Genomic DNA, 132721 nt, shown 5'->3' on the forward strand with positions numbered 1-132721 from the left:
CATCTAAAACAACAAAGGCTGGACAATAGTGGTCCACGGCACGTTATTCTACCGTTGAAGGACTATACGTTATATGCAAATGTGTCATTCTATAAAATGATAAAAAAACATGGAGTATTATGTCAATTTATATATCCTATGATGATACAGAAGCATTCACTTAACTGGATTCGAATTGCCTTTCTAACACAAATGTATTACTGTATATGTAAATGTCCATCGAAATGAGAATGCGAGCAACGAGACTTGTATTTACGTCTAGAATAATGTCCACTCTTGTCATCGCGTCCAATATTCCCATGATAGATACAACCCTCACTTTACTTGTGAAATCCCGATATGTAAATGAGTGTCACCCAAGATTTCTTCTTTCGTTTCAGATGACCCTGCCGAACAAAACAACCTCGCGAACAAATTTCCGGAACGCATAAACGTTCTCATTATAGGATCGAAAATCAATATGCAACGAAATAAAAGGGTAGACAGTCTGAGGTTGAATGAGACTGCATGGAACAAAGATATGACCGCCTATAACAAAATGCTTTCCAAGGGTGTCTGGAAGTCGGGATGGTGCTCTCCCATCAGTCTGACATCTACTTAATAAGACCTTTGCTCGGCCTTTATAATTTAATATTCAGTGGCGTTCGGTAATCTGGGGTGTCGGCCTGCAGTGCCTCCTTAGAAATGCTCATATCTATCAATGACATTCCATCCTGTAATTTTCAAATGTGCATTTACAGGAATGCACAAATACCCTGAACAGTAAACCACTAGAGCAAGATTTTTATCAATACCGTTCTTGGACTTCATTTGTTTATAATCTCTGTAATGTTAGTTGTGAGATAACACGACCATTTCCATTATTGCACTGCTATACTATACTATTCCATTCATTCATTCATTTATTTATTCATTCTTTCAATCACTCACTCTTACATTTATGTGATGCAATGTGAATTGTAGTTTTGTGTTCACTGTTACTTGTTTTTCTTGACCTTGTGTCTGATAATAAAATATTATTTTATAAATCGCATATTTTCATTGTGTCTGTATTGTAAACTTTGCTTGTAAATATGTGATAACAGAATGCAATGAAACTTGAGCTCAAACTTAAATGTGTGTTTGTCCACGGCGGATTTCACACAATTCGAGGGTCTACACAGGCTCAACCAAACTTTCTATGTTTCGCTGTAAAATAAGAAGTCTGCCTTTGTTTTGTTTGAGTAATCCTAGTTAATTAACACTAAATATCAATGTATTGTAACTAATAACTGGAGAAACAATGTTATTTATTAAAGTTGTATTAGCCTATGACGTATAAAGTAGTATGCGCCATATAACAAATGAAACATTTAGTGTATCTGATTCAGTCTTTAGCAAATACCAGAACATTGCATGTGCTTTGCTGTTTCTGCTTTGATTGAGTTTTCAGCATCGTTTTTGAATTAATAAACTTATTCTTCAACGACTTGACGGTCGATAGATCTATTTGTTTTTCTGAAACCCATAAGAATGGAAGATAGACCTCAGTTTAATTGCATCGATGGGACTAGGTAAGGCATGGCACGCAAGTCGTTGGCACTGTCACAGAACACAATAAATATTACAATTATGGAAATTAGTTATTGGTCATGAAGATGAGTCATGAGATTTATTCAAACTGGATAGACCTAAATATATTATGCAAATTTGTGGTCCCAAAATAGCCGCTATTCAGCCATATTCAACTAAATTGTAATGAATACCAACGTGCATATGTCACGTCTGTCCATTCGTTCGACCGTCCGTCTGTCTGGAGACACTCATTGACCGATTCCATTCAAACTTCACAAAATACAATACATCACGTCTATTATATGTACGGCAAGTTAAATGATGATTTAAACATGACTGTTTTGGACAGTTTCTAATCCGGTACTGTTTCTCAGAGATGTTTTCTATCAAAGTTGGAATGATAATCACACATACTGGGTTACAGCTCAAGTCGTTTTTTTCTTGTCATTCAAACAAAAATGGCCAACTGGTGACCATTTTATTGTTTATGGTGTCCATGCCAGTTTCTCTTCAATTATATTAACTTTTGTGTTTAATATTAGTATAAGGCTATATCTTTTCAATTCATTGTTTATTTGTTTGTTTCATGAGTTATTCAATACAAATTTCTGGAGAGTCAGTAACACATGCATGCTGATAGTTTTTCTTAATTCTAATTATTTCACATTATACAGTTATTGTGTGAATTGTTAATTATTTCCTATTCGTCGTCTACATGTTTTATTGCAGTCATCCCTTGCTTTATATCAGTGACAGTTTATATAGGGTTAGTAGCTAATATATTTCACGACGTGTGGGCTAATTTGCATATAGAGAGAGCATGCATTTTATTCAATCAGTAATTTAGAAAAAAAAACAAGTGGGGCAATTCTATTGTTTTTATGTGAAAGTGAATTTGAACGGTTTGTGAGATCTGTACAGTCCATTACCACGATGTTCAATGGAATGATGCAGTAAAAGTTTTTAGATAAACATGTTCAGGCGTAGGTATGAAATTTACAATATTATTTGTCATTTTCTGAATTAAGTGATATATTGCGGCTGTGTCTGTGCTAATGATAATTTGTTTCTTAAAATAAACAAGTGGTAGTTCATTGTAAGGTAAATATCAGGGGCGTCGATCCATTCTGAAAGTGAGGGAGACACTTTTGTGTTCCGACACCCCTATGTTCCGACAAACAGTATACTTGTGTCAAACTTAATCTGACTAGCCGTGCGTGACCTTTTACTACCTTGATATAACCAGGATGTCCTGTGGGTTAATACTGGAAATCCAACTGTAGTGTAGTCCGGCCATGATGCTCGAAAGTCCGTGAAGGCGGGATCTTGCATAATGTTATCGGATAATTATCAGAGAATTATCAAACAATGTTGCCCATTGTATCATTCTAATACTTCGACAATTATTTGACAATATCCGTGTCTGTTGGATGTGGTTCCAACCTTAAATCCTCCGATTGCCTAACTATCGAAGTTTTAGATCGATAATTATCGGAGAATTATTTTACCCTTTTTATGAAAGTTGTACTTCGATATTCATCAGTCGCGGAATTGCAAGGTTGCCGTTTACATCCGGTAGCACCTTTCCAAGTTATTATCTACATATTAATTAAAATCATTTATTTATTTATTTATTTATTTATTTATTTATTTATTTATTTATTTATTATGCGAGAGATGAATAGGCACTGCATTTAGCATTCCGTAGTGTTTGCATAAGTTTTTGAGATTGCCAAAAAATACAAAGGTTTCAAACTATCTCTTTCCATTCCTATATTGTGTGTTTTCGGCCAACATTCCTTGTTTACCTCCACACGCTATACGTTTTCCTATCAATCTAAGACATTGGTAGGTCTCAGAGAATTCCATGTTTAAAGAAATTAAACCACCACCCAGCTGTAGACCCTGTCTAATATCAATCTAAAACATCGAGAATTATCAGATATTTATCCGATAATTCAAATGTACAATAGGCCGGCTTTCTCTAATGTGAGGATATTGCACAAGTTTATACTACGTGCAAATTTGATGCATAATTCATCGTTCAAGATTAAGGTCCATATTAGACAGATTTCCTTAAGGAAGTCAGAAAGCACTATACTATTCTATTCTTCGTTATTCCATTGCATTATTCTGATATTCCTCGTTATTCTGAAAATATTCCCATATGTTACACTCATAAATTACAGTTGGTATAATACACAATTTAAATACTTATCCTTATATCTGCCAAAACATGTATTTATACTATACATTATTTCTTTGTCAATATCCTTCGTGTTCTGCAGATGTATTTGAAACTGCCTATTCGCTCCATTGTGCAGTCGTCGATTTTGTATTTTAAATTTGTGTAAATTACCCAAACTTCTTTGCTACATATGTTTAATTTACTTATGTAAATCTTAGGTCAAGCAACATCTCGCCATCTATTTGAATTCCATTTTTATCTATATGTAATTTCTTGGCAGTGTAATAGCGTTCTCTTAAATAAATAAATAAATAAATAAATAAATAAATAAATAAACAAACAAACAAATAAATAAATAAATAAATAAATAAATAAATAAATAAATAAATAAATAAATAAATAAATAAATAAATAAATAAACAAACAAACAAACAAACAAACAAACAAATAAATAAATAAATAAATAAATAAATAAAATATTGATAAAGCATAAAAAGACTTATTTTCAAATACATGAATATGTCATGACTAATTCATTTTATCATAGACAGGATTTGTCCAGAAAATGCCATTTGATGATTTTGAATAACGTATAATAAAGTTAATGAATTCATAATGTCAATAAGTAATGGATTATACGATGTAATATCCAACGTAATACTTGTACGCTACACCAATATAGCTTTAATTTGATATATAACATGATGGTGTTTGTCTGAGGAATTCCTATTTAATATGTGACAGGCTATTACGTAAATATATCTTTGTATAAGGTTGATCCCATAAAATTCCCTTTTTATTTGACGCTGTGTATAATATTTTAAAGCTAACATATTTACCCTGATTTTCGGAGACAAAACGGCTCAGATTCTACAGCCAAAATTGACCAAATTAATTCCCATGTTTCTGTCTATTTTATGGCAAGTAAATTTGACAGCCTTGTCTTAATTGTAATTGTACAGTCAGTATTCTGTAACTAGACTGATCGCGATGAACAGAAAAAAAAACATGTTGCTTTATTCTACCATGGGGAGGGGTATTTATCCAATTTTGGCTTTCGACCACTAGTGTACATATTTTCATTGAAAACATGGCATATTCTGGCCGGCTCAGAATTTATTGGATGATCGTCGAACATAAAAGTACTAAACAATGTAATTTAGGTCTCCCCGAGTACAAGTTGTCAGGGGTCCACATGAAGACTGTCAGGTACATAGTTTATTGTTGATCTGAACGTTTGGCAATAATTAAAAAAAAAAATATTTTGCGTCTGAAGCTTGATAGGATACATCGCGTCTGAGAATATTGCCGACGATGATCACAAAAATACCTCCATGAAAGCCCATGGCCAGAAGAGTGGCAAGTATTATAATCCGGCATAGTTATTTTTCAATGTAAAGAAATATAACATTGTGTTACAAAAGGTGAGCGTAGGATAATATTTGAAGAAAAATAATGATATGTTTTTTTTATAGTAAAGAGATAAAAACGCAGTGAAATGTCAAAAACGTTTCTAAAATTTTGTAGGTGTCAGAACCTATTAGCATCTCAACATAGGGTTGTCGGAATATAGGGTTGTCAGAATATAGGAATGTCGGAACATAGGGGTGTCGGAATATAGGGATGTCGGAGCATAGGGGTGTCGGAATATAGGTGTGTAACCCCGAGGAGGGATGTGCCCCCCTCAGAAGGTAGAAATTTTGAAAAATGCAACCAAAATGAAGTCATTTGTTGCATACTTAGGGATTTTCATTCTTGATCATTAAGAATACAGTACATGTACACAGAACCAAAGGCCTTACACACACGCTGGCTTTGATATAAGCCTATTATTGATATTTGGGTAAGTCTGGCAAGTGGAGGGGACAGTTGATATTGTGCCCCCCTGTCCCCCCCCATGATCGACGCCCCTGGTAAATATTCAGATACCATATTAGCTGAATGGATGTAACCTACTGTCACAAGGTAAATCATACGGTGAGGTACTGTGGCGTGGTAGAATCGTCACACATAATACAGAAATACAACGGCCAAAATAAAGTAGCGTCAAAGGATGGATTCTTTACCCCAAAATAGACAATAACTTATAGATATATTAGTACTGATATATGGTTATACACAGTAATGTCAGAGTCGAATTTTGGGAGAGAACACGCACACCTGTAACAAACTTTCACGCACTTAAAGAAACACAAGTTCATGTGGTCAACCTAATATTTAACACAGGATAATCTAAAATAATATTTGTAATGCACATTGTAATATTTGACTATACATGATCAAAGCAATAATTACATTAATATTTAAATGCAAATAACCATGGTTAATGTCCTAAATAAGTACATAATATCTAAATACAAGTAAATAATGTTTTACACTGTCATTGTAGACTATTAACATCAATCACTGTACCGTAACGACGAACGGAGTAACGTAGAAATAACAAGGTCAAAGACTATTTTACTTAGCTTATTTAGTTGACCAATTTCCATTTAATGTCTCGATGATGGTTTGACAAATAAGGTACAGCACGGCTATGGAGACCCAGCGACCATGTAGGATACTATACCCAAAATATCAGGAACGGGCAGCAAACTTCTCAAGATGTTAACTATGGCAGGCAGCAGAGAGAAGTGATTCTTTTGTTTCACGCCATGTGGCAAGTTAATTTATTCAGGAAGGTTTCATTTTCAGATTGGTTAGCCACACTCATTAAATACAGACCCATACAGTCAAATCTCTGGTCAAAATAATTAAACTTAATTAACAAACTGGCAAAATATACACGCCAACAATTCAAGTTAGATTACCTTTCACGATGCTGCTGAATCTCAGAACATTATGGACAAGAATGGACATAGTGTGTAAGTAACATCAATAACTTCAGGATTTTTTTTATTACTCAGATATATAAATGGGAATTACGTTGACAACAGCAACCAAACAGATGTCTGATTTAGGAATACCTATTACTCACGCCTAATGACTTATTAGTGTGCCACCTTCTGTATACAGAGATATAAGATTTTTAAATCCGATATAGTCATTACGAATATTTTATTCGAATACTGAATATTATGCTTTTCAATTTACAACTTATTTTCTAAAACAATTGGGGGGCAACAGTAATAAAAGCAAATTGTGAAAGTGCATAAACTATTATATTTTGTTGAATATAATTGAATTATATTGAATTTTATTAATCCACATTGTGGTAGATCCCCATGCAACCATACATGAGCTGGCACGTTTCTTGCATTACAGCTTCTAGTTACACTCACTCGATTTGCTCACCAATTTGCGCAGTGAAATATTCCCATTTGTTCTATGAAAACAATACATTTATTGCCGGTTTACAATTGAACAACGGATCCTGTGATCAAAAATTGTATAACATCGAAAATTAACTGAACATTGATAGTATGAAAAATTAAATTTATAAATATAATAGTTTAACGTGAAGGGCTAGGCAGACTAATGGACACAAAATACTACACTAGAACACAGGCTAATTATTATCTGTTTTCTTTCCTTTTTTAAAGACACGTGGACTTATACCAACCAGTTGAGCAGGGTTTGCCAATTACTGAGCTGTTTTTATGATACTTGCTTTAAACAGAAATTATCAAATTGTCTGCCAGTCTACCAGTATTGTATACTATTCTCTTTAACTATGTCGTTAAAAAACAACTTCCGTCAGTTCAATTTGCAATGTTTGTCGTCATACACTGGTCTTACCAAATAAGCATCGGACATGCTGTTATAACAATAGCGATAACGATAGATGTAAAAGGACGTTCAGTTCTATCAAACATCCCTGTGAAAGCTTGTTTTGTTTCTTTGACATAATAATTTCAATTGCCATAAATTCCATCTATTTATATGTCTGATACAATGCAATCATAATACTGTGTCGAATGCGATTTCCGTCTAGCTGAATCGCGAAACATACATATACTATTCAAAAGATGTCCTCGAAATACGTCACAAAACGACTGGATACCACTTTTGCGTAGTGTTTAACAACGGGGTGTGCAAATATTGATTTTTCGACACAAATTACATCAGCAATCCATATTTTGGGTTTCATGAGTAGACAAAAAGTGATATACAAATGTGTTTGTAGCTAACATCATACTTCAATAAATCTATAGAACCATCGAGATGTTGGTATTTCTCCATGTGTGTAAAGATGCGTTAGTTAACTGCAACAACTCGCGCAACTGTACTGTACTGTAGATTGTTATTTAGTTACATTGGCCCTAGATTCTACATCTTATCACGTGTTATCGACATTTAGTACACTGTGACTTGTAATGTGATATGCAAGGTCACGCAAACAATAATCTCATTTTTCAATCACGGAAATGGCATTGCAGTCATAACACAAATCAATTCTTACAAAAAAAATAAATTACTTCTTTGTTAATTTTCACATAATTGTTACGGTGAATCATTTGTGGGTTACTCTGACACATTTATATTTTGTTCGATTGAGGAAGTAAATGTGGTCGGTCTACATCGTGTATGGTGTCCGATTCGTACATACATATTTTTACAATATTTGTTACTCCAAAACAAACCTACCGCACGAATCGTTGCGTGGAATATTTGGATATGCCTGTTTTCCTGGTCCTTAACTTAGATGAAAAAATTTACGAATTTATGACATTCTCCGAACAAAATATCATTTTACACTGAGGCCCGAAATTGTGCAATAAATAGAGTGAATTGCGATTGGCAATTGGTTATGTTGTGGTGTTCGCTTTAAAGTCATGTTCCGCTGTTCCAAATTAATACATGCGAGCAGCGCTGTGCGGTGCTTTTGTAGTGATGTCTAACAGTCTAAATAGTCTAATACGTCTTAACGTATCCAATAAACATTGACATGTTTCACATCGTTTTCACAGGTTGTTTTTATTAACCTTACTTAACGACAAGTGTACTTAGACAATACGATGGAATAATAGTGTTAAGGTAGAAGCCTACTCATAATTTTTGACAAAATTGGTCATAAATCGCATGACAATGTTCATTAGTTTATTATGTACAATCATGAAGCTAATGTCCCATGGTACAATGAAATAGCATTATTTTGTGTGCTACAGTTTAGCTTTTTGAGAAAAGTGTCCTAATATTTCTTGAAAATTGCTATAGAACACAATTGCAAGAAACATTGCATTTTTAACACTTTTTAAAACCTAGATTTTTCAAATAATTACTCCAAAAAGTACTCCATTATTAACAATATGTGATTTTTCAGCGTATGTCACCAGACTAGATTTTGAGATATTGCATTATTTCTCTGCCGTAGAAACCTGTGGTAAAAGTGTCATTTATAATAGTGTCAAAATGGCGACTTTCCACTAAAATACAACCATCAATTTCTCGAAAAAAAGGCTGGTGCCCCTCAACATTGTTTAGGCCAATATCCTTATATTGCCTTGGAGTACAGTTTATTGCAAAATGAACAAATTCGGAGTATTTTATTTTATTAGTAAGCTTCTAATTCAACAAACAATGACAACTGTGAACCTAGGAAACTGCGTCGTAATTTCTGTTGGATGAAGAGACCACGGCTTAACAAATGTGCGTTTAAGGGAACATATGCATGTTTAGTTGAGATCTGTCAATCAATGTCATCGTTGATGTAGGGGACTACAATCGTTGCGTAACTGCCGTTTAAGTTTATCTGTACTTTATAGAAATTAGGGTTCAAGTATATATAGTAGGTTACAGCGGCGTAATAATAATCGGTAGGGATTCTCTCCCGTTAGAACACTGTCTATGCAACTTTCTGGTAAAAAACTGTTTTTGTTTAACACCTGTTAACTTTTAAATAAGTGCACTCGGTTGAACATGCCATCAAAATACCAATCACATACATTTCCAGGTCGCATTTTTGTTTGCATTTTTGCAGGAATTAATGTCTGGCAGCTATTATACACTGACTGTTAGCTTGACATGTGCCTGATGTCTCAATATAAATCAATGACGTGTCAAACTGAAAACGGTTTTTGAAAAATATTTCAAAACTATGATGTGCGTGTTTCAAATTGTGATCTTGAGTGTATGTATTGTGAGTTCTTTTGTCTGTCTGTCTCTGACAAACTTCACTTTTGTAATTGTTTTTGTTTCCTTTCAAATTACGTTCCATTTTATTAACAAGCAATAATGTTGGAATTCGTCGGGAACCGAGACATGAAACGAGAATAGTAGGACATTAAACCATATCCAATAATCTCGTTAAACAGCCAGACAAAGAATTAAATAATTTGTTGGTGATATTAGTTTTATGTCATTCAAGTAGGTTTAACAATAGTCAGTACGTGACGTGGGTTTTCCATAAAAAGCTGACGGGTTCCAAACATTCCACCACTTGTGCGCAGGAGAGCAGAACTGTGACTCGTCCACTACGGTAGGTTAATATTACCACGTATTTATTTGAATGTGTCTATTCTGTCCACACAAAAAAAAAGTGCTTCACTTTGAGATCATTCCTAAACCACTATAGTAATCATTTGACTATAATGTGAATTGTTTGAGATTTTGCGCGAATAGAGGGGAATATGGACTAAAGATTAATTTTCCAAAGATTTAAGCGCGTCTGATTGCTGGCGGCCTTTTCGCGGTTTTCGGTTTGATTGCGTTTCCAATTTCATTCGTTACTGTTATTGTTCAAACGCGCCTAAGTTCAGAAACAAACGTCAGTCAGTAAGTAATAGTCGACTGTATTTATAATCGGTGATATACTCTTGAATGCGTTAGCTAATTCCAGGGCAATGCGTTAATAATCTTATATATGTTGTCATTATCCCAGGTACCTAATTGCAAAGAAATATTTACCGAAATGAAAGTCTTAGGTCTGTTCATTGCAATATACTGCAGTGCATTCAGTGTGGCTGCTGTAAGTATCATTTAAATCGTGCTTTAAAAGAAAACACAAATCGATTTTTAAAAAAAAAACTGCTTGCTTAGGAAAAGACCGTCTCCCTAATATGAGTATTTTTCATGTTACAAAAAGTTAAATATCTATTTGACACGCTTATTTCTTAGCTTCAAATTGTTGAACATCAGAGTGAATATTTTTAGTACTAACGAGAGAGTGTTGGCGTTCGCTGAAGTTTACCAAAAGCAAAATTGTATTACAGGATTTCAATTGACAACCACGCTAGATAATAATTTTGCTATTCACTATATTTGATGGAAATTGTTTGTATGAAATAGTAGTTAGGCCAGGGAAATCTACCACCTCTCGCTCGAGGAAAAATTATCATAATTATAATAGTTCTTTCATTAGTTATTTCATTGATTTATTATTATGGCATGGCCAGATGCAAAATCATTTTGGATGAATATTCTTAAATTTATTTTTGAATGGAAAACTTTTTGTTTAACATCTCTGTAATTATGTGATCAGTGTATTTTGGAAAGTCACAGTAATTGTGTAGACATTATCATAAAATTGGTGTGAATTTATTTATCATGTTTCATAATTTGGATGACATTCATTCACAAAACTCATATCATAAACGATAAACTCAACTGTAATTTTTCTGATTGTATTGTATATAGTTTATTTTCATTTTCAAAATCCAATACTTTTATGTTCTGACGCACGTGAATGTGACGCTGAAGATAGCTCTTTTACATGTCATTAATTGCAAATAAACAATTAACCTTATTAATTGGATTCAAAATAATTGTGTAAATGAAAGTTGTATTCCCATTTTCTATGATCCGCACAGTTCATGGGAAGTCTCATTCAAAACATTCTTGTAATCGAATTTAGACTTTCCCCTTAAAAGTCAGGCAAGTATGTCTTTGAGTTGTTGCAACATTACAAATGATGCTTGATTTGGTGATTAAAAATCACCAGACATGTCAAGGTTCCAGTATTCCAGGAAATGATTTTATTATTTGTTATGGTTATCACAATAATCATTTAGAGTGTCCTGCATATAATGTAAAATATTTTGAAAAGTTGCATTTCTTTGTGTTTGATAAATGCTATGTTTTTTTTTATTTCCTTGTTCGTAACAATCTAGGAGTAGACGTCAAGCGTTAGGAATCCGCAGTGATTTAACTTTACCGAGGAAAATAAAAATGATTTCCATAAAAATTGCAATCATGATAGACGGCTCAATATGTTTTGTTAACTGGATATGTTTACAGACGAAAATTCACAAGTTACATTTTGCTTCCCTCTAGACTATAATTATCATTCTAGTTATCTTTTGAGGGTACATGGAGAATAAAAAAAACACTCATGGTCGAAATAATATTTTTAGATTTAGAATTATAGTGCTCAATGATGTATAATCAATTTTATTTTTGTTCGTCGCATTTAATAAATGTTTACTATCCACTTCACGATACGATACTTTCAGTGCACATTACGTAATGGCCGCAATTTATTTGATGTTTAATTAGCTCAGGGGAGTGCAAAGTTGTCAGAATATCAAAATTCACTGTAAGTAAATAAATACACGTTTGAGTAAACAATTTGTGAATCAAATTATATCAGATGATGATCGTCTATGAAGTTGTTGGAAATTATATTTGCATATATCGTAATACAGTTAAAATGTTTTGTTCGAAGTATTTCAAAATGTATCATTCCGACGTAACTGCACTTATACGGGGATGAATATGTCACTTTCCAAATGTTTAAATGCATAAACTAAGTATATAACGTATACAATGTACATTCAACTATTCTCAGTTGAGTTATTCGGAATAATTTTGTTTTGTGTGACACGTGTTATAACGCGCATGCATAGTCTATCCGGGAAAGCTTAGATAGAATTGTAATACTATTTCTGTCTCTGATTGTCACGTATTTCTGTGTAGATTTGTATACATTTGCGTTAGTATGATTCTGAGTTAATCTTCATTGAACTAATTAATAGAGGATGTTGTTATAGTATGTACAAAGTAAATGTATTACTTTTAATTAATACGTGGTTAGTACAAATGAACAGTAGATATCCAAATATAATTGCTGCATTTAGTAAAGCATGTTATTGGAGATACGGACAGGATGCATGGTTTTCTAGGAATTGACACGTCTATAATGTGCATGAAAGAGCTCTACACAAGTATTTTGCCTCTCATAATAATGTATGATAACAACTATAGCTCAATAAATGTTTTCCTACTCACCCAGTAGTTGTATGTGAAGGATATGCCGAAAGTTCTGTGGACTCTTTTATAGTTCAACAACGCACTTTTCCCGAAATGACATTCTCCAAATTAGTACAGGACTTATATTTTTTATGAAATCCGCAGCATTTTCTAGACGCGAGAAAATCAGGTTTACCTGTGTTAATTGGTGAATGATTTCGGATTTAGTAACCCAGCTTATACTAAAAAGCGGTTCTAAATGCGCGGACCTCGTAAAATATATTCGCATGGAGTGGTTGTTGACTGATCTCACGAATTCTTCATTTCCAAAAGGAAATGCATGGCAAACCAACGGACAACTACACTCAATCGAGTTATGTTGATTAAGAGACAACCAATCACATCTATAAGCCGGTAGTGCTGAGTCAACCTGTTATATAGACTGTTAAATGAAATATAGTTCACATAAATATAACGAGCATACGAGCATTCGAATCCACGACCAAGTTAGAGCAATTGGCGATCAATATGCGATGTTTGACATGTTATGCCACGTAATACGTAATACAGTGTATATTTCTGCATTAACTAAATTGTATTTTTCAACTATAAAGGTGTAATGATATTGGCAAATTGGGTTTAGAAGGTAGAATCTATCCGACTTGTTCCCTGTTTTTCTTCCGTTTCTTCTTTGCTCTCTCGGAGAAAATGAAACATTGCGACATATGCCACTATATTAATGTCTCCGATCTTCACTTTTTTTATTCGAAGAGTTATGAATGTTTAATATTGGTGATGCATTAATCACGTAAAAGGGTGCTTGGCGCCGCGGCGGCGGTTTGTTTCTATTACAAAAATGTTACAAATAGATTGACACATTGTTCTCTTTGTGTCATCTATTGGTGCAATACAATAATAAATACCCGTAGAATTCCAACGTAACATTTAATTACTCTCTTTATTATGTATATGCCATTGTGCATAAAAGCTACTGTTATATTTCGGCGTTTAATGTTAAGCTGATGTATTGACGGGAAAACGGGCGCCAGATTATTGGAACCGTGTCTACACTTGCGAAGTCGACCTTTGCAAATAAGTTTAGTTTTTGCGACAACTGTTGGAGCCGTCTCACACGTGGCACTTTCTGCAACTGGGGACTATGAGCGTCAGTCCGGTGAGAGGGTCGAGAAGAAAGTGCTTATGTTCACCTTAAACGTTTATGTGCCGGTCAGACAAGAACATCGAAATGACTTGTCTGCCAACTCATCTGTCCAATCGACAGGCGAATCTATTATCTTCAATTTTTGTGACATATTAGAAGAACGTGGAAATTAAAATATTAATAATAAATTAACAGACCGCAAACTTGAGCAATTATTATCTTGAGTAATTTAGGACATGTGTGTCTGTTTGTCTTCTGTATTGCCTTTTATTCTAATACCCATATTTCTATAGACATCGCTCTTCTTCTACCAAAGTCGATAATTCAACGATTGCTACTGTTTTGATTTTAATATTTTATATGTTCCGCAAATAGTTTCCAACAAATAATGCTCCATTCATGTCATCGTGCACGTTTTCCATTGTGATTAATTATTTATTGTCTGTTGTTTGTTTGTTTGTGTCAACGCGTTCATTGATTGGAATACATTCTCCACGTTTATCAAAATATAATAAACATTAAGCATAATGTAGTTGAGAAGAAAATAAAAGGTTCATGTCATTTTAGAGAGCAAAATTTGTAGATATTGAAAAAGAAAATAAACTAAAAATATATATTGCTTTCGTTGCCCAGTATACACAATATGTTCGTCTATTGTAATTATGTAGAATAATGGCAAAGGACATACTCATAGTAATGGCCAAGGACACGAATCACATGGACAGGGAAATGGCAATGGACACGACCCGAATTTCACTGGAGCACAGTGTACGTATGAAGGTAAGTTGGTTTATTTATACATCTGCAAACAGTTTATAGTCACTGTAAACTATTTCACGATCATCATTACGTGCACTGTTACAACTACACTGTCGATATTTCCAACATAAACGACTTGTATTATTATTATTATAATGTATTATTATACACACCACATGCGTGTATGTATATATATCAGATGGCCAGGAAATATGCGCATACTGAATTATGATTACGTTTTAATATTTTATAATAACTTAGTTTGATATTCAATTTCGATAAAAACAATATTATCTTCAAGATAAGCACGTTTTCAATAATTGCAATATTTTGTTTTTCAAGCAAATTGAAAAACATTGGATTTATATTCGGTATTTCGTACAGATAATTTGTTTAAGTGCACGAAACTTTTTCATCATGGATGGATGTTGCTTACATTGTTTGTTTTGGTCTCTCGTTGTTTTGTGTGTGTTTTAACCTAGAACATCGGGAGTGGTCATGCACACTCATATAGGTACTGCAATATAATAATATCACCCGCAACTGTGTAATAACTGGTAATAAATCTAAATAGTCTAATCTAATTGACCGAGATCTTCTTTGGTTTTCGATACAGATGGCAGACCTAACATAGTCATGTTTGTGGCCGATGATTTTGGTGAGTCCACTTTTCAACATACTTTTAACGATACATATCACATGATCTAAAGTTATTTTGTTCTGTACTGAGAGGAGATTTCTTTACTTATCGTCTGTGTTGTCTATTTACTTCGCAGGTCGCTGGGGTGAAGATATCATGGATGACGTCATTCCTAACATTATACGCATGGGCTCAGAGGGCGTCATTTTGGATAATTCGTACGTTCTCCCCACAAGTTCGCCGTAAGTGTTGGATAATTCCATCTTTTCGTGGTCAAAGACCGCCATGAGACCATTTATTATTTCTCTGTATTTTTTAGTCTAAAATGTGACGCGACTTAAGTTATATAAATGGTTAATTAGTCTGATTTTCACTCTAAAACGTTTACTACGTTTACAGTACGAGATCAGCCTTATTGACTGGATACATGCCACACAGAACTGGAATGCAGGTAAGCATATATTTTTATCACTACATAATTTAAGAGCTATTGCAATTCAACTGAAATCGACAATATTTAAAGTTGTCGGCCACAATAGAGATTCGTATATTAAAAATTTAAAAACAAACTAGTATAACACATTTTTATTTTCAGTTTCATACTATATACCCGAGTGAAGGTTACGGCTTACCGATAAATTTTGAAATTCTGCCCCAGAAATTGAAAGAGCTGTGTTATACCACCTATGCCATTGGCAAGTAAGTATATAGTGCAAGAATGTGGATGCCTTATGCTACGTCACAGAATTACTTGTTTTACTGAAAATTAAGACTATATTGCATACACCACCATATGCCATCACGATCGCAATATAGTTGTGTGCGTTTTCTACTACAACCTCCGTTCGTATTTCGACTTTATCAAATGAATGTTAAGAGTATGTTGAACTATATTCACAATTAACCGTACGGTGCAATGTTGATTTACCACTCGTCATCATAAAGATCTTAGACGTACTTGGCCGTCGAGATCTCGATGAAAAAGACAGAGTCACGATATTTGTTTTTGCTCCTCAAATAGTAAGTCTCACCACCATTGCTTGTACTGTTCCCCTGACCTATGCAACAGTGGGATTTGTAATAGAGAGCGCAATGAATGGCAAGAATATAATGCTCTTCGTGTGGCAAACACAAGTCTCGAGGATTTCTCGCTTTTAACGAGACCTCGGCGTTCTTTTGCGTTAAAGATCTATTCAAGAAGGTTTCACACTTGACAATAAGTTTATCCTGTCACGTCTAAAAAGCACACGACACACAATCATAGTTTTCCGTCTCGTGAATACAGGTGGCATTTAGGTTTCTGTGCTGATGAATACCTGCCGCAAAACAGAGGATTTGACAAGTTTTACGGCACGTACACCAGTGGTGTGGATTATTTTGATAAAACCTCAAGTGATGCCTTGACTGGTACGTATACGATCCTACAAATGTTTTCTCTTGATTTTCTTTACTTTTATGTATTAACATATACTTTTTCCTCCGTCGTTAATGACATTTTTTTTATTTGAAACGTAATTGTTCATACTATACTTTACCTTGGTATTGATGATATTCCTGGTAAATGGAAAGCAGCCATAAATACAAGATTAAAAGACAACTCAGGAAATCAACCTTTATCTAGTCATCTCAGTTTCCAACAACATTTCTCAGACGAGCTGAATTTGCCACTATACAGACTTGAAAAACGGCCCTACATACAAATACCTCATAGCGGTTATGAACAAAATTCGGTCATCCGGACAGACTTGACACTGTGTGGCATGATCCCTCAATACCGGTGTTGAGGGACTGTGGCGTGATCTACTGGCCTTGCCTTCAGATATTAAACCCAATTTCAAAGGGTGTTATACTGCCCCCATCACAAAACCTGGGGGAGATTTGCAATGGCGTGTAATACACTACTGCTGTTTTTTTTTGCCAGGGTAAATTTTGCCGATTCTGAAAACTGTCCACTTTGTGGTGACCTGGATTCTCTCATTCATATTTTTATTGAATGTCCGGCGATTAACGCCCTCATTTCTAGCATTTCTACTGACTGTATTTTTACAAATTGGTTTGACGGTTCCTCTTTGGTGGTTCGTTATTTTGCCACCTACTCACTACTCACGTTGTTTTCTCTCTCGTCAGTGTGGGAGTATTTTTCTTTTTATCCATTATCACTGCAAAAGTTGCTATCCATAACTCCCGGCGGAATAAACGGGAGGGGAGTTCTTTTGTGGATTCGTTGGAAATTCTCAAAACTATCACCAGCAGAATTAAATCTGAAGATCAGTACTTCAAACTTGTGAAACAGAAGGTCAGGTTCGAATACATTTGGACAACAAATGACACTCTCTGTTCCTTGGAAAATGGAAAATTACAAATCCATTTCTGAACTTGACTTCAAACTGTTAATGGTTCAGAGGTCGTTTTACACTTCTGTTATTCAACTTGTCATTTGGTTCAATCTTGTTGTTTCATGTCTGTGCCTATTTCAATACATCTCACCCAACGCCGTTGCTTGTTTGTTTGTTATTACACTACACGTTATGTGTTTGTATATGTTTTTTTATTTGCCTTAGAATTTGGCAGGGAGGGGTCGTAACCTCTTGCAGTGAGAACCAATGTGACTGGCCTGCCAACGGGGTTCTAAGGGTTGTTTTTCTGAGTTAAATGTGAATCCCGTGAATCATAAATCACTAATACTTAATCTTATTTATGTTCAACAGGTCAATCAGCGTACGATCTTCATCAAAATGACAAGACAGTAAAAGCTAATAATAACAAGTATTTGTCGGTAAGTGTTAACTCTTTAAACAAATAACAATCATATAGGATAGTTTCTCCATACAATTATTGATATTAATGCTATGTGCTCGCCTCCGCCTCGGATAGCGTATGTAAGCTTGCCTGCTTTGCACATGATACAGTAAAGAGAAGATTGCTGTGTCTCTGTATTAGATACCATTATCTCAATACCCATGCAAGCTGTCCATTTGATGCAACAGCCAATACATAGATACATCGTACAAACAAGCAAACAACTAATCAATTATTTACTCGTTTTATTCTAATATTATTGTCTCTAGGAGCAATGTTTGAACAAAGCCACTGATCTTATTAGCGAACACGATACGGCGAACCCATTATTTATGTACTATGCGTTTCAGTTAACGGGTTCTCCTTTACAGGTAAGACGTATGATATTCATACCAATAACCTACGCAGAACGAGCAAATTATCACGTAATACCTGCGCATTGTAGGTGAGGTCATACAACGATACGATATATTTTCAGCCGCACCACTACGCACACATTACCTACGCGGGAAGTGCCGATAATGTGATAATGGGCCCTCTTTTTCGTTCAAGATAGGTAAACAATCAGTAATAGTTATGAATATGGAATTTATCCTCTGCCGACTTTCAACGGGTAAATCATGTATTATACATGTTACAGGTCCTAGTCTAGCACCTACATTGATAGATCACAATATTAAATTCTATCGTTTTATACAGTCTTGTATACTCAAATGTATCTATGTATATATTGACAATTCACAGTAATATGCCATAACCACTTTATGCATGGTGTTTCAAATACGGGACACCAAATTGTATTGGATATAAATCCTAGAATAAACGTGAGTTATAGAAGTCATGCTTTTATATCAATATTGGTATAAACTTTGTGGTTTAAATACCTGGGTATAAATACTGCCCCTTTTGTGTTAGGGCTTAGTAGAGTTAAATTCCCTGGCTCAGTGTATATTATATACGTACTATGAACAAAATTACTGACTTGTTCAAATAGTATGCTACGTTCACTTCTATAGGCACCTCAAGAGAAATTGGACAAATACAATGACGAGAATCCAGAGAGACGCGCATTCAAGGGTAAGGAATATGTACGCACGTGCGTAATTGTTGTCACGTGATAGCTACCATATTGTATTATAACATACACAGATATTTTCAGTTACGGGAGGTTACGTCATGATGATATATAAGTGAAAGATCATTTCAGCAAAATCGTGATTATTAAACTTCAAATCGCGTGAACTTGAAGGTCGATGCATAATATTCGATATATCATGTACCACTTAACGTGTAATAAACAGCAACCAAGTTTAAAGGGCCGCAGTCGTCGTGCCGCGTCCATTTCGATATGGACTCATAGCGACGTATACAACGCGTGTAAAATACATTGTTTCCATGAAATTCGAACACGCGCTGTGCGACGACCACCGCGCTTTAAGTACAAATCATAGCGTTTAGTTGTGTAACTGACGTTATAGACACGTGTCAAGCGATAAGTTTCTCTTGATTTACAGCAATGGCTTCCGTGATGGACGATGCTATACAAAGCGTAGTCGATGCTCTTCAGGAAAAGGGAATGTTGGATAATACGTATATCGTTTTTCTCAGTGATGTGAGTATCGACCATCATGACTCTTGGCAATTTTACGAATAACTTGGTTCAAATGAGCGCAACGGCACTGGGTTGTAGCGATAGTAGCAGTATCTCGTCATGGGAAACATTGATGAATTTGTGATCGATCGACATCTGTTCAGTTGTCTAGGTGTCGTGAACAATGTACCCCACCCTTTTTTTGATATCACAAACGTCATATTGATTTTGAGCTAGTATCAACAAATTATGAAAACATCGAGTGGATACATTGACAACGATTTATCGTTAACCAAAAACGTTTCTTTTTTCTTGCAATACACGCAATTTAGTATTCGTCCTATGAAATAATGAAAACACGTTAAAACGCATGCGCACTGATTGTTCGGCTACGTCAAATAAGAATATGAGTACACATGTCTATTATTGGTTTTCATTCATCATCGAACGAATATTATTGTGTGTGATAAAAAAAAAAACGACTCTTTCAATTTAAGATGAACCGTGTTCCAAATGTCAATATTTGTTTTGGTGTTACTATATTATTTATTTATTTTATAAAATGTTATATTTCACAGAATGGTGGCGAAGTAACTCAGGGGGGAAACAACTGGCAACTGCGAGGTAACAAAGGAACACTCTACGAAGGAGCCATGCGTACACCAGCTTTCGTCTGGGCTAAGCCTGGAACTGACTTGATGGCCACTGGCGGAGAGGTGGCTGATGGGTGAGATTATTAGGAACAACCATAACGAAGAAACTAAAGTACATTCAGTCATAATACAAAAATACAACAATGAACTTTATAGCATTTATATGTTGGCACGCATCGAGTGTTAATAACAACAGCACAGGCGTTCATAATTATGACGCGTGCTTCCTCGTTGTAAATAACAGCATATTGAAACATAACGCTCATGAGTGCACCACAAATGTAGGAGAATGCAATTTACATGTGTTTATATCACTTTTCATTCTCTAGATATTAAACTTTGCATTAGTATATGTAGTTAACCAACTTGATTCTCCCGCAAAGGATCATTGATAAAGTATGACATCATCGGTAGCATCTGTTGTGAACAATTGAGGAAATGAGTTTCAACTATAACTTCCATAAAATTGGTTGAAAGCATAGAACATGGTATCATTATAGTATAATTCTATAGACGAGTAATACGCACACTGAAAATTCTAACTAATTCGCATCAATATTTCTCAAGTTATGGGTTATTTCTCAACTGTTTGCAGCCTTCTAGTGTGTTGTGATGTCATATTTTACCCATGATTCCTTGCTGGAAAATCAAAAATGGTGGAATTGAAACGATTTAGTTGCTATAGATATATAATATAAATTGTTTTGGGCCATTGCCGTAATGGATATAGAAAAATGCGAGTAAGTTACACCAACACTAGCCAGTGAAGTTAGACTAAGCTTGTTCAAATGTCGCAAACCATGTTTTAATTGTGTCTTCCATTTCAGCTTCATGCACGCCGTTGATTGGTTCCCCACAATCCTTAGTATCGCAGGAGGTATTAATGACGGTAAATTGATATTTCCTAGTATACATTCATTAAATGTATTTGTATCTTTACAACGCGGATGCTGGCGTCTAGTTCTTTGTATAACGGTATAGTAAAACTTGAGTACCATGTTTTGGAGCCATATCTTTTCCACAAACTTTATTAATTTATCACTAACTGTTCTCATTTCAGATGTAAACATGGATGGTAAGGACCAGTCGGTAATGCTGTTAAACGATGTGTCTGTACATCTCCGTACTGAGTTCCTGTATGCGTTGGACGAAAGCATGGACGCGGCAAACAAGAGAGCTTATAGGTAAACTATGGAATTGTTACATATACTATTTAGAGTCTATTGTTACAACACACTGCGTCCCGATTAAGTGATATAAATGTAAGTTGTCAACCTGTGGCCACACGAAATTACGTAACACCGACGTTTTAAATCACCACAGTAGTATCTTTGCGACGTTTACGCAAAAAGCAACCATAGCCTACCCTGTGCATGTTCCCCTAATTTGTTGTTTATTCTAGGTTTGGAGATTTCAAACTTATCGAGGGTGAGCCATCATATATGTATCCAGTGAGAATCAATGACGACACCGGTATGTACACTACACTGCACTACACTACACTGCACTGCACTGCACTACACTGCACTACACTGCACTGCACTGCACTGCACTACACTACACTACACTACACTACACTGCACTGCACTACACTACGGCAGAGGTCAGTGGTCGTTGAGAGATCAAAGTTCAATCTCAACCTTTTGACTTTTTAGTCTATTTCGGTATAGAAACGATCAGATCGTGTATGGGGCCTTATTACTGCTTTTCAAGGATTGAACAGCAAACTCAGACAAAATATTGATAAAATAGAAAGTATGTATTTAAAAAGATGAATATATTTATTATGGAAATTCCTGAATTATTAATAAAACATTTGCCCTGGAATGCTCTTGAGTTTCATTCAAATTCAAAGAAAACGCTTTCATTGTCTATAAAAACTGTTTGGTCACCCGTGAGTCTTTGCGAGTTTTCTTCAATCTTCCGCTGGATCGGTCAAATAGAAATTGGCTACGAAAAAAAAAACAAAAAAACTGTTTTTTCATTGTTCTTTGACATGCGTTGGCAATTTATTTATTTTTATTTCATTCAATTGTGTTATTTTAAATTTTCATGCAAAAACAGAAATTCACTTGACAAAAAAATAAAAATATATTTTTTTTTTTGAAAGTGCGTTAAACAATCTACTCATAATTACCAAGTCAACATTTGTTCTTATTACCAAAGACTTTTTTCTCTTCTTTATTTCAGATGACGTTTTTGTTCTGCCTTACGGTGCTGTCAGTCCAGTCATCACCAACTATAGTCCAATCATTCCCGTGCCTGGAGAACCAGTACCACAGCCAGCCCCAGCTCCATCAGTGCCCCAGACACTATTGTATAATGTGAAAAGTAAGCCTTAGTTCTTTCCTTTTAGTACTGTCTTTATATATTTGTTTTCGTAAAGGGCAAATAGCTATTAATTAACCTTTCAATATAGTTCAAATTATGTATTTTGGTTCAGTGTTTTATGTAGAATATAAAAAATTCCAAAAAATTCAGAACACATGTTGCCTGCCTTTAATAGTTTTATGATGCAACTGAATTGCGTCTATTCCGTAACGACAACTTTGCACTCATCCATTCGTTGCCCTTGCGCTTGCATGAGAGTAACAGGTGATATTATTCTAATATCTGTATTTTGTTATATTTAAATTCCACAAATAGAAATGAATTAGATTTACATTCATGGTAGAAGTACGGTTTAAGTTTGTTTAAAACTGAAAGCATATCATATACGCTATATACTGACGTTGCAGGTGAAAACAAATGATGACCGCGGGGTTCAAAGTTACGCTCAGGTCTCTAGAGGGCGCCATCTATTGAAAGCCATTTTGCCATGTGAATCTCAGAGATTACGTACAAGATGAGCTGTTTGCGTCGTCATCATGAGCCAAGCCTCTCCCAGATGGCCTTTCACTGATGGTTTTATTTGTCATTTGCTATAATAGTGTGCGCCGTGTGTCATAATTGTGTACGGTCTCTATCACGTGATCAATTACAAAGAAATTGCGACAACTCGTGCTTTAGTTTTCACACTGCATTTTATGTAACATTAACCTTTTCTAGGGTCGCTTTGCTCATGTAATTGTGTTTGAAACAATATTTTGGTAAGATTTGGTCACCTTTATGTGGTTATATTCACGCAAAAGTCACAGCTACTCTAGCAGTCTGTATAACAATTCGCTCGAACCAACTTGAACTTGTTCCGTGCTTATTCTGATATTTGAGTCACCCCACCCCTAGACAATTTGAAAACGAAGTCAAGGACGCTTGACAGTTGAATACAACTTTCCCGTAAAGTGACGAGCCAATTCCCGTAAAGTGACGAGCCGATTCTGTGACGTCAAAATGAAGTGTTTGGATGGGAACAATGTCGTTAAAATCGACAATTGTGCTTGGTTGAGTAGTTGTTCTCATATAGGATATAGTCAAATCTCACAAATACATAATCGAATAATTATCGACGAGTCCGCGAACTGCTTACTTAAACTTGCCAACCCCAAAACTTAGAAGGAACAATGCTTATATTTCTGCGAATGAATTGAACTCAAAATATTTTTCTCGTTTCAGATGACCCTACCGAACAAAACAACCTCGCTGGGAATTTCAGAGTGTACGTTCTCATTCTATCATCTAAAATCAATATGGAGCGTATTAAAGGGGTAGAAAGTCTGAAGTTGAATGAAACCGCATGGAACAAAGACGTGGCCCTCTATAACGAAATGATTGCTGGCGGTGTCTGGATGCCTGGTTGGTGCAGCGCAATCAGTCTGTAATAATTACCCAATTGAATTCATTTATATTTATTTAATGTACAATGACTTAGTAATTTGGGTCTCGGTAAAAACTTTAGTTAAAATTGTGAATAAATTATGTGGGTTTAACTTTTGTGAATAGTTGACAAAAGTTTACTTTGGCGCTGGAAGGGTTAATGTTTATATTGCCGCTGCAAACACATATAGATGATGTTCTAATCGTTTGATTCATCCTCAACATGACCGCCAGTCTGTTATTTGCTATAATACATCTTTCCTTGTTAGTCACGCCCTCTAGTGGCCATACGAAGCGCTTCTATGAAGTACTAGTAAATGGTTTGCACGAGACCGTTTAACGTGTCTATATTGTTTTGGTGTTTCTTGGATAACAACTAAAACGAGTTGTACATTTGACTGATACTGTTGTAACTTTGACGTCACAGGGCGCTTCGTTACACCATTCCTGGGTATTTGGCACGTTCGGATATCTTGATTGGAGTATTTTACACTGCTGCAAGGAATACCAAAATCTCCATTAGACCCTAGCCATATACACATGCATTAAGTATAAATGATATTTGGTGTGTGTATATGTTTGTATAGATATGTAACTGATTAAGCTTCAATGAAAACAAAAGTAGTATTTCCGTTATATTGTGGTTGTGGGTGGCGTCGCGTTATCAGGTTACCTGCGGACTAACACACCCTACGTCACGAGTGTACTGCACTAATTTCCTTCGCTCACACATTTGCACATTTTGGGATTTTATCATTAAAGGATGTTGTAAGCACTATTATTTTGGGTTATATTTCAACTATGATATTTAGATGTGTTTTTGAACTTGTATCGAATAATAAAATAATGATACAGAAACTGCATAATGTTTTTGAAGCTGTTATACTAGTTCTAAATGTATGAATTAGGGGTTAGTATGGGTGGTCATTATGGATGTTTTGTTACGACATCGGATACATGTGACATGAAGTACAATACCTGTCTTCTAGAAGTCGCCCACTGTCGCTTTGCTAGACGAGTGGGTAACAAACCAAACTGTTGTCGGTACCGGTATGCTTGCTCCTACATTGAAATTACTTGTCAAATAATTGGCGCCCTCCGGCGACGAAACCTTGCAACAAATAAAGTTGATGTCAAAAGCATGTTTTCTAGTGAGGTGAATCTGTTGTTTTGAGTTAAAGACCATCATCTTTATTCATTGTCGTTTGTTTACTGAGTGTTGTATTGAGCTGACTAAGAATGTATAAAACCACATTTGAACAATCTTGTAAACTAATCTCAATGGGCATTGATAATACTATATGTTATATGTTCAGCTTATTTCTTTTGTTCCAGTTCGACTATATTATCTAGTTTACCAAATTTGCAACGGTGTTTACTACCTCCGGTAAACTAGTTTGAATTACACTTCGTACACATATATAAATGCATTTAGTAGTCACTTTCAATTCAGTCTAAACTCTGGCAAATCTCTGCTAGAAAAGATTAAAAGTAGTTTTGTATACTTTTACAGAAATGCTGGGTCTAACGCAGATCGATTCACCATTTGTGATCACAGGCGTGTCTGGGTTTGCTCGGCAGTACGATGAGTATCAGTCTGAGGGGCCACGTACGCGGTGTCATGAGTTACCATATAACGGGAAATTACTTTAAAAAAACACATTTTCTATCACAGTTAAAATCCTCAGTTCAAAGTCAGACAGTGGTGGTGGTCATCGTGACGCATCATTTTCATGAGTTCCATACAACTTATACAGCGCTTCTTAAATGAAGTGTTCGTTTATGCAAAATTCAAAGGATACAAACTGAAAATGATAAGAGTACCAGTTCGATAGCATTATTTAAAGGGGCACCTTCCAGTTAAGCCTAATCTCACAACAAATTTACTTTCTGGATTAAAATAACAATGGGTAACAAAAGATAGATTAACATTGTAAACAACATAAACAATAGTGTCCCATGATTCTTTGGTGCAATCCATGGGATTGAGCGGTTCCCCTTTAAAGGTATCTCCTGAAATTCGGAAACTATGAATTACAGGGTGATGTAGTCGATGGGCAAGAGAATGTGTAAATCATGTCTGATATAATTGGCCCGAAACTCATCTGTCTTTGAACAGCTCGGTGTACAATAAGTTTGACGTGACCGCAGTGCATGCAGGTCGCTATAATAAGTGGCACAACAATAAAACAACTGTAAAATGTTAGTATTCATGTTGGGGAAAAAACATTATGCATACACAAAGTAAAATAGACATCCAAATTAAAGCTCGCAATATATTTACTTCAATCAACAGGTTGACAGTTACCGCACAAATAGTAAGGGACTGGACAAAAAGTAGATGATAGGTCGGTGTTTTTTTGTTTGTTTTTTAGGAGGGTCACTGATTTTCGTGGCAGTGTTGAAGAGAGGGTTACAGTAATCTGCAATGGAAGGTCGCAATTGTTTGTGCAATGCAAGCCTCATGACACCACAGTAAAAGAAGTAGGCGAGATTCTATGCAGTCTGGTTGACTGTGTTGCCTCAACAAACACCTATTCTTATTACTCATTTAGCAGTCGAATTTACATTGAATGACATGTAAACAAACACAAGTTATATTCAGAGCTGTGATGATGACCCACTGTCTGATGATTCTAATAATAAATCATCAGCAGAAATGAAAGTGTCCAGCCGGTACTATACACCAGATCTGGGAGAAAAAAAAACAAGTTACTGGAACAGAAAGTTTTTTGGCGATTAGCAATTCACAACTGGGAAAAATAATATTTAATGTACGAGTACTGCTGGATTTATACACACAGATTTATTGTAGTGTAATATTACAATATGCCTTTACAATAGCAATAGCCACTGTTTGTTTGCATGTATTTCAGCAGATTGTAATATACAAATGCAACTTTTACACCACATTACTTAATATCATGATTATTCAAATGTGATCTTGAAAATTTAATCATCTTAAGCCATGATTATGAATATATAATTGATCTAGCATTGGTGTGGCTAGAACCTTTCTACTATAAAGGTACAACCTGTTACCTATGGTTCTCCTTTTTCATTCCACTGCAATGTTTGGCTACAAGGCAGACCTTTCTGTCCCACCCACCCTTCATTTCACAGTATATTTGGCTTGCTCTGTTTTTTTTTTATCATTTTAGTGCAGGTTTTATAGTATTATTGAAGAATTTTCTTCACAGAGATGTATTTACCCCAAGCTAGAGGAAACTTTTGTTCGTATGGTGGATGTGCTGGCATGCAGCCACAAGCCTACTTATTTAACAAGTCATTGTTAATGACATAGTCCCCGTTGGAATTAGGGGAAATGTTATTCATGCAAAAAATAAAGTTGCGGACCAAAAGTGTAGTAGTCATAAATTCATAAATAAATGTCTGGTCTAGTATCAACAGAAATAAAGTAGTATGGTCAAAAAGTAAGATCACATGCAGTCAACCATCTTTGATCCGATTGTGAAACTAATTGTCATGGACATGTATCATAACATGTATAATTTGATGAGAAATAAACATGTCAACAATACATTTTGAAACAACAAGATGGCTGCCAGTTGATCATTTTAGATTTGAACACGAAACAAATCATCAAGGACATGTATCTCAACATAAACAATGTTTGTATCAAATTTCAACAAAAAACGACAAATCCTGTCGAAGAAACCACAATTTTCAAAAAACAAGATGTATGCCCGTCGGCTATCCTTTGTCTGATATATTCCTATATTTATGATGTATGTGCCAAACATGAATGAAAATGTGTATGGTAAAAAAGTCAAATTTTCGTTGACAACCAAATGGCAGCCAGTCAGACATATTGGATTGAATCAGTAAACCACTGCATGTGCATATGTCTCAGTAAAAGTACTAGGCGGCACATGCAAAGAATAAACAGATTTGGTCAACAGGGTGCTGAAATATTTGTTCGAACGGGGACTAATAAACTGGCAGTCCCTGATTGCCCAAACTTATATCTTGGTATCGTGTGCATTTTTATAGGTTTATTAAGTTTTGAATCATATATCACACTGATTCAAGAGAGAAATACACTGAAGATGATTTGGTGAATAAGATTCCTTTTCTCATTTAATAACATATTTATACTGGGGATGGGCAAGTCTTCCAACAAGCTTTGGATAAAAAGCTTCTCGATACTTTTGCATTCATTACTACAATTCGTTAGACCTTGGCTGAATCTCGGTGCTGTTATAAACAAGTCATTGTCAATGACACGTCCCCGTTCCGTTCATATTTGAGTGACATATACATTCAAAGCAGATCATGACCGAAATGCACCTGCATATGTACAACACATTGTGCTAAATCTGAACAAAATCCATCCATGCATGACTGAGATCCGGTTCTGGAATTGTGAAAATACGTGATTTTGATGCATTTTCGGCCTTAAAATGGCCATCATTCCGCTATTGTTAAGCAGATCATGAAACAAATGCACATATCTATTTGTGACATGATGTACCATGTGTGTGTGAAGTTTGAACTTGATCAATCCAGACGAGTCTTGGATACGGATCCAGAACTGAATTCTTTAACAAAATGGCCGCCAGTCGGCCATTTCGAACTTGATCCGAAAAAAAAAGACGTGCATCAAGGTCCTATTATGTTTAATGAATGTACCAAATTTGAACAAAATCCATCCATGCATAACTGAGATACGGGTCCGGAATGGTGAAAATGTGCGATTTCAATGCATTTTCGGCCTTAAAGCGGCCCCCATTTGGCTATCGTTAATGAGATCATGAAACAAATGCACATACATATTTGTGACATGATGTACCTTGTGTGTGTGAAGTTTGAACTTGATCAATCCAGACATGTCTCGGATACGGATCCAGAACTGAATTCTTTAAAACAAAATGGCCGCCAGTCCGCTATTTCGAACTTGATCCGAAAAAAAAAATGACGTGCATCAAGGTCCTATTATGTTTAATGTATGTACCAAATTTGAATGAAATCCGTCCATGCATAACTGAGATCTGGGTCCGGAATGGTGAAAATGTGCGATTTCAATGCATTTTCGGCCTTAGAGCAGCCCCTATTTGGCTATCGTTAATGAGATCATGAAACAAATGCACATACATATTTGTGACATGATTTACCTTGTGTGTGTGAAGTTTGAACTTGATCAATCCAGACATGTCTCAGATACGGATCCAGAACTGAATTCTTTAAAACAAAATGGCCGCCAGTCAGCTATTTCGAACTTGATCCGAAAAAAAAAATGACGTGCATCAAGGTCCTATTATGTTTAATGTATGTACCAAATTTGAATGAAATCCGTCAATGCATAACTGAGATCCGGGTCCGGAATGGTGAAAATGTGCGATTTCAATGCATTTTTGGCCTTAAAGTGGCCGCCATTTGGCTATCATTAATGAGATCATGAAACAAATGCACATACATATTTGTGACATGATGTACCTTGTGTGTGTGAAGTTTGAACTCGATCAATCCAAGCATGTCTCAGATACGGATCCAGAACTGAATTCTTTAAAACAAAATGGCCGCCAGTCGGCCATTTCGAACCCGATCCAAAAAAAAAAATGACGTGCATCAAGGTCCTATTATGTTTAATGTATGTACCAAATTTGAACAAAATCCGTCCATGCATAACTGAGATTCGGGTCCGGAATGGTGAAAATGTGCGATTTTGATGCATTTTCGGCCTTAAAATGGCCGCTATTCGGCTATCGTTAATCGGATCATGAAAAAAATGCATGTGCATATGTCCCATATAATGTGTGATGTATGACCGAAGTTTGAACTTAATCGGTCCATGCATGTTCGAGATACAGGTGATCACGGACGCACGGACGGACGGACGGACGGACGGACGGACGGACGGACGGACGCACACAGGGCAAAACATAAGTCCCCGTTTTCGGACTGCGTCCGAACGGGGACTAAAAAGTGTGTCTCTAGAGTAATTAATAAGAATACAAGCCGGTAGGCTGGTTGGCGATCCGCTCCGCTCAAAAACAAGCAACATGTTTTTTGGCTGTTTCCATGGTGACATAAACGTGAAGCTGACGTCGGTTTATAACTAATACGAAGTTCGCAAACACAATTCAGTCTTTAGAAGTCACTTAGTTTAGTACTAGGACCACAGTTACTCTCTCCTAGTAGAGTTACTGTGCTAGGACGTATTCTGCTGTTACATTTATTATTTCCAACCGTTTTGCGATAGCATTTTTTAGAATGAAGCGTTTCCCGTAAATGCTGGAAAGCGAAATAATGAAATAACGAAATGGTAAATATTTACCTAAATTGTGTAGACCTTCATAAAAATATACTTCATAATGCAAAACACTAGTCACAGTGAGTAATTTAAATATATGACTCCTAATCGAAAAATATGACCACAGTCCAGAATTTCAGACGGATATTAAGCAACCTAAGAGCATATCAGAAGCATTTACTCTAAAATATAAAAAAAGAACTGCAGTCAAAAGTCAAGAATGCCAGCAAATAAATAACTCTGTCCCACAATCCTTTGTGCGCGTTATTACGGACACGCGCAAAAAACTGTACCACGCTTGTCAAATCTGGGTCAAATATACAGTACGCTACTATCTTGCCACAGATTGTTTAGTAGTGGAGTGTTCGGTGACCATTGAATTAGCCCGTGATTCATATTTTATGTGTATTAATTTATTCATCAATTTTCGTGACTGACAGTACTGCCCAAATTTTAGTCAAAAAACGCAACTGGTGAAACGGAAGAGCATCGCCAGGCGATGGACGCGCAGGGCTCTTTGGCAACGACCGCATATAGAGGTCAAAATACGCGTTCTATTTTTACGCGTTAAATTTGGCTCTTCCCTTTCGCCCCCTCCGGAATGTTCTACTTTTGCAGCCTAATAGCAGGTTTTTCGAAAAACGTCTAAAAAACACAAGAATTAGTAGAAATGTTCCTGTTTTGGGCGGATTATTGATAGAGAATAATGTCTTTATTACAAAAATGCTGAAAAACCGTGAGTTGTTGCCTTAGTTATTTTTTTATTGGCGAAAAACTGCGAACTCGGCAAATTTGGTTGCACAACTTCCCTTTATCATATACACCCAGCGACACCGATGCCAGCTGACTGTGTACAAAACTGGTAGGAGGTAATACATTTGGGGCGAAAGTATTCAAAAATCAGTTTTTGGATGTTGCAATGGCAGTGGTGGGCCAGGACTTTTTTCCAATTAGTGACGGCACGACCTACCTGTGAAGTATGAACAAAACCAGCCGAGCCGTTGCTGGTGAAAAGTTACCCCAACTTTAGGGTCAAATTTCTCGGTAATGAAAACAGATATCAAAAATTCAAATGGTAACTTTGTGCCCACACTCAAGCTGAGTAGAATGAGCTATGTTTGAAGTGTTTTATCCCAAATTTGTAGGAGGAGATACATTTGGCGCGAAGCTATACAAAAATCAGTTTTTTGGCTGTTGCTATGGCAACGGTGGTCCAAAAATTTTTTTCAGATTTTTCCTTATAACTAGGGTTAAGGTGTGACCTACCTGCCAAGTTTGAACGAAATCGGCCAAGCCAAAAAAGTCACAGAAGAAATAATACGTGAACACTGGAACACTGGAAATGTACACACACAGACACACACACACACAAAACGACAAAAGTGATTATAAGGGCAATCCTAGCGGAGCGGATCGCCAATAGAATGGTGGTATTGTACATATGTATCTCATATTCATAGGAATGCACACGATTCAATACACAACACTCACAAAAGTGCCAGTAAAATTGTGCATGTATCAGGGTTTTTTCTAGAAAAAAACTGCAAGAGGGAGCACTGCAATTCAGCGGCACCACCAAGTGGGGAGATAGGATTCTCCCAACCAGGGTGTTGAGTTTTTGATAATTCTAAGTTAAAATGGAGCATTCTGTGCCAGAATTACTGTCAGACATGTGATCACTAGTCAATCAGAATTTTATAATTGCCAAGGAATCTGCTCCCCGGGGTAAGGGCCGAATGGCCATAGCATGAGGGCGCTGCGCCTCTGTTTCTTTGTTTAAAAAATCTCTGCATGTACTATGGTACATACAGTATCATACATTGTTCTCTTCTCAATGAGAGCTGGGTTGAAGTTGGGTTAAACTGCTAATTAAATTGAAGTTACTAAATGTGGACATTCAACAAAAACTAAAATATAGGTTGCCCGTAACCGAAGTTCTGTTAATTGAACACCGAGTTACAATTTGGGCGTGGTTTCGCAGAAGTGGGCGTGGTTAATGAAATATTGGCGTGATTTGCGTAACTCAACAATTCAGCATCTCCTAATTAACATTACGATTAAGAGGTGTTAATTGTTATTTTCAGGATGCACGGTATTTGAATGACCGTTGAATGAATGTTGATCAAGATGGCATGATCATTCCCTTGTTTTTGTGAACTTTGTGTTGTATGTATACAAGGCCAACTGCCTACATAGCTTGACAGGGGTCGCGTGAGTTGCGCCCTCCGCAATGCTCCAAACCCAACACAGTCAGTGAGGTCTGATGCCGTTCGGCCGGCGAGAGCCTACTCACTGTAATGAAATATGAATGAATGTAAAGTTACGAGAATACCTCAAAGTATGCACGAAGACAGTACAGCTGGAGTATCGACCGACGCGCAGCATCTTTTCCTTCCAAGGATACACTATGGGAATGTCCGGTCAAACTCTGGTGGCAGCCATGTCTGTTTTTATTATTAGAGGACGCTTACGCGCGTAATCGTTCCATATTTGGAATTCGCATTTCCTAATATGGTAGGATGAAAATACCCCGTAAAATACTGCCAAATTACGGCACGCTGTAACGTATGGCGTTACGGTGACAGATGTATAATAATATGTGATATTTATTTGTAGTGTTATAGAAATGAATGGTGGGTTTTAAGTCAGTGATACTGATAGACTAGGAACCAATTACAAATGCTCATTGTATTTTGTAACTAGTTTATTGAAATGGTGTACACTGTATATCTCATATTTGCCATCCAGGCGCAATTCTTGTGAGAGAAATATTGTCATGCTTTTTTTTTCAGTCCGCATTGAATATGGGTGGCAAAGTTAATGATGGAGAGGAGCTTACTTTTCAGTGAATGATTAGTTTTAGTGGATTGGGTCACCGTAATAAAGAAAAGAGAAGATAGTTGCTGAAATAATATCTTTGCAAACTTTCTCTGGGAAAGAGCGACGGCACCTTGCCAGACGCGACAAGTGGAAACAACAAGCCCGTCGAAAATAAGACACATGGTTAGACCATGAGCAATATGATACGATCAATCATAATTATTCGAAATCATAACACACTTGAACGACATCCCAATATGTTGTCATTGGATTTACAAGTAGAAGAACACAAAACAAATGACTAAAAATCGACAAGGACAAAGCGAAACAACAAGTAAACAAGAGAAAGACGTATCGATCATATAGTGCACAGTCAACTGGCATCGGCGTGCCTGGGTGTATATGATATACACCCAGCGACACCGATGCCAGCTGATAGCACATATCATGGTGGTACATGATAATATGAAAATGCCAGGAGTTTCGAAAGAGCATACCCATTCTGCTCCATTTGTACACCAGTCGTTAATCATTCTCAGTCATATTCTTTATTCATTAGTTATTCGATGACGTCTACATATATTTACTTCGGACTTTGAGAAGAGAAAAAAATCACACAAAAATACAAATAAGCAAACTAAGCACTAATACATACTAAAACACGACGGTAGTTCTCTTTCTGAAGGATGTGGTGGCCCTGAAAAGGGCCGTTTGGTTTGTGTGTGCCGTGCACACTGGTTTACTTTTTCTTGGGCAGAAGTACCGCCTGAATATTTGGCAGTACACCACCCTGTGCGATGGTGACACCAGCCATCAGCCTGTTCAGTTCTTCGTCATTTCGTACTGCAAGTTGAACATGGCGAGGATTGATTCTCGTCTTCTTGTTGTCACGGGCGGCATTTCCAGCTAACTCGAGGATTTCAGCAGCTAAATATTCGAGCACAGCTGCCATGTAGACAGGGGCACCAGCGCCAATACGATTGGCGTAGTTACCTTTACGCAAGTAGCGATGACAACGGCCGACAGGGAACTGCAAACCAGCACGGGCGGAACGAGTCTTAGACTTGCCGCCCTTCTTCCCTTTACCACCTTTACCACGACCAGACATTGTAGATTAAATCTGTATGAATCTGAAGAATCAACAACCAGTATTGATGATGGCGCGAAACGCGGCGCTTTTTATAGTTGCCGTGCGGATTCCACGCGCTGGCAGCTTGTTTCATCAGCACCAATCAGAACAGTAACATTGTGTTGCTTCAACATGCGATGTGTTCTCTCACGTTCGCAATCTTCGAAAATTAAAACAGAATCCTTAATTTACATAATATTTGTAACAAAGTGGCGAATCACATTATTGCGTCTACATTTCATTCGTAAAAAGCCCGTCGTCGGTTGTACTTCTGCACATACGAGCTGACTCAAATTCGTGAAAACGAAAGACAAATTGGTTTTCCTATAATGCCGAAGCGGGCAGTTGCGGTGGACGGCTGCCTCCCACGGTTATGCTGACCGCAGCTTCACTGCTAGCCCTGCGTACACAGTTATGTGTGTACGAGGACGCATTTGGTTGATATATGTCGCCCACCACAGCCCTGCGTACCCCATTAGACATGATTAGACAATGTCAGGGAGCGCACCGGAGTTGGTGTGCAAGTTAAAAATACTAGTAAGTAGTTTCCCAGCCGAAATCGGTTGAAATGACGATAGTTATCCGTAACAACCATTACAAAATTTTCTGAAACTGAAATGTCTCAAAAACACCACTAGTAAAGACCAAACGCCACCATCACCAGTCCCAGACTTTATCTATCTAGGTACTCAGAACTGTGGTGGGCGACATCTAACATCCGAACGCGTCCCCTACCACACAGCACTGTACGCAGGGCAACTTCATTGCATGCCTATGACGACTTTCATTACCCACCGTGTCTGTTACATATATTACCCAGATATTCTTCCTACGTATAAAAGCCCTACGTTAGTTATATTATTATGGGTTACATTTATCATTAAAAATAAAAATCAGTAATTAATGTGCTTTATTATTTAACACCTAGTTTTATGCGAGTTGCTGAATTGTTCGAGTTACAGATATAGAGATACAAACATAGTTGAACTCTGGTGACCTTGCCCTTTGTTATATAATATTATTCCCTTTATCTTAGTTTGTTTCACTATGAATATGCAGTGTCATAATTAATTTTGAATACAAACAAGTTTTGGGATTGAAACAAAATTTTGTTTAACTATTTATTAAAGTTCAAGTTACTAAATATGTATGTTCGACAAAAACAAATGTATATTGCCTGTGACTGGTGTATATTAATAGAAAAAAAATGCACTATATTAAAAGACAATGTTAAATACTAGAAAACAATAATCAGTATTTTATTTTTTTCAAACTATACATTCATTCCATTATGCAATATTTTGACAGTATAACAAATAATAATAACCTCTCATTTGTTGTACAAGTGTTGTATATACAACTCGATACTATCGGCTAAGACCCACAAAAAACATTTTCCAAGTATGTTTATTTCATATCGTTCTTTATTAATTTTGAACCAAATACACACAGTTATCCATCTCATATCTTGATTATTTTAGAGGTTTTTCCCCAAAATACATGGACAAAATTATTCAGGTTTATTTAATTTTTTGGTGTTACGTGACAAATATTGAATTTGACATTCAAAGGATGAGGTTACTTTGCAATCTTGGGGACAAGTGAAGTGGACATTTGGACAATATCACAAAAGCTTAGATTGAAATACACCAGCAGCAAAAACAATATTGGTAGGATAACAACTATATATATATATTTGAGCAAAGACTCATGCAGGAAGTTTGTCCTGTTGAAACGCAGAACCATCCTCTGATTCAATGTGACAGTTGAATTCTGTCTCAAACGCTTTTAGAAAAAGTGGGGTGACCTCATCAATAGTTACATCTCTGCGTAGCTCTCTGGATAGCGAAGTAACACCTTTACCTACGATGCCGCATGGTACGATATGATCATACCAACTCAGATCGGTGTTACAATTCAAAGCTAAACCGTGTGAAGTAATGTAACGACTTGAATGGATACCTGTAAAAAAATATGAGAAAGTTGTCAGAGTGACTCACGGCAAGATGAGTTCAGTTGGGATGGAAATTGCATATTTGTTGGCAAAAAACATAAGTGTTAACCCTTCGGCCACCGAAGTCAACTTTTTTACCACTCACAAAATAAACTAGAACAGTGTTTCCCACATTTTGCCAAAGATTTTGGTAAAGGCCTGTAGCTAATAAGAAAGTATAACAATATAAATATGGGTAGAAGAAGTTTGAGATTTAATTGTCTTTTTTTTGCCATAATATTTGACAATCACAAATTTTGCAGGTTTAATCAATACATCAACAGAGGGCGCTGTGCAGTTGTAAAATAATTGGGGGGGGGGGGAGATTGGCTCTCACATTTTTTTGGTGCGCACACAGTGACCATAAAGATTCTAATATTTTGTTAGACCTAATCATATTTTAATCTTTCTAAAGAGGGTGTTAAAAACAGCAGTCACGGCATCAAGTGAAATGCACTGCTGATACAACAGTAGTATTTATGGTATTTATAACTTGAAATCCACAAATCAATTTTCAATATTTTCTCCATTTTTCCTTTCTAGAGCAAGATCACATATAGGCCATCGCACTTGTTTACGTTCTACGCATGTGCGCAGTGACTGGTTGACAACCATCGATCATTAGTACTTGAAGATAAAATAACGACTTTGCTCCCAGCTGTCGTTATTAAATATACATGTATGTTTTCTGTTAATGATACAACATGTGGGCAGATGGTGAGACTGTGTTGATCAGTGAATGAAGTTTGTTATCACTGTTGAACATCCTGGTTGGCAAAAATGTAAACAATGATGTCACAGACAGCCTATACATGTGAGCTAATATCACTGCAGAGTTGAAATTAAATTTGAAAACAAACTTTTTTTTTATTTTATATAATGTAAACCACTTTTATATCACTAATTCAGGTAGCCAGGGAAAAAGCTAAAGAGTGACAATTTCACTGAGTTTAAATTTCAGGCATATTCAGTGGGTTTTAAATTCATGGTTTTATCATTTAGATAATGTGTTCTATGCTAAATTTTACATATTCACTGGGTTTTTATTTTAATAGCTCATTTTCCAGTCAGCAAAATATGCAAAATTAAAACCCAGTTAATAGTTATCCCTTTTACAGTATTGGAATAATGTAGACAAATATGTAATTGCATCATAAGAATGGACACAGAATCACATCAATTAACGGTGTGTATAATATGCTTTTAGAACTTCTTATGTCATCAGAAGTTGCAGAATATGCGTCATCCTTTGCGGTACACTATACTTGAATATGGCAGCTGTGCATTCATTAAAATAAATGTAGCTATTGTAGGATCTTGCGTTTGAAATGAGATGGTTTCACCTTTCCATAATTGAACATTGAATCAAATTGACAATATATGCAAGCTATTTTTTTTTAAATACATTTAAGTACAATTATACATTTTGATATTTCAAATAACAGAAACATGTGACCATATGAAGTGACATGATCTATTGTAAATACAGGTAAGTAATTAATTCAGTTGTTTGATAAGCGACTGTGATCGGATGTCATTCAAAGAAAGAAAAAAACATGAATTGTAAACAGATGGGCTACCATATACGAGGTAAGCTGAAGTATAGTGCATTGTCAATCATGTGTTATGGAACTTGAAGGGGTATGGAAGCACTTACAAACATGAAATGTACATGCACCCAAATTAGTAGCATTTTTTCATAACAATTTACATGCAGCTCATAGCCGTGGTTTCGCAGCGTCTTTGGTCCGGAAAGGTATTTTGTTTTGTCTGTCAATATACACATCATTGGTAGGGTCCAGCTGTATACAATGATGTGTATATAATTGACAGACGAAGCAAAATACATTTCCGGACCAAAAAACGTCACAAAACCACGACTAGTCATACATGAGAGCAAATACAAACAACTTAGCTCTGTTTTTGTTAGCCACCCTGAACGTTTGCCATTGCAAGTAAAATTAATAGGAATGTGAGCTTATACAGTGTAGAATACTGTAAATGCATTTATTATTTATGGGGTTCAAACTTCGTTATTTTCACTGATAAGTAAAACCCGCTAAATTGAAAACCATGTGAACATGTAAAATAATAATAGAACTCCCCAATTCCCTACACAATTGGCAAACAAAAAAAGTGAATATGTTCAAAATGTCAAAATAGTGAAATTGAAAGTCAGTGAAAAATAAATGCTTTTATAGTATACAACTTACCTATTGCTGCAACCTTATTATCTTTTATCCAGACACCAGTGTGTGGAGACGTGTTTGAAACCAATCCAAAACTAGTGCTCATTCTAATAACACATTTTTCTAACTGGCAAACGTACCACCGTATACTCTTCGTGTAACGAGCTAAATTCAGTATAGGATATGCCACCATCTGACCGGGTCCGTGAAATGTAATCAAACCACCACGATCAGTGCGGAAAAAATCGGCACCCAATTTTTTCAACCGTTCCTCTTCTGAGACAGGGTAATCTTTTGTCCGTATTCCAACTGTATAAACGGGATTGTGTTCACAAAGAAGTATAACGTCCTTTGGTTCTTGGGTGATGTCGTCGCCATTCAATACTGTTGTTTTGGTAGTACGGGAACGCATGTCCCGGAGAAATTTCAACCGTTTAAAAACCTCTTTTCGCTGTACACCCCAGGCTTCTGCATATCCTATTCTACCCAAATTTCGTACTAAGACCTTAGAATTTGATGCGGCGGACATGTTTGTTTGCAGGAAAATAAAAAAAGCTTCACAGTTTCAAAAAAAGTACACAACCGTGGATGGAGCCATTTTGAATGAAGCATGACGGGCAAAAAACAAAGTTAGAAACACAAATATTTTGGAGGGGGCGCTCTGTCAAGAACACATGGTACTGATAATGAAGTCTGCGTCACAGCAGTTTGGTAAAAAGATTTGGCAACATTTTTACCAACAAGGGAAGAAGCGTTACAGTAAGTCGACCAAATGTGGCAATTACCTGTAACGATACTATCAGGAATACAAGAGAAAAGACATGATTCAGAGATAATTATTTTGCTTTGGGGCCAATCTGATTAAATGACTGTATGTATGTACTACCGGTATTGTACTCGGTGTATTTCTTTATATTACATAGTACATTTATTTCTTTTTTATTATATTTTTTTTTGTTATTTTGTACTTATTACGTACACATTTCTTTCTATTATCATAGCTCCTGCCTTCTGGACTTTCGCGGTTTCCAACACCTTAAAAAAGTACTACCAGAAAATAAATTAAAATAATATAAAATCTATAATATATATATATATATATATATATTTTAAAAATTGGAAAAGTGATAAAATAAGCTTAAACAAGTACCTTATTTTAATCAGATTGCTTTGAATCCTAAGAAAACAATATCACAACGTTCAAAACGAGTAATTAGGGATGAAATTAGGATTACTTATGGATGGTAATAATTCAAACCGAAATTGTACTTCGTAGTATATATAATTTATTCACTGGGATATCAAACATAGATTAATATTGTCGTATGATTACATAATGCTACCACCTGGTCCCAGTTTTGTGTAGTTTTTTTTGAAATGGAGATCGTGCTATGGGTAAATAAAAGCCGAAATGAAAGTGGTGTTCAAATATTTAACATTTTGTTAAAACTCATGTCAATGTGGCTACTTCAAAAATGTGATTAGTGTCAAGCTTTTTTTTTTAGCAAGGAACTTTCTTTCTTTTATGTGTTATTTTTTCAGATCTGCACCACACTCAGCGGCACCGTTTGTCCAGTAGCTTACCCTTTTTCACGTCGATGGGTGGTCTGTAATGTTGACTTTAAAATATTGTAAACTACAAGTTCCCATACATTACATTTAAAGGTCATCTGAATACAGCTGTCCGATGACTGAGTCTTGTGTTTCCAAACAAAAATCTTGATAAATGCGGCAGGTTATCATTTTCCATAAAATAAAACCCTCGTCTGAAAGCAAAACATGACAGTATGTGTTCGATCATAGTTCCTACGCTAATATACCTATTCATCAAAAGAATACTGCATTTGAGGTTGCAACCAAAACAATATTTTACGATTATAAATCACCATACCATATGTTTTTTAAATGCATTCTCAGACAAAAAAAAGACATCGACATTTAATTAAGGATATATATATATATACTTTGAATAAACCCCCCTATACAGATTAATTATAATAATGAATTTTTGAATTTCCCTCCAGTGAAAATTCTTGATCCGCCACTGCTCGATATAAAGAGGGTTGCACACTTAAAAGTCCTTTTATACTTTTCGAAATATATATATATATCAATGTTATTATTTTGTACCATTTTGAACATATTAATTTTCAAAAGTTTATGTAGCTCGACTTGTTTGCGGCTCCAAAACAAGTACCTGCATACGCGATAAATGTCGCTACGCAGTTTTCTGTACACTATTTTTGACTTAAAAAAATGAATTCAGGATGGAAAAAAGGGTGGTTATACTTATTAGCATATAATATCTTATCGTCTGAAAAACAATATCAATAACACTAATTAGCACAAAATCGGATAAAAACTGTTCAGATTCAGACTATTTAATCTTTAATGGTTTTACATGAAATAATGTTAATAAACGCATATTAATTCAGCTTTCTGAATATATAACCATCTTCGCTAGCCAAGGCCTGGGTCCACCGTTGAGTTCGTGACACCGTGCGGTTCGGACGGGTGCGTTATCATGATGTGTCCTGTTAATTCGGAGATAGAGATACTGGTCCTATCAGATACGGGGGGGGGGGGTTCTTGGCCGCCGATACAGTATAGGTGTGTAGCCCGCAGTGCTAAACCCAGAGCCCATTTTAGACCAACTTGAACCAAAAATGTATACCCCATCAACAGTTGTCCGGCATACCCCATAACGCAATGTATGATGGGAGACACTGAATGCCATGAAAGGTCGAAGGGCACACACACAGCATAATATATTTATGAAAATTGTTGGGAAAATCCGGAAAATGACACGAAATGCAAAAACAAGTTAAAATAGTGTTTGAAAAAATAAAAACCCATTTTCAGCCCCATGCCGATTTTACAATCGGTCATTCTTGTACAGGGGGTACAGACGAAAATCCCTGAAATTTGTGGATTCCATTTTAGACCAGATGGCTGAAAAAACTTGAACACCGCCTGGCAAAGGGCGGCACATCTACGTAAGATAAATTGCAGGAAGCCCCCCCCCCCCGGTCAGATATCAGCATTGAAATAACATTACAACAAAATATATTATACATGTGTTGATAGGAGGGTGTCATATATTCTCCGAAAACATGACTACCTTCCACTTTTAAGTTGTTTTGGTTCAAAATATTTTAGCAAATTCATACTGAATATAATCATGTGAAGCTAAAAGCTCCTAATAAACCCATTACCGTATCCATTTTGTTCTACATTTAGTACGGCAGTTATTTCATTGATTTAGTCTAAGTTAATAAACTTTTATTTCCAGGGTGTGATTTCTTTAAAGAGGTCATTTAATGATACATAACTTGATTTCCACAATGGTGAGTTTGATAACGTAATACCCCTTTTCCTCCCAGGATATCCTATCCAGTGTGACCTTTGCATGGGGGCATCAACAAATTGCTCTAAAGGTCAAACACCCCCCAGATTCAGAAAATCGAAATTGTTGAACATATACACATATTTATTGTAAGAGCTAGTCAATCAGCTTTTACGTGTATATCGCATCGAGTTGCATTTGAAAAGCTTGGAGTACATCACGCAACTGTTACGAGGTGGAAAAAGAGTGGACATATACGTAGATCCCACTAGTCATGGTGTTATCTCCCTAGCTCACCATTCGTGGTGAGATCTCCCCTAGCTCACCATTCGCCATTATCCGTGAGATATCGCTGCCCACCATTCATGGTGTGATCTCCCTAGCTCACCATTTGTGGTGTGATCTCCCTGGCCCACCATTCGTGGTGTGATCTCCCTAGCTCACCATTAGTGGTGAGACCTCCCTGGCCCACCATTCGTGGTGTGATCTCCCTAGCTCACCATTCGTGGTGATATCTCCTGGCCCACAATTCACTGTGTGATCTCCCTAGCTCACCATTAGTGGCGAGATCTCCCTGGCCCACCATTAGTGGTGTGATCTCCCTAGCTCATCATTCGTGGTGTGATCTCCCTGCCCTCCATTCATGGTATTATCTCCCAAGCTCACCATTCGTGGTGCGATCTCCCTAGCTCACCATTCCTAGTGTTATCTCCCTACCACGCCATTCTCGGTGTGATATCCCTCCCACCATACATGGTGTGATCTCCCTAGCTCACAGTTCGTGGTGCGATCTCCATGGCCCACCATCCATGGCGTTATCTCCCTAGCTCACCATTCATTTTGTTATATCCCAAGCTCACCATTCGTGGTGAGATCTCCCAGGCCCACCATCCATGGTGTTATCTCCCTAGCTCACCATTAGTGGTGAGATCTCCCTGGACCACCACTTGTGGTGAGATTCCCCTAGCTCGCCATTAGTGGTGAAATCTCCCTGGCCCACCATTCGTGGCGTGATCTCCCTACCTCATCATTCGTGGTGTGATGTCCCTGCCCACCATTCATGGTATTATCTTCCTAGCTCACCATTCGTTGTGCGATCTCCCTGGCCCACCATCCATGGTGTTATCTCCCTAGCTCACCATTAGTGGTGAGATCTCCCTGGCCCACCACACGTGGTGTGATCTCCCTAGCTCACCATTAGTGGTGAGATCTCCCTGGCTCATCATTAACGTGGTTTGATCTCCTTGCCTACCAGTCATGGTATGATCTTCCTAGCTCACCATTCGTGGTGCGATCTCCCTGGCCCACCATCAATGGTGTTATCTCCCTAGCTCACCATTAGTGGTGAGATCTCCCTAGCTCATCATTCGTGGTGTGATCTCCTTGCCCACCATTCATGGTATTGTCTTTCTAGCTCACCATTAGTGGTGAGATCTCCCAGGCCCATCATTCGTGGTGTGATCTCCCTGGCCCACCATTCGTGGTGTGATCTCCCTAGCTCACCATTAGTGGTTAGACCTCCCTGGCCCACCATTCGTGGTGTGATCTCCCTAGCTCACCATTCGTGGTGATATCTCCTGGCCCACAATTCACTGTGTGATCTCCCTAGCTCACCATTAGTGGCGAGATCTCCCTGGCCCACCATTCGTGGTGTGATCTCCCTAGCTCATCATTCGTGGTGTGATCTCCCTGCCCACCATCCATGGTGTTATCTCCCTAGCTCACCATTAGTGGTGAGATCTCCCTGGCCCACCACTCGTGGTGTGATCTCCCTAGCTCACCATTAGTGGTGAGATCTCCCTGGCCCACCATTCGTGGTGTGATCTCCCTAGCTCATCATTCGTGGCGTGATCTCCTTGCCCACCATTCATGGTATTATCTTCCTAGCTCACCATTAGTGGTGAGATCTCCCTGGCTCACCATTCATGGTGAGATCTCATGGCCCACCATTCATGGTGTTATCTCCCTAGCTCACCATTCGAGGTGAGATCTCATGGCCCACCATTCATGGTGTTATCTCCCTAGCTCACCAATAGTGGTGAGATCTCATGGCCCACCATTCACAGTTTTATCTCCCTGGCCCATCATTCATGGTGTTATCTCCCTAGCTCACCATTACTGGTGCGAGCTCCCTGGCCCACCATTCATGGTGTTTTCTGCCTAGCTCACCATTTGTGGTGAGATTTCCCTGGCCCACCATTCTTGGTGTTATCTCCCTAACTCACCATTCGTGGTGAGATTTGCCTGGCCAACCATTCGTGGTGATATTTCCCTAGTTCTTTATTCATGGTGCAATCTCTTTAGCCAGTCATTCATTGTGTGATCTCCCTAGTAGCTCACCATTCGTGGTGAGATCTCCCTGGCCAACCATTCATGGTGTTATCTCCCTAGCTCTCCATTCATAGTGTGATCTTCCTAGCTCTCCATTCGTGGCGAGATCTCCCTGACCCACCATCCATTCATGGTGTGGCCTCCATAGCTTCTCATTTGTGGTGTGATCTCCAAGCTTCCCATTTTTAATGTGATCTCCCCAGCTTCCCATTATTAGTGTGATCTCCCTAGCTTCAAATTCATAGTGTGATCTACCTAGCTTCCCATTATTAGTGTGATCTCCCTGGATTCCTGCTCTTTGTGTGATCTCCCTAGCTTCAAATTCATAGTGTGATCTACCTAGCTTCCCATTATTAGTGTGATCTCCCTGGATTCCTGTTCTTTGTGTGATCTCCCTAGCTTCAAATTCTTAGTGTGATCTACCTAGCTTCCCATTCTTAGTGTGGTCTCCCTAGCTTCCCATTCTTAGTGTGATCTACCTAGCTTCCCATTCTTAGTGTGGTCTCCCTAGCTTCCCATTCTTAGTGTGATCTACCTAGCTTCCCATTCTTAGTGTGGTCTCCCTAGCTTCCTATTCTTAGAGTAATCTTCCTCGTTCAGCTTTTGTGGCATGATCTCCCAACAATGAAGGACGCTCTCCACTCTCAAACTTGGAGGTATCCAAACATGGTTGGTGAACATATTTATAAAAGCAAACAAAGGTTGAGGAATAACTCTTATTTGCTGACGGAATTGAAGACAGGGAATAGCAAATATTGAATGGTGTTGATATGTAAATTAGCTTATTAAAGAAGCACCTTGTATGGCTGATAAAACTCTGAGGTGCGAATCATGTTCTGATTCACAAATTGAAGTTTATAACACTAACAAAACATTCTGGAAATATCAAAACATAGAGAGAGAAAAATTAATTATAAATCTGCGACCTGTCCCAAAGCATGTTTGTACCAAGATTCGTTTAAATGTGTATAGCAGTTCATGACATACCAGTGGAGAGGTTTAAAAATGACAAATTAAACATGCATGAATGTCAACCAAGGACTACTCAGGTCTGTGCATTATCTCAAAGCAGATACATGTATGTACAAAGTTCCATTTAAATCCTATGAATGGTTCTTGAGATGTCGGTGAAACCAGACAGACAGACAGACAGACAGACAGACACACACACACAAGGTTGACTGCAGAAACTCCCATTGAGTGCTTCACAAGTGGGAGTCAATTTAGAAAAGGGTAGTCCTTAAAGGGTGGTGGTCGTCCCGCCACGTCATATTTGATATGGGTTTCATAGCTACGTATATAACACATGTAAAATACATTGTTTGTTTACATGAAATTTGAACACGCTCTGTGCGACAATCATCACCCAAGCTTGTTTTAGTTTTGATAGTCAATGACACAGATCTCAATTAGGTTGTCGTTTTGACTGAAATCAAAACCTTAATTTTGTTTGCAAGATACTAGAATGATTTTTTTCTCACATAAATATTAGTGTTATCACATTCAGAAAAGAATACAAGAGCATTTGTGGCGAGTGAAAGTAAATCATATGGTTTTGTTTTTTTCAATTCCAGAAGAAAAAAAACATTTCAAATGTTGGACAAGAATTTGTTTATCATTCATCCGTCACTACGAAAGAAGCACAAACTCGTCTTTACAACGGGTCTCAAAAGACTGGGGTGCACGAAAAACAAAACAAAAACATGACATTAATTAACTCTCAACACATCAACTGAGCTGAGCAGGAACCGAACGCATCAAAGACAACAAATCACTACATTTTATGGTGTTTTTATTTACAAAATCTGTTTTATTGTGTTTAACCCATAGTGGTGTAACTGCTATATTGTTAAGACAATAATCGTTACATAAAAGTTCACTGTATAAAATCTGTTCTGTGTGTGTGTATGTGTGAGGTATAAAGACTAAAGTTGGTGGATACAATTCGTAACACTGTCTTTGGCAACTGTCTTCTTATACTACACGGTTATGGAAGAGAAAATACATCTCAATGTCAAACCCTATGAATTAAATATAATGTACCATGTGACAAGCAAAAACAGGAATGCATGCATAAGTACTTTCACCTTCGCAAAGTATTAGATTAAAAGAAAAAAAAAATCGGTATTTCTCTTAGTCTCGCTGCGAAACGTCTGGGACAAGTGAGTGGGTTTTGCTCTACCCTGCACCCCTGGGCAGTAATAAAACAGCCTACCAATATATATTAATTTCTCAAAGTAGTGTTGCTACGGCAACCTCCAAAGTAGCAGAAGTAATAACAATAGATTGTACATTCACCCATAACTTGAACCCTGTATAAGTAAAGTAATTTAAAATTGATATTAAAAAAAAAAAAAATTTTTTGTACACCTGATAATCCACTGAAAAAGAGACCGCAATATATTCACCAGATAGCCAGGCATAAAGAGGCAAAGAAAAGAAAGAAAAAAAACAAGACTGAAAAAAAATACAAAAAAAACCCATAAATATATGTAGTTTGCTAATAAAATCGTTTTCAGAAATGTACATTATTAGTTGAAGGCACGGCTTTAAAATTAGAAAAGCATAAAAAAAAAATATGACTCAAGTTTATGGTGATACTACATAGAGTATAATACAAGGAGCCGTATTGTTATTATTAATTAATGACCTCTGACCCGTCACTATAACAACATGACCAATTTCAACTTTCACCTTAATGTATAAATTTAAAAGTGATCACACTGTGATATTAGTAAAATTCAACCCCATCGCTATGGCAACCACCCTCTCCCCCATTTCATACATATATAAGATTACACTTCATAGTATTCCAATACAGTGATCATTAATTACTCAACTTTGACCCCATCACTAGGGCAACATATAGCCCAACACAAACCACAGTGCATAATTCCAGTACTGTAACACAGAATTACCACGATGTACATTAATTACATAATTAATCAGTCATTTTATAATATAAAGGTATGATTGAGTTTACAGATGCAATATTTGTTCTATTGAAAGCATTTATAAACCAGAATCATTAACATAAACAATGCATTTATGTAAACACATGTGCTACTAAAAGGGCAAATATGATAAATGGTACATGGACTGATAAATCAAAACCGTTTTTTATTTCACTTAGTGCCACCCACATTGCTGACCAACCTTATTCCACAGAACAACAAAACAATAACTTTTTGATGACACTCCCTGTTACTTGCGACTAAAACCTGGGATGTTTCTATTTTACTGAACATACAGAATCAGAGTAACAGCCATTTATTTAATTCTAAAAGGCCCTGCTGTTTCGCCATTTTTTATAAAGGTACTATGAAAGAGCATTTTTTTTGTGTGTGAATAGTTTTTGAGAAACACGTCCTTATATTTTTTTTTAAATTTTTAGGCCCTGATTTGTCACCAGCCTACAATTTGAGATATGGCATATTTCTACCATAGGAATCTATGGTAAAAGCCTAATACTGACAATAAAATACAACCATCATTTTCACCCCAAACTTCAAGTCAAGATCCATTACATTGCTTGGGAGTAACATTTATTGCATAATGAATAAATTCTGGGTACTGTAGAATACTTTATTTTCGCTTGGAATTTATTTTCGCTGAATGGATGATTCAGTGAAAATAAAATCCAGCGAATATACTTTTTTTCCTATATTTCACATTAAATTCATCAAAAATCAGTGAAAATAAGTTCCATACAAAACGCCAAAAAAGCCTTTTCAGCAAAAATTAATTCCAGCGAAAATAAAGTATTCCACAGTAGACCTTTTCACTACCAATTCCCTCTTTACACAGTAAATTCACAAAAACGTCTTATTTATAGCCTGCACTTTCCTTCAGAAGACGAACAAAAATAGCCAAATTTTTTGAATAAAAACTGAAAATTGACTCAAATTTTATCTGTTGGCTCCAAAATTAGGGTTCATTTCCAGAAATATTGAAGAATATAAGAAAAAAGGTGCCAACAAAATTGGGTGAGAAAGTCTGGTGGTGTAAAGGTTAATTGGAGTTTGAAGTTATTTTTATGAAATTATCATAAAAATCTAAAAAAGTGATACAATATTGGGTACGAAACAATTGATTTGATCGATATAAATTTATTGTGCTTAACCAAACAAGTACGCTATGAATACCAAAATATATTGAATCATAATTACATAATTTGGTTTTATATACTTAGTCCTGCACATTGTAAATCACCAATGATTCTTTTTTTTTTTTAAAGTGAACCTGTTCCATCAATCTGTGTTCATCCTACATCCCCCAGAGAAAATGACCATATGCAACAATTTTCTCGTCAGCCATTCAAATTTTCAATATTATAATTCACCATAATTTTTGACCAAGGTTTAGAAAATCAATTAAGTCCCTGAAAGACGTGTTACGTAAATTTAAGTAACCCTTGTGAACTTTTGAACTGTCCCACTTCTCAACTAGTTTAATCTGGTCAGCCATGATGACAGGAATTAATTACATGGAAACCTAGGGGGTGGAGATAACTTTGAAATGAAGCTGTGATTAAGTGTCAGTTGGCAGAAAAGAAAAAAACATTAATTAAAAATTACTTTTTTGCATTTTAAAAACAAATTGCCATCAGTTGTGATTTGATAGACTTATCAACAATCTGCCAGCTTATTTCATAGACTGGGATCACTTATTCGAACGAGGTAATAATTTGAGAGGACCCCTTAAACTGTTTCAGCAACCAGATCCCAACTTCTGAAATTACAAGGTGGCTGACAGCTGAGAGTCTATGAGGTGACCTTCTACAGTGGGGACCAACTGAGAGTATAGTTAGTTAGTCCCTTCACATCCAGTATGGCCAAGAGACATTATTTTTCCAATTTATGAAAAGAATAGGTCGAGGGTGAATTCCACTTTTAAAGACAAATTAAACATCCCAAAAATAAGTTGGGATATCTACCGGTAATTGTTGCGTCGCTTGAAAAAGAACACAAATCCACCTCCAATTATTATGGAACTAGTAGGTTAGTTGTAAGTTTTACCCTGATTGGTCAAAAGCTTTTTAGGGTGAACACAGATTTAATCAGAAATGTCAAAGTCTGTTTATTATGAATTGATTACTTAGCCCGACTGTTCACGTACACAATAGTGTATCACTAGTGACAATAGATTTTCACCCCAATTTTCAAACACAACTTCATTGCATATCTGCAATCAGTTTAGCAGTAAATAGCATACAGTGTTAGTGATGGGCATATTTAAAAAAAAAAAAAAAAAAAAAAACAATAAAAAAAATGGTGAATGTTTTTTTTTTATTATTTGAATAGAACTGTGGCATTAATCTGGTGGCTATTTACGGAGACATGCAAGATTGAATTCTTTATGTAGAGTTGAAATGACGAGAAGGAAAATTGACAAGTATTGACAATTTCAAATCTGTGGAAGCAGGAGACGCGTAACAAATCGTTGATTTGTTTTCTACATGCTTCAACGTATTTTGATACAAACCATCTTTAAAATCATCAATATATTCTCGTACATAAAAATATGATAAATTAAGAATTCAATTTAACACTCTCCTTATCAGTGCAATTCTGTCCATATTTCATAAATTAACATTTGACGTTGATCAAATTGATATGGGAAGTTTCATTTTGTTTTTGAAAAAAAGTTGTGATTGGTTGTGAATAGGTTAAAGAATCCCCCCCAAATTAAATAGGATGACCCATCAATGGAAGCATAGGATAGGGCTAAACCATTACATGGTGATAAAAACATTTGTTTATTTATAAAATAGCTATCTTAAAAAATATTAAATAAGATTGGCTTCACTCAATGCAGAAGAAGAGCACATCAAAAGAGATTAAACAAATCTGTGGGAGGGAAACTTAACATAAACTAATATTAAAATACAACATAGGCCTCTCCCATGATTGACAATCCCCCCTACAGGCACAATGGTACAGTCAAACTATCAAAATTAAAAGATTGAACCATTTTTTTCATAGGTGAGACAGCTAGCTTGAGTCAGCACTTTTTAATTGGCTGGCAGTGTCTTGAAGGCACATCGTGAATAAGGCAACATATTTGCATATGACTCACAAGGAATGTATTCACCATCCATTATTTTTTTTATTTTTCTCATTTCCGTAAAATCTAGAGTTTGGAAGCCAAATTATTGCTTGAGAATACAATGCAGTCTTATACTGCCTATTAATTTAATTTTCATCTAAAAACGTTTTTTTTTCTTAAAAAAACAAATTCATTTGGAAATTTAGTAACTTTTGTTTTAAAACATAATACAAACTAATTTATGTTGAAAGAAAAATGTTTTATGTATACGGTAAAAACTGAAAAAATTCTAAAAAAAAAAAACGACAAAAACTTGTATATATATACACGGCATAGTGTCTAAATAATGGTTTGGAAGACCCTAGATGAAAGAGCTGAACTTGATCACCTCTAAGAACAGTTGACAACGACATCGACAATGCTGATGCCATCGGACGTAAATTTTCCATTCAATTTTTTTTGGGGGGAAAGGTATATAATACGGAAGAAAAAAAATGGGGTTATCCCTAAATTTGACAGAAATATATAAGCCATGGAACTACAGGACTGTACAATTCATATTTACAAAAGTGAGTACTTTGAAAAACGAAAAAAAAAAAAAAATGTGAAAAAAAAAAAATCACATTTGTTGTTTTTTTAAATTTCACAAGTTCATTCATACTGTTATATAAGTACACGGAATAAGAATGATAAGATCATTCTATAATATTCAAATCACAGCCAGGTTAAAAAGTTTTCAATTTTGTGAGGTGAAAGGACTGCTTCAACGTCAGTCAAGATATCAGAACTAAGTGCTTCTTGTAAGCTTGGCACAAGATCATCCCCTTCCTCATCTTCCAGACTGCCTATATCAACATTGGTCCCCTGCATACTTTCCAGGTAATCATTCATGGGTGTTTGAATGGGTGTGGCAGCATTCATATCCGGTTTTCTCTCTGTTAATGATAAAAGTGGGATTATTAATATCATATTACTATTACTTATTATTTTTTTTTTGTGCCAGATGACAGTTCCGGACATTGAATGTCAATGTTGTCTCTCCTGACTTTTTTTGTATATGCAAATGCTAGTACTGACACATAGTGCATATTCCTGTTTGGGACAACATGACAGGGCTGTGTAGCCATCTCCCTATCAAATGGCAATTTTAATGCGCTATCCTGGTGTTAACCAGGCTTGGTCGAACACAAGAACCTGTGGACCTTAACCAAGGTTCCCCCAAAGTTGCTTTTGTTAGTGAATGAATCTCGGCCAGTGGAATAGGCCTTCCCATTGAGTCTGTGGCACACTCACCCGGGGTAGGGGTCTACCCTTTTAGGTGTTCAGCCTAAGGTAGGACTTGAACTTGGGTCTACCGGTCATGAGTCTGATGCAACAACCACTATAATACTACCAGTCACCGGTTGATTACGTGATATTGATCCACTGGGTACAAGCCACGATTTACTATGTTTATTAGTCCTGATGGAAAATATTCCAGTGCCATAATATTATTTAAGTCTATTGCATTTTTAGGGGTCCAAGCCTGTAGGGCGTGGCCCCTATTCTTATTGTCCGTTTTTTTCTTCTTTCTTCCGTAACTTTTTTCGTCGAGCCGTTTGAGAAAACTGCTGAACCAAATAGTCTGAAAATGCTCTATACTGATAGTCTCTAATGTGAACTGGTGCAACATGCTTTCAGAATTTTGATTGGTCAATTAGTTTGGCAGCATATTGGATTGAAATAAAAGTGGCTGTTTGACCACTTTCTGAGGGTCTAGGCATCTAGATTTTTTTATGGTATATTACAACTCATGTGTGATAGATATCAGCAATAAAAACTTTAGCGGTCATGTGACTTTTCTCACCATTTTGTTTTTCTTAAAAACGGTAAAAAACACTTAAAAATCTTCTTCTTCAGAACCACCGAGCAGAATGCTCTCATATGTAGTATTTAGCTTCTATATATGAAACCCATTTATGTTTGAAAAAATTATTACGATTGGTCACGTGGTTTGGCCACCATTTTGGATTTCTTCTAAACAGAAAGTAGTTTTTTACTCTGGCAACACTTGAAGAATTATTTTCAATTTGGCTTCATGGCATCTGTATATCAAACCTTTTCAGAAACCTAAAAAAGATTTCAGATCAGTCACATGGTTTGGCTGCTATCTTGGATTTTAAGCAAAATTGACCAAAAGTTTGGGCATTTGTTTCTCAGAGGTGATTCAACCAATCTAGATGTATTTATATTTACCATGCCTGGCCTTAGCTCCATATGAGAAAAATAATATTATTTTGATCAGTCACGTGGTTTGGCCGCCATCTTGGATTTTGTGAAAATAGAAATTATGCAACTACATGTTTTGTATTAGTCTGATTTCTTTCAAATTTTGTATGTGCATTTGTGTCATCAGATGCATCATTTTGCCCCAATAGCACACTGCTAGGCCATGTGGCTGGGCACCCATGGGGTGGGGGCTTCTAACCTCATTAATATGCATAACTGTTATAACTCAAGCACTGTTGTAGTTAGGATGATGAATCCTGTGTTATTATGACAACGTTGAACAAGAGATTTGATTAAAATAACAAATGACCATTTATGGTCATGTGAGCTCATTAATATGCATAACCATTATATCTTAAACACTGTTGCAGTTAGGAAGATGAATCCTGTGTTATTATGACAACAGTGAACAAGAGATTTGATTAAAATAACAGATGACCATATATGGTCATGTGAACTCATTAATATGCATTGAGTCATATCTTAAACACTGTCGCAGAGCAGGACATGTAACTAGTGTCATTATGAAGACATTGAATGAAAGATGTAACTGACATTAGAAATGGCTATATATGATTCTGTAATCTCATTATTGTGCATAAGAACATGGCTCATTATATATCCTGAAAACCATATTTCGATAACCAAACCAGGTAAATACATGGTACCAACTTCATTTCGACCTCATGTTACTGATAATACAAGCTACCTGATTGTCTAACATGTGACCTCATCAATTATGAAACAGAATCTTGTCAGCTTGGGCCCCCGTGACGTCACTGGCGGCTTTAATTATTTTTTGCAATTTGTGTTACTAATTTTAATTTCAGTTCGTAAGGTAGCGATAAATACAGGAGATAACAATTATGCAAATCGACTGCAAATTTAGCAGCAATTCTCTATGTTCAATATAAATCTTACCCCCATCACTTGTGTCCATTTCATCCACGTTACTAAGCATGTCATCGGGTGTCCGAGGAAGACTATAGTTAGAACTCATCCCGAGGCCACTGTCTCCACTCTCATCACGGCTGTGGTACGTCCCGCCACTTAGAAAGGGATCCACACCGGTTGTTGACACCGACGTCATTTCCCTGTCTTGCGATTGTTGATTCGATTTACTGACTGGCTGACCGTCTTCACCGACAATTTCTTTTCGAATCAGCATTTCCTGGAATAAAATGGTTGATGAATGAATAAATAAATTTTGGTTTATGTGCACATCTATGAGAAATGTTCTTCTCAACAGAACAAACACAGTACGTCTATTAGTTTCCTAATTAGCATGCTTGCAGATTCAGATTTTGAAGAACAAGTCATAAAAAATAAATTAACCTCGGCAAATAAGTGATGTTACTGTACAAGTACAAGTGAAAATAAAATAACCAAATTCAGCTTTTTGTTCAGCTATACACTACATGATTTAACAGTAGTCATGCTCGATGTGGGTCCCATACAACATATACAACGCTTGTAAAATACATTGCTTACATGAAATTCAAACACTGGTTTATGTGTGAAGACGTACAACATACTTTTTATAATTCAAGAGAAAAGAATTGCAGAGAATTTTATAACTTTGATATTAAGATACTGCTTTTCCAGTTAACCGGTATGGAGTTTCATAACAAACGAAATAGATATGCTTCAGAGCGATTTTAGAGCACAGGTGTCCTATTGGACTATTTTAGAACAACTGCACTGATCAAATTTGTCCATTTTCTATAAAAATAGGATGTACGAGTTAAATATGGAAAGAGCTTTTCATACACTGGCCGAATTCATCTATATTTTTTTTTTTAAAAAACAACAACCAGTCACTATAGGTCCTGTGAAATGCTAGTTTTGGAACGTGAATCCAAAGGATGGGTAAAGAACAAATCCACGTCTATCCAGTCTGGCACAGATAAATACACACAGTGTACAGTTACAGTATAACTGACTAAACACATGCCTGTGTCCTATCCTTCAATGCTTGACAGATGTATACAGTACAAGGCAAACACAAACTATACATGCACACAGTGACAGAAAAAATCTAAAATTGCAAGGTCATTGAACGGTATATAGATTGGAACCCATATTGAACAAGACTTGGTGCAATGACTAAAATGCAGTTATTTAAATGCAAAAAATTATTAAAAACCCCCAAATTATTAACCCATCTTCAATATACTAACGATAATTCCCTCCTTTTTATGTGGTTTTCTTTGAACAAGTAGAAACGAACATTTTTAATTGCAAGTCAGAGACTTATTATTTTTACATAACTCAATTTCAGGGGTGACTAGGGGTTAGTTGTATATACAAGTATAGCTCGGCCAGTAGAAGTGAAACTTTAGAATGTCAGTCAAAGTCCATATATATTTATATACTTCGGCCCACATTACGCTTCATATCAGGGGTTTAAGTATTATATATATACAAGTAAATCTAGGCCCCTCTAAGTAACCTATATTTTGACAACTGCAGCAACGGAAGCTTGCTTGTGGAAACCATCAAACGAGAAATACATTTAGAATGGCTCTACCATCTGTTGTATCAACTAATTTTCTTTTTTATGAACCACCCATCGTCAAAATGACCTTATATAACAATGATAATGATAACTAGCTCCTATTAGTCGGTAACTTTGTGACTTATTTAAACGTTAATTTCACTTTGATCAAGGTCTGCACCACCCTCTTCATCCTGATGATTAAAAATTAATTTTCCCGTAAGGACACTATGACCTAAAGTCTGTAGGCAGTCTCTTATGAATAATGTTAGTAACACAAGTAGAAGGACGAAATGACATTAGCAGAGTCTGGGTGGTAATAGATCATTGATTGCCCTAGACAAGGGTCAATGACAAGACTTCCTGGCAAGATAATCCAGCAAGGTCCAGTGAATAATACAAAATGAAGCTGAACCCGATACTACTGGATATTTTTACAAGGCTATCAGTTGTCTGAGTGGTAAGATGGATTGTTGACACATTACACCTTGATGCAGTACAAGGTGATTAGCCCGTGGCTGTTTTTTCAGAACTGTTGGGAAGAGATGGAGAGTAGGTACAAAGAGGGAGGAAAGAAGCACGGAGAAAAGTTCTTTATAGCCGTATTCAGAGAACTGTACTTGGTTGGGGATGGGTGGGAAGAGATGGAGAGTAGGTGCAAAGAGGAACAGTACAAGGTGATTAAACGTTAGCTCCTTTTAAGAACTGTACATAAGAGGGGAAAGTGGAGGGTGCAAAAAAGAAGAGCAAGGGAACAAAAATTCTACAAAAAGTTATGATGTTAATTATGATAATTATCTTTGTGGAATTTGTTATCACCTCACAAGAACATATTTATGTTTTTATTGTCATATTTATTGTCATGTATCTATAACTCGTCCAAATAATTACTAGTATTCACTTATTGCTCACATTTCTGTACAATTCACACAATATTCAATACAGTATTTTCAGTTTACTACTTGATTCAACTCGTTGTATGCCTTATTTTTTCCCTCCAAACCAAAATATTGCTCATTTTAATGTATTTTCCTATAATTTTTGTTGTCCTTTATTTTAACCAAATAAACATAATTTCTCTTTTTACTACAAGTCATAATTGAAATCATTGAAAAAATATGGGAAAAAAAATTGTATGATATTGTGAAAGTTGACAAAATTTCACTTTGGTGTTCAAAGCATCAAAGCTTAATACCAACATGCAAGTTTCAAACAAGCAGCCTCTCTGCTGAGATAGCTCCGCTGTTAGAAATGCACGTTTCAATTAAAGAAAAGAAGATATCATTAGAAAATGAACAATATGCATAGTATCAATGCAATGGGACTATATTCACCAAAATTAGAAAATTAAAGATATCATTATGAAATGAACAAATTTGAGAGTGGTCCACATGTAGTACCTATATATGTAATATCAAAGCAATTGGACTTGTGGTTTTTAACAAGAAGTCGAAAATATCACTTTTTACCAAAAATTAAAAAAATATTCACCAAAATTAGATAATTAAAGATATCATTACAAAATGAACATATCTGAGAGAGATTCACACGTAGAACTTATATATGTAATATCAAAGCAATTGGACTTGTGGTTTTTAACAAGAAGTTAAAAATATCACTTTTTACCAAAAATGACAAAAATATTCACCAAAATTAGAGAATTAAAGATATAATTACAAAATGAACATATCTGAGAGAGATTCACACGTAGAACTTATATATGTAATATTAAAGCAATTGGACTTGCGGTTTTTAACAAGAAGTCGAAAATATCACTTTTTACCAAAAATGACAAAAATATTCACCAAAATCAGAGAATTGAAGATATGATCATGAAATGAACAAATCTGAGAGAGGTCTACCCAAATTACATATACACCAAGTATCAAAGCATTCAGGCTTGTAGTTTTCCAGAAGAAGTCGAAAAAGTAAAACATTGACACGGACGACGGACACCGGACAATCACTCAAATGATAAGCTCTGCTCGACAAAGTCGACAGCGGAGCTAAAAAAAAAAAAAAAATCTTAAACTTGGGGAAGAAAATTCATTTAACTGAATCACTGACTCACTAAAGAGGTTTAACAGTTCCTCGTCCTGTGGTTCAAAAGTTTGCCCAAGTCTTCCTCAACAGCTGACACAGTAAACGGTATACTATTTATTACGTATACAAATGGTACTATTATATCCTCTTTATTAATTAATAACAAACGTAGTCACCTGCAGCAATATATTACGGGTCACATCATCATAAAGATACTTAAAGGTAATCTTGTAATCAGGATCGGGTCCATTCGGCAAACAGCGAATAAATATGAAATAAATTAATACTCCCAACCCATCCTAATTCCCAGTCTGACATAAAAGAAGCGATCACTTTTAATTCACTGTCAATTTGTAATGGCTTATTAGTAATGTGTGGTGTTTTTTAAGCCTAATTTTAAAAGCCTAGTCTCACAGAAAATGAAAAAAAAAAAACAATAATGTTCCGCAATTCACTAGGGGCAATCCCTAAGATGGAGAGGTGCCCCTTTAAGTTTTACACGAACAGGCAGAAAAGAGCGGGAAGGTAAGGGCTACCGCTACAGGTGTTATCCAATTAAAGCGCTGTCATACACTATGAAGATATCAATCACCAAAAGATGCAAACAACAATATCTATTATATATTAACTAGCTTTTATTTTTTTTTGGAAAATTGAATCACTCTAATTATCACCATCTAATAACTCAATATATACGTGCATTAAAAAAGACAATTGGAACTGATGATAATAAGTTAAAATTTAGTGATAAGGAAGAGGAAGTCGTTTACATCAATATATGAGGAAGGAATACTCAGACACAGTTTAGTGAACATCATTGTCAGATAGGGTCATGTGCAGACAGGTGTCAAGTGGAGTGCAAGCGATAATTAACATTAATCAATATGCAAATTAGCCGCGTTGTCAATGTTTCCATAGATATGGGCACAAACAATATTCCTGATAAATGAACATAACCTACAGTCTTAATTTACTAACTAGATAGCAATTAATTGCCAGTGTTTTTTTTTTTAAAGATTTTGACAAGCAGAAGATGAAATTGACTGACAAGACAGGTACATCAATGTGCCTAATTTACATGCCGGGTGTCTCTCACCTGCTGTTGGATTTCAAGCTGCCTTCGCCTGAGTTTTTCACGTTCTAGCTGTAACTGTTGAAGCCGCTCTTTTTGCGGATGCTGCTGCTGTCGCGATAAAGGTCCCTGTTGCTGCGCTTGCAGTTGTTGCTGCTGTAATGCTTGCTGTATTTGTTGATTTCGGTTAAGTTGCGTTCCAGATAGTCCCACCGTTTGGCCGGCTGTCGCCCTCAGTCCTGAAAACAAAACGAACCAACTTTTTTAAGTTTACTGCAAGAAAGAGTTAATATAAATGAATGAATACAAATATAAGAAAGAGAAAGAATTGTCTTCTTGATCATTCATTGTCAGCAGCAGCTGTTTTAAATGCTTAGGAAAAAAATGTTAAAAAAGTTAATGTAATGTGCTATAAAGAAGATCATATGTAAGGCTGCAAATTTTATTTTAGTCATCTTAGAACCATGCAAACATAAAATTTTCTGTTAGGTGAACCACTTGGGCAGGGAATTTTATTTATGAAATAGTTTTTTTTTTTTTTTTTTTCGTAATAGAGGAACAATATGGCTGATAAATAGAGCAATGATGGATGATATAATTATATGCGATGAAGAATGCGAGAACAAAAAATAAAAATTGCGGTTAATGGAAAAAATGGTATGTGGCAGAAGAAACAATATTCATGTAATTAAGGATGGGATTATTTTTGTTGGGGAAACAAAATTTAAATCCAAAATAGTATATAGCAAAATGTGAAAGTGATAATTTTTTTGTTTTCCAGAAAGAAAAAAAAAAGTCAAAAAAAAAGTTTTTGCTAATGACTAGAGAACATAATGGAGAATAAGGGAGAGGGGAAATATGTATAACATGCTCTGCAACATAGAAAGAAAGCATTTTAATTTCTTTTAATTTAACGAAAACAATGATTCTGTCGATAAGTTAGTTCAAATATGCAAATAAATGATTATGTCATAGCTAGGGCTGACAGCACACACTTGTTTTTACATTTTTCCACAAAAAAAAAACATGGTATTACACAACACTTTGTAATTGTATGTAGAAAACTGCTACATCTACAAACATGACTACACACATTATTATAATTACTACTGTCACTACAGTTATAAAGTACATATTGCAGACAGATGGTTAGTTTAACGCAATCACCTTGACAAGTCAGCTACGAGTTATTTCTTTGCGAATCGCAGAAACTATACAACTTCGCTTTCTCCTAGATTTGGTTTGTACCTGCGGTTAATCATTTCGTTTGGATTTTGGGTGGGTGTGCTGAGAGTGTGCACATAAAGCGACTAATAAATTATGTAAACAAAGAGATGAAGAAGAAAAAAAAAAAAAAGATAGGGATTTTTTTCTTAGCGAACGAACCTGGTAGAAATAAGCTCGGAAGAAGAATAGTTCATGCAGAAGGATGAATAGAGAGAATGAACTAAGAGAAATTTTAAGAACTGGCGGTGGGATTATAGAAAATTACCCAATTCGCAAAAAGACCGATAAATCATATATTTACTGAGTAAAAAAATGCAACAATTTTCCCGCAACATACGTACGTAAGTCTGCTACTTGCCAAGATTGATCTACAATGAGCAACGCTTTTTTTTCATCCCAAATTGCATCTACTGTGTCAAAATGTCAGAAAAAATAACATCCATATCATTAAAAGCTGGATTAACTCACAATAGGTCCATGCTTGCTTGTTCTTTTGTGATGAAACTGGTACTTAAGTTAAAAAAAATGCCAGCGTAGGTCAATCTTGGTTTGTTCAAGTAGTAAAACTCACACAAGTATGCAACAGAAAGGCAAGACGCATTTTTTTTTTACAAAGTAAACTAGGATAGGTTTGACTGCCCCTCCCCCTCTTGTCCCCCCATTTATAAATATATAGAAGGTACTAGTTTGGTTTGGATTTCCTTTCCTTACCAAGTCTAGGATCAAGCCAGCTTGTAGTTCTGTCTATGTGGTTAATGAAGTAAAGTTCACCTTCCGGAGTTGATGCTTGTTCCCAGGTTGCGGGTAGTGGTCCCAAATCTGGCTGTTGTTGCTGTTGTGGCTGCTGCTGCTGCTGTAATAATGCACGTGCTTGCTGCGCTTGCTGCAATTGAGCTAGCTGCGCCTGTGTCAGATTTTTCCTTGGGTCATTCCATGTTGTCGTCTGATCCATGTGACTGCAAGATTATCAGATAAAATTGATATTTTTAATTCAATTCTCAAAAATGTGGAATTTGATGTTTTCATCTAACTATAAGCCATACTTGCACTTTTGGAAATACAGCTCTAGATGAACTCTTAGAGTGCAGAAAATTTGTGTAAATTTGTACACATTTTACGGAATTTTCACTGAATTTATTTTATTTTAAACCAAACAGAATAAATATGACATTGCTTTTAGTTTGTGATGAAAAAAATGAAAATTTTCATCAACAATTAATGTTGAAAAAAGCAGACTATAAACAATTTTGTGGATGGTGACTGAAGTTGATTTTGGCGCTCAAATGGTTAAAAAGCTAAAAATATTTGTTTCAGTGCATACTAAAATTCATAATTTTAAATTAATACATAATATTGAGGTTTATTGGAGTTTGATCATTGTAAACTTTAGGAATGAGAGACTGCTAACTGCAGACTAATTTTTTTTTTTACTTAACTTGATACTGCAGTAAATACATTGATTACATTTCTTTATCAAGAAGTGAAGTGTTTGGCTGTGACTTTAACTTTAACCCAACAAACAAGACTGGCACTCAAAACAAGGCCTTGGGGACTAGGGTACAATTTAATGAGGATGTTTTTTTTAAGCATAAAAATACAAAATTTGACCTTGATGGTTTAATTGACAAGCTAAATGGAGAAGACACCAGCGACATCACACAGTTGTCTGGGTTGTCCCAAACAAAATCACTAAGGATTTATCATAGACCTTCAATATACATGACCCCGCAAAGGTCACACATCCTGGTACTTCTGAGCATTTCTCAATTATTTTCCCAAGCTAGAGAAGCTAGAGAAGCTAGAAAGTGCTCCCATGTGAAGTGAAATGAATATATGGTGATATTTACTGAACAGGTCGGATGCAACTATTCCTGCTTCAGAATGTATGAGTTAAACAAGCTGAAAATTGCTAACTAATAATCAGATAGTTAACATACTTAAAGCAGTGTTCTCCACAATCCAAATTAGCTGGTGGGCGGCCTAATTAGCATAAATTTGCATATTAATTTGCATATCATTTACATACAGCATTCTCACATTTATGACATGAACTGCAATACACACTAAGTTATTTACTATTCTCTTTTTAATTTAATTTAATTGGAACATGTTACAATTTTTTGAAATACAAACAGATTGGTCACTATCAATATTTACGAAATGCAAAAAGTTTGAAATCGGTGATTTATGCGTTCGCAAATTATTCTGCGTTCATGAAATGCAATTCGAGTAACCAAGAGCAAATACAAAACATAATTGAGTTATAATGTAGAAAATATACGAGATGATTTGCCCACGAAGCCAAAACTGACAATTTGTCAAAACAAAATCCATAACATTTGTATTTGTGGCATCAGTACTCACCCGTGCCGACGGACGGTAAGATGCATTTACGCATGTACGGCCACGATACGTTGCGTTTTCACACATTGTTTTGGAATTCAAGAAAAAAATGCTAGCAATCGGCAAAATAAAAGAATCCGAAAGATTAGACATAAAAAATAGATAAATTGAAAAAAGTACGTGGAAAAGATAACTAAAATATTATTCAATTAAATATACTCGCGGTAAACTAATCCAGCAGCCATGTTTGATGTTTATTACCGCTTTCCGAATTCAGTACACGAACACCCAGAATGCGCTGTTCCCCTATGCAACTTAGATACTAAATCGTTACAGCGCCAACAGCGGTGGGTAGCAGACGGTCGTTGAATGGGGTAGGCCAAAAGGTCATCAGTTTGCCTTCTCCATGCTGTTTTCACAATGAAAATCGAGCGAACGCTGTAAATACGGCTAGAATTTAAATTTTTGTTCGATTTTACATGCAATCTGCTAATATATTTGTTTATTTTCTGTGCATATACATTTCGTTCGTATTTACTTCTTTCTTTCGTGATCGGAAGACGATTATTAAAAATACAGCTGTAAATTGAAACCACTGTAGTTGCTTATCGTGAGCAATAAGTGGCAACAATGTCGGGCGACAATGAATTCAAGCGATTGACACATTGCCATGAATACACTTGATAACTGCTTGCAGACTTCCAATGGACATTGTTTATGTTTGGACTGTTGAAACAATAGCAAAATAAAGGGTTGGGCAACTACTCTTTTGTTTAGGCTTGGGAAGAACAATGCAAGCTTTTTACAAATAATTTCAGCTGGATGTACGTTGGTGGGCGGGTGTTGAGAGTTACTGGGCGGCCGTAAAACTTGATGGGCGGGCCGCCCGCCTAAAACCCCTTGTGGAGAACACTGTTAAAGTTTAAAACCATTTCAAAAAACTATGATTATCCTATAGAATGAATTTGCTGAAAAGGTATACAAATGTACATCTATCAAGTTTTAACCCATTTGACCAAACTCGTATTGGGATGTCAACAAAACAAGTTGAAAGTAGTTAATTAGTATGCACATTATCTATTTTAATATATAGATTATTCCAAAGTATGTCAGACATGCCACAAAACATAATAATAGTAGTTAAATCATTATGAAAATTACCTAAATAATATACAGATTTGTACTTAATTCTAATTAGGTCTGAAGTTTATGACAATGCACATTGTATTTGTTTACTAAATCACCTTACAATCCACTCTGTGGTTTTTGAAACATTGGTGGAACTAGATTTAACAACGCAGACAGACAGACAGACAGACAGACATCGGTATGACACTGGAGTTGTCACTGAAATTCAAAAACAGTTTAACTTGGGCAAACATTGGAATTACTGTAAAACCTGCATTAAAAGCCGCGGCTTCTATTAAAATGGTAGAATGCAACAGAGGGGAGGCGGCTTCTATTGGAACATCTACACATACGAGAAACAATGAATTTTTGGTTCTCAAATGTTTAAAAAGAATAGGTGTGACTTCTATTAGGGATGCGGCTTCTAATACAGATTTTACGGTACTGTTTATAGGACAATATCCTCAGAAAGACCTGGATGAACCACCTTTAGGGGATGTGCATAAGGGGAAAGCTTTGATATTGTCCCAATAAGTAAAGTAACAAAATAATCAAGTAAAATTCACAAAGTGGCAACTCTTAAATTAGGCTAGAAACAAGAAGACAACTGACTATACACAGATCCAGTGAAGAGATCAACGATCAAGGAAAGATTTGCGACACAGAAACCTTGAAGAATTCTCATTGAATCATAGATTGGCAATAAGCAAACATACAATCACTTGCCTATATTTAATTTCTATCCCCCACCAGGATCGTAGAAGGACCTTCGTTTAAATTATTTTCTAGCATTCATAACATGTTTACTGGCTTATAGCAAACTAATTATTGCAGAATACAACACATTTGTTCAGCAGTTTTCAATTACGAATGTGACTGGAACTGCATGTAGAAGTAATGGACCCTGTAATTAGACATTTATACAATTTTAAATACTTGTAAAAATTCAAATGGCCTTGCCCTCTGGCGGGATACTGTTAGTTACTCCTCCTAAGGGAGGACTCCAAATTAAGTACTAAACCTAGGATTGAGTGAACTGTGATGGCTCAGACACAATCCTTACAAAGACCATTGAAAGCTTAGAAATAACTTCTAAATGTATAAGTATTGGAGGCATAAAGTAAATATAGGAAATGTTTAATAATTAGCCTATAACGCTAGAAGCCTATTGAAAGATACAGCGCAGTTTCTTGAGATGCACAATGTAAATTAAAACTTATTGGCAGTATTAAAGTTCATAATACAAACAAACAAACTTATTAAAAGGTCAGTGTAATAACTAACAATAGGTGATTTTCCGTACAATTGCAAGATCTCGCGAGATGCATGAAAGACGCGCGTTGAACGTCTGCCGCAAAAATCGAACGATTTGATTTTGAACTTGAATTTCCTTATTTCGTAGCTCACACCAACCGGCCAATCTTCGACAGAAGAATATTGCTTCCGAATACCCTTACTTAATCGAAATTGCCTATCATCAAATGTGGACAGCACATTATTAAGCATGGAAATGTCCCCAAAATACTTTCGCATTTGTCGAATCCCACGCGATGTTTGATGCCACTACGACGCTATGACCTTTGTTTGTCCTGTTTTTACGTTCGATTTCATGCATAACGCGTGATTCTCGCAATGTATGGAAAATGGTCTATTGTATAATTATTATGCAGATTAGATATTTAAATTGCTCCGATTTCACTCAAAAAGAAATCAGGAATACAGTTAATCACAGAGTGCCTAAAGTTCCATTAAAATCTGATGAGCTGTTGGTTGTTGAGATTTTGCGATAAATTTGTTAATTTATGTAAATCGTGTAATTATTATGCACCAAAATCAACCAAAATCGAATTAGGTCTGCACATTAGAGAGCATTTACGAATCGAGAGTTACTGAAATCTGATGAGTGGTTGTGTACAAAGTCAAAAGGGGATTGACCAAAAAAGTGCACCAACCTCTTAATAAGAAGTCGCATGCAAGTTAAAAATTTGTCACTTGACACGCTGAAATTCATCATTAACTAATTTGTAAGTGCCAGTTACAAAGTCAAATTTTTGTTGCAAGTGACTGCAAGAAATATGACATATGACCTCTAGCTTCGTAAACCCCTTCTCCCCTATAACAACTAACCCCCTTTTAACATAGAGCACAACATCATCATCATTAAAAAGTAATCTCGACATCAGTTGGAAAATCTATTTTTTTCAACAACTTGCCAAGATTTCTATTTATAACCCTGCATGTATTGAGTTACCCGCGTCCCGCAGAGCACTCTCACAGACTCAGTCCAACAAATGAGTTGAGCCTAAAAAAAAAAAAAAAGATCACGACCATTTTGTTTTTGCTCCTCGAGCAAACAAATCAGGGAGGGACAGAGAAAGGAGGAAATGATCTCTAAAGAGGTTTGGAGGTCATTGATAAGATGCATCCAACATACTGGCATACTTTGATGGTTTTATTCATAAAATCGTACAGCATATGTCCAAGAACACGATATGGGGGGATCTTACAGCAACAGCTGCACCCATTAGTTAGAATAAAAGACAATGAGTGCTACCAGACTGAGCTTCCAAACTCACTCCATTCTACTCAAAGATTTTCATCAACATTTTTTTTTTTATGCATAAAATTCAATTTAACATTTAACCTCTAATTAAAAGTGAAAGAAATTGGTTGTTGTCCAGAATGACAAGTTTTAACATATGGTCACATGAAGAGGGAATGAGAGAGGTTTAGGTCGTCCCCAAACCAGTTACTATAGCATAGCAATGGCTTATTTTTCTATTATTATGCATTGAAAGAAGAGTGAAGTCGTTTTTTTTTGTTTTTTTTTAGGAAATACAGCACTATTTTGTGCTACATGGCTACATGTACAAAATTTATTTATAGTAAAACGAAAGTTGTTAATCTTAAGTGTGATGCATAGTGGGATACGTGTTGGCAAACTAGATACCCGCATACATATGAATCGGCCATACGGAAGTACTTGTGACAAGTATTATTGTCGACGCATACACTTGTAGAACAATAACGCATACCGCTCACTTGTACATGTATGTCAACTCTTTTCAGAGTTCTCAGTATGCATTAACTGAAGCAGGAGTTCCTGCAGATCTTGAGCTAGCAGTACGGTACATCTGCTTACAAAAAATGAACACTTTCTGCCCATTCGAAGCAAAACTTGCAGATAAAGAAATGAAAATGAAAAAAAAAAAAGTTGCCCTTAATATTAAAGGCAAGAGGAAATACTGATTTCAATGTATGTTACAATCTCCTAAAGATGCTGAACTGATCTTAGCTGACAAATGATCTATATAAAACCGCAGGGCTTGCTACGAACATCAGTCTGCTATGTATGATTTAAGAACGACCTACGTGCTCAACTCCGTGGAGAATGACAGGAAATCATTCATCATAAACCTATCTTTGATGGTTCACAACAGTTCACAAGACGCTGAATGACTTTCCCATTGTCGACTATATCTCAACTTCTGTGACAGGAAACTTAAAAAGTTACCACAATTTAAATATAAGTATATAAACCAATAAATCTCAAGCACAGTTCATTCAAGGTTGCTGTACTTTTTCATATTGCTATTTTCTAAACCCACAGCACTGCTAAATCACTGACACGGTAAATTTAGAATTGCAATAAAACTATGTTGCAAACTTTCTAATTAATTGTCAGTATACACCCCACTGATCAGCAATATGCGCTCCTGCTCAGTTAAAAAGTTTGTTTTTTTATTTCCGCAAACAAATTTGGTAAATATATTTTTGAATATACGCCATTGTTCTCAACTCTTGAATGTTTTAATTTTCAGCCAGACATATAAATCAAACATATCCACATTATTGCTCACTGATTCAAGACACGTAATGTAACCTGAGATAGATAGAGGGGCAAAAGAACCCCTAACCTGCTTGTAAAAACTTATGGTGATCAGGTTGCCCAGTAAAACACCAAGCATTGTCTTAACCCTAATTCTGCTTACAGACCCCGAGGTCAGTGACTTCGCTAAATGCTCTCAAATCATGGATATGTTTACTTGTGAATGTTTTATATCATAAACAAACAAGAAATGTCTACATACAATTTTTTTTTAAAGCCAACAAAATTTGAAAACCGTAAAATATCACTCATTCTTCTTCATATTAATGTATTTCAAGCACACAAACATCAGGTCAGCAACAGTCTTATCAGAGGTAACTTGTCTCATCAGAAGTTGCTCGGTAGTTGGTGATTGACTCAGGAAAGACAAACAATTCTGATGATTAACCACTTGTAACATATCATAAAATACGTTGAAATTTGTAGCAAAGATGAGTGTTTTTAATCCAATTTCTCATGAAGTTTTCAATAATTACTATAAATTATTTTAATAATTAATAACTCAAAATAAATTAAAGCAAAAATATAGCAGCCCTGCAACTTTCCAGAATACATGTATTCTTAAGATAAAATAATTTAATATGATGAGCTTGACTTCAATTTTCTTGTGCGTATCCCAGTTTTGTTAACAGTTGTTCAAGTTTTTTTACAGTATGCATTTTCAGGGCACACGTTTTTCAACTTGATCACAAAATTAGAAAAATATAGCCCAAATGTATGGAATTTAATTTCAATTTTATTTCATTTGCAGAAATTTTTTTAATTTTAGATCAAAAGGACATAATTTTCCCTAGCAGATCTTGACAGCAAATTTTGGTTTGAAAAAATTATTATTTTTTATTTATACATGTAATATTTATTTTTTGGAAAGCGACAATAGTTGACTGCTTCTTTGAATCAATAGACAAGTTTTGGGTTACAGTCCCATTAGTCAATTACTGTACGAAAATTACAGGACACTAGAGAACACAAGTTTCTATGGTAACAACGGAATGCAAAACTTGTCTATCACAAAAGAACAAGACTGGAAAAAGAAAAAATACAGTAACTTCACTGACCTTGAGGTCACACATCCTGGTAATTTCTGCAAGAATCACTGTTCTATAACAGTAAAAATATCTAATAAAATACACCATATGTTAAACTGTGTTTTTGAATTTCAGTGACAACTGTTTGCATCACTGGCGGTGGAAGACAATTGAACAATTTGTACCCACAAGAAGTACCAGGATGTGTGACCTTTTAAGGGTCATGCTCAGCACCAGAATGTGTGAAGTACCAGGATGTGTGACCTTTTAAGGGTCATGCTAAGCACCAGAATATGTGATTCTTTCAAAGACCATGCAAAATACCAGGATGTGCAATGTTTTATGGGTCATACATAAGTCCTGTTAGAACAACATGGTGAGGGTGTCATCGTTAGGATCTGCCAATCCAGGCAGAAATACAGCTGTCTCAGTCATGAATCATTCAAACACAAGGGCTTTATTAAAATAAGGTGATTGTCAAATTGAAATTAAAGGGAGGGGAGGGGAGGGGAAGGGGGAGGGGGAGGGCTAGCTTACATACAAGTTAACTCTTTGAATATGCTAACTTTCCTTCCGAGATTTGAACATTTTTTAAATCTTTTTTTTTTTAAATTTGTCTATAATTATTTTTGCTAAATATTAAATGAACCTACTAATACACAATTTGGTAACAAATGGGCTACAGGTGTTGGTCAACATTCTTGAAAAAATGTAAAAAAAACTGACAAAAGACGACTCAAGGGTTTATTTCAAATCCTGTCCCAAAGATTCATTTTTTTAAACAATATTTGCAAGCTACTTATCAAACTTTCTGAGTAACAATGTCGGCACTACACAAAATGCTGTTAAAAGTAAAATTTTCGACATAAGGAATGAAATTTCCTGAAAGTCGCTGTAAATTGTTACTACTACAAAAACTTCTTAATTTTCCCCTAAACTTTGCAGCTTTTCTACTTCATGTGTAGCAGAACAGTACTGTAAAATCATTAATAATTCTCTGAGTTTTAATTGTGCTATTTCCAAGTAGTCAAATTGGCTGAATTAAATCCATGTGAATGTGTAATATTACAATAGAATTCATTGTTCCACTGCCACCTTCGAAAGTTTAAAATCCCCAAAAAATATGCTCAAAATAGTGAAATTAAATACTAGTGAATATTAATATTTTTACAGCAATATTGTTGATATACATCTTGTAAAAGTTAAGGTTATGTACACATTTTTCACACGTACGACAATTTATATTTTTACTTTTATGTATACATTGTACAAGCCTATAGTAAGGTAGACTCATGAGGTCTAATAGACTTCTTGAAGGAGAAAGTAGATTTCATAACAATAGCCCCCTTTGTTTACTGAATGCCTTTGTTAAAATCACTTGAAGACAATCAGTTTCACTGTTCACAGTGTCGGCTTGCTAAAATGTCCATGCAAGGACTGAATGACTGACCGACTGTTCTGAGTAGCACTCCAAGGGCAAAACCCAATTGAATACATTTTGAATTTTTGGAAGATGTTTTTTTTTGTTATAAAGTTATAATCATGCCAGTAATCAAATATGTCAAGACCGAGTAATTATTAATACAAAACTGATGTGTTGTAAATAATAATAATTTTATAACTATTTATATATCAATATATATCAAACCAATATCAGCTGAACTGAGGAGTGGCTGATCAATTGACGCCCTATTTGAGGTGGAGCAAAACTGTTTCTTAATACATACAAGTGCTAGCTGTAAATGGTATGTTTTCAGAACATAGCAGAAAAAAACAAACTGATTTGAGTAGAAACTCCTCCCAGTGGTAATATTTTAGTGGTTGACAATGTACATTTGTTAAATCTTATTTGCCTCAAATCCACGGAATTGTCAAGTATAAAGTAAATATATGTATATGAATACAATGACCCTAGTATTTCGGACTAGAACAAAAAAAAAAACTATTCATGGTAAAATATTAGACACAGTGACAAGAAATCGAAACCAAACAAAAACATATTTCAAGAGTTGGAAAAAAATTATATATTTAACCAAGAGTTAAGGCCAAGGTCACAACATGCAGTTAACAGTAACGGCACTACTTGTAGTGTTATAATTTGCTTTATACTTCAATTTTAAAGAGAGCGGTTATTGCATGTGGCATGTTTGATATGGGTCCAATACCACTGTTTTAAAGACACAAGTGACAACCATTGATCAATTTTCAGGGGAATAATATCCTCAATTTTAAATAACTGGTTAATGACTTTCTATCAACATTAAGAATATTCCTGTACTTGTTGGAAGTGATTACTTTTGTTGTTGTTGCTCTTTCACAAGTTCTTAGATTATATATATATATATATATATATATATATATATATATATTATATACACACACACATACACACAGTCCAACACATTTACAAAAAATTCACCAAAACTGGGGGTCATCAAACAGTGTATTTCAAGCCACAGCTTCCAATGTGTTGTATTTCTTAGTAATCTTAATTCAAGATGGCCGCCTTTAGCCTTACTGCTATGGGGGTAATATAATAATGTGAACTACTTCGGTGACCCATTATTGTTTCGCTTATTTTGAAATCTACTAAGCTAGGTGATAGATAACACTCTCGAGAAAAGTTACTGTCACGATTTTATGAAAATTGGCGAGAAGGATTATTCAGATCCTAATAAAAAAAAGCAGCTAGAAGAGATGAAGCATAAATCATATGGTCTGACCAAAATCTTGACTGATTGTGATTTATTGCATGTCCATTTAAGATACGCACCTGTCTAGTGGCATTAAACTCAACTGTGCGAAACCAGTGGATGTAAAATCTACTAACTTCTTACACATGAATTGATAGACAGAAATCCCATAAAGATGTAAACATATGAAAAGCCTGATTGATTTCAACAACTGGGATAGATTGACAGATAACAGTGCTGCTCATTGTCTGTCAGTCGGACTGCATGTCTGTCTGTCAGCCTGTCATGGAGGATCGAATTTTATAATCACGTTATCTCATCTACCAAAAAAAAAAAATCCCCTACATTAATTTCTTGGAATCAATTTGCATAATTCTTTGAAAAGTTGCCTACAGAGGAGTACCTTTAGATGATGAACTTTCTAGGTACAAGTAAATAAAGTTCCTCAACTATTTTAATAATTACTCAAGTGGGGGCAATCTGCTTTTATTCTACGAGACTAATGTTTAATCATTTTGAGAGTCTGGGAAAACATTTCTCTAAAGAATTACAGTAACCATAAAGTCCTAAAATGCCCCCAAGTTTTTAAAACATGTTGATTCATCAGTTTACACTGTATCACAACATCAGCCATTTTGGTATTAATGAGGCGATAGTTCACAGATACAGTGCATTTACAACACCATTAAATTAAATAAATTAGATTTTTCATGACAAACAGAAAACTGCACAGTTGATCATGTGACAACATAGTTTCTATTGACATTCACACCTTCATACCATTGTATGTAGCTCAACCAGAACATGCAATTTTAAATAGAACTGGCATTAAACGATTGGAAAATGATCGTTTCTCTTGATGAAGGCAGCCATAAGGTCACCTGACCCGGGGAGATGTTGTGAACTTGCATTACAAGACTCTGCCAAGAAAATGTTTGAGAAATACACCAAACTAGAGTGATATTAAGCATTTAGAATCAAACTAATCAATTGCGGAAAATAACTAACAAAGTTAGGAACTGAATAAAAATCTTTGTCATTGTGAATGTGCGAGTTTGTTCTATGAATAAGAACAAACGCAAAAAAAGAGGGCTCTCTCAGGACGAGTTCTGTTATGGAGCATATGCTAATGTTTTTCTGAGTTCATTCCGAGAACACTGGTTGTTCATTATAATTTGAACTTTATTACAAGTTAAAGCAGGCATATTTTAATGCTTGTCAAACAAACCAGTGGAACCAAGAAAACATTCTGACCAGTTTTGTCAAAAGTTTTCACAAACTTTGTGATTAAGACATTTGATGCAAGAGAGAACCAGTGTTAGTGTTAGACAATAAATCTATGTATTTTATACAATCTGGCAAACATTTACACACCCACTTTTCAGGTTTCAGGGGTACTGTATTTTCTCTATTAATAGCGCATGTGATTACGTAAAAGTAAATTACAGAAGAGTTCCGAGAGGTCATAACTACACTGCACTTACAGCAAACCATAAACAAGCTGACTATATTTATGGTTAAATACGTAAATATTACCATATGTTGATCATAGAGACGGGAACACAACAATGGTAACATGCGATTAAGATCTCCCTGATCATGTGAAATCACGAGAGACACAAATTCATTGACAATCTCAGCACTGGATATCAATCTAATTAATTCGGTCATGTGAGATCATGTGATTCCAAAGCGGAACAACCTCACCACTCACCTGAACTTATATACCGCACTGTTATTAATTAAAGCCACCATCCACAATAATTAAACACATCAAGTTTTCAAAAGGATACCATAGTCATACAGGTATACAGTTATAACATATATGTATTATGATGGTCTGGTTTTGCTCACAAAAAAAGAAAACGTGTCAATCCAATCAATGGTGAATTTTTTTTTATCCATTTACAATCAACTCTCATGAAACTAAAAATGTTTTATATCTAAAAATTTAGTTTGGTAACTAGTGTTTAAAAAAAAAACAAGCAGCCTATCGGCTGAGATAGCTCCGCTGTTAGCAATGCACATTTCAATTAAAGAACTGAAGACATCATTAGAAAATGAACAATATGAATAGTATCAAAGCAATCGGACTTACAGTTTTTAACAAGAAGTCGAAAATATCACTTTTTACCAAAAATTACAAAAATATTCACCAAAATAAATTAATAAGAGAATTGAAGATATCATCACAAAATGAACAAACCTGAGAGAGGTCCACATGTAGTATCTATATATGTAATATCAAAGCAATTGAACTATTGATTTTTAACAAGAAGTCGAAAATATCACTTTTTACCAAAAATGAGAAAAATATTCACCAAAATTAGAGAATTGAAGATATCATCACGAAATGAACAAATCTGAGAGAGGTCCACATGTAGTACCTATATATGTAGTATCAAAGCAATTGGACTTGCGGTTTTTAACAAGAAGTCGAAAATATCACTTTTTACCAAAAATGACAAAAATATTCACCAAAATTAGAGAATTAAAGATATCATTACAAAATGAACAAATCTGAGAGGTCCACATGTAGTACCTATATATGTAATATCAAAGCAATTGCACTTGCGGTTTTTAACAAGAAGTCGAAAATATCACTTTTTACCAAAAATGACAAAAATATTCACCAAAATTAGAGAATTGAAGATATCAACATGAAATGAACAAACCTAAGAGAGGTCTACCCAAGGTACATATACACCAAGTATCAAAGCATTCAGGCTTGTAGTTTTCAAGAAGAAGTCGAAAAAGTAAAACATTGACACGGACGGCGACGACGGACAATCACTTATATGATAAGCTCCGCTCGACAAAGTCGACAGCGGAGCTAAAAAACTATTTTACAACATGGATGCTTATCATTGTCACAAAATTCTAATGAATACCATTTATTTTTTACGAAATAATACTTTAACTTGGATTGCTATGGAATAGTTCAGAAGATGTCAATTTTTTCTCAACAAAATGATTTTCATACCGGAGAGGGAAAAAAAAGTTGAATACTTGTGTCCAAATCATTAATTATGAAAGCCGCTATAATGCGTGAGGCTTAATGCCAATGTAGTCGTTAATTTTATTATATATGTGTATTCCATTGAGCATTTAGGTCAGGCAAGTGAATGAGTCTTTCTACAGTTATACACAACCTTGACCAACTTTTTTTCACAGTCCCTTTGCTGACCAGATTTGTTTTTGTTGGAGGGTATACGTGCGGTATAAATCATAGCTTTGTGATTGTGTCATGAAACGCTAGACCGACAACGATACAGTCAACTTAGACAATCAGACCAATCAATCGTTATCCCACTCGGTGGCCAGTGAGATTTGGATCGTAATTTCTACTTCAATAACTTTGTCTTTCACTATCTTGCGTTGAAAGTTTTTATAACAGAGTATGTTGACGTTTCACTTAGGGTGTTTGCATGAAACAATGTATTTCCCCCCCCAAGCCCCATTACACTATCCACATTGAGAGTGCCTTGGTTATTTTTATTATGACAACGGGATGCAAAGTTGTGATATACGGTGAAGGTCTCGGGTGAATTTAAGAAGTTATGTGAATTGGAAGATGATCATAAAATCGCAAGAGAAACCTACTACCTTTTTGAAAATCTTAAATGCAAGTTAGTGAGTCTGTGAAAGAATTACCTAATTTGTGTTTTATCTCACACCATTTTTGGTAGTGTCTTTGCTCATTTACAAAGCGTGTAATACAAGCATTTTGTGTTTTTTGATGCAACGAATATCTTGTTCATTTCTGTTAGTGCAGTTTCCAAGCACCAACTGCGTTCTGTGACACGTTTACTACGTTTGATTGACACATAAATAAGATTGCTTTATCTACTGTAAGTCGCTTAATTTTCACTGCTCAAAATGTTCACGACTTGATGATTTAAGTCACTTGTAGGACACCACTGACGCATGAATTTCCCGAACATTTGTCTCTCACAATCTTGAAAGAGTTTACAGTATACAAATCTGTAACGTTTTGATATCTTGTTATGCTATGGTTTGTTTTCAATACTGTGATGCCTGATTTCTTTATATCTTTTAATTGTCATTCTGAAAGTAGTAAATATTTTTTTATTTGCACCGACAGTGACTCCAACTTACATACTTCCCTTACAGCAACTGAAAATGAAGTGGCACCACTTCACAAGAGGAGGACAAAACAAAGAAAAAAAATTCCAAACACTGGAAATTTTCCAGAAGTGGAAAATAGAATTCTTAGACCGCTTGGCCACATTTATATTAGCGATAACCTACTTAAAAGTGTGTCTGTATTTTGATGGGCATACACTTTAGGAGCAAACTTAATCGTAAATTGATCACCTGCTCATAGTAGGGTTGGATGCTGATCAGAAGTGTTTAACAGGTTGTAACCACGGCTGAACTAATCTGCCCCCCTTCAAAGTTGTAGCCTTAGAGGCTGGCTGGTGTCTGGGTTCTCATTCTGTTGTCTAGAAGCGAGTTTGTTAGTTCTCCTGAGAATTCAGAACAGAAATCCAAATCGGGCGAAAACAAACCACATAGAGAATGCAGCCACCCAACACCCAGTGTCAGCAGTTGCACCTGTTAATAGTGGTAATAATGCTAAAGACTTGAGAGTTATTGACCAGGTCGATAAGTGGGTAACTAAAACCAACACAAAATGCATTTAGGGATGAGCAAGAGTAATTCCTAATAATTCATTTATTTTGTCTTAAAAACTGAATACAAAGTGACTTGCTTTGCATTTGGTTTTTAGACAACCTAGGTTTGGCTGAATTTGTAGAGTGAAGACAAACCAAATCGTTACAGAGCTGGAGCCAAAGATCAATCACAAACTGATTAAATTTGTTGGAATCCGAAGTGCCATATCTGCTCTATTAGCAGCACATACATAAACTCATTCGACATTTCCATTGGAGATACTTTGCTAAGTAAATAAAGTAATAGTAATTTATTGTAGACAAATAATTGTTTGAATTCTGGTATTATTATTTTTTTTTAAGCACGAGCCTTTTTCGAATGTGAATTGCCTTAACACAATAATGTGGGCATTGCCCCTTATGACAAGCAAGACCTTACTGGACATTACAAAAAAAATAATATTCAGATCATAGTGGACATTACAAAAAAAAATAATATTCAGATCATAGTGGACATTACAAACAAATCTCATGTTTAGATTTTGGTGCACATTACAAAAAATGAAAGTTCAAGTATCAGTGTAACATGGGGGTGGGCCTACAACAGTACGGAACAAATGCAAATGCATTAACAATTTGAAGTGTATAGATCCCACGGTGAATGACAAGATTTATTAAGGCTGACCTTGTTCATGCTGAACTAGTTACAGAGGTTGGGACTGAATCAACACCATAGCTGCTCTAAGATTGTATATGGTATATAATGAGTTTACCAGCCTGTGTTTATTAGTGTTGGTACAAACTTGACAACTAGTTCATTGTTTATAAATATAAGCAGTTTATATAAGAATAGGGACCATTTTTGAGATTACTGTCTTTCACTTTTAAGCAGTTCAGTTGATCAGTTTTGACTTGAGATAGCTGTCAATGGCCCTCTAATCTTCGCAAGTTGCAAGTTTTGGGAAATTAGTTTTATTTTTTTGTCATAATTTATTAAGTATACACAGGTCAAAGCGTGGAAGTATCATGTGACACAGCCAAGATTTCAAACTTTACAGTGGTGGCGCAGGTATTGGTAAGTATTTTTCTTCAAATATTTTAAGCGACCATCGCCTCTATGTTAAGAGTATTTACAAGTTCATTCTTAAAATGTTTAGCGCTTAAACATCTAAATACATTTTGACCTCAATAATGACCTCAAACTATCTGGTCACTCTAGCAAACATTTACATAGACTGTAACATATAATTATAGTGTCTTATCGTAACAGGTCAATTGTAGTTCAAAAAAAAAATTATACCAAGTGACTATGGTGAAAATTATCTAAACAAATGAACAAAATACGAGACAGATAAACTTTTACTATCAAGTAAAATGCACCCAAATTATACTTGCCTTATAGATACCTCTTGCATGACAGCATTATATAAAGGTCTGACATATGCACATTTGCCATCTGGGAGATCATTATAATCATGAAAACCCTCCACGCCCCTCCTCTCCCAGCTACCTACCATTTTGAGATTCATCTATCCTCACTACTGTTCTCAAGTCAGGTGCGACTTGTACCGCTTCCCCGATTTTTGTTTTGTCAAATACCAATACAAAATAGGTCATGCTCAAAGATGGCTAATGTGAATACGAGCACATACAAGTTTGAATAGTCGTCGCGGTACCACCATTTTCATATGTACAATTCATAGAGTATAGTGATGTCTAACATACAGATGTCGACATCACAATGGCCAGTTACTCACACTGAAGTAAGTGCTTTGTGGAGTCTAAACTTTCCCACACAGTTCTCTATTTGTATAGAACTTAATTTTGCTCCAATAGTGCTACTACTTAAAATATCACAAAAGGAAGGTACTTTCTTGTCGCAGTGGCATTACTGTGGAGGGGAGTGAGGGGAGGGAGGGAGGATAGGGGAGGGGAGTGGAGGCAGAAGCAAGTGGGACAACTTGAACTAGTGCCAGCTCATTCTCCAGTTATTGCAGTTGTTTTGGATTAGTTTCCAATTTGATGTGAATCTGACAGCCTTGTATTTATAGAACAGGTGGGGGGGGGAAGATATCATTAACATACTTTAATATGTGCATGTCCACTAACCCACACAGAAGAAATTTAATTATTGCAATTTAGAATCAGTTTTGTTTTTTTGCAAATTAATGCATATAATAGTACAAAAATTTACTAGAATCATTCATTACGAGCCAGATGCATTCGCATGGATAAAAATAATGTAATGATAAAATATAATTTTACGGCTTCATGAGCAAATAAAAAGTAACATAGCCAAAGGGTACACTACTATCAAATGCTGTTTGTTTAAACTTCTCTACTTAAAAAAAGTTTTTAAGAGAAATGCACACAGATGTGAACAAACACACAAGACATAAAAATAAAGTAACCTCCATACATGTACATGTATCTCCATCTTCTATAGTATAACTAAACTGGACACTACACTACACAAGAAAAGTTTCTAAGAAAACAGGGAGAAGCCTTATGAAAGGGATCTCTCCTTCTCCTCCTTCTCCCAATGCCAGCAACAACTTTCTATAATATCCCTCAATTTTTTTGAACTTCAATGACAACTTGCAGTTTGCGCTTTTTGTCCAGGAGAAAGTACAAGAGTGCGTGTGACCTTGCGGGAGGCGTGCATACTCAAACAGTCTCGTAACTCTGTAGAATTCTTGTAAAAGAAAAGTTTGCTCACACAAGAGGTTTAATACAAAGAGAAGAATAATCGAAAGTGCAAGTGCACACATCAAAATTTGACATCGATTGAACTTTCAGCATCACTTAGGTTTTCAAGAACTTTTTGAAAAAAAGACATAGTAATGATGCTAATTAGTTTATACAATATTTTTTTTTAATCCATATTTATGACAAATTTGTATTTCTTACTTGACAGACATTGCCCTTTAATATCACAAATTACTGGGGATCGTGTCTGAACAATAACAATAAACCAGCCATAATCAAATCAGTACAATGTTATTTAGTAGATATATCCCCAGTACTTTCTATTGGTATTTGGTCTGTAATACACCATACTTAATTAATTAATACTTTTTTAACATATTTTATTTAAATTCATTAAATACACCAACAAAAATAAATAGCTCCACAACGCATCAGCATTTTCCCCATGCACCATTGAATCACATATTAGAATGTTGATGAGAACTGTAGCAGATAAGCTTACACAGACTAATCAGAGGAATCGGTGATTAGGCATGACGGAGTAAAGTTCAATAATATGGGAAAACAAGATGAAAAAAAAATAAATAAAATAACCTCATAAATTCACGCTAAAATTTATGGGTATATAACCAAAATCTCTAAGACACACAGTAATTTAGAGAAAGCGCTTCGACAAAGTTACTACAGTCGGCAGTTTCGAGAACCATACGTACTTGTACATATACGGAATAAAGTAGATTATAGGAAATTTGGTATTCAAATCCACCATGAAAATGTGGTGCACATAGATACCACTCAGTGACCTTGCAATGTAATTATCAGTCACTGTCACTATTTTTTTTTTTTTTCACGCTTGATGAGGTCATCATGGATTTTGATCACGTTCAAGCACATGCTTGTTTTTTTTGTAGCTTTATTACTATAATTTTTAGTGTAACCCTCAATTAGTGTTTTGGTACATAGACGCATGTAGCGGATCCGCTCTGCAATGAATTTAATTAACTGCCAGTGTATCTTTCACTTACCAATTGTAAGAATCTATCTATCCCCAGGAAGTCATAGTACTGTCTCCTATTTGAATTCAAATTGAATGCGGGTTAAATTAACTGTTTTACTACTTATGTGTAACACACCTATGCATGCCATATAGGAATTCACCTGTTGAATTGAACCGTCTACGGGAGAGGGGTTCAATTCATCTTTCCACAGCTGATGTGTTATATTTGTATCTGTACAGAAGAGAACCGGTCTCGAGTTGACCTGTTTTTTAGCACATGACATTGGAGCAGATGGTTTAAAAATCATCCAAACCCCTCTGAATCAAATCACACTCTCAAACAGACTACGGTTCCAATTCAGTTCGATTTGACATGTATTATAATAGGACGACCAAAATGACGATCTTGCTCTCAATAACGCGAGACAAAACAAATTCTAAATACAGAATCGAATTTATTTTTCCAAAAATTAGTCATATGTCAAATTGTATATTAATGAGAAAATTAAAGAATATCAGTCATGTTCATTTGTCAATATGCCCAATAAAAGTGCATATGAATGCTAAAGCCCTTTTTTTTGATTGACATGCATTTTTTATAGAGCTTCTCATCACAGTCAGCTGGCGTACACGTGATAATAAAATAAATGCGATCAATTTACCGATATTTACTATATAGGGGCAGCCATCTTGAATATGGCCTGTAACTAAATGAAGACAAGTTGAGAAACAGGTTTTTCAGATTCCCACAAATAAGGGAAAAAATACATAACTTTCACAGGTAAACCATCCGTTTGGGCAACACTGAGCCAACTGCTAAAAAAATTTGAAAAAATCTCTTACATATAAACACCTAATTACATGAACATAATAGAACAATTTTCTGGGGGGTTTTGAAACCGAAATCATTATTCAAGTCAGGAGCCAATCATCGATGGCCTAATAGTTAGATGACGCATTCAGTTTTAAAAACCCCATATAGTAAATACATGTATTGGTAAATTGGTATTTATTTTCTTATCATGTGTACGCCAGCTGACTGTGCTTCTCATAGAGACACAAGCCTATTCAATATGTGTGTTAAGTATGTGATTGTCATAGTACATTCACTGCACAGCATCTTTCACGATATTAACATTGAAATCTTATTTGGTTGTAAGGAAACATTTGTATATTTTCAACGAAAAAAAAAAAAAATGTCCTCCATTAATAGAAAGCAGCAGAAAATGAATCAGAGTATCGTTACTGTATTTCTTCTATTAGAAGCTTGTGTGCATTACAGGCAAGTTTCAGATACAGTGTTTGGTTTGCATACACTCATATTGAAGATGTGCTTCTAATAGTACAAATATAGTATCTAATATTACTAACTTAAATTCTGTAAAATTTGCCTATTCTTATCTTGAACACTTGGCTCTACTGATTTTCACATAAAAAAATTCACTGATTAACAATAATTTTAAACACAATAAGTGATTGATATATGGTCATAGATTCCATGAGCCTAGAATCTATTAAGAATGATGCTGATGACATCATAGTGTTATAAATACCATATTTGTTCTATTAGAATAACATTTCCAATGGAAACACATGCAAACAAAAAATCGCATTTGTTGTATACTGAATTACTTAAATATGATTTTATTTTTACCATAGTAACACCTCAGTGATTTAAGTAAGCACATATGCTGCTTATAGAACAAATAAATAGGCAATGGAAGAGTTGGTATAAATGGCAGTAAATGGCCAACCCTAAAGCCAATTCTTAATGGCTTGGAGAAATCCCATCAAGGACATCATGAAATTTCAAGATATAATGTCCCTGTAAAGGGCCTCCATGTGGAGAGAGTGATTTCTGGACGTATAAAAGATGTGTGAGCTCCTTCTAAACAAATTCTTCCTATTCATCTCACTGTCACAGTGCATAGCCGGTCATAGCCCAATAGTTCAACAGTGTGACTTGGCTCATCCCAGGACTCAACATTGTGGCCTTGTCTTGTCAATATACAAAGTTTCGACTGGGGCAGGGGTCAGTACTATATCTCTTCTTATCAATGCCAAGGCCATTATTACTACATTTGGGTTGCAGTTTTTTACTAATACTTGCTCATTTTTGTGTGTGTGGAGGTTACAAAAGATGCTGCTCTTCAAAACTTCTGGTCTTCACAAGAAAAGCAGACTAGACATGTGGTGTATATTTCTGAATATTTATTTTGTATTGACAACAACAAAATTGGGAATATAAGTATATAAGAAGCAAGAAAATGAAGTCCTATTCTATTTATGGTGGTAGTACAATGGCAGCTTCAAAGTTCAAATCATCATCTGTAGAAGAGATTTGAGCAAGATGGATCTTTCCAGTGATGGTTTGTAGTGGGATGGGTTTTTAGAGCAGAGGTGTTAGTGGATTTTAGCAGGATGGGTTTGGTGGGATGGGTGTGTTGTGGGATGGATTTCAGTGAATTCATTTGTAGTAGGATGGGTTTTATGTAGAATCAGTTTGTTTGTTTTTGTGGATTTTCGCAGGATGGGTTTGTAGTCAGATGAGTTTTCAGCATGACAGTTTTAAAGATAGGTTTGTAATGAAATGGCTTTCTAGTGAAATGGGTCTGTGATGGGATGTTTTTTAACAGCCCAACCCAACCCAACAAAGTGATTCTTTATTCATACCTCAAAATGTGACATAGGATGAAAAAGTTGTATTATTATTATTATGTTTTTAGGGTGATGCTAGTTTTCCATTACATACAATGGACGATTATCTCCCATAATGCATTGCATACATATGCATATATACAGTAACATGTTTAGTAGCACACAATTTCAATTTGGCTCAAACTGGCTTAATAACCTTCCGAATGAAAAGCTTGAAATTCAACTTGGCTCACTAACAATGCATTCGTGTATTTCCTTGTTCAGTTGGCAGTAATCTCTCATCACAACCATATGTATCATAAAAAAAAAAAATGCCAGGTCAGATTCTGACAAAGAACCATGATCACGTGATCACCATATTTACGAGTGAATGTGTACTACTGAACAGTTTCATGGAACACTAAATGTCGTAATGAGTGAAACGAAAAAAACAAAACTATATTGACTTACCACTAAAATGAAACAAAAAACAAAGAAATGTAATAATAACACAGCTATGAATGTGTCTAATGTCAAGCTTTCCACTTATAGACCAGACTTTACTAAATTTGCTGTGTGGTGTTTTACTAAAGAAAATAAACGTCTTTTCATTATTAATTATTGTGCAAATGCCCAAAAAGCTTATCTAAGAAACTCTTCTGTTTATTTATTAATTAGCTTAATCCTGTATGTTGTTTTAAAGTGGAAATCTAAACTCCATCTGTGTTAGTTTGTGTCAGTAGGTGTGATTGTTCCCTAAAATAATATAATAGTCTCTTGCACGACCTCTAAAAGGTAAAGGAGGTAAAGGTCACACATCCAGGTACTTTCTGGGGTATTGTTCTATAACAGCAATTATTTCAAATATTATTTTCCTAATTTGTATCATATTAAACTGTTTTTAAACTTTTTTTTTTAAATATTTGCAAATTTTCATTTAATTATAGTGAATTTGTACCTCCAGAAAGTACCAGGATGTGTGACTTTTACCTCCAGAAAGTACCAGAAAGTGTGACCTTTATTTAGGGGTCATTCATAAGACTTCATACTGAAGGAAAATTGAAATGTGATAGAAGTGATTTTTAAATGAAACCCTGTGTGTACTGTGGTTCTCCAATAATGCCCCTCACTGTCAACAGCAGGTCATTAGCTATCTGTCTTAGAAAAGAAAAGGATGTTTTTCAAGACTTTGTGTACATAATAAGTAACTTCCATATCTATGCATGGTGATAGCGATGAAGATTTGGTTCGATTGGATTGTGAGAACAGGAATGAGGGAAATTATTGTTGATGTAATCAAAAACACAGAAAAGCATGTTAATAGAGCAAGGATACTAAATAAAAACAGCCAGATGAACACTAACAAGATCTTTTACAGCTTCACTTATGTGCATTAGTATTTTTTTTAGAAATGTACATTTGTCACACCATTTTGTTATCTTGCAATTTATGCGACTCTTCTTCGATTTGAGCAAGATCTTGCATAATACATCACTTGTATACATCCATCTTATAAATCCTTGATACTATGCCATTTTGTAGGGCTTCATTATTGAAGTAGCATTAAATCGAGCTCTATCGACTATTCTGTAGTATACTTGATATTTGTGTTGTAAATACATAAACACAGAAGGAAGTTCAGTCCAGCTGAAATATTATTTGCGAATCAGAACCCAAATTTAATCCTGTTTGTTTGGCAAAGCAAATTCAGGGCCAGACTTGATCAAGTCAAATGTGAAGCTGGTTACTTGTCAGAGACACGGGTGTCCCACAATGCAATGGTACAATTTCAGAGATGCTGATCTTCTTTATTATTGCCGAGCAGACATTTGTTGAAATTTAATTCTTCTAGACGCCGATCTTATCAGCAGTAGATTTAATTAGAAAGAAATCTTTTGCTGAATCGAAATCAAGGAATAATGAATTGAAGACTCACTGATGGAAACTAAAACATGCATTAAAATAATCCACACAAAACACATGCTATCTTAGAAATCAATACTCACTGCTGTGCCCCTTAGCTCTGCAAAAGAAAGCAGTTCTTGTGATTTAAACCCCCCTTAGCTACTAGCCATGATAAGATAGGGTTTCAGGAGTAGTTGAGCTATAAAATAGACTCTGCATGCCCACAATGCTGTCCAGGAAGCAATAAAAATTAAATTACCTCATCAACATAGTGTACAGTGATGAGGATAGGGGGGGGGGGGCGAACACAGTCATCAAAACTGAGGAAGTGTTGTCTATAATCTCTGGCTTGAAATAATATAGTACCCAACAGGGATATTAATTAAAATCAAATAATTTTTCAGTTTTTGTCCGTTTCCATGACAACAAGCAAAAAAAACCAAAAAGACAAACATAATTGTGTTAGTATTTTTTCCGGTTCGCACAAGATAATTATAAAGTTATTTAAAAAAGAAAGTATCAAAAGTGATATACACTTCATTTTTTTTATAGAATTAATTCATTTTTAAATTGTAATTTATTTCCATTATAATGTATTAATTCAGTGTACAACATGCGAGGTCACTTCACTGATCTGTAACAAGCTGGAAAATGAAAGACCGTTCTCATTGAATTTTATATTGCCAATTTACTCTGCAAGCAAAATTGGCAAAATTCCAACTTAAAAAAAAAAGTGACCAACAATACATATGTATGCCACATGTTTTTTTTTTGTTTCTGAAAATTATTAATGAGCTGTTGTTTGTGTATATATCAGTTGTCATGCCAACCAACACTGTGCAACTGGAACCACCCTCCTCAAAATCATACTATAAAGACCAAACAATTGTGCGTATGATCCACTTTGTTGGAATGACTGGAGAAAGTTTGTTACAATATTAAACTTTTCTGGGTAGAACCAGTTGTCAATATTCTTGCTCAAACTTTGGTGAAAATCATACCCCCTCCCTAGATATAAATAGTCCAAAGACTAGTTACAATAATAAACAGGAAACTACTGCAAAGCATAACGCTATGTAGGAAATCATATCACTTTCAATAAGGTTCATTTATTATTACTTGAATAATCACCGATGTCTTGAGGGGTCAAGAAACCAACAGCTCAAACTTATTAATTCAGTACTCAGCCACAGATTTTAGTGGGTCAAAATCAACTATTCTGGAGACGAGTTAGAAGGGTTTGAAAGGTCAAAGGTGATGACCTTTTGCCTGCTAAAACCATTTAAAAAAATGATAATAAAAATGTTTGTCAGTTTCCCAAAACTGTCAGAAAGTTAATATTTTTTTACTTCCACAAATAACGCCCACGCCACCAGATATAGTCATAACACTAAATATGTTGTGTTCATTTCGACGTAAATGGCAACAAAGCCTTTCAGTCGAGCAGATGGAATACGATACGCCATGCTGCGTCATAATGTACAAGTTTGATAAGAAACACAACACTGTTCTGCCTTTTGGAGCTCAGTGTTTTTAAGTCAGGCAATCGCAGGACTTCGTGAGATATCTTTTAAAATGTGCAGCTAAAACGTGCGAAGATAACAGTAATGGGTGGTATCGCTTGAAACTCGGGACATGTACTCCTAACGACGTCAGCTAAAACCAAAACAACCCCGTAATGCTGTTAGTACTAAAAAAAAGGGCCGCGACCACCACAGGCGAAGTGTCGATCAGCTGATATCGTGAACGCCGTCACGGTCACTAACCTCGCTGCCTGGTAAAACTATAAGAGCGAGGATTTGCAATGGAAATCATGACAATCAAAGTCGACAAAACACTCACTATGTTTTACAATCATACCTTTGATGTTTGCTACACTGACTAAGATAGAGTACATCTGTCTTTACTCAGTGTCACTGAGATAGTTTATAACTTTTACAAACACCAAACGAGCCGGAACATAACACACAAGACGCCATTTTGACCGCCGAAAAGTTCGCGAAACAGTCACTGACAACTTGAATTGACATTAACTATTGTAACCGAGATTTAATTAAAGACTCGATAATTAAAAAAAACGTACTATTTAGTGAGTAAATTGACACACTGAGACAGGTAGAGCCGGCGGAAGTATAGATGCCTGGTGAAAACTTACTTGAGAAAGTATCGCTGACCTGACGGCGTCCTGGCAACTTCCCAGCCCGGTGGCAGAGGTAGATCTTCGATGGTTGTCACATCGTAGCTTGTGTGCCTTGTATGTTGTGGGGTAACAGTTTGTTGTTGTTGTTGTTGTGAAGCTGCAGCTGCTTGCATTTGTTGTAAACTTGCTGGACTGGAGTGTGCTCTAGGGTGGTTCACGGGTAACCCCAAAGTCTGTGCACCGAACGGGCCACCGGGGTTGGTAGAATCAGTGCTCGATTCCCTCGAATGGCTTCCTGAGGGAGAGCTAGCCATGGGCTTGTCGGGCTCCTTGAAGAAGGAAGGCGGCAGTTTTCGCATCCGAAGTGGCACTGGGTGCTGTGGAAGTGGTTCTTTAACAATACCGGTGGGGTTCATCACAGCTCGGAAAAGATCTTCCAAGTCCGTATCGGAATCCCCCCGTACGTGAACGATTTGGTGCCCCTTTGGATCCATGGTCATTTCGACGATGGCGATCACACTAAGCCAAAAACACCGTGGAAGTAAAAGTCACGCTGGTCTCAAGAGTTTCTCGAAAACCCAAACACCCAGATGAAAGTGATGTCACGCTCCGGTTATGTATATCATTCGTGTTTTCTTCTCGTGAATGATACTGCTCACCAGATAACACATTAGTGTGTTTCAACATACATGTATAAAGATTATGAAAATGACTAGCGTAGAAATTTACATGGCTCACAAATAGGCTTAATTGATTGGTCTCACTGCGCGGCTAAGAACGTAGTTCCACAATGATATATGGTTTAAAGTGTTCCTAATGTTTTTAAAATTATTATAGTGTCTACTTTAGTAAATATTAATGATTTTCCCTTCAAATCATTTTGTTGACTAATTAAAATGTCCTCTTAGTATATTTTTCTGCTTTCTAATGCGGAATGATACATATATTTAATGTGTTCACGGTGTCACTTTGATTCCCAGGCAAGTTCGCAACGTTGGGGGTATCGTTGCTGACGTCAGCTTGGATTATAAGGGTGTGACAGTTACTATGGAAACAATCACATTCTAGCCTATCAGAGCCATGAATGAGAGTACCTATATGGGCAACCATAGTCGGTGCTCCTTTCATGTAGTCATGTAAAAAATAAGGCGGTTACAAACATGTTTCTAGTAGCCCAGTCTGAAATTAACTGACTTATATATCCTTTCAGGGAAGTTGAACTAGTTAACGTCAGTAGATATCGTCAGATGCAATGTTAATTGCGGGTAAGCGTGCGCGTTTTTATTTTGAACGACGTTGATCTCGTTAAGGGTTGAAGGGGTATCGTGAAACTGTCATTTAATATTTACAATGAGTACCGTCGCCAGTAAGGGGTCAAACAACTTGTCAACTACTATTTACAATCTTTCAAAAGTTTCGCGCGAGTTTTATGACAGCACGTTTTCACAGCTGGGCGAAACAGCAAGAAGTTACCGACACCACCATGTACCAGTTACCCGTTGACAATCGTTTTGAAGGATCCGTTAATCTGACGGCAATTGTGTTAATAATAAGCTACATGTATGAGTGTTATATCGTGACGGTAGAGGCGATATCACCGGCGACATTGAACTACAAACCACAGCTCCATGCCACCAATGAAATTACGTTAAATCACAAATATCTTATACATCAACATTACTATTCAATATTATTAACCAAAAATGACAGTTTTTTGGGGGGAACTAGCAACAAACGGAATCACGCATGAGTGAATATCAAACCGGAAGTACCAGTGTGGTATAAACGGGGGCGGGTTCTGAGTCAGAGTCAAGCACAATATGAGGAGCAGTTGTGTCACCCTGACTTGCATAATATCGATATTCCGAAACCAACAACCTGGACAAATCAAACCAAGTATAGGAAAACGTAGATGTGGTAACTGCCATTGAAAGTAATAATAATAACTTTGTTGACGTGTTATCCCCATCAAAGCGACGTTCGAATTAAATTTACTGGTAATCAGTGGTAATGTACACAGAACGGAAGGGTCATGTTCTTTGTGAATGAAATCGGCATTTTATTTTATGTCTTTGAGGTTATAGTATTTTTTGTCGCATGTGAATCGTGTTCCTTGTACTGAATGGATGTAGTTCACACTATGTACATAACAGTCGGCTTCACGGCGATTCTGACAATTCAATCCGGCAATGAGTCATTTCAACTATGAATTGGTCTATTTTGTCCCAACATTGAAATCACGATGTACATATTTTTAGCACCTCTTTTGAAAGTGAATGACCACAACCCATGCACCAAGTGGGACGATACAGTTGGTACGCTTCCCATTCACACTCAGCTTGCTTTGAGTATGCGAAACTGTGCATAAAATAACCACGTGTGGATTTTCGTATTATTTCCGTTCTATGTAAAATATCCTGTCATCTTTTTTTAATATAGAAGCTGTTTGATTGATAAGAATAATAATTTTATTTGAATGAAATGCTAAATAATACTTTATCAGAATTTAGAGTTATTTAGAATTCATTATCGATCGTGAGACCAATGAACATATCTTGTTCCTACTGTTTTGCGCGTAACTCGCCTCAAATTAACGGAATTGCATTGCACAGAATTCGTCAAATTGCTGCGTTCATGGAAAATATTTCCAACTTCTATAAATTGGTCTTGATAGTAATCAAATAACAAAGAATGCAAACTAGTTTATCTGGGGTAATTGTAGGAAGGAGGAGGTTTTCTTTACAGATTAATCCCAGAATAAATATGCTAACTAGATTAAAACTGTCAACGAGGAACGCAACACAAAGCATAGGAAACAATGGTGTTCCGCATTCGCAATCGCAATTGTCACAGTAATTGACAGCTAACATAACATCGCATCCTTACTTCTTGTTCGTACGATGGACGTACTAACCTCGGCGGGCACCGTTACGCCCGAGTCGAGCACTGAGTGTTCATCGGCGACTCGGTCACGCCGAACATCGAGGCCGGCGCTGAAGAAGGACCCTCGACTCAACCGACGAGTACAGATGTACGACGAATTTACAGCGAGATTGGACGGATAAGATGTTACGATGAATTATAACTGAGATCATAGACCCTCTAAAAGAGGGATGGGAAACTGCCGACAAATATCAAAGGAAGCACGGGAAGAGGATGTACGATGCATCTTGGTATCTTTTATGTATCTTTTAGAGGGTCTATGCTCATATAGACCATTGCACTGAGACTAAGATTGATGATAATTGCTTATTCCTAAAATTGAAGTTATTAATCATTCGCGATATTTAAAAGTGTAAATAGGGCAAGTTTCAATGCAAGTAAAATATTTGTGATTTGGTAAGAGAAATATACCTCTCCGTTTTTGTTTCCCAATACCTCATTTGGCGAGTACAATTAAAATTTGATAAAAAACATAAGTGTGCGCACCCTTGTATCTGCCTATCTCATGGAGTAATATGACTTACATGTAGTGATCCTCACATTCACATTCGTCACGACCAGATGATTTTGTGACGGTAAAATAATTAAATAATAAAATAAATAAATAAATAAATAAATAAATAAATAAATAAATAAATAAATAAATAAATAAATAAATAAATAAATAAATAAATAAATAAATAAATAAATAAATAAATAAATAAATAAATAAATAAATAAATAAATAGTCTCTGGTTAGTATCTAGAAACCGTCACAAGTTTCCGATGTATAGATTAGTGTAAGAATGCGACAAACGAAGCAGAAAGTGATCAAGTATACTATTTCACAAAATGTTCTAATGTATACATGCACACAATTAATCGTCCCTCGACTAAAATATGTCTTCAATGGTCCATTTGTATTTTTTGATTATAAAATAGATTAAAAAAGCGACTTTCCATAAATTTGTATCCAAAATGGTAATAATATCTATAATGTGTTATAATAGTGTTATCTTAAGGTAGAAGCCTAGTTATAATTTTTGACAAAATTGGTCATAAATCGCATGACAATGTTCATTAGTTTATTATGTACAATCATGAAGCTAATGTCTCATGGTACAATGAGATAGCATTATTTCGTGTGTTACAGCATGCCGAGTTAAGCTTTTTGAGAAAGATGTCCTAATATTTCTTGAAAATTTCTATTCCATAGAACACAATGTGAAGAAAAATTTTTGACACTTTTTAAAACCCTTATTTTTTTAGGTGATCCAGAAAAAAAAAATACTCCATCATTAACAACTTGAATATATCATTTTTCAGTCTATGTCACCAGACCATAGGGACCTGTGGTAAAAGTGTTATAATAGTTTCAAAATGGCGACTTTCCACTAAAATACATCCATCAATTTTTCGGAAAAAAGACTGGTTATCCCAAACTTTTTTTAGGTCAATATTTTTATATTACCTTGGAGTACTTACAATTTATTGTAAAACGAATAAAATCTGGATATTTTAATTTATGAGTAGACTTCTACCTTGAAGAACCTCAAAATATAAGTTGTTAGCGGTGGTATCATCATCGTTTTTGTTCAACATTTTTTTCACCGCAAGTTGTTTCGAATGCGTCAAATAAACGAAGCATGATTTTCTATTTTGTTGGTGACTACTAATTTTCATAAATTTTTTGGTCAACATTCTATTATTTAGTATGTATATTATTTTATTGATGGACGATTTTAGATCATTTCATTTCACATTCACCGTGACGTCATAGACGTTTTGGGCGAATGTAACACAAATTCTCATCATGGGCTGAGGTATGATTCTAATTTACTACTAGTATGTCAGAGAATCGCTTCGTCAATAGAGGGCGTTTGTCACAGAATCGCTTCAGGGCACGACTTACATATACGATTATGCTCGTGCATTTTTTCAGCTTTATTTTATTTTATTTCAGTCAGTCAGCCCAAAACGTCATCAGTGATCTAATAATATTGAAAAGTCTGTATATTACACTTTTTAATATATGTGTACCATGATTAGCTGTTGTAGATTCCGAAGACTAGAAAATGGGGTACTCAAGCTAGTTTTTAAATTATGGTTTGAATCTAATTTTGTATGTATTTTTTAAAATCGAAAAGTCACTGCTGTAGTCTCAATTTCTGTTTGCACTTAGTCATTTATTTTATGGAATATATATATACATATTGTATACAGCAATTTTTTTGCGTTTGTTAGTCGATATGACGAACAGTCACTGTGATCAGAAGGCGCTATCGTTTTCGCTGACACCGACCTGCAGTGCATACTTCCAATAAACCAAACCATACCGGTAAACCGAGATGTATGAATATCCACCAACTTAAACAATGTATCCAATAGAGTTATAAACGTGATCATCTGTCAGCATAGAAAATATATTTACTTTCAATGATGTCTCCTTATTCATTTTTGAAATATACAAGGAAAAAAAAGTATATAGGAAATTTGACTATGGTGAAAAGTGTATCATCGGACCGCGACAGTCCGGTCTGTGCATGTGCAACACGCCGCAACAGCGTACCTAACCGGGCACCGCGGAACAACAACTATACGCGCTAGTCATCGTTAATATTCACAGTACTATGAAAAACCGCAATATATTTTATAAAATTATTTAATATTTTAACGAAAAAAGTGAGTGACTTTTGAAAAATTGTCAAACAAATAAATTGTTTGTAACATCAAACAAAATATCACAATTTATTTAAAAAAAATAATAATTATAGTATATAAACAGTATCTCAAAAAACACCACAATCTTTAAAACAGCAACTTGAATGGAAAGTGCGTAGAGCGTTGGGATGTAACATTCTATCCTTTTAGAATTTGTCGTTATGTAATTCATCATATAGTGCCCTCAGACGGTACAGTTGGGGGGCACTAAAACAAGACTTGCTGAAAGCTGGTCTAGTATGATGAAAAAAAAATATCACACCTACTGAAAGACACATTTAATATGTTGTAGATCTTTGGTAAATATTTGCAGACATGATATACGCTGGGCGCTGATGATCACTCAACTCTTCGAATATCGCACTGACAATATCTGCTATGTGTCAGTTCATTTCATTTCCAGCTGGTAAACCTTGTCTACCACGCGAACTACAACGTATGTTTATTATCATGTTTATCAACTGCGATGGTGCTTTCTTGAAATAAAAATACTAGTATAAGACATGCATAAGGAAAAGTGTCAACGTCGCCATGTTGTTTGTTTTGTCTGACCTGGGGGGGGGGTACTCAGGCTAGGGCAAAAATTAAGGATTTTGAAAAAGTAGAATCTTTACCGTGGAGTCTACATACAGTATAATGCCATGAGCAGCCAACCCGGGACATCTTAACTAGCTCCAACGTCTACATTCTGGATGGTTATTTGTTCGTCATTTGAAAACTGTCACTCCCTTGACCCTTTTTTAGTTCTTCTCACTTAGTTTTATATGATCATGCATGGTCCAGATAACGCTGCTAAGAGGGGGGCGATGAGGTAGCTGGTACACTAGGTTACAGGAAATAAAAAAGGCATTTTACTTCTTTACATAAAATAAAATTTACATAAAATAAAATTCCACGTACAGTAAAAAATAGGTTTTTTACACTTTACAGATAAAGCAAATTTCTAATTACATTTTACATTTTTATAATATATTTGATAATTTGTGTTTAAGAATCAAAATTGACATTTAAAATCCACATTTAATGTGGAAAATGCTTTATACGCTTAAAATACGAGAAATAAGATCTTTGTACAAATTATGGATGAATAAAATAGCTGATTACATTTTACACCTTGTCCATATCTACGAATTTACGTTTTTTATTTCTTTAAATTACATAATTACGAGAATAAAATCAATTGATTACAGCTTACGAAAATACCCCTTGCCGACCTTCTATGGGCCCTCTGCTTGTACTTATATTCCCGGCGTATTCATCGTCAAATCCTAACTAACTTAAGCTAGCGGTTAGAAATCCAGGGGGTGCTTTTCTTTGCCAAACTTAATGTGCATGTTTTTTCAATTATATATTTTTCCGAGATTTGATTTTTAAAACTTCCTCTGTGTGTTCAAAGACTACCATCTGAAATCATAATGATCAACGCCCTAAATACTAAACTGCCGCGGCATCGACATTGTTATAAGATGAATACGAGATAAAAAAAAAAAAAAAAACATCAGTCAGTTCTCAAAAATATCGAAAGTAAACTATCAAAAAAATATAAACAGACCTGGAAAAATAAAATAGTTAATCGTAGTAAGAATCAAAATGAGGGAAATAAATTACGAACATACAGTTTATTCAAAACAATGAAGGACTTCAGCATGGTGAGGATATTAACTAAATTCAGAATAAGTGACCATGATCTAGAAATTGAATTAGGACGAAGAAGGAAGCCAAAAGGGGGAGGAAAGATAGAATATGTACAAAATGTAATGTTAAAAAAGTGGAAAATGAAATCCATGTTATTTTAGACTGTGAGCGCTATAAGAAAGAACGAAAATTGTTGTTTATAGAATGTAACATAATAAATAAACAGGATAGAATAAACAATTTTTATAAACATATGCAACAACAGTTTTCTTCTAGTTAAACAAACAATATACAAAAAGTAACGTTTAAAAACATTTGATTTTTCACCAGTATACTATTTTTTTTTTGTAATCTTTTCTTTATAGTATTATTTTTGTAATTTTTTCCTCTTTATTGTAGTATTTTTCTTATCATACATTACCTTCAGATGGTAATTGTTGAGTAATAAAGTTATTATTATAATGTTTACTATTACAGAGTATTGATATACTGTTGATTCCACAATTCAGCAGAAAGAGACAGTTGCAGAAAAGAATTTGCGTAAAGGATTTTGGGAAGAGGTGATTCAGGTAGTCTCGCGATAGCTAAAGAAGGCGAGATGATAACAAAAATGGCGGCGCGCACGAAATGAAAAACAGAAAACAGTATCGTCTATGGCAAATGCCGTGTTTGAGTTTATAGAGACACGCAGTTGGATTGTGAGTACGTTAACATGTTTCATATAAAATAGTTTTTCAATGGCGCATTGCAAATTACTGTCTTAATTTGTCTATGAGCCGATTTAGTGATTATTGTAGCCTTTGGCTTGTCTGTTCGACGCAGAAGTCTTCACATTCTACAGAGACACATGGGCATTGAAGTCCATGGCGGTGTTTTGTCAGGAAGCCTGACCCCGACGCACATTCATATAAGCAAGGTCATGTTGAGTAGTACCCATGGATTTATCCATGGAGCTATAATGATATATCCAACAATATAGTTCATCTCATGTATTTATTTTCGTTGTCTGGGGGACGATCGTGAAGTTAGTTAACTCACGTTCCCTCTATAACTTCCGGTCGGCATAAATATCCGAATTTGGATACAAAAAATATCTTGATCAAGTTAAAATGTTAGCAACGGGTAGCAAAAAATTGCATTGTCGAACAAACCTCGGAAGACTGGTTTTCCACGTATCATCTATGTGTTGTCTTGTTCAATTGAAAGTGCTACTGAAATGATGATGTTCTGGACGTACTATAAATGGACACCATGCAGTATTGGTTGCACATGTTATTATACTGGGATATACCAGAACTAGACACAACGAAGTATACATTTTATTTAATCAGTTATCATGGTGATATTTTCAAGACTTCATTTTGATCATTTACTAAAAAGGATAGCAAGATTCACAATCTTTATTCTCTGTATAGATTTTATATTACAGTGCAAGGGGTTTCATTTAGAACATGGGCCATCATGATTGACAAGGGGACCTCGGACCTTTTCGATTTGGTAATGAACTGCAACATTGTAATACTATTGAGTGAATTTTGAAAGGAATGTATTTGAACAGCGCTGCTATAATACTACACCATGCCACTGCCAGGTCACTAGACTGGCTCAACCGTGTATTGTTTTATGATAATATATTTTACTAATATGAAAGCATTTGTACAATCTTTGGTACTGACGTAAAATTCCTACAAATTTGTCTGCAACTGGCCAACATTGGTTTTTATATTATAATTCTAGAAAGTTTGTTTATTCCAATTTATTGTGCAATGAATGTAATCCTTGTGTTGCAGTAACCGGACATAGTCAGTTATTGCGCCCCCGCTGACAGATTCACATCGACACAAACAAAGCCTGACACATTGCTGTAATTTTCTCTTATCATCAACAAGATCTTGTTAGCACCAATCAAATTGCAGAAGCTGTTGATTCTTCACATAATAGCCACTCATGACCTGTTCCTCTTGTTGACATATTCAGTGTGTCAACGTGCTTGACCATTCAGCCTATCATTTTCTGATCGCTTGAGAAAACTCTGAAATGCTGATGACAACACAATAGTTGAGCAGTCCCTTGTCTCATGTCTGGAATTACACTTTTTTCGGCTTCGCTTATTGGCAGTCCTGTTTTAATGTAAGATCATCCTGGATACCATTAAAATTAAATATTCAGAGCAGAAATGCTGTATCCAGTCCTTGTGTCTCAGATAAGTTATTTTACAAAATGGGTTTGGAAAGTCCCAACCATTTCACAATCGATAGTCCAATAAGGGATTCTATTTGGGTCAAAGTATGTCATCTTTGGTCAAAAGAATAGGGTGCAAATAATGTTTTTGTCTGTTCTTGGCAATGCTTTTGCCAATTTCATTAAAACTTCTCATATTGGTAATGTACAATACATTACATATGTGGATAGACACAGTTGTACAATCAAAGTGAATTAAGGGGTCTTTTTTGGTCAAAATATGTAATTATTAGTAAAAAAAATAAGGTGAAAATGATGTTTTGGCTTATTCTCTGCAATACACTTATTCAAATTTCACATATAGGCAATACGATACTTCACTTTTTCACCACCAGACTTTCTCGCCCAAATTTTTCGGTACATTTCTACATTTCTCTTAAATAATCTTCAATATGTCTGGAAATGAACCATGATTTTGGAGCCAATTTGAGTCAATTTTCAGTTTTTACTCAAAAGATTTAGCTATTTTTGTCGCAATCTTTTGAAGGAAAGTGCAGACTATAAGGGAGACTATTTTGTGAATTTGCGATGAAAACAGGGAACAGAAATCCAAAAGCAAAATTGATGAGTATCTGTATGCTTTAGTGGTAAATCACTGTAGTGAATTTGGTTAAAATAAGTCAAGGCATTATGAAATGGCACAAACTTATATCCTTTTTGACCAAAAAATAAACTTGTTATTCTTAAAATTTGGCCAGTGTTATTCTTAAAATTTGACCAGTTCAAAGTTTCAACATAATTTTGTATTCTAAAAACTTTTTCCTAACTACTGTATTTATTTATTTAGTTTTCTATTTATACATAAACAAAATAAAACATTATTTTCATTTCACATCACTGTGGGTCAGTGAGACATGCCAATTTAATTACATTGTTAGGGAACAACAAATTGTATTGTACGGTACTGTTTATATAAATAGATATGGTGAATATTGCTCAACACATGTATTCCTCATGGCCACATTTTGTTGTTATGATCACATCCAAGGGACAAGAGGAAAACACATAGAATGCATTCGTTTTGGGGTCTCGTGCGTTTTAGGACATGTCAACGAAGCTAGTCACACCTAACATATGTAATACTGATAAGTAAGAAAAAACAAACTTTGAAATCCAGCGCAGCAAGGTGATATTACCACTGGGGTTTGAAGTACTGCGCCAGCATGTTGGCAAAACTTTGTGAATTAATAGACAGCCTGGGTTGGCTTGCTAAACTTTCTAGTTCTGACTGGTAGTGACGCCCACTTCAGACAAATCGATATTGTTGCAGGACACAGACAGAATTTAATTAAATAATCTGATAAATCATTTATACAATGTTTGCTGATATGTTTTTATGTGGTAAAATGTAAATTGCGGGTACATGTACTTGTTGCATTCAAGAAATAATTCAAACATGCATCCACAACCATTAACTACAGTTTATGCATTTCATCATGCATTAATCTATATCTTACCATCTTTGATATGGTGAAACCCTGAAAAGATGCCATCTAAGAAACTGACACTCTCAAGTATCATATGGAACATTCACAATTCAATGATGTTAGCTAACTTTCTGCCCTGATACTGCTGAGACTACCAGTAAAAGCACATTAGTGCTGCAATGGTATATACACAGATGATTGCACCCTGAAAATACTAAATCTAAAAAAAAATCTACGTTTCAAGCTAGGTTTTACTACCGTTATAAAATGAAGCTGTACTGACCATATTCATTGAGGTACTCCTATAGTACATCTAACTTGTTTGTGAACGTTAGATTGCTGCTTTAAACAACAAATGAATGTTGACACAATCATGCAACTGATTTCTTCAGTGCAATTGATGAAACCATTCCTTCTTGTCTTACATAACACAAAGTTGTGCACATAGGATGTAAAATTTACTGTGGCAGTACCTGCATGTAGCCTATATGTCAAACATGCTAGAACCAATCATATGATACATATTTATTCGTTTCGCGAGTAAAAAAAGCCAAAACTAGATCATGGTCACGCAGGGACAAATTAGGTTCAGTCTTGGTACTTATTTTCAACATTCAACAATTCCACCAGTACACAACTCTAGATCCAGTATGTATCTTCATATTTTAAGTAGATCTAGGTTCTAGAAACTTTACAATTGTTGACTCATTTGGTATCGCTCATCAGCATTCAATAAAGCAATAATTAAAAAATGATACATAGCATAACATTTCTCAGGAAATACATTAATCCATTGATGGTACATCATCTAAAACAATACCTTCATTGTCTGATGTACAAGAACTGAAAGTCTGATAATCCATGACATATTGCCTAAATCCTTTCATGTGATTAAACTTTAAAGAAATAATAATAAGGGATTGAATGGTTAAGAAAAAAATTTAAATTATGTTTTTTTTTTTGAGCTTTTGAGTGGTTGAATTATTATGTGGGCTTTATTCAATATTAGCATGATGTCAGTGGAGATGATTTTGAATGATATACTTAAGAATGTTTGATTTCTTGTCAATAAAAAAAAGAACATCGAGGTGAATTGATACTAAAAATAGTGTTATAATTGGTCAATTACTGGTATAAACCACTTTAATTTCCGAGTTGGTGGATAGATTTAAAAAAAAATAGCTGGTTTTGTGTATTACTAATAAATTTATGTACATCTAGATGTACAATAGCTGTAAATAAGTGAAACACACCCAGTACAGTTTTTTATCGATGACACACTCACTTAGGGTGTGGTCACTTCAACTTAGGCACCCCACCTATCTGTGTGAGTCTTGAATGCCAGAACTGCTTCTTTGTTAGCTTAAATTACTAGTATACTTTTTTCAGTTGAAGCTGTAAGAGTTTGACTTCCAAGTAAAGCATGTTACATATGGCTGTCACTAAATACATGTTTGTTTATGCTTGGCATCAGAGGGTGTTTTTACTTGTTACTCAGTAACTAGCCATGTGAGCCATTATACTTGCATCATTTGGGGGTGAGTGCATGGTGTTGATATCAGATTTAGACTGAGTTTTGAATCTATTTAGATTCATGCTACAGTGACCATGTCAATAACGATCATTAGAAATTATCCCTGAGGCATCTATTAACTCTTTGGCCTGGGTGCCGGTAGAGATTGGGCTACAATGTGTATGTCATTTTAGCCACCAATGGCTAGGAAGATTTAAAATCTTGAATATTTCTGAGAAAATAGTTATCATTTAACTCTTCATGTGCCAGATTTTTTCTCGCCAAAAATTCAGTGCGAGTATTTTCACATTTTGTAAAATTTACACTAAATTTCATCATCTTTTTGGACCATTCAGACATTTTCAGGTATTGCTTTTAGTTTTTATTCAAAATGGTTTGTAAATTGTTATCAGTATTTTATGTGGGGACGAGATAGGATCGTTTTGTAGAAGTTGACAACGGTGCTTAAGGGGTCTAACACATGTCTTTACCCATAGAAAAGTAAATTAAACATCATTAAACATCAATTAAATAACATGTGATGCAGTGGCATTCTTCATTTTGATTTTTCATATAATAAAAATTCTCTCTTTTTGCAGAGTGGCTAAATAAGTAATAGTAATTAGCTAAAGAAAGAAAAAAGTCAATATGGCTGAAACTATTTTATCCTCTGTGGAAGCCACAGAAGCAGCCATCAAATGTGTTTGTTTAGATTTATTGGTGACTGTGTTTTGGTCATTAGTTTTAATCTGTCATCACATTCTCTGTGATCTGAGAAGTTCAAGGGTGTTTATTTTTTAAATGCAAGGAGAAGTTTACTTCTTTCAAAATGAACATTAACTTGTTATCAAATGTACCATCTGTGTCGTAAACATATCTTGAATTTTCTATGGTTTACCCTTCTGAGACAAAATTCAATTCCTACAAAATTCTGGTCAGAGCTTGTCAAAAGTGAAATTAATTGCTCAAAATTTAAATGGCTTTAGTACAAGGTCTTTAATTGTGCAAAGATTTGACTCCCTTTTGTTGTGCAAGGATATTGATGATCTTTGGCTGTGTGAAGTTCATGTCCAGATTTCATCATTGTAAAAATGTTACTTAAAATTGAACACTGTATTTCTGCCATGGATCAGATCACTTTTGGTGGAATCGATATCAGTAAATTGGAAAGTATGATTTATTTACCGTGAGGAAAACTGAACTTTGAAATAAATTTAATTTTGCTGTAGCTATTCACTTTTTTCTTCCATTGAAAATAGCAAAAATGAACATCAAATAATTTGCAATGACAATACTTTAACCATAATTTCTCAATTACCTCTGTAACAACACACTTGTTTTATGGTAAAAAAGTCATATTTTAATAGCCAGCTTATTAATTAATTAATGCAATTTATTGGTTTATGTGGACTTTTGATAGAATAAATAAGAGATTTCATTTCATTGCCATGATGTAAAACTAAAATCTGTGCAATTCACACTGGAGCTAATAATACAGTAATGTCTGGGTTTCTGTGTTTGTTTGTACTAGTGTATCATTATGAGACTCCCACAGAAGTGACGGATATAATACAAAGCGCCCTCTATGTTGGTGCAACACCTGTCCATCAGTTATTCCACAGATAATAGTTGGCTGAGAAAGAATGGTACTTTGATTGTTGATTTTCCATTTTTAAATTATTTTAATGTCCATGATGTGAATGATGTATGATTTGGAAAAAAAAAAGTCTTGGGTATGTTTTGTCAGAGGTAGGGACTGAGCTCAGTGAGTAAGCTAGATAGTCCACCACTGTTGTGTATTGTGTCACTTTCCTGTGCAGAAATGAAACATGGCTATTTAAAAATATATATCCTGGTACATGTACATAATGTACAGTGTGGTGTTTATCATGGCCTAAAATGCCGCAGGTCAGATTCATAACAGATATGCCCAATAAAGTTATAACAAATATAATAAATTTATGCCACGATATAATGAAAGGAAGAATTATTTCTAAACCCCAAGTTTTTTTGTGGTATTCCCATGGTGCATCATGTTTAATTGCCCCAAAAGCATGTTGATATGGAGAGAATTATGTGTTTCAAGTCAAGTGAAATGCACCATGGGAGTACTACCAAGTATGCAGGGCTTCAGTTTACAGTTACATGTATATAAATGTAGAAGTGTTAATTTTAGGTCAAGATATTACTATAATTCTCATGATCAGATTTTAAGAGTACAGTAACAACCAAGTTTGTTGTATGTGAACAATACAGCAGCATGTATTCAAAACTAAACACCTGAATGTTTTTTTTCTTTTTCACGTATAATGCAGATACCACTTACTATCAAGAATCTCAACATTAGTAAACGCTGTTGGTTATTGATCATTTGAGGATATGGGGAGACGTACTGACAGTGATGATGATCGTGATAGAGATGGTCGGAGGCGACATAAACATAAGAAGCACAGTCGAAGTACAGAACCAACAGAGAATTCCAAATCAAAGCATCGATCAGACAAAAAGTCATCGTCATCCCGAAAAGAACGTAGCAGATCTCCAAATCGTGATCGCAGTCGACGATCCAGAAGTCGGTCTCGCAGTCGTAGATCAAAGAGTCGCAGTTCTGAACGAACTGACAGTCGGAAATCTAAACAAAAATCTGAAAGAAAGTTACCCGCTTCCTATCGACAGCGTGATCGCTCACCGAAAAGAGATTCTGCTCGTTATTCCACAAGCCGCTCATATGATCGGCGGAGATCAAGAAGTAGAAGCAGGTCTCGTAGCCGGAGAACCAGAAGCCGTTCCCCAGTCAGATCCAAGAAGGCCAGGCGATCAAGATCTCGTTCAAGGTCAAGACGGTAAATATAAATCGTATTTACAATTTGCTTACAATATATTATTGGTACATTTAGCTTTTGATTATCTTGTGAGAAACACCATGCTATTAATAATAATTTTAATAATAATAATAGCACTTTATTTATTGAGGGTAATATAAGTTACAAACATAATTTTCTTTAGTGCCCTCTATCATGAAAAATAAATAGAAATAAAACATAAGAATAAATATTTCAAATAAAGAATATAGCAAACAAATAGTGAAAATGTGTTTCTTCAATTTCATTTTCAAAGAATATTCACTTGTAGAGCTTTTGATATCAATGGACAATGCAGTCCAAAAGTGAGTAGTTCTGTAATGAAACATGCATTGACCTTGGTTGGTGTTAAAATTAGGTATATATGAATAGGATGCATTTACAGAACATAATCATGAATATCAGCTGTAAACTTAAATTTTGTGGTAAGATAATCAAGTGTGTTACCACAGCAAGATTAGTAGATGATAAATTCTCTCTTAAAGTGCCACTACCATTGTAATACATTGTGTTTGATGTGACATATACTATGTTCATTTTAATACGCACATGTACTGCACACTGACACTTTTAGTACAATAGTGAATTAAATAGTGCTTTCTTGTCCCGTTGAATGGTGTTCTTGAACTTTGTGTTTATTCAAATTTATTTATAGCGATCGATCCCCACAAAAAGATCCATTTGGTAGAGATAAAAGGAGAAGTCGAGAGCGTTCATACAGTAAATCTCCTCTGCATCCTTTGATGCAGTTACAGGAAGAATTAGAGGCGGAGAAGGAGAAAGAAAAAAAGAAGGGCGATCCATGTGCAGATATTCCAGGTTTTGCTGAAATGGTAAGGATTATATTTTAGTCCCCGTTCAAACGAAGTTCGAAAGGGGACTTATAATCGGTCTCCGTCTGTCTGTCTGTCTGTCTGTCTGTCTGTCTGTCTGTCTGTCTGTCTGTTCATCCAGAGTCTGAACCCTGTGGACCAAATCTGTTCATTCTTTGCATGTGCCTAGTACTTTATCTGGGACATATGCACATGCAGTGGTTTACTGATTCAATCCAAGATGGCTGACTGGCAGCCATTTTTTTGAAAATGTGGTATCAAATGCATGCTTTGTCAGTTTTTGTCCAAATTTAGTACATGTAGTATACATGTTAGAATACATGTCTATGACCATTTGTTTCGCAATCAGATTAAAGATGGCCGACTGGCAGCCATTTTGTTTATGGAAAATGTTGTATCTTATGCATGCTTAGTCAGTTTTTGTTAAAATTTTGTACATTGTACAATTTAGATTATATGTCCATGGCAATTTGTTTTATAATCGTATCAAAGATAGCCGACTGGTTCTTGCTTTTTGACCATACTTAGAGATTAGGGATTATTTTCCTTCATATTTGGCATATACATCATACATATTGGAATACATATCCATGTCAGTTTATTTCATAATCAAATCAAAGATAGCGGACTGGCGGCCATCTTGTTTTTTAACCATACTACTATATCTCTAAGCCATATGGACCATTGTCATTCATATCTAGCAGATATATCATACATATTGGAATACAGTTTGTTTCATAATTTGATCAAAGATGGCCGACTGGCATTCATCTTGTTTTTTAGAAAATGGACGGGATTTGTCAGTTTTCATTCTAATTTGATACAAACATTATACATGTTGAAATACATGTCCAGGATGATTCATTTCATGTTTGAATCCAAAATAACCAACTGGCAGCCATCTTGTTTTTTTCAAAATGTGTTGTTGACATGGGTTTTTCTCTTCAAATTACGGGGTATACATGTTATGATACATGTCCATGACAATTAGTTTCACAATTGGATCAAAGATGGCCGACTGGCTGCAATCTTGCTTTTTGACCATGCTACTGTATCTCTGTACATGAGCCTGGTCAAGTGAAATTCAGTTTGGATGCAAAAAATGCATGACTAGCCAATTATTTACTCTCAATTACTAACTATGTTTTTGGATGGAAAAAATGGAAAAAAGCATTTAATTTAGACAATTTTTGCTGTATTCGTGCTAATTGTGTTTAGTAACAAATTGAATATGTTTTAGACTCCTGGAGAGCAAGCCCGGCTAAGAATGCAGAAGGCTCTGGAGGCGGCAGGTATGACCACTGTGACATTCAATATGAATATAATAGAAAAGTTTATTTAGCAATCTGTACATGTAGCTATATATGTAGCTTCCTACGATATTATCATTTTCCATTTTCCTAAGTGCTTTTATTTTATTCATTGTAATGCCTTTATTATTTTGAGCTATCGTCTGTCTTTCCATTGCACATTGTAATTGAAAAATGGTAGATTTGCATGATAAGTTATGATTTTATCTTCTGCTGTCACAGGACATGTAAATGCACTTTTCTTGATTTATATTGGAGTTTAATTTTACCACAAAATTCATTATATTGTTACCAAAAAAAAATAAATTAAAGGTCCAAGAGCTGTGTTGTTGCTACTATTTTCGTATTTTGCAATCAATTTATTACTGCATTGGGTCAAAATAATCTTTTTTTGTATCAGATCAGTAAACATAGCCTAATATGTCAGGTCACATGACCTACTATAGTATGCAAATTTGCTGGAAATGAATGTTTGTTTCAACATTCAGACTATCATTTTACCTCATTTGTATTTGTTTTGTTCCACAAAAAACGTCATTGGTTAAATCAATTAGCACACTGCTCATGGCCTATTTATGTGAATGAATTGGTCTTCAAGATGACAGTTGCTAAGTAATAAATTTTCTGAATATCTTGCCGAGTAAAAAGTTCTATCAAATAAAAAAAGAAAAGTTTCTATGACTTTGTGGTTTTCACATAGTGTTAAGCTCTATTGTGGCAGTAATTTAAATAAACAAAACTAAGGCAATAATTCAAAAACTGCTACAGAGTACCACATTTTTTGTTCTGAATAGCCAGTAGTAGGGAATAACTTGTGTCTAAAATGTCAGCAATGTCCACCCATTAAATGTGAAAAAAAATACTTGTTCAGTACACATGCAAATTGTTTTTTTATATTTTTCAGCTTCTGCAGATGCTACTTTGAGAGAGAAGGGTTTGCTAGGAAAAGGTATGTAGTATTTGAACTCATTCTCATTAATCAGATTTCTTTTTGAATTTCTTCTCGTCAAAATTCTAAAAATAATGTTTATGAAATTACAAACCCAAATGCTAAAAAACATAAAAATAGTTTTATTCTGGTGAGAATATAATTTTCAAAGTTTGTTGTGCTGACTTATTTGTGTGTGCCCAAATATGGAAATCATTTCATGGTACTGAAGTTAATTACTTATACATACATGTGTTGAATAATAATAATGCACAGACGTAATTAGTTTTTGTTTGTAATCATTGCATATCAATTACCTAATTTGCATAATAATTAGCAAATTTTAAGCACCTCTATGGGTATCACAAGAAATACTCAAAAGATTCAAATGAAACTTGTTGCATAGGTAATAATCCACAGATGTGATTTAGGTTATAACTGTGCATTTAAATTACCTAATTTGCAAAAGGTAGGCAATTTTATGTATTGCTACAGTTTTATTATTTTCAACTCCAATTCTGTGGATCTCAGAGAGCAGTACTCTATTAGGCGACACATTTCATGTTTAATAGGGTAGTCCTTAACCCAGCAGCACACTTTGTAATTTCTGTCCTGCAATATGCAAACTGGTCTACTCCTACAGTTGTCCTACTTCTACCCACCCAGTCTCATGGATACCCACTTACTTTTTAATAACTCATGGCTCTTTGCCAGTTAAGTGTCAGATCACATAATCTAACAAAAACTACATCTTGTATTACAAGCAGATTTCAAGAGATGACACTGACCCAGTTTCCCAATGAATTATTGAGGTTGTCAGAGATCAAACATTAGTCCATAAGAAAATCACCCATGAAAGCGTTGTTCAATCAAATTAACATGCATGTCAAAGGTCAATGTTTATTTAACATCTCCTGAGGTATCCATTACATTTGTGCTCTAGTTTGATGGGGTATTGTGTTTGTCCATGCATGTATGCAATTATGTAGTTCTGAAATGAAATTTAGCACATGGGTACAAACACAAGTTATTGGAACAACTCAGTACATAGTAACTACAGTGTGCTTTTTAACAGAACTGATTTTGTATGGTTCCTGAGTCAAAATGGAATCCCCCCAAAATCAAATTGAGTCAGCTTGTAGTTCAAGAAAAAAGTAAAGTAAAATTGTGTGTGACTTTATATTAGGTGACTTGGTGTACAAACATGTAGAGTGTTGCTAGGGTTACAATAACATGTAAAACTGTTAGACATTAATCAGTAATATTTTTTTATCAAGCCTTTTCTGTTTTGCCGAACGAAAGTCTACTACATTCTTAATTAGCACAACATTAAATCTTTGTGTGTTAATGGCACATGGCATCAGCTTAGAGGGCACACTGGTGATGATAACCATTGGCATGCTTACTGTGTGTAAACATGATCAGATGAAACTGATCAAATTAATCTGACCTTGTGAACTGAAGAAGATCATGAATTGATGAGATAAATCTAATCATGTAAAACGCCTATTTTGCCATCAGATTAATCAGATGCAGTTTTGTCCGATAAATCTGATCGTTTAAACCAGCATTTATTGTGTATTTTCTACATACATGCTGTAATTGAATTTCTGATAATTATTTTATGTATCTCAGTAGCAGTTTGACAATATGAGGCAAAGCGATATTATTTGGTATGTCTGACAGTCGCTGGATCAATCTGACATCTGAAATTTGACTTTGTGTATTTGAAAGTTTCATAATAGTTTGGATTAAATCCTTTCATATCAAAAAACTCAATTGAGATAAGATTGCCAAAGATGTGGCATGAGAGGGTAATTGTCCCTGTTCGAACGAAGTCCGAAAATGTGGACTTATTTATCATACATGTTACATAAGTTTCACAATTTGATTCAAGATGACAAAATGGTCATAAAAATTAAACATCTATGCTATTACAGAATTGGTTCCCGGTGTATGGATGAATTATGTGCAAACTTGGAACAATCCTCAGACATTATGGGATGTTGGTGCACATTGTGTTTCAGATCAGATTCAAAATGACAGATTGACGGCCATTTAGTTTTATCAAATGCTATTTCAGACATGCCCTCACCGATTTTATCGCACATATGTACATATATGTACATTTGACAATCTAATTCATGATGACTATTTTAAATGTTAAAAATTTGTAAAATATTCTGCAATTTCAGTACCAGATCTTGGTTGTGTGGGGAATTGATTTCTTTCAAACTTAGTACGTACATTGGACATTTTGTTTTAATGAATACTGTTTTGGAGATGTCTATCTCTGACATGTCCTGACCAATCATGTTTATATATACATTCTACATTATTTCACATTATGTATTTAATTGTTTTACTATAATTTCTTTGATAATTTTGTACCAAAAGGACATAATTTCTAATTATGTACAGTTCTTGTTTCAACATTTTTGAAAAAAAATCTCAAAACATTATACGGGTTTTAGTTTGTTAAAGGTGACATTCAAAAGGTTTTAAAATACCTTGTAGTTATGAGGACCAACTGTTTGACAGAATAAAATATTTTGTTCAATACCTAACAGGGACTATGTCATTAAGATTGAGTTTGTTGTTATGATACATACTGCTACTCTCCTGATATCATCCTAATTGTATTGCAATGTTTTCTTTAGAGAAACTAACTGTTGCGCAACAGATGCATAGACAGCAAGTACTTGAAGACATTGAAGATGATGATTTTACCCCGACGGCATTTACCTCAGGTAGAGACTCATTGGTAAGTGTGTACTGAATCACTGCTTGCAATATGTACATTATTGTACATAATGTATTGTTTGATAACCACGTATTTATTTACTTGCTGAAATACTTACACTATTTAAGCTTGAATCAGATTAATATGAAGATTTACTGAATACACTACATGTTATATCAGCTTCAGACTTGCATACAATCTCTTGTTTATTTTTTGATGTTTTTCAATAAAATAAAAAATATCATGGGAGTGTGTAAATGTGGGTTAATTATCAATTTATTGTCTTACTAAATTAAAAAGACAATGGAAAACAATAGACAGATTTGTTGTTCAAACAACAAGAACAATAGTATCCCATAATTCAATGGCGCAATCCCAGAGATTGAGGAGCCTCATTAAATGATCATCATTTATGATCACCAATTACTGTAAAGTTCCCGACATGCAGTTAATAAATATATTCATTTTTTGAAGCCATCAAAATATTTGTGATTTCTAGGATGTAACATGACTACTAATTGTAGAGCCTGTTCAATTCATGGCCCTTTCACACAATCTTCAAGAAATGGACACTAGACTTGGGAAACAGACATACAGTGTGCAGACAAGTTGAGATGGGAGAATCAGATTTTATGCCTCAGGTATATGTGGCTTTATAACACACACACTGAAATTACCAGAAATGTTTAGATTAATATAATTCCTAGCAAAAGCTCAATCTAATTGCATGGACCAATTAGGTTATTACTAGGATATCACAAATTATTTGACGGAACTGCCACAGTATATTGCTTAAACTGTAAATATTTCTCACAATTTGTGGTAATGCTGGTTATACTTGCCATGCAGATTCTTTTAAAGTATGTCATAACAAAATGTCTGATTTTCAGTGAATATTTTTGTCAAAAACTACAATTTCTTCAAATAATTATGGTATTCCTGGCTCCCATCTTAACAGTGGGGTAATGGGCTAAATAAACAAACCTTGTTGAGATGATATGATATGTTGCTTGCCACATCTCACATCACAAATCACAGAGATAATTCAACTGTGTGTTGCAATGATCCTTATTCTTGCGTTACAGCACTGAACCCTGTTATTTATTATATTATTAGGAAGTGAGTGCTTCAAGTTTAGGCATTGATTACTCCCATGATAAAGCTATGTTCGGTGGAAGCAATGTGGCGCTGGGCTTGGCCCCGAAATCAACTCCAAGCTCCACACCAAGTGGTATTATCTACAAAGACCGGGGTCCATTAGCATCACATAGTGTAAGTTATTTAATATTATTATTATTAATTAATATTAATACATGTATTTAAGTTATTTAAAAAAAAACAGTCTATGGACCAGCTGACACATCAGGTAGTAGTAACAAGGTGATAGTAATTCTATATAACTTAAATATGTTATTAAAAGAATCGGAATATCAAACGTTCGCTTTTTGGTTGTATCAATGTGTGATGTTCAGTCATATCACTCAAAGAAGCGAGTGTAGATGTTTTTGATCAATCCTGGAATCTGGTATGGGTAGGAGCCCGGGACTAGATAGAGATAATGCTTATACCTTCACCATACCTATACCATGCTTAAATCTGGTTATATATCGATATAACTTATACACTAATACAACAAACTGTGTTTACAAGCTATGCAACAAACTATGAAAATGTATTTTTCTGTAGTACTGATGTTTCGCATTTTTCGTTTCTTGTCATAGTTGTTTGCCAGTGCAGAGGAAAAGGAAGAGCGCTGGATACAAAAATTGGAAAAAATGAGAAGAGAGAAACTTGCCAAATATAGAGCTATGCATATAAAGCAAGAAAACTGTGCATGACAATTCAGCTTATATTAACATTCGTGAATTTTACTGAACGTTTTCAGTGACATCTGTCATTTTTGCTTCCGTACAACACATTTTGGTGGATTCGAAATGATTATATTCATTTTTTGTTAAGAATTTTGGCCGGCTGCTCCTTACAAGACTGTCATGACAAGTAAAACATCATTGAACTAGCAACAAAATCTTCCGAAAATTAATCATGCACGTTGTACTCTTTCTCTCCACATATCCTTGGTTATTGATCAAGTCTTTGAACAAGTGTAAATAAAATGATGTAATGGTAAAATAGTCGTGATGTTCAAGGCAGACTTTCATTAAGTTAACCCTGTGATGCATAGTTCTTTGAGTTATTATATACAGATTGTCAAATCATGTTACAACTAATAACTCAAACACAAATAAATTATAATAACTTTTAACTAAATAGTAATATTGGATTATACTATTTGCACATGTCCCATCTATTGTCCTACTGGCTGCAGTTGTGTATGTGTTTAGATATGTTTTCCTTACAGTACTCGTATATCACAATTGTAGGAAGGCATCTTCTGTTTCATCACTGGTATATTTTTCACAGTGTGACGTAAGACAGGACGTATCATGTACAATTATTTTGCAAGACCTGAATGTGTTTATATTGTTACGCATTGCCAGAATGCTGTGTGTTAGGTGTGGGTTGATACACTATTCTACTAGATTTGTAATTTGGTCCGTTATTGCGAACTTGCGTATGTTTTCAAATATTTGGTTGTAATGTGTGTAAAATGTAACAAAATAATACATTGAAAGTGATGTATATTGGTGATTACATGTATGAAATTTGGTATAAAAATTTCCTCATTTATCCCATCTGGAATAAGATTAATTAATATTTCAAAATAACTGAAACAAGAAATAAACATTTGAAGTTTACAATTAAAAAACATACCGTTAATTTTACAGACTGAATAGTGGAACATAGTGGTTAAAGATTGGATGTGGTGAACTGTGTAATGATGTTTTTGAAGGTCATTTAAATGTTGCATGGTTTTACTGGATGTGATCTGTTCTCTTTGTTGTAGTTACAACTCAACTCAAACAGTTTTTATCCAATGATCTGTTTCAAACATGGATATTTCATTAACTAGTTGGAGTTCTCAGCCAAGTTTGATATGGTTATGTTTTCTATGTATATTTTTAGCTCCGCTGTCAACAAAGTCGACACAGTGGAGCTGTTTATATGACTGATTGTCCGCCGTCGTCGTCAATTTTACAATTTTAACTTCTTCTTCGAAACCACAAGTTTACAATTTTGATATGCAAGTACCTTGAATGGTTCATTCTCAGATTTGGTCATTTCATGTCAAAATCTCAAATTCTCTATTTTTGGTGAATATTTTTGTCATTTTTGGTAAAAAGTGATATTTTTGACTTCTTGCTAAAAACTGTAAGTCTGATTGCTTTGATATTCCATATATATTTACTACATGTGGACCTCTCTCAGATTTGTTCATTTTGTGATGATATCTTTAATTCTGGTGAATATTTTTGTCATTTTTGGTAAAAAGTGATATTTTTGACTTTTTGTTAAAAACTGCAAGTTCAATTGCTTTGATATTACATATATATTTACTACATGTGGACTTCTCTCAGATTTGTTCATTTTGTGGTGATATCTTCAATTATCTAATTTTGATGATTGTTTTTGTCATTTTTGGTGAAAAGTAATGATATGCATATGTATTGCAATGTTTGTAATGTATGTAATTATATACATTGTGTATGTTGCAATTTGTATAATGATATGCATATGTATTGTAATGTTTGTAATTATATACATTGTGTATGTTGCAATTTGTATAATGATATGCATATGTATTGCAATGTATGTAATTATATACATTGTGTATGTTGCAATTTGTATAATGATATGCATATGTATTGCAATGTATGTAATTATGTACATTGTGTATGTTGCAATTTGTATAATGATATGCATATGTATTACAATGTATGTAATTATACACATTGTGTATGTTGCAATTTGTATAATGATATGCATATGTATTGCAATGTTTGTAATTATATACATTGTGTATGTTGCAATTTGTATAATGATATGCATATGTATTGCAATGTTTGTAATTATATACATTGTGTATGTTGCAATTTGTATAATGATATGCATATGTATTGCAATGTTTGTAATTATATACATTGTGTATGTTGCAATTTGTATAATGATTTGGACCATATGTATTGCAATGTATGTAATTATATACATTGTGTATGTTGCAATTTGTATACTGATATGCATATGTATTGCAGTGTATGTAATTATATACATTGTGTATGATGCAATTTGTATAATGATATGCATATGTATTGCAATGTTTGTAATTATATACATTGTGTATGTTGCAATTTGTATAATGATATGCATATGTATTGCAATGTTTGTAATTGTATACATTGTGTACGTTGCAATTTGTATAATGATATGCATATGTATTGCAATGTTTGTAATTATATACATTGTGTATGTTGCAATTTGTATAATGATATGCATATGTATTGCAATGTTTGTAATTATATACATTGTGTATGTTGCAATTTGTATAATGATTTGGACCATATGTATTGCAATGTATGTAATTATATACATTGTGTATGTTGCAATTTGTATAATGATATGCATATGTATTGCAATGTTTGTAATTATATACATTGTGTATGTTGCAATTTGTATAATGATATGCATATGTATTGCAATGTTTGTAATTATATACATTGTGTATGTTGCAATTTGTATAATGATATGCATATGTATTGCAATGTTTGTAATTATATACATTGTGTATGTTGCAATTTGTATAATGATTTGGACCATATGTATTGCAATGTATGTAATTATATACATTGTGTATGTTGCAATTTGTATACTGATATGCATATGTATTGCAGTGTATGTAATTATATACATTGTGTATGTTGCAATTTGTATAATGATATGCATATGTATTGCAATGTTTGTAATTATATACATTGTGTATGTTGCAATTTGTATAATGATATGCATATGTATTGCAATGTATGTAATTATATACATTGTGTATGTTGCAATTTGTATAATGATATGCATATATATTGCAATATATGTAATTATATACATTGTGTATGTTGCAATTTGTATAATGATATGCATATGTATTGCAATGTATGTAATTATATACATTGTGTATGTTGCAATTTGTATAATGATATGGACCATGTGTATTGTAATGTATGTTATTATATACATTGTGTATGTTGCAATTTGTATAATGATATGGACCATATGTATTGCAATGTTTGTAATTATATACATTGTGTATGTTGCAATTTATATAATGATATGGACCGTGTGTATTGCAATGTATGTAATTATATACATTGTGCATGTTGCAATTTGTATAATGATATGGACCATATGTATTGCAATATATGTAATTATATACATTGTGTATGTTGCAATTTGTATAATGATATGGACAATGTGTATTGCAATGTATGTTATTATATACATTGTGTATGTTGCAATTTGTATAATTATATGGACCATATGTATTGCAATGTATGTTAATATATACATTGTGTATGTTGCAATTTGTATAATGATATGGACCATGTGTATTGCAATGTATGTTATTATATACATTGTGTTGCAATTTGTATAATGATATGCACATATATATTGCAATGTATGCAATTATATACATTGTGTATGTTGCAATTTGTATAATGATATGGACCATATGTATTGCAATGTTTGTAATTATATACATTGTGTATGTTGCAATTTGTATATTGATATGCATATGTATTGCACTGTTTGTAATTATATACATTGTGTATGTTGCAATTTGTATAATGATATGGACCGTGTGTATTGCAATGTATGTAATTATATACATTGTGTATGTTGCAATTTGTATAATGATATGGACCATGTGTATTGCAATGTATGTTATTATATACATTGTGTATATTGCAATTTGTATAATGATATGGACCATGTGTATTGCAATGTATGTTATTATACACATTGTGTATGTTGCAATTTGTATAATGATATGGACCATGTGTATTGCAATGTATGTAATTACATACATATTGTATGTTACAATTTGTATAATGATATGGACTATGTGTATTGCAATGTATGTTATTATATAAAATTGTGTATGTTGCAATTTGTATAATGATATGGACCATGTGTATTGCAATGTATGTTATTATATACATTGTGTATGTTGCAATTTGTATAATGATATGGACCATGTGTATTGCAATGTATGTTATTATATACATTCATGATTGTGCATATATTTTGCGATGACCTCTTTTCTTTTGAGGATTCAGGGATGACCGTTTGAAAACATTGGGGGTCTTTTCATGTTAAATTCCTCGCTGACTTGTAGTGTTAATAGCAGCTGACTCCTATTACCCACCTAATGCAATCATGAATTCCATCTCGAACGAGCGCCCCCATTCGACAGTATTGTCAGTACCAATAGACCATAAACGCGCAATTATAACCGTGCGTGCGTTATCGAATACCTCACAATGTTCCCACTGGAAATAAAAAGTACTTTCGTTTCTTTTTTTGTAATTAATTTTAATATGGGCAGTGTATTCATAGTCATTAAGACTGCAGGATCATGATTTATTGAATCCCTCGAAACCCTTTGTACGATTCAAAATCATCATGGAGAAATAGAAATCAAAATGGCAAAGGTGAACGATAAATGTACATTCATAACGTTGATAACAAAAACAGCAAGTGTAATTTGTACAACCTTGAGGGAATGTTGCCATGCCAACCATGGCCTGATTTCTTGGCATGAATTATTCTTTGTAAAAAGAAAGTCGATGCTTACCGGTAAAGTGTTGCTTGTACTCTCAGTATGTTGCATGTATTACAAGGAATCCATTGAGATGCTCTCAATACGTCACCATGTATCAAAACTCTGGCATGGACAATTGCGTGCCATGTGTCGTGAATTGCGTACATAATGACGAATGCGTGATGAGTTTCCGATTAACAGATTCATACGATATTCCACTTAGAGTTGCCTCTTTTATCTGAATCACCATGAAGAAAGAAAAAACATATGACCGTACGTACAACAGGATGTTTTCAGAACGTTGCATTTGTCTTGCATGTTGAGTACCTTTGAAAAGTGTTCATTTCCATGTAGTTTTTTTCTTCACATTTACACGTGTTAATTGTGTATTGAAAAATACTTTTGTTGAACGTGTAATGACATTTCTCTATCACAAAGTGTTTAATTAAACAAATTAAAATATATATATATATATATATTCCTAGTACGAAAAATAGTTTCAACATCTATTGTACTATCAACATCTATTGTACTATCATGAATTAGACACATTGCGTATTCGTTAGGGGAAACAATGCATTTTTCCAATACGCATGAAGACTGATTATTTTGGTACGTACAATAATAGTCAGTGCACATGCGCATTAGTCCCTATTTTTACATTTCCCATCCAACGAATATTTCTATCCGATGAATTCTTGTGTGTGTGTGCTACAAAGAAACGTCTATAGTTGTAATGAGTCGTAATCCAATTCTGTCGCAGAAACGCAGTGTCAGACAAGAATTGTCAGACAAGGTATGTTTTCGTCCATTTTGCCTCTTTAAACATTTTGCCTCTAATCATTTAGGAAGTGTCGTTTAAAAGACATCACATCCTTAATGTCAATTAACATTATGATCACAAATAAAACAAATATAATCATCCAAAACCAACTTGATACAATAGTTATACCAAAGATGACTTGAAATGAATATAGTGGTTGGTTTTGAGGAATAAGTTGGTGTTAGATAGGGATGCATCCTGAAATATGGCTGATGCCTTATAAGATTTTATGGTAGGAGTTCGATGACATTGACATAATGGCTAAAAGTGAGGATGACCTATCAAAGGTATCACACATAGAATGGAAATTTCGGCTAGAAGATATGGGATGGAAAAGTACAGAGACAACAAAAACAATAATTTATTAGTGGACATTTTAGACAAAAAGAATGAAAAATGAATATTTCAGTTAACAACATACACTTTGAGCAAGTTGAGAATTTAATAAATTTTTACTTGAGTTGTAATAAAGAAATTATAGCAAGAGACGGACTAGCCTGTACTGCAATTACAAGACTAGATATTCAGAGTGGAAGTAAAATTGAAACTAATAAGATCATTGGTAAATTCGTTCGTACTTTATGGACGTGAGAGCTGGACTCTAGACAAAGCTTCTTTAAAGAAACTGTGAGCTTTTAAGTTCAACATTTATAGACGAATATTAGAAATAACATGGAAACAGAAGTTAAACAAATTTGTTTGGAGGCCGACAGTAGAGATAAGTAAGAGAACTGAACCAGAAAGACTGCTGAATACGATTAAGAAAAGGAAGTTAAGGTTTTGTGAACACCAGATCAGAGCTGAGGGATTAACAAAGGTGTTGATTCAAGAACAGGTAGAAGAAGAGGGATAGAGGGGAGGGCCGAGAAGAAACCGGACTATTGATTTAAAAGTTGTATGACTTATGCAAAAGAGCTGAAGACAGGGATGGCTGGAGACTGAATGTCATGGAGTGGGTGGACCTACGGCTTGTTTGTTAGGCTATGGTTATGATGATGACGATAATCATCAACGATTGTTGTGAACATAAACTGTACCCCTCTCGAGACCATTTCATAGCATTTTTTTATCTGTGGATATTGCATGTAATCCATTTGTGCTTGAGTGATGCACACTTGAGACGTACTTATACCACGGTAACGTTATGTACCTTGTGCTATCTTATTGTATCATGCTTCGCCATCTACCGTTCCCGTGCGAGAAAGTGGTGAGCGAGCATAAAACCGATGCTGGCTAGCTATCTTGATCGGTACTTCTAGCTCTACTTTCTAAGTCGTTCGTGTTTTTTTTATATAAATGTACACTCTCCCTTTCTGACAAATCGAATTGTTGTGTATCTGTAGTGGACCGCCGAATCGAGCCTTTTGAGGTAGGTTACTGAGCCTGACAGTATATGTGTACATTTATTAGATGTAATATGTTAATTACTTCCATGAACATGGTATAGTGAATACACATTGTAGAATACATTATAAGTGAATAGGTGATTTTCCGTACAATTGCGAGATCTCGCGAGATGCATGGAAGACGCGCGTCGAACGTCTGCTTCAAAAATCGAAGGATTTGATTTTGAACTCGAATTTTCTTATTTCGTAGCTCACACCGACCGGCCGATCTTCGACAGAGGAATATTGCTTCCGAATACCCTTACTTAATCGTAATTGCCTATCATCAAACGTGGACAGCACATTATTAAGCATGGAAATGTCCCCAAAATACTTTCGCGTTTGTCGAATCCCACGCGATGTTTGACGCCACTACGACGCTATGTCCTTTGTTTGTCCTGTTTTTACTTCGATTTCACGCATAACGCGTGATTCTCGCAGTGTACGGAAAATGGTCTATTCGTGTATGTAACAGTCTTCCAACATTCATGCCTTGTTCCGGTAGTGCGTGGATTAGTCGATCACTGGGCAGGACTGTCTTGACAAGCCTAGAACATTCTATCTTTGCGACTCTGTCATTGAATTGTATGACTATTATATAGATAATAGTTTCATTGTGATTATACATACAAGGTATATATTTGAACAGGACAATTTCCATATGTTAAAAACTCAATTATGAAGTTCAACGTGTAAAACACATTGACGGGAAATTTATGTATGTCAGTCACCATGCCTCCCGACATCCTGCATAGTATTTGCTTTCACCTAGTTTGCCATAACGTTATAAAACTGCTTAAAGATGCATTATGGTCGAGAAAGTATATTTTGAATATTCTTGTTAGTTACATGGTTACATGGTGATTTGTCATAAACAGAGAATGTTGTTCTTGTGAGCACGCCGCTGATCATTCGAAACAAAGAAATTCGTTGATACGCATGCGTGCTGGTAGTTTTGGTACGTACAGTAACAATCACTGCACATGCGTACTAGTATTTTTCCACAAACGAATACAGTACAGTTATATGTTCTGAAACGCAACATTTTTAGTTCATGATAAAACCTAATCTCATTTGGTCTATAGTATCGACTATCAAACAACAATATTAAAAAATAAATGTTTTCGTCCATATTGCATCTTTAAACGATGCACGTCCCCATTGACATCAACTGTATGCTGTCCGAATAAGAATGAAACAACTGTCCCTTTACAGTGTTAACATGTGTATTTTAGGTAGGATTCTATCGCAATTTTTGTGAATTCTAGAATTTGTGTAAACACTCCTGGTAAAAATAGAAAAAGGAGGACACTGGTTGTAATTAGTCCCCGTTTGGACGAAGTCCGAAAACGGGGACTTATAATTCAGTCTCCGTCCGTCCGTGCGTCTGTGCGTCCGTGTGTCCATGCGTCCGTCCGGAGTCATATCTCAGAATCCCTTGGACCGATTCCGTTCATTCTTTGCATGTGCCTAGTACTTTATGTGGGACATATTGTTTTTGTTTTTTATGCGGTATATTGGACGTTCTCTGTCAGTTTTCATTCATATTTGGCACATACATGTACTTTATACATGTTAGGATGCATGTCCATGACAATTTGTTTCAAAATCTGGTCAAGGATGGCCGATTGACAGCCATCTGACTTGTTGGCCTTACTACTATATTTCCACAATTTATGTCCCATTTTCATTCGTATTTGGCACATACATCATACATATCAGTGTGTTTCATAATCAGATCAAAGATGGCCGAATAACGGCTGTTTTTATTTTGGCCATATTACTACGACACGAAACACGTGTTTTGATGTAAATAAACAATCTGTTGTATACGCCACTTGGAACTCAAGTTTCAAGGACACGCTCGCGACAACCCCTCCGCTTTAATATGACGAGCACAAAGAGAACTTAACGGGGACTGTGTCATTTTCAATGACGTGTTGTCATTTGAACCACAGTGCCGCCAAGCTGACACCATAAAAAAACTTAGTCATGTATTTAACGCGAAAATCCAAGTCCTCGTCGTGATGTCAATGCATTCAGATACTCGCCGAGGTTTGTGAAGTAGGTCGCGTAATTCGAGTACAAAGAATGATTCGAACAATACACACAGGTGTGTAGCAATCAAATAAAAAACTGCCATCGCAAAGGATCATTGTCTAACGCAAGTTGACAACGAACTCATTTTTTAAAAATAGTATACACCCACAGTCCCAGTGATACACCCATGCAAATTAGTACTTTTATATATGTAGTTGTCATGACAGCAACCGTAAATACGTTTCAGACTTTATTCATGGTTTTCAGAGCTGGAGTAAAGTTCACCAGGGGTAAAAAAAAAGCACACCTAAAATCACCATGTATTTTATTTCACTTCTGCTCTGTGATAATTAGAATCTGTCACTCCGTTTAACTAACTAACTAATTAATTAAATAAATAACATAGTTATAGATGATAAAATGAATATTTAAATAGGATATATGTAAATTATATATTATAATCAATGATTGTGACATGTGTGTTCGAGTTATATGTTATATCTATTTTACATATTTCGCAATAAATAATCAATTAATTTGGTGTTTTAAAATTGTCTCGTTTTGTAGTATTTTAACAAGCGATCTTCCAGTTCTCTGGGAGTTATCCTGCTTATCTTTTGAAAAGAATGGAGATGGAAGGTACTCATGTGAGTCTTGAAATGTGTGTCATCTTTGAATCCCTGAATATGTTTTAGTACATTACTTGGGGGTGCCCATGAATGATAATGCGCAGCAGTGAATGATCTCGATTCAAAATATGTGTATTTTATATCGTCGAAATTTTGTTGATTATTCCCACCTAAATACAAATTATAGACAGAAAACTGCACCTAAAAGACAAGCGTGCACACATCAATATTGTGCGCCGATTGGTCAAATGAACGACACGTAGTTCAGGGTCACAATTGATTGAAGATACGGTGATAGACGTCAGTCAGTGTCTTCTAATTGCAGAATTTATAGATTTGACGTTTGATGAATTACTACACCCATATTAACGCAGTACCGGGTACAGGGGTATTTAAGTACAACCGCCGACATCGTCTCACACGCCCCCCTACCAAACAAACCTCATCTGTAAGAGGACATGCGGCGATTAATCTAATTCTGATCGTACTTCGCCTAGTATCGTAGTCATCATCAGGTTACCATGACCTTAATCGACCTAGTTTTCTATAGCACGCTGCATTGGCGCTTTCTTGTTCTTATATATGACACGATACTGTGACAATTATGTTTTAACTCGCAAACGGTGTGAATTAGGGAGTGATCATAGATTTCTTTCTAATATTCAGTCGCTCGTGGAGGGACGCTTTAGACATAATGGGAGATTAATTCGGGGACGACCAAGCATGTTTATAGAATAGTCATGAATGGTATTTTTTTTTAAAATAACAATTATGAAGTTATGTTCATTGCATGCTTTGCGCATCGGCGAATTTGAACCTGAAATTCGAGCATGTAGAATTGACAGATTATATAAGGTAAACCCGATAACACACTTCACAAGGAGCTGCGTTCGGACCAATTTTACACTAATTAAAAGTTATATTTGTATTTATATATAGATCATAATTTTCTGTTACAATAGTAGTTAATGTCACAAGTAGTATAATTTATTCATTCTGCTCCCATATAACCCCCTTCCCCTCCCACGGACAATAGGTGGAAGAACGTTAAGGACATTCCACACCTGCTGGTAACGCACATGCCAATCCATCCGCACCCACCTAGCAACTCATAAAACAACATGTTCATGCAGCACCACAGTTGTGATATTTTCGCAATTGTGGTGTGTGTAGGAGCTACACTGCCCCTCTGCAACCTCTCTTCCATCGACAATCACCTCCCGTCTTCGCGCGCATGGACAGATTGACGCAGGGCATTTTCTCATACTGATCTCTCGCTGCATTTGTCATCTATTTTTTTTTTGTAATTGATGTTCAGGTAACGCATCATTAACTCAGCTTCACAAGAAACATTTAGAAACTATTTGCACCAGAGTCTGATTTGTTCCACGTCATTTGGTAAACACGAAACAAACACACATCGCATGCGTGGTTCTGTGTGAAAACAAAAAAAATGCTAAGCCGACTGAGCATGGATAAATGTTCCTCGGAGATATAGAAACATCGACCTTAGTACTTAAATCCCCGGGTGTAGGAGCCGACCCATGTCGCAACTTAATCATTCTCGCATAAAGGGCGCCCGCTACTAGGGGCAACGACCTTACACTACAGGATTAAAAAAGCAATTCGGACAAAAAAATTACGAAACGTGAGAGTGGGCAGGATTGTGAAGACTAGGGTGTCGATTCAAACGATCTACAATATCGCCTATGATTGTTCACACAAAAAAAGCCTGAGGCAAATAAGCGACATCACAATTATCTCCACCAATGGATTTATTCATAACAGAGAGGCTGACGTAATGAGCATTGTCGAAATCACGAATGAAAACACGTGTGTTTATACTCGTTCTATCACGATGCTCGGAGTCTTTCTATAGAAGGTGGCATAGTATTGTACACATATGTACAGCCAGCTAGACTTGACGGATTAAATAACAAATACCCGTCGTGTTACTATGGTGACAGTTACTTCTATTTCTATTGCATTTATGTGCTTAGATTGTGACCTCGTCCGAGAGATAGTTTATCAGCATTTTACACGACTTAAGTTTACGTTTAGTATTCTGATATAATTTTGAAGCGATTTATTATTTTTGCCTTGTATGTCTTTAATGATTTGGAAAGGCATAAGTAGTTGAACAAGTAGTTATCGTCGTCGCTGTTGTTGTTGTTGTTGTTGTTGTTGTTGTTGTTGATGTTGTTGTATCAGTAACGATCGTTTTCAAACTCGGACATAGTATATATGAATTCTAAATCTTTTTCATTGTTTTGTATTGATTTTTTTATTCGTATTTACTTTAGCACCCATAATCAAACGGATATTTTAAAGCAGGGATTGTCATCTGCGCACGCGCGGGAATTGAGTCTCAAGCGACGATTACAGTGCAAAGGCTCATGGGTAGTCGTATGTTTGTGAACAACGTCACGCTGTGGCCGTTTGTCGCATGCGCAGCTGACAACTACCCCGCTTCAAACTTTTAAGAATTTCAGTGAGAAAGTATTTTTAACTGTTGTTAGTTTTGACCATTCGTCACATACACCATATTTTTTTCACCATGTATGGATCTATGTGTGTGTAGTTATACTTGTGTCACTTTAGTTGTGAATCCACCAGTTAGACTACATGCCGAAATTATTGTCACCGCCATATTGTTCCGAACACCAAAACAGCAACCTTGCCAGCTAAGACGCTGATTGGTATGCTAAGCGCGTTTCGAGATCGTTACATGATAAGAACTGGTTAGTTCGCGCCACTTTTACGAGGGCAATTGCATCGTGATCTTCTATGTATATTCAATGTGTCCGAGCCCCCCCCAACTATTATTAGTTTGACTTCTCCTGTTGAAGTAGGTTTGACCCAACTTCTTCTAATCGCGTAACATCTCCAGGCGCGCGTACAGCAAACTAGTGGCAATGCTGCTTTTTTGGTGTTCGAAATAATTTGGTGACGCCAGTATCATAAATATGATTCTCATGCGATTAGACATTGATCCCTGGACGTACTCGAAACACGACTACATACAGCAGGTCAACGTTGGTTGGACGCTCGAAGCACTCGATCACGTACCAAAGCCAAGGTACCAAAAGTGCAGTGAGAGTATGCCAGGTCCAGTTTTAAATTAAGTTCTAAATTAGCTACATCTTGACTTAGCGAATCATACATAGCAAAATTAGCTGAAAGGACTTGTATTATATAAAGCGCCAAGGTCGTCGCGCCGCGTCGTGTTCGATATATGGGTCTTACGCGACGTACGCAACGCGTGTACTATACATTATATTCACAAGGAATTCAAACGCGTGGCAGAGGCTTTCTACAAATACTTGCAAAAGGTACATTTGTTTTTTATTAGTAGTTGTCTTATTAAGTTGACAATTTCTAAAAAAAGGCATTCATGACCTAGAAAATACTGAAAGTCATTATCCGAATATGTCAAACCATTTTCATGATTGAAATTTCACAAAGTAAACGTTTATTTCTAATGGCGTTACTGAGCACCGTGGGAACGTTCGGTTCAGACAAATAAATGAGTAAACAAATTAACATTAAACTGACGACAGTCGTATTTATAATTGTTGCGAGGTTGATAATTCTTCAAGAGCAATAAATTTTCTTGGTATTCGTAACAATTTACTGAAAAGTCACAGCAAAGCAACGCAATTGAGGTTGTCTCTTTCACACGCTTTACAACATTTCATCATTACGTCAGTTCTATTTTTAGTAACATATCGGATTCGTGATTCTGACAAAATACCGAATTTCTATTAAATAAACACATTTCACGATTGATCAATATACACTGTTTAGTGATGTCACTTTTTCTTACTTGTACAATTGCTTTACTACAACACATAAGGGTACGGTGTCAAAAAGCGTTGGAAGAAATTTGGTGATTTGCCAGTGTAATACTAGTTTGCCTCGGACTAAATCCATTCAAATACTGAAAATTTTATATATTCCTGACATGGTCATGGAATAATCGTTGGTATTATTCAAAAGGTAAGTTTCAAACGACTATTTTGATAGTCACAACAGAATCTCCAACTTTTAATATTAATTTGGTAAAAGTGATAACACCTTTACGATTTTTGACAGGGCCAATTTGAAAGTTCGGTAGAGGGCGCCAGGCCAAACTCAACTATACGGTTTTGGTCCCTTTGACCTTCTGTTTAAAATAAAGCTCAACGTCCGGTTTTACTCCAAAAAAACATCATTGGTATAATGAACCATTTGACACATAGATCGGTAATTAAAATTAGAATTGTATTCTATTCATATGGTGGTTTACTTTACCATAAGTGACAGTCAGTCATTTCTGTTATGACTATTTATTTGGCTACCGTACATATTTTCGTAGTTCACAGTACGTTTGTTCGATCTCCATTCCATTGTTTGATATAAATTTGGTCACATAATTTTTCATTGAACACAGTTTTTCTCTCTCTGGTATAAAAAGTGCAATATTCATGGAAATGAGTTCGTTGACCCATTACTGTTTTTGACCATTTTCGAATCTATTGAATGCAGATGCAAACAAAAATGAATATGAAATTTCCTTTAATCGATTGTAATCGCGTGGCTCGCAATCGCAGGTAAATATGATTATACACATGGCAAAAACACATTCGCTAATAATTGAAAAAAAAAACATCCGTCCTTTCTAAAACGCACTTAATCGAGGAGATATTTATTGGATTTTTATTTTACTCAAAACGAATGGTGTAGCACATTGTTGCCGATTCGAGACAATACTTTAGACCACTTTTAAGTTATATAAATAAACAAGCTGAATTGTCGGGAAATGTATGATCTCACCTGGCTACGTCACTTCCGCTGAGACACAAGACTTTTATCGCAGTAATGACTTGATAACATTCAATTTCCGCCGTTGTTTATTTGTCACGTTTTTCTGATTAATTACTTTGATGTGGTCCTATGGGACACTTATAACCATTGTAGTAATTTATACGTAACTAAAGAAGGATGACTCGACAATATCAAAGAGTTCCGCATCTATCGGTGTCAATAACTGGAAGGGGGCTTTATGAGTGTATCGATGTTAGCTTGGTGATAACGGTGAGTGAAATTCTCTGCTGTCCATGTGTGTATATGTGATAATACCTTTATATGGTCATCCAATCCATCGGGCGCCGCGATTTTGATTTTTTAATGTATATGTTTACATTTTCCAAGTTTTAAGTTTGTAACCCAAATATAAATTTGAGAGATACTAGTATACACGTGTCTCTGTCGTGCGCACGCGCACTCAGGCTCGTGGTAAGATCGAATACATCATGATTCATTACTGTAAAATAAAACAATGCCGGTATTTATTTTGTTTCATTGTGGAATCATCTAATTTTGCAGAAGTGTCACGTCTTGTCCTTCTGAACGGGGTAAACGTCACATTACTAGATTTCCTTGATTCTGATTGGGCGCTTGTCGAACACGCAATATTATGTATATTTTTATAGGATTTTTTTAATACGCAAACGTTGATTGGATGTTGTATTTACTTTTCGCTGTCATAAAATGATAACTATTATAATCCATTTTCGTAGATATTTCACGTTTGACATTCTCAAGTATTCGATGCGCTATTTCAATTCAACTGTACGTAGTGGATTACTGTCCATGACATTTCCTTCCTCTCACGCACCGTTGTGACACAGTATACCGCGGCCCTGACTTGTCACATTGTGTGTGTACCTACGTCACCTTTTGTGGGCAACAAGTAGACCTTAACGGAAACATTCATCAAAATTTGCGAGATATCTCTGTAGCGTTATGCTCCACAATTCAAAAACACTACTTGCTAGTAAAACGATCATCCCTTTGTTTAGAGGTGAACAGTACACATACCGGGGGTGACGAGAAGACACGACCTTTCTTCGTGTTGTCGTCATACACATAACGAGAACATAAACGGCTTTGCCATTAAGAGTCTGTTAAAAAGTTGGTAAGATTTAATACCCCAAAAGAAAAAGAAAAAGTGTGTTGTCGACGAAAAGCCCACAGAAAAGTCATTGAAATCGGCGAGTCTGTCAAAGAACTTTTATGTAGCAAAAAAATGCCGTTTTCCTCAATTTAAGTTCAATTCTAATTAAGACCAATTTCTAAATCTAAAGGACAAGACATTGACGGCACCGTATACACTTAATCGACATTGGAAAAGAAACCGGGTTCCTCTAACATCAAATTATCTGCGTACCTCGTTATATGTACTCAACTACGGGAAAAGTCAAAGAAAATGTTATCCTGGTGATTCGCCAAACCCGGCACATTCGCATGATTACCAAACCTTTCTCTACTGTTAAAAAGTTGCAGAAAAACTGAACACCTGCCAGGTCAGAGAACATTTTCTTAACACCACGTTAGCATCGTTTGGAAGTTTGCCTGGCTTTTTCAAGTTTGCGACAGGTCGGGGTCTCCGTCGGCTGTTGTACCAACCAGACTATAAGACTGAGCTGCCATTGTTATCCTGAAGGTTAGTTTAGCAGTATAAAACCTTACAATGACCAGTTATATTCTATGTTATCCATCGCAGATATATCGCTGACAAGCATACATTAGTTTTGAAGGGGTTGCCACGTTGACTCTTCAAATCCGAATAGTAATTAGCTTCACATTTGATCTGGTAAATAACATGGACTTGTGAGTGTCGTTTTTACACATGGGGTGTCAGAACGGGACACTCCATTATGAAGATGACAGGGAAATTATTTCTATATATTTTTTTTTAAATAATTCCTCAACTTTGCACAATCGACTTTTTGTTGTGGTCGGAGTAGGCGATGTAATCTACACGTGTCTTGTCTGCTTTCAACAAGTGATCTTTACATATGCAGGACGGATTTAAAATATAGTTGATATTTGGTTGCGAAATTGGAAAAAAGCGCCTTCAAGGTCCCAATTATGATGTCTGATTCAAAATTCTTAAGTCCCATTACCGAGTAATCATCGAAGATGGCTGCCCAAGTGTCAGATAATGCATCACACCGAATAGGTAGATCAGTTCACAGCGTACCGGCCAGCTCTGAGGGCCCGACAATACTAGATCCATACACAACTCACTTAGCGCGTTCATGGCATACCCACGTGACATTACCCACACAGGAAAACGAGTTTCGCAAGAAGAATATTAATTTAATGTTCAATGATACTACTATCATACTTACTACTACTTTCTTGAAACGTGACTGCTACACATTTCGATTGGTTGAAACCAAAATAGACTAAGAAGAGAGTTAGTCGTATGCGGGTAAGAATATAGAAAGGTAGATATTATTGAACAATTCCCCGCCTAATTATTATTTACTTTGTAAATATGTCCGACCAGCCGTCGAGTGATCCAAGTCGGGGAACACCGGTTATTGGATGAATTGGGCGAGCAGCGCGTTCCAAGCACCGCTTACAACACACTTAAGCAAATCCCTCTGCGAAATAGATTTGTCCATTCCGTGTCTGGTGAAGTGAATACAAATGTCAACACTCAAATTGACGTAATGGAACGTCTCGACCGATTATGACGACGCGGGCCTGCGTAGACGGTGAGTGAACTGGAGACAGACAGCCCGATGCAATGATAGCTGATAGTCTATATGTCTGGACTCCTTGCTTTAAAAATCATGGTGACTAAGCGGACATCATCGCTAACAGGTGGGTAGGGTGACAAAATGGTACAATATGTAGCGTATGTGCACTGGTCTAACTTGTTACCAGACCGAGAAAGGATTCGTATAAAACGATTTACTAAATATTTTCGAACTTTGATGAAGCAGGAAAACGGGGAAATATTTTAACAAACCAAAACCGGGATCTCTTTTGATCCAAGCGTTGATCTATGCTCCTGTACAAGCATACATTGAAACCTTAAAAATTCATTCGATTCGAGTAAAACTAACGCGGAAGACAGACATTTAAGAAAGAAAGTTTAACCACAGATTAACTCAAAATCTATAACACGTGGATAGTTTAAAATTTATTTTCACTGGGAACTTAAAACAGAGCAATTTTAAAATCACGAATTGACTCGGGTCTCACCTTGAACAGAATACCTACCAAGACTCGCACGTGGGGCTTTCTCGGTGGATCGTCACCAGTTAATTATATAATAGTGGAACGAATGTACTCGTAAATTCAAATTTCGCAATATCTCGCCAGGATAAAAACACATATCACCATAGTTACGCACGCTCTGGTTATAGGGATGTTCCGTGCTATTAAAACACTTTATCTCACTGGTCATGTCTCATTGCATATGAATTCACGTGTGTCCTTTCGTAACAAAAATGTGCATATGTCAGCTTCAAAAGAGCGTATATAGTGTATAGTAAACAATTATCTCGAAATACTAGTCTACAACACCATGTTCGATTGGCATTGACTTCAAGATGTATCTAACGTGTACTAATAAAAACGCAACGAGTTCGTTTCAAATTGTGTTTGTGTACCATGCTCCCATGCTCGAACTTCATTAGAGAATTGAAGAACACTTCAGTATGGTACTCCTGGAAGATCTTGTGATTGGAAAGGGTCAGATCGTTACCTAATCGTACGCGATGTTAATAGTCGCGGGTGTTGTCCTAGAGATAAGTATGTATGGCCAAAAACTGTGATTCCTGTTTTGAAAAAAAAGAAAAATTTTGCGCCACCGTCATTCAGTACTGTTTCGTGACTTACCGCTCCGGAGGCTAATACTAATTTCAATGTACTTTAAATTAACTTCATGAAATAATAGTCATTGTCAGGGGTAATCGGAATGGTATTGTCACATGGCAGTATTTGTATTTACTCGATTGACAGAGATATTGTTTCTCTGCGTGCCGTGCCTGCAAGAATTGCGTGAAATGTAAACATTGGCACCGCTAAATAAACGACTTAACGACCACACAATGCTTTTGTGTCTGACTGTATTCTCGCTAGGCGAGGCCACGGTATATTCTTTCGCGGTTCGCACCACAGTGGCACGCATTCAATGACAAAAACGGGCCACAATAGGCAACATCAACGAGAGAATATGTAGTATAAATCGAAAAAGAGAGGAACAAAGAGCGCGCGAGAGAGAGGCACAGTACGAAGCCAAAGAAAACAAGGGAAGACAATCGTTCGAAAATACAATAGAAGTGAAGAGAATAGAAACAATTCTACATGGTAATACTAGTAATTATACACACTCTCCGCTGTTTACTTTTTACACTCTATTAATATACACGGTGATATATTAATATACACGGTGATATATTAATATACACGGTGATATATTAATATACATACATCTCAGAAAATTCAATTAAACAACGTCTTAAAAATACATGTATGTGCATTTATTGAAATGATTTCTAACTAAAGTGATAAATTATGTGAAATTCAAAACAAACTTCAAGTTGGTGATATATTTGAATAATGAGTTAGACTGTGAGAAAATTTAACTATATATTTGGAAATAGATAAAAATAGACTCACAAAACCAAACACGCCCTTAAAGGACAAAATATGCCAAGAATGTAATTGTAATCGAAGGTGAGAAACACTTATTGATTTGTTTAAAGTATAATACTGAAAGGAATTCATACTTCGGTAAAATCACGATTCCACCAGAAATAAAAGACAGTAAAAATCTATTGGCATATTTACATCGAAGTTAAGTCAGACATTACATTTAGCATCACCCAGTGTACAACTATTTACAAGGAGGTGATACAGTTATTATTAGTATCAAATATATTAATTAATAATGAGTGATGATAAACGGATTTGATAATTTTTGCCCCGATCACAGGTAAAAGTTGCATGGGTGAACACGTGACATCGAGGCTGTGCTAGCTTATATAGCCGTCATATTGGTCAAAACACGTGACCAAATGTATTAACGTTACGGGATTCATGATGGCTAATAGACCCCTCTCCAAAAATATGCCACGTGTTTATTCATACCACCAATGCAGTGAGCTTTATTTGAATTCTAGTCTCAACAACAGAATTTATTTTAGTACTTGTAACACTAGTAGAATACGACGGGTGTTCTGCCAAGCAAGTTCAACGTCACTGTCAATACTTGCTCTGTTGCTGTTCCGTGAGGCGGACACTGGCGCCAAGCAAAGTCTGATCGTGTACCTGATGTCGCATAATCATTCGAGGCAATAAAAGGCAGGGTACATGTTATTGTCAGTGAAAGTCACGGCGTTGTTCACTCACCATGGCAACCAAATCAGGTGGATAACTCTCTCTTTAATTGTAGTGCGTAGTGATATAGGGTAAATCACCGCATATACGAAATTATCATAGTTACACAAATATCAAATATTATTGTGACATATAAGTATGTGTCATGTGCTATAACATACTGAATAATGCGATATAGAAGTATGTATTATGTGCTATAACATACTGAATAACGCGATATAGAAATGCGTGTCATGTGCTATGTATACTGAATAATGCGACATAGGACTATGTGTCATGTGCTATGCCATACTGGGAAAATGTGGCATATAAGTATGTGTTATGTGCTATACCATACTGAATAATGCGATATGGAAGTATGTGTTATGTGCTATAACATACTGAATAATGCGACATATAAGTATGTGTCATGTGCTATGCCATATTGAATAATACGATATAGAAGTATGTGTTATGTGCTATGTCATATTGAATAATGCGACATATAAGTATGTGTCATGTGCTATGCCATATTGAATAATACGATATAGAAGTATGTGTTATGTACTATGTCATATTGAATAATGCGATATAGAAGTATGTGTTATGTGCTATACCATACTGAATAATGCGATATGGAAGTATGTGTTATGTGCTATAACATACTGAATAATGCGACATATAAGTATGTGTCATGTGCTATGCCATACTGAATAATACGATATAGAAGTATGTATTATGTGCTATAACATACTGAATAACGCGACATAGAAATGCGTTTCATGTGCTATGTATACTGGATAATGCGATATGGAAGTATGTGTTATGTGCTATAACATACTGAATAATGCGACATATAAGTATGTGTCATGTGCTATGCCATACTGAATTAATGCGATATAGAAGTATGTATTATGTGCTATAACATACTGAATAACGCGACATAGAAACGCGTGTCATGTGCTATGTATACTGAATAATGCGACACAGGACTATGTGTCATGTGCTATGCCATACTGGGAAAATGTGGCATAGAAGTATGTGTTATGTGCTATACCATACTGAATAATGCGATATAGAAGTATGTGTTATGTGCTATACCATACTGAATAATGCGACATCTAAGTATGTGTTATGTGCTATACCATATTGAATAATGCGATATAGAAGTATATGTATGTATCATGTGCTATGCCATACTAAAAATGCGACATATAAGTATGTGTTATGTGCTATACCATACTGAATAATGCGACATAGAAGTATGTGTTATGTGCTATACCATACTGAATAATGCGATATAGAAGTACATGTATGTGTCATGTGCTATGCCATACTAGAAATGCGATATATAAGTATGTGTTATGTGCTATACCATACTGAATAATGCGACATAGAAGTATGTGTCATGTGCTATCCCATATTGAATAATGCGACATATAAGTATGTGTTGTGTGCTATACCATACTAAATAATGCGATTTGGAAGTACATGTATGTGTCATGTGCTATGCCATACTAAAATGCGATATATAAGTATGTGTTATGTGCTACACCATACTGAATAATGCGACATAGAAGTATGTGTTATGTGCTATCCCACACTGAATAATGCGACATATAAGTATGTGTTATGTGCTATACCATACTGAATAACGCGATCTATAAGTATTGGTTATGTGCTATCCCACACTGAATAATGCGACATATAAGTATGTGTTATGTGCTATACCATACTGAATAACGCGATCTATAAGTATTGGTTATGTGCTATACCACACTGACTAACGCGACATAGAAGTATGTGTCATGTGCTATACCGTACTGAATAACGCGACATATAAGTATGTGTTGTTTGCTATGCCATACTGGGAAAATGCGACATAGAAGTATGTATTATGTGCTATGTCATACTGAATAATGCGATATAGAAGTATGTGTCATGTGCTATGCCATACTGAATAATGCGACATAGAAGTATGTATTATGTGCTATACCATACTGAATAATGCGATATAGAAGTATGTGTCATGTGATATACCATACTGAATAATGCGACATAGAAGTATGTATTATGTGCTATACCATACTGAATAATGCGACATAGAAGTATGTATTATGTGCTATAACATACTGAATAATGCGACATAGAAGTATGTATTATGTGCTATAACATACTGAATAATGCGACATAGAAGTATGTATTATGTGCTATAACATACTGAATAATGCGACATAGAAGTATGTATTATGTGCTATACCATACTGAATAATGCGACATAGAAGTATGTATTATGTGCTATAACATACTGAATAATGCGATATAGAATTATATGTTATGTGCTATGTCATATTGAATAATGCGATATGGAAGTATTATTATTATTATTATTATTATTATTATTATTATTATTATTATTATTATTATTATTATTATTATTATTATTATTATTATTATTATTATTATTATTATTATTATTATTATTATTATTATTATTATTATTATTATTATGTGTTAAAACACCACACCACATCTTAGAAAGATGAGCATGGCTAAGACAATTTTCGACACGAGAATTTTCTGACATTTTTGTCGAGTTATTTCCTAGAGTGGCTATTTGAAAGTTCAAACAAAACTCACTGATAAGGTAACTGGGCTAGTGTTCAATTCAAGATGGCCGACAGTGTAAGCCATAACGTTATGGAAAAATCTTAAATTGATAGATGTGTGACGTAACATAGAGAAGTGTTACGTCACATATATGTTCGCTTATGTAATTATCATGATTGATAAGAGCAATTGTGGGGGGAGGGGGTAATTTGTACACGATTTGCGTTAACATAATATAATTCCAATTTGCAAGCATACAAGGTTTCGTTGGACGTCGTATTGCCCAGTTTACAAGTCGTGAGATTCGCATTGTTTAATTGTTTGCTTCGACGACCGATTACAAAAACTATTATGTAGACTTATATTTTACAGAATAGGGATTGTGATTATGTAAGACGTCATTGCCTTGTACTCAACTAATTTTACCGGAATTATACCTACGCATGCGCTCTCGAAAGACTTAGGATAAATTCCCAGGCCAGTATATTCTGATGTTTATCTCTCCAGGGGTCGTTACTGGAGCAGCTCTTGTTTAATACATAGGAGCCACCTGCCAACTGTTTGCTGGAATTCCTATTGTTTTTTTTAAATACCATGATGACATTGAACTGTTTGGATCAGTTACAATTTGAACATTTCTTGTTGTGAGACGTCACGAGAAAACTTGAAAGGAATATCTAATTAGGGCTGATTGTCGTGTCGCGTTGCACTGATAAACGATGACCAATCAATGGCTTTTCGGTTGAACGTCATACAAAGTGCAAAATTCATCGTGAAATTGTGATTTAACCTCGCCTTGTGCTGCCCTCTCTTTTGATTCGTGATGCTGTTTATTGTGATTCTAGTATTACGTAATGTATTGTCTAATTTCCTATTAGCAATGGCCGTTTATTTTTATGTTGCTGCTTCCTTTCGGTTGGTTTCAAAGAACTTGTTAATGGCATAAATCAATCAATCGATCAATCAATTATTCAGACATTAAAAGTCCGGGGAATACTTATCACTCTGAACTCTGAACACATATTGTCGATCAAACCATAGACATTGACATTCCGAGTGTGGCCAATAAGCTATTCATACTCTCTGCAATTTGGAAATGTGTTTTGATTCATTGAAATTGGACTTTAGCTTCAGGAATTGAGCCAAATGTATGTGTGTGGGGGGGGGGTACTACGAATAACACGCAATACGTCTGTATCCATGTAATTGTTGAAGAACACCAGTCACTAGTAACAACAATCGCACCCTGAAGTGACAAGAGCACAAAGGCAGTGGATATAAGGCAAAATCATGCGTGGTTTTATATGCATTATTGCACTGCAGTTGAGCCTGTTTATTTTGTAAATATGTATACTGCACAGATTATAGGCCACAACGAAATGTTATTGTGTGTTCTCTGCGGTAGTAACAAGTGTTTTAATAAATTCGGGGCTTGCACTTGACTGCAAAGAAAAAAAAAGCGTTGTCATGGTAACAGGGTTCAATCATAGTCTTAAACAATAATGTACCACGAACCACATACTCTATATACAAGAAGCTATACATATTAAAATATATGTGTGGTGCGATACGGGAACGGTTTTGACCATAGGGTTGATAGAGAGTATAATTCTTCATTTGAGGGGCACAGGTCAAACAACCCTCCAACGGTTGCAAATT

At 35.4% G+C, this 132721-nt stretch overlaps 6 protein-coding genes and 1 long non-coding RNA gene across 9 annotated transcripts in view; 4 read left to right on the forward strand and 3 right to left on the reverse strand.

Annotated features, from left to right (window-relative positions):
* Positions 1-1033, forward strand: part of LOC102803054 (arylsulfatase B-like) — a 15896-nt gene extending 14863 nt beyond the window's left edge. Inside the window, exon 18 of the mRNA XM_085505643.1 lies at positions 381-1033. Coding sequence (XP_085361769.1) covers positions 381-601 — 221 coding nt within the window. The 3' untranslated portion in view covers positions 602-1033. The remainder of the gene's footprint in view (positions 1-380) is intronic.
* Positions 1034-10116: 9083 nt separating this feature from the next.
* On the forward strand, positions 10117-14799 carry LOC146750444 (uncharacterized). Its single transcript, XR_014931004.1, has 3 exons — positions 10117-10160; positions 10563-10649; positions 14699-14799. It is a non-coding gene; the product is annotated as an uncharacterized LOC146750444 (long non-coding RNA).
* Positions 14800-15409: 610 nt separating this feature from the next.
* Positions 15410-25091, forward strand: LOC144350629 (arylsulfatase I-like). The gene is made up of 15 exons (XM_078008707.2): positions 15410-15447; positions 15566-15671; positions 15829-15880; positions 16025-16128; positions 16715-16836; positions 18138-18205; positions 18498-18599; positions 19245-19305; positions 19743-19840; positions 20398-20546; positions 21300-21361; positions 21533-21656; positions 21875-21945; positions 22663-22803; positions 24025-25091. The coding sequence occupies exons 1-15, from the start codon at positions 15426-15428 to the stop codon at positions 24228-24230; spliced, it is 1488 nt and encodes a 495-aa protein (XP_077864833.2). The 5' UTR covers positions 15410-15425; the 3' UTR covers positions 24231-25091.
* Positions 25092-34058: 8967 nt separating this feature from the next.
* LOC100370306 (histone H2A-like) lies at positions 34059-34427 on the reverse strand. The gene has a single exon (XM_002734114.1). It carries the CDS (start codon positions 34425-34427, stop codon positions 34059-34061), a length of 369 nt encoding a protein of 122 aa, XP_002734160.1.
* A 1427-nt stretch (positions 34428-35854) lies between these two features.
* On the reverse strand, positions 35855-39217 carry LOC100370456 (octanoyl-[acyl-carrier-protein]:protein N-octanoyltransferase LIPT2, mitochondrial-like). The gene is made up of 2 exons (XM_002734115.4): positions 38655-39217; positions 35855-36410 (listed from the first exon to the last, which is right to left on the reverse strand). Exons 1-2 carry the CDS (start codon positions 39157-39159, stop codon positions 36157-36159), a joined length of 759 nt encoding a protein of 252 aa, XP_002734161.1. The 5' UTR covers positions 39160-39217; the 3' UTR covers positions 35855-36156.
* A 6879-nt stretch (positions 39218-46096) lies between these two features.
* On the reverse strand, positions 46097-86270 carry LOC100371515 (transcriptional coactivator YAP1). Of its 2 annotated transcripts, none has more exons than XM_085499805.1 (5): positions 85584-86270; positions 60234-60418; positions 58260-58474; positions 53545-53794; positions 46097-51290 (listed from the first exon to the last, which is right to left on the reverse strand). In XM_085499805.1, exons 1-5 carry the CDS (start codon positions 86066-86068, stop codon positions 51070-51072), a joined length of 1356 nt encoding a protein of 451 aa, XP_085355931.1. In that variant the 5' UTR covers positions 86069-86270; the 3' UTR covers positions 46097-51069. The 2 variants fall into 2 exon arrangements, with proteins under 2 accessions (XP_085355931.1, XP_085355930.1); XM_085499804.1 differs by having other exon boundaries at positions 60174-60418.
* A 7157-nt stretch (positions 86271-93427) lies between these two features.
* LOC100371668 (uncharacterized) lies at positions 93428-108834 on the forward strand. Of its 2 annotated transcripts, none has more exons than XM_078008703.2 (8): positions 93428-93548; positions 100343-100870; positions 101544-101721; positions 102962-103013; positions 103936-103980; positions 106620-106723; positions 107819-107974; positions 108424-108834. In XM_078008703.2, exons 2-8 carry the CDS (start codon positions 100407-100409, stop codon positions 108538-108540), a joined length of 1116 nt encoding a protein of 371 aa, XP_077864829.1. In that variant the 5' UTR covers positions 93428-93548; positions 100343-100406; the 3' UTR covers positions 108541-108834. The 2 variants fall into 2 exon arrangements, with proteins under 2 accessions (XP_077864829.1, XP_006815754.1); XM_006815691.3 differs by having other exon boundaries at positions 93428-93544.
* Positions 108835-132721: the final 23887 nt, after the last annotated feature.

The sequence above is a fragment of the Saccoglossus kowalevskii genome, chromosome 1 (genome assembly GCF_978046115.1).
Source record: "Saccoglossus kowalevskii chromosome 1, keSacKowa6.1, whole genome shotgun sequence".
NCBI classification, from domain to species: domain Eukaryota; kingdom Metazoa; phylum Hemichordata; class Enteropneusta; family Harrimaniidae; genus Saccoglossus; species Saccoglossus kowalevskii.

Bases quoted from the DNA above. Each gene is read 5' to 3' on its own strand.
- LOC144350629 (XM_078008707.2), top strand. From the start codon at position 15,426: ATGTTTGTGGCCGATGATTTTG. The intron at 20,547-21,299 runs GTGAGATTATTA...CTTCCATTTCAG, and splicing joins GGCGGAGAGGTGGCTGATGG to CTTCATGCACGCCGTTGATT. The intron at 21,946-22,662 runs GTATGTACACTA...TCTTTATTTCAG, and splicing joins GAGAATCAATGACGACACCG to ATGACGTTTTTGTTCTGCCT.
- LOC100370306 (XM_002734114.1), bottom strand. From the start codon at position 34,427: ATGTCTGGTCGTGGTAAAGGTGGTAAAGGGAAGAAGGGCGGCAAGTCT.
- LOC100370456 (XM_002734115.4), bottom strand. From the start codon at position 39,159: ATGTCCGCCGCATCAAATTCTAAGGTCTTAGTACGAAATTTGGGTAGA. The intron at 36,411-38,654 runs GTAAGTTGTATA...ATTTTTTTACAG, and splicing joins TAATAAGGTTGCAGCAATAG to GTATCCATTCAAGTCGTTAC.
- LOC100371515 (XM_085499804.1), bottom strand. From the start codon at position 86,068: ATGACCATGGATCCAAAGGGGCACCAAATCGTTCACGTACGGGGGGAT. The intron at 60,419-85,583 runs GTAAGTTTTCAC...ATAATCTTGCAG, and splicing joins GGTCAGCGATACTTTCTCAA to TCACATGGATCAGACGACAA. The intron at 53,795-58,259 runs GTGAGAGACACC...ATTTTATTCCAG, and splicing joins AGCTTGAAATCCAACAGCAG to GAAATGCTGATTCGAAAAGA.
- LOC100371668 (XM_078008703.2), top strand. From the start codon at position 100,407: ATGGGGAGACGTACTGACAGTGATGATGATCGTGATAGAGATGGTCGG. The intron at 100,871-101,543 runs GTAAATATAAAT...ATTTATTTATAG, and splicing joins TCTCGTTCAAGGTCAAGACG to CGATCGATCCCCACAAAAAG. The intron at 101,722-102,961 runs GTAAGGATTATA...AATATGTTTTAG, and splicing joins TTCCAGGTTTTGCTGAAATG to ACTCCTGGAGAGCAAGCCCG.